The 139,194-nt window shown below is 48.1% G+C and overlaps 8 protein-coding genes across 30 annotated transcripts; 4 read left to right on the forward strand and 4 right to left on the reverse strand.

Annotated features, from left to right (window-relative positions):
- The first annotated feature begins 3,942 nt into the window (after nt 1-3,942).
- MSANTD2 (Myb/SANT DNA binding domain containing 2) lies at nt 3,943-33,022 on the forward strand. 19 transcript variants are annotated; one of them, XM_082777995.1, is made up of 5 exons: nt 3,943-4,446; nt 17,234-17,278; nt 17,871-18,129; nt 23,216-23,276; nt 31,287-33,022. In XM_082777995.1, the coding sequence occupies exons 1-5, from the start codon at nt 3,949-3,951 to the stop codon at nt 32,137-32,139; spliced, it is 1,716 nt and encodes a 571-aa protein (XP_082634121.1). In that variant the 5' UTR covers nt 3,943-3,948; the 3' UTR covers nt 32,140-33,022. The 19 variants fall into 19 exon arrangements, 11 of the variants coding, with proteins under 11 accessions (XP_082634121.1, XP_082634125.1, XP_082634126.1 ...); XM_082777999.1 differs by having other exon boundaries at nt 17,237-17,278; XM_082778001.1 differs by lacking the exon at nt 3,943-4,446 and adding an exon at nt 7,078-10,545 and having other exon boundaries at nt 31,287-33,019.
- Nucleotides 33,023-34,814: 1,792 nt separating this feature from the next.
- On the forward strand, nt 34,815-42,091 carry ESAM (endothelial cell adhesion molecule). 2 transcript variants are annotated; one of them, XM_082778008.1, is made up of 8 exons: nt 34,815-34,901; nt 38,263-38,302; nt 39,787-39,944; nt 40,386-40,599; nt 40,676-40,831; nt 41,050-41,172; nt 41,268-41,406; nt 41,746-42,091. In XM_082778008.1, the coding sequence occupies exons 2-8, from the start codon at nt 38,287-38,289 to the stop codon at nt 42,077-42,079; spliced, it is 1,140 nt and encodes a 379-aa protein (XP_082634134.1). In that variant the 5' UTR covers nt 34,815-34,901; nt 38,263-38,286; the 3' UTR covers nt 42,080-42,091. The 2 variants fall into 2 exon arrangements, with proteins under 2 accessions (XP_082634134.1, XP_082634133.1); XM_082778007.1 differs by lacking the exon at nt 38,263-38,302.
- A 1,062-nt stretch (nt 42,092-43,153) lies between these two features.
- On the reverse strand, nt 43,154-46,755 carry NRGN (neurogranin). Of its 2 annotated transcripts, none has more exons than XM_082778009.1 (3): nt 46,507-46,755; nt 44,330-44,539; nt 43,154-43,292 (listed from the first exon to the last, which is right to left on the reverse strand). In XM_082778009.1, the coding sequence occupies exons 1-2, from the start codon at nt 46,519-46,521 to the stop codon at nt 44,330-44,332; spliced, it is 225 nt and encodes a 74-aa protein (XP_082634135.1). In that variant the 5' UTR covers nt 46,522-46,755; the 3' UTR covers nt 43,154-43,292. The 2 variants fall into 2 exon arrangements, with proteins under 2 accessions (XP_082634135.1, XP_082634136.1); XM_082778010.1 differs by having other exon boundaries at nt 44,330-44,536; nt 46,507-46,735.
- Nucleotides 46,756-54,155: 7,400 nt separating this feature from the next.
- PANX3 (pannexin 3) lies at nt 54,156-58,522 on the reverse strand. Its single transcript, XM_082777830.1, has 5 exons — nt 57,247-58,522; nt 56,312-56,454; nt 55,909-56,123; nt 55,138-55,781; nt 54,156-54,301 (listed from the first exon to the last, which is right to left on the reverse strand). The coding sequence occupies exons 1-5, from the start codon at nt 57,746-57,748 to the stop codon at nt 54,240-54,242; spliced, it is 1,566 nt and encodes a 521-aa protein (XP_082633956.1). The 5' UTR covers nt 57,749-58,522; the 3' UTR covers nt 54,156-54,239.
- A 118-nt stretch (nt 58,523-58,640) lies between these two features.
- RPUSD4 (RNA pseudouridine synthase D4) lies at nt 58,641-61,477 on the reverse strand. Its single transcript, XM_082777833.1, has 7 exons — nt 61,289-61,477; nt 61,031-61,184; nt 60,259-60,460; nt 59,933-60,026; nt 59,704-59,854; nt 59,327-59,424; nt 58,641-59,183 (listed from the first exon to the last, which is right to left on the reverse strand). The coding sequence occupies exons 1-7, from the start codon at nt 61,442-61,444 to the stop codon at nt 58,986-58,988; spliced, it is 1,053 nt and encodes a 350-aa protein (XP_082633959.1). The 5' UTR covers nt 61,445-61,477; the 3' UTR covers nt 58,641-58,985.
- Nucleotides 61,478-61,603: 126 nt separating this feature from the next.
- Nucleotides 61,604-66,936, forward strand: HYLS1 (HYLS1 centriolar and ciliogenesis associated). 2 transcript variants are annotated; one of them, XM_082777835.1, is made up of 5 exons: nt 61,604-61,677; nt 62,339-62,420; nt 64,683-64,807; nt 66,096-66,145; nt 66,271-66,936. In XM_082777835.1, exon 5 carries the CDS (start codon nt 66,318-66,320, stop codon nt 66,930-66,932), a length of 615 nt encoding a protein of 204 aa, XP_082633961.1. In that variant the 5' UTR covers nt 61,604-61,677; nt 62,339-62,420; nt 64,683-64,807; nt 66,096-66,145; nt 66,271-66,317; the 3' UTR covers nt 66,933-66,936. The 2 variants fall into 2 exon arrangements, with proteins under 2 accessions (XP_082633961.1, XP_082633960.1); XM_082777834.1 differs by having other exon boundaries at nt 66,096-66,936.
- Nucleotides 61,687-70,110, reverse strand: PUS3 (pseudouridine synthase 3). Of its 2 annotated transcripts, none has more exons than XM_082777832.1 (5): nt 70,035-70,110; nt 64,643-65,080; nt 62,915-63,483; nt 62,327-62,517; nt 61,687-62,209 (listed from the first exon to the last, which is right to left on the reverse strand). In XM_082777832.1, the coding sequence occupies exons 2-5, from the start codon at nt 65,027-65,029 to the stop codon at nt 61,956-61,958; spliced, it is 1,401 nt and encodes a 466-aa protein (XP_082633958.1). In that variant the 5' UTR covers nt 65,030-65,080; nt 70,035-70,110; the 3' UTR covers nt 61,687-61,955. The 2 variants fall into 2 exon arrangements, with proteins under 2 accessions (XP_082633958.1, XP_082633957.1); XM_082777831.1 differs by lacking the exon at nt 70,035-70,110 and adding an exon at nt 67,668-67,727.
- A 15,848-nt stretch (nt 70,111-85,958) lies between these two features.
- On the forward strand, nt 85,959-121,316 carry LOC309886799 (ankyrin repeat and MYND domain-containing protein 1-like; the record flags this gene model as incomplete). The annotated part of the gene is made up of 17 exons (XM_082778027.1): nt 85,959-86,081; nt 86,753-86,791; nt 90,391-90,537; nt 91,013-91,449; nt 92,531-92,747; nt 93,533-93,697; nt 95,747-95,805; nt 97,245-97,416; nt 97,960-98,100; nt 100,344-100,505; nt 102,395-102,502; nt 104,748-104,879; nt 105,631-105,744; nt 107,335-107,500; nt 109,392-109,458; nt 111,082-111,236; nt 121,153-121,316. The coding sequence occupies 17 exons, from the start codon at nt 85,959-85,961 to the stop codon at nt 121,314-121,316; spliced, it is 2,568 nt and encodes an 855-aa protein (XP_082634153.1).
- Nucleotides 121,317-139,194: the final 17,878 nt, after the last annotated feature.

Below are 139,194 nucleotides of genomic sequence, written 5' to 3' on the forward strand. Positions count from 1 at the left end.
TAGAAGATACTGCTGGGATGCTTTAGTTGAGCACGCGGGGATGCCTTAGGGGAAGACACTGAGATGCTCCAGGAAATTATTCTGGGATGCACCAAGGGATAACAAGGGATGTTTTAGGAGATGATACTGGGATGCTTTAGAGGAGGGTGGTCAGATGCTTTAGGGGATGATGCTAGGATGCTTTCAGTGAGCACACTGGGATGCTTTAAGTGAGTGCTTTAGAAGCTGACACTGAGCTGCTTTAGGAGATGATGCCATGATAAACCAAGGGAGGATACCAGGATGTTTTAGGGGATGATGCTGGGATGTTTTCAGTGAGCACACTGGGATACTTTGTAGGCTGCTGCTGGGATGCTTTGTGGGAAGATTCTGGAGTGCCTTAGAGGAGTGGTGTTGGGATGTCTTCTCCCCATGCCTGGCAGGCGCAGCAGGGCAGTGAGTCAGGGGTTCCTTGCAGGGCATCACAACCCACCTCATTACCACTGCCTTTGGGAAGCCAGAGCCCATGTGTTCTCGAGATGAGCAGCTTGGTGTATATTAACATCCCATTTCCACCTCTTTAATACAGAGTTTGCCCAGATCATTCATCAGCCGGGCCTCCCTTCAGGGCCAGGGGAACCAGGCAGAGCCCAGCAGCTGGGTCACAGCGAGCAGTGAGGGCTGCGTGTCCCTGAAGCCAGGTCTAACAGGTAGTGGCTCATGTGCGAATCGCTGCTTTGGGGCTGGCGCATCATTGGGAAAGGCGCTATCAAAGCTGTGCTTAATTGGGTGGAAGGGTTGTTTGCATGGCCACTAATGGGGGATCAGAGGGCCAGGGACTGATCGCTGACGGCCATACAAAGGCAACCAATTACTTGCTTGTCTGCATTATGTATTAACCCATCTGGGGCTGGGATATTGGCTTTGAAAGGGAGACAAAGGCAGAGGCGTGACAGTCCGCCCCCACCAAAGAAGCTTGCCTGGGTCCCTTTGTGCGTAGGACTGGGCAGCTGGATGCTGCCTCCTCCTCCTCCTCCTCCTCCTCCTCCTCCTCCTCCTCACCATTGCCCATTGGGATGTGGCCCCCGGGGGTGTCCCCAGGCGCAGTGGCAGTGTGCTGCCTTGCTTGGCATCCCCACGTCCTCCTAAATATTGCATCACCACCGCAGGCATCCAACGCCTTTTATCTCCTTTCATCAGACCTTGCTCTTTGCTGCCCACTGCCACATGACAGGAAAACCCATTCGAGCTTCTGCTTTAATTGACATCAGCCACCACCACTGCTAATAAGTTTACACTTCTTTTCATCAACATGCTTTTGCAGTGGGAGGTTAATTATGAACAGGTCAGTAAATAGCAGTAAACACTAGTTCAGGAATATCTAATGGCTTGCCCACTTGTCTCTTTGGTAATTGTTAATTATCATGATTGGGTTGGAAGGGTGGTGTGAGCGAGGTGCTGGGGTCCCCAGGGTGGCAGTATGGCCACTGGCTGTTTGTCCCTCATCCATGTGTCTCCAAAGCTGCCTAGTGAGTGCACAGGTGATGCCAGCTGAGAACGGCCACTGGTCGTCATACGGGTGAGCCTGGCCTTGCATGCTGAGCACCTGCACCAGCACCCTCCAGCATGGCTGGAAACACCCCCAGAGACACCACAACAGCAACTGTGTGTTGTGGTCAATAGATGAACTGCTTGGGTTTGGTGTCACTGCAATGAAAGAGACGTGGTTCATTCTCTTAACACCAGTACCAATCCAGACTGTGTGGCTGGGGTGCCTTCATGGTGGCATTTCAGACCCTGCAACCATCCCTAATTAAATTAATCCCGACCAATGTATACTGCCAGCGGTGCTGGTTGATGCGATGCAATGTGAACGCTCACCCAGCTGGTGCCAAGCTCGGTCTGCATCTTGCTGCTGCTCAGCAAAAGATGGCACAGTCTTTTTTTTTTTTTTTTTTCTAATTGTATTTCCCTGCTTTTCCCAATTAAACGGAGCTTCAAATGAAATAGAAAAGTTGAGGGAAGATGAAATTAGCACCAGTTAACAGGGAGTGAGCTTTTTGCTGGTATGGGGGCAACCCCAGAGATTCTGGCTCCCATTTGTACCCCTTTCCCCCCCATTACACTAAGAATCCCTCTAATTTGCCTCTGTCCTGAGATATCTGGGAGCAAAGTAAGTGCCTGCAGGGTGGCCAAGGATGGGCACAACTCACTACAGGAATGATTAGCACTGCTGACGAGGCCCTTGGCAAGGCAAGGAGGGGGACAAGCCCCATGCCAACATTTCATTTGCAAATGGTCAAACAGCCCTAATGGAGATGCAGGGCTGCATCGCAATCAGCTGCTCTAGAGGAATAATGAATTTTTCAATACGTAATTAACTGTTAACCTCATTTGCATCCCTCCCCTCCGCCTGCTCCCCTGCATTATGGAGAGCCCCTCTAATTGTGTTCTGATTAGCTCGGAATGGGTTTTGTGTGTGGGGGGGGGGGGGGGGGAGGGATGTGTGTGTGCAGTGCCGAGGGGGGGGGAAGGGTGGATGGTAACAGGGACACTCGGGCTTGGGCACATGAACACCCAGCACTGAGGATGTGCGTCAATGGCTGCATAGTTTGGGGCATGCCAGCAGGGGTGGTGATGGGTGCAACCCTTTGGGGACACTTCAGCAGTTGGCACGTCCCTTTGGGAACCCAGCTGTGGGGACAAACTGTCAGGGACTGAGGTGGGGATATCTGTCTGGGGACCTGGATTTGGGGATGCACAGCAAGGCAGGCAGTGGGGGCATCCATCAGGGGACGCACTGGGAGGGTTTCAGTGTGTGCGTCCCTTTGGACACCCTTTGGGGACATGCTAGCAAGGGCATGCATCCCATGGGGGATGTGTTGCAGGGCTGGCAGTGGGTGTACCCCTTTGGGGACACACTGGCAGTGGGTGCACCCATTTAGGGACATGTCACAGGGCTGGCAGGCTGGCACAAATCTAGGCACACATTGCAGGGCTGGCAGCAAGTGCACCCCTCTGGGGACACACTGGCAGTGGGTGCACCCCTTGGGGACACTCGACATCCCACTGGGTGCCCCTTGCTCCCCATCGCTGCTCACAAAGAGCCCCGTGTTCCTGTGCCCTGACAGCATCCCCTCGCTGGAGTGGAGGCGTTTAATGTATTCCAGCGCCTGCAGCTCATGAAATTTGTAATGCCACAACCGCGGTAATCCCTGTAATTAGAATTGGATAATTACGGCTCTGATTGCTCCCGGGCCGCTCCCTGCCAGATGTGCTGCAGCAGCCGGGGGGGGGCCACCGCCCCCCCTCCCCCCCCCAGTCCTGCCTGAAGAGCTGCCTTTTGCCAAACACGGGTTTGTTTAACCAACACGACGCTAATTAAAGCATTTTGTTTAACGGGCTGCGCGATGGGGCGGGGACGCCGAGGATGGAGCCAGGCAGCGCCAACCCGTAGGGACCCCAAAAGGGGGCTCGGGGAGGGTCCCAGGAGAAGGGCGAGGCGCGGAGCCGGCCCCTGCTGCCCTTCGTTAGCGCCCCCCGAGCTCATCAATCAAGGCCGGGAAGGGCCCCTCTGCCCGCAGCCGCTTTAATTGGGGGCTCGGCGGGGGGGCGGCTGCGGGGCACACGCGGCGCCTTCTGCGCGGCGGCACCCCGGGGCAGCGCGCGAGACAGGCCCCGCCCCTCGAGGCAAGCCCCGCCCCCTAGAGACACGCCCCGCCCGGTTAGGAGTCGCCCCCGCTGACAAAAGCCCCGCCCTGTCCGCTTAACCACGCCCCCTCCTCGCAGGACCACGCCTCGCATCCAGCGAAGCCCCGCCCCCGCCAGCCGCGGCCACGCCCCGTCTTCTAGCCACGCCCCCCTCTCCGCCACGCCCCCTCCGCGGTCCTCTCGACTCGGGGCCGCCGGAAGGCCCTCCCGAGGGGAGCCCGCGCGTCACTTCCGCCCGCTCGGTCCGGCAGCTCCAATATGGCGGCGTCCTGCGGTTCCTCGCAGCTCCCCGCCGCCGAGCCGCCGCTGAAGATCCCCAAGATGGAGGTGCTGTCGCCGGGCTCGCCGGGCGCGCTGAGCGACGGCAACCCCAGCCTCTCCGACCCGTCCACCCCCAGTGGCGCCTCCCCGCTCGGCCCGGGGCCGGCGGCCGGCGGGGCCGGGCTGGGGGGCGGCGGCGGCGCGGGGGGCCGCGGCGGGGCCTCGCCCTCCGTCTCCTTCTCGCCGGGCGGCGCCGCCGCGGCCGCCGCCGCCGCCGCTTGCCGCGGCATGTCCTGGACGCCGGCGGAGACCAACGCGCTCATCGCCGTGTGGGGCAACGAGCGGCTGGTGGAGGCGCGCTACCAGCAGCTGGAGGGCGCCGGCACCGTGTTCGGCAGCAAGGCCCCCGGGCCCGCCATGTACGAGCGCGTCTCCCGCGCGCTGGCCGAGCTGGGCTACGAGCGCACCCCCTCGCAGTGCCGGGAGCGCATCAAGGTACCCCCGGCCGCTCCCGGGCACCGGGGGGGGCGGCGGGCCCGGGGGGCGGGGGGGGGAGGCCGCAGGAGGGCGACGGTATCTCCTGTCCCGGGGACTCGGGGTCGTGCGAGTCCCCCCGGCTGTTCGCTTCTCCTTGCGTGGAGCCCCCCGGCAGCGTTGCAGGGCTGCGGGCGCTGCTGTGCCCTCGGGGTTCGGCCCTTAGGTTCCCCTCGAGTGGGCAGGTAGCAGCAGCCTCTTTAGGGGTCGGCCGCGGGAGGCCCCGCGGCACCTTCCCGTGGGTGTGCCAGGCAGCCCTAGGTCCTTCTGCAGAGCCCCACGGCCCTGGGTGGGTTGGATTAGTCCCCTGATGCGTCCTCCAGCGGCCCTTGGCCAGCAGTGGGGTGGTGTTGGCAGCCCTGTGGGAAAGGGAGCTTCTGCAGTGCTGAGGAACGGTGTGGGTTCAGGTTGGCTGTGTTGAGTGTGCAGTCCTTCCGTGGTTTGGGGTTCATTTCACAGATGAGAAGCTCTCTCTGGGTTATGACCACGCAGAGCATGCTGCAATCTCAGAAAGCTTCTCTGACAATTAAGCTGTGTTACAGCTGTGTTTCCTTTGGTGGTAGGTTTTAGAGGGTTGAGTTTCCAATCGCATCATTCCCTAGCGAAAAGGAAGAGGTTGGGTTCCATTTGGGAGTAGATACTCAGTGTGCCATGCTTTTACAAATGGAGCTGCGTTGAGGACCACATGGTGGGGTGGAAGGGACGGCAACGGGTCGTGCAATGGGCAGGCAGTGGTGCCCCAGCAGTGCCCGCAGTCCATAAGAAGCGCTAGAGGTTTCAGTTCATAAGTGTGAATGAAACTCAGCAAATTAAATGCTCTGAGTTCCCTCAAGGCTTTTGTTTTACCCTCTTATAACCCATTGGGTCTTCTGTGCAGTCACTTGAAATGTTGATTGATTAAAAAATAACATCTTGTTATCTCTTGTTACTGCTGGGGATCAGCAAGGACGTTTGCTCCTCTGTGCCTTGTTTTAGCCACTAAACACAGCTGTGCTGGCCCATCCTGTCTGGAACTGTCCAGGCACATGTACCCAGGTCTTTGATTTGCAAAGTATGTGGAGTAAGGGACTCTGTAATTCTGCAGTACTGATAAAGAAGACCAGTGGCAGTTATGTGTTGTAGGCAATTACACGTGCTGCTGAGCATCCTGAGAGATGCTCAGGAATAAGCAAGAAGGGGACTTGCCTTCAACATCTACCTGATAATTAGATCAGCATGCATCTTTGGAAAGATGATTGAAATGAAGCAAAGCCCCTTCCTAAGGATGTAACGGTTACTAAATATATTTTTGCGTGTCATCTTTTTGTCTCCATGCATTTGCTGTTTAGGGCTTAATTCCCCAAACGCATCAAAATGCTTTTGAGAGAAATGTTGTTTTTAAGCAGATACTTCATCCACTGCAAAACTTCTCAAAGTCCCTTGTTTTCTGAGCAACTTCCAACATAAATTGTTTCTTCCACAAAACTGGGACACTTTGGGTTTTGCTAGAGTCCAATGCATGATGGAAAAACTACTTCAGGTAGTTTTCCTCACCGCGAAGGCTCTGATGATTTTTAGTTGTTGCAGCAGCTCCTGCAGAGGTTGTTGAGGACTGCTACCGTAATTCTGACTGTAGGTTCTGCAAGCAGTTGCCTCATGGGATGCAAAGCGAGAGAGAAGCAAGGAGAAGCCTTGCTACCAGAGCAGCCCGGAGCTGGCCATCCTGGTCATACAATGCTTTGGGAGGATGCTGGTCAAGGGCTGTGGCTGGTGAAAGATCCCCTCTTCCCAGCAATTGTCTACTTTACTGCAGGAGAGACTTCTCCCCCATTGAGAAGTGCTTCAACAGATTTGTTGTCAATGAAATGCTTAAGTTGCAAAGAAACCATAAGTTGTGTTTTCATATGTATGTATCAAAGAGTTTAGAGGGAATGAAAGACTACGAGGCTTTTACTTTTCATGTTGTCGTAGCTTCAAGAGCACCTCTTGAAAGATCTGTCAGGCATTTGTCTACAGATTCTTCTAGATCAATGCACCGTGCGTCCTCATGGAGTCTGAAATAACATACCCCACAGCATCTGGTTAAAAGGCTCAACATAAAGGGGCTGTCTGTTTTCCATTGACATGCTGTCCTAGACTATTCGGTCATGGGCTTTCTGCCAGCACGGCCAGGTGAACAGCAGCAGTTTGATGTCAGCAAGGAAGGCTCCTCATTGCAGGCTTTCATCATCCTGTGCACGTCCTGGAGCAGGGCTAATGTCTTACCCTGTGCCCAGTGGTGAGGTCCTGCTGGTGCCCGAGTTTTTGTATATCCTGGATCCATGCTGGTGTGAGGGTCTTTACCGCTGTGGTCTTGGAGATGCAAAAACATTGTGATGGTGGAGCTTTAACAAAGCCTTCGGGCTTGCAGTAGGTTTTTCAAGAATTGCTGTAAAATGAGCGCTCTTTGAAAGCTGAGGTTTTTGAGAGAGCCAAGAGTTGACATTGTTACGGGAATTATTGAAGTAGTTGCAGTAGCTGCTGCCAATCCTAAAATCCTGTTTTTTTGTAGAATTCCAGGCAGAATTGGCTGCTTGGCTCTTTCATGCTCAACCGAGGGTGAAAATCACTTCTGGATGCAGAGTGGTTGATGTTTGAAGGTGCTCTTAAGATGGAGCGTGAAGACTTGGACTTGCTGCGGGAACAAGGGCAGGTCACAGGTACTTCATAGTCTTATGCTGTCGGTCGTCAGAGCTAAAAGCAGAGCCAAGGGTGGTGGTGATGAATGAATGCTTAGTTGCATCATTCCACTTGCCTACTTGTAGTCATAATGTTCTATATTTCCATGACTTTATAAGATACTTTGACTTAATGTCCCTCAAGGGAGAGTACTGTAAGTATTTGCTGATTGATCATAAGTGTAAATCATGCTTAAAATGTTTTGGACCTGACTTACCTTATAAATACATTTTAGATAAGAACTCTCTATTGGCTTTCTTCAGGACACCTAATTTCTGGGCTCTGCCAAATCTTGAAAAGTGAGTTAGAAATGAGTGGAAAGGAAAAAGTCACCTCTCTGAAGAACAAAGTTTTCCAGTTCTCCAGTTGTATCACATATATGCGTTATCTTCTAATTCAAACAGGATGTAAAGTAAGGTCCCAGTTCAGATCTTCTCTGTTTCTTAACATCTGCATGTGGTTTTCTGCACATAAGCAGTGCTGGTCTGCAGTCTGGAAATGAGACTGCTGTTCAGTTTGGCCACTCCTGAGTGTCTGTTTCAGATTTGGGGATTCACACGTAACGGTTCCAACAACTATTCCTAGTTTATTTCTGCAGAAAGAGACCTTGAGCCTGACTTCATTGCTCTGATGTGTGTGGACAAGTTAGCTCAGCGATCAGGAACTGCAGAAGAACTGAAGCATCTTGATTTCTGCCGGTTGGGTTCCCAGAAGCTGTGTTGTGCTCCATAGTTTCCTCATCCTGGCATGCCAAGCTGTATCCTTAATCATGACTTGTTTGGTAATATGCTCCGACTGTTCCTACGACTGTGGTCTCACAGCTCTTGTTAAAGAATTGTTTACTAAAACACATGTGCTTTTCCTCCAGCCCTGCTCCTCTTTGCGAAGTATGTTTTTACTCAGAAATGATAATGAGGGAATTAGCCTGGCTCAGCGTCTGTGTGTCCTGAAACTGGTCCCTCTATGCAGCGGTGTGGAGCACCTTCAGCTCTTCAGTTTGACCTTATAACTATTTTTTAAAAGCAAAGGAATGGGATATTTTGCAAAACCCTTTCCGGATTTATATGCAGTAACTTCTGTTTTGTGCCCTTCACCTAGCAGTGCTGTTACTTCAGCCAGAGGGCAGATGGTTAGCTACTGACTGGGGTTGCAAAGGGCAGAGGCTGTCAACTGCAGAAAAATGAGCTTTCACTTAGTGCTCTGAAGTTTCCATATGACGGCCAAAAAAGCTGATATATCCAATATGTATGTTCTGTCATCGCTTTCAGTCACATAATGCACATGAACATCGCCGTTTCATCCTCTTCCAACCTCTGCATATGGCTGCGATGTCTGGCAGAGGTGGATGCTCTAGGGAAGTGCAGATGAGCTCAGGCTTTATGGTTGCCACTGACCAGTGTGGCATAGCATGAGCCATGCAAGTCAAGGACAATTTTCAGGAAATTATTTCATTTTTTTAAAGGATTGTTCAGTGTTCCTGCAGCTGTTTTTCAGTACTGGAGCTTGTGCATTTTTAAATCTGCAGAAAAATAATTTGTTTCTGCTGTGTGCATCTTCCTTTATCAAAGGTGAAATCAAAGACTTGCTGTCCTGACAGTGCTTCGTTTAGCTGGGCTGTGAGTATTTCAGTACTAGAAGTTCACTGGCTGCAATTGCAGCTAGCAACCCTCTCTCGAGCAAAGAAATCGCTCCTTAAAAGTTGCAGTTCAGCAGTTGGGAGACTGTTAAAATGAATTCAGGGTCATTCTTAATTTGTCGTTTCTTCAGTTCCCATGTAAAATTGGGAAAGCATGGGTTCTGCTTTTATTTAGTCGCTGAGATGCTGAAATTTGTTTGCCTCTCCCAGAAGTGGGTGCCAAGTTGTTCATTCAAAGAACAGACCTAGTATCTAACTCTCAGCTGGGACAACTCACAAGTTCTGCTGCTGATTGCAAACTTGCTGCCCTCATGTTTGACTTCACATGCACAGTGACCTGCCTGTCACCCTGGACAGGTTACTGGAGATTCTGTTGGGTTGTGGTTGTCCGCAAATACATGATTTGTTTTGCAAAGAAAAAAAAAAACAAAACACCTTGAAGACACTTGTTCCATGCTTTCACATGGAGAATGTAGGCACAGAGGGGGGAAGTGAATGCCACTAACCCACATGAAACACAATGGAGTGAAAAATTATGCTTGAATATCAGCTGTTCACGTTCTCTTGCTTTATAAGTAAAACGATGATGACAGGGGCTTACTTTAATGTGGCTGTGTTTTTTGCTGCTTTACAATGTAAACAATCTATTTTAAAATCTTTGTAGCATGAAGTTGTTTTTTAAGGAAGGAAATGCTGTGCTAACTAGACTGTCTCAGAAGAGACTCCTGTAGTAATCTAGTTTGACCTTCTGCATGATGCAGGAGATTAAATTTCATCATTGGGCTCAATAACCTAAAGCAGTGGCTGTCTCTTAGTTTGAAGATTTCAAAGGATGGAGTATCAGTACCTTTAGTAGCAACCCATCCAAACAATTACCTTCAGAACAGCTTTGCCTTCTATTAATTTACATGTTTTACCTTTGTCTTTTGTTTGTTACCTTCTCTCCTGTTATCTCAGGCTGAGATCCTTGTCCTTGTGGTTCTACTCACTGAGATGTGCACAGGCAGTGTTCAAGTCACCTCTTGATCTTTCTTTGGCTTAGATTCAGACGCCTTTAGTTTTCCAGGCTAGGTCATTTCTTGCAGTTCCTGTTCTGAATCCTCTCCAAGAACTCACTTCTTGCTGGAGAATCTTACAGACCCCAGTAGGTGGGAGCAACTTTCTGTTGACATTTATAAGCTGGAAAAAAAAAATACACTCTTCAGTGACAAAGAACAGATTTATTTGCTTTACTCCTTCTCGGATGTATTATGGTACTGCAGTAGAGAAGCATCTCTGGAAGATGTCAGCATCATGTGGAGTGAACCCTCTTGCGTAGCAGCTGTATCTGTCTAGTTTGGCTGGGCTACTTGCTGTAGTGTATTTGCAGAGTGGTGTTGTGCTCTTCTCCATCTGTCTTGCTTTGCATGTGCCGGACAAGTATCTTTACTGTCCAGTAACTTCTGCTGTCTTTTTGGGAATGAAGTACCTAATTATCCTGCTGACACACATAGTTGAGACCAGGAACTCATTGCAGAGGGACAAACTGGTTAAATTTTATTTTTCCCCAAAGTCTTGTAGGTGGTGTATTACCTTTACAGCTTGGTTCACATCTCACAACTTGGCTGGCAGAGATGGAAGAGCAAAAAGCATGGAGGAAGAAAATCCAGTTGCTGTAACAGAGCTGGCAGAAGTTAGCCATGGAAGGAGACCTGTTGCCAGAATGCTGTCTCAAGCCATTCAGGGAGGTAGGTTAGCACCGCAGGCCAGATTGCCTTTTTTCTGGAAGGCAGCTCTGCCAGCTGCACTTTTGTAGTGGTTCTATGATGCAGATGTGCACTAAGGTTACACACCCAGACAAGCAAAGTTAGTTTGCTGCTTCTACTGCAAGTTACAGGGCTAAAAGCAGCTCACACATGTCTTTGCGCGGGCAGCAAGTCATGTTTATGAACGTTACATCTTAGGGTGAGAGCATGTGTCTTGTCCCCCTTAGGAGGAGAACCACTGAAGACTTGGAAAGGTGTTAAAATCCTGCTGATTTGTCGCTTGTCCTTAGCCAACACACACAGGTTGGCTGAGATTTTGGACATCGCGTCGGCAGAAACTTCTTTGTCAGAAAAGAGTCCCAGTGGCAGTGATGCAGGAGTTGTTACATGGTTGATCATGGATTATATTTATCTTAGAAGCAACTGGATGCACCTGAAATGCTCAACAGAATGAAGCTGGCATGAAAGCACAGAGCTTCAAGTGCCTGTGTGGGTACCAGTTCACTTTCACCACTGTTCCAGTTAAGCATCCTGTTAAATGTGTAAATCTAGGAGCTAAGGAGATGATACTCTCTGGACCTCTGTGGTCTCACCAGTCACCAGCCCTTATTTTGACCGTTATTTCTGGTGAAAACTGGAGTTAAAGCAACCTCTAGTATTTCACTTCCAGTTTTTCCTGCTGCTCTGGATGTAGACATTGCTCTCCATTGATAATGATTTTTCAATGCAGCTACAGCACAAAGGCTGAGGTTGGACTTGCCAGGCAGGGACCTTTCTCTGGGGACCCCAGCCTCAGGACTGGCACTTGCATCCTTCTAAGGTTGTGTGTAAAGCTTTCAACTTTTAGAACTATGCAAGTTGTGTGCTGTGGGGTGCCACCCATGTTGATGCTTTCTGCCACCCATATGGAGCTTGTTTTGGAGTGGAGTGTTTTCCATACCACCTGCAGGAGAATTTGTGCTGCTCTTTGTCTTCTGGAGGGGCAGTGGCATCGTTCTGCCAGTTCATATGGGACCTAGAACCAACAGGGATAGACCTGTGCAGTCTCTCTTGGCTTGCCAATAGTTACTTAACCTGTTAGATCTCTTTGGTCCAGACTGTTGCACTTTTCTTTCAGGGCAGACTTGATAGGTGTCATAGAAATATTTGTCACATTCGCAGTGTTAGTATGAAACTTCATAGTATGATTTTTTTTTTTTTAGGAATGATTCTGTTTCTAGAGAAAGATGACCTGTACAATCATAGTCTTCATTGCTTTGGAGTAGGTAGCAATGGGTTTTAAACTGGTTTGGGTAGTGTAGGAAAGAATACCTTTATTGAGCAAACAGGCATGCAAGACTATTATTAGGTGTCACAGCCCTTAAAAGCTTTGCTATTAGGTCTTAGTGGGAATAAAGTAAGCCCTTAGTATTGGTTGAATTGCAGTGAAAGTGTCTGCAGTCCCATATGCGCTTTGGAAGTGGAATTCGTCCTGTGTTATGCAAGGGCAAAACCCGCAACCATTCTTTAGTCTTAGTCTAACTATGGGGGGAAAGCCTTGGCCAGCTGATAGCACAAGTCTGTGTCCCTCCAGGTGTTCTTTCACATGCATTTGCAATGTTTCTGTGGCACCTCATTCCCCTGATATTTGTTGGACATGCTGCTGTTGCATGATTACGAGATCCATCAGTAAAGGCTTGGTGATGAGATGTTGTCCCAGTCCTCTGGCTACTGAGCAGTTGGTGCCAGGTGCAGTTCATGCCAGGACTGGGTTGAACCTTATCCATGCACCTCTGTAAGCTGAGTTCCATCTCTGTGACATATCCATCCCACCAAAAATCTTTACAGAGCTGGAAGTCGTTGCTGTTGTAGATTGGCAAGGCAGAGAGGGTTTTGCTGATCTGCCTTCTCAAGGTAATGAGTGCTAACTAGGTAGTTTTCCTCCAGAGCTATCTTAGACCAGGAGCTGAGTCCATCCGGAGAGGGAAGTTCCCCACTGTCTGTCTTTCTGCAGGTGGTAATGGAGAATTTTTTTTCTCTCTGGGTGTCTAGCCTGATCAACATCAAATCCATGAGAAGTGTATGAATAATTTTATTCTCAGCTCTAATATCAGCAGCCAGTGGAGGATCTTTGCAGGTGGCTATTTTGAGCCACAAGGTGCAGCCCACTGCCACTGCAGGGAAATTTGCCATTTCTGCACTGTTTTCCTTGCCCAGCCAGGCCACAGCTTGTTTTTACCTGGCTTCTTTCCCTCTTGGTTTCTGGCAAAGTCCTGCCATGCCTGTTTGTGCACTCCATGAAATCCTGCCAGCACGACAAGGCTTGCATCTTGAAGCTTGTGGGGCTGCTGTTTCCAAACTCTACTGTCTTGGTAAGCAAAATGGACAACATAGTTTGATGTCTGCTGTGGCAGTTCAGAGAGCTAATGGGAGCCATGTGCGCTCAGCGAAGGGGTGTATGAAGACCTTGATAATCATCTAGACTGACCTCTACAGGTCATTCTTGTTCAGGCTTATTTTAACTATGTTTAATTGTGATTTAGAAATTGGCAGTGATGAAAAATACACTGTGATTTTTTGTTAGGTTCTAACTCTTGCTAACTAATCCACCTTAAAAACATGTGGCTTACCTGTACTGACTGAAAATCTCATCTGCGTCTTGTAGTGTGACTTTGCTTCTTCAAGTCATTGTCCAAAGCAATTTCTGGTTCCTTTCTCAATTGGATGAGCAACTTGTCTGTATTCCCCAGACCAGCCTTTTCCCCTCAGTACATTCATGTCACTTTCGTTGTTTTGTTCTGGACACCCTTGGGCAGGAGCCAAATCCGTCAGGAAGTCTCTGGGCATTGGGGCACATCAGGATACAATTGAGGCTTCGTTCTTTGGTGTAAAGTATGATTTATTTTGACTGCCAGCGTATCCCTGAGTGCTGTGATCTGGCAGATGTGCAGCCACCTGCAGGGCTGGAGTGTCTTCAGACAGGTCTGCAGCAGCTACTGCAAAGTTTTAAGGGTGGGTTTCTGTGAGGCTGCTTGTGTGCTTTGTACAGCATTGCTATGACTCAGTGTCTCAGGCACTGCTTGAGATGCATTGAAGTCTTCAGCTGCCTTTCTGCTGTGGTATACAGTTTTCTTGAGTTCAAGCTGTGCTTTCTTCTTTTTTTCTAGATAGAAACAACACCTAAACAACAGAAATAGGGCTTCTTATGGTGATATTCCCATTTGCATCTGTTCTCCTGCCTTTCACATCTTTTAACAAAGGCAGTTCATGATCTAGCATGTTGAGCAGAGGTATCGGCCATCTGTAGTTGTTTGTTTCCTTGTGATCCAATTTGCCAGCACGGAAATGAAGGGTTCAAGAGCTTTCACTCTGCCAGTCATCCCCACGTGCAGTGCAACCTCCCCAAACTTGAAGAACCATTTCTTTCATCCCCGTATGGTTTTGTTACTTGCGAGTATCCTGGCATGATGAGGCACCACATGCAGCTGTTTGATACTGCCTTTCTTAATTCAGCAAGGACTCCTCTCTTCCATTAAGTGAAAGCATGTCGTTGATCCTGAATAGCACTAAGTGCTACTCTGGGCCACCGGGACTGGGCTAGGCCAGCAGCTATCATTTAATAGATGCCAATAAGTAAATATGGCCATTGAATACAGACATGTACATAGACCACTTAGCTGCTCGGTAGAGCCCATAACGTCCGCCTGAGTAAGGGTGGATCTCAGAGCAGAGATCTGAAGCTTCTTGTCTTGGACCATCTCTCTGGGGTTGCACATGAAAAGCTTGCTGTGGCACAGCTTGTCCTCATCTTTTTGCTGGGAGAAGGACTGCATCTACAGCTTCCCTCCACACCTCTTAGTAGGGTGTTTCTGAGCAGCGTTTCTAAACTTTGTGCTGCAGTTCCTGCAGAGTAATCACTTGTCAGGTGGTTTTGCTCCTCATAGAGGAGGTAAGGGCTCCTAAGCTACAAGTAGTGCTAAAATCAGAAGGTGGCAAGCCTCCACACTGAGCCTCTTAATTCTCTTCTCCTTTAGATTTCAATGTATTGTTTAAACTATAATTTAAGTGGGGGTAATCTATCCTTGTGTTGCAGAACAGTAAGCAAAAGGCTCTGTTTTCCAGTCCACGCAATCACTAGTAATCAAGGAACTGAAAACAAACTGGCCCTAAATGTGCTGTTTTTCTGTCTGTGTTAATGTGTATATCTGCTTTAGGAACCACCTGGCAAGATTTGAGCTGCACTCCAGGAGGTGTGTTAGGAAAAACTAGATCTTACATCTTAGTGAGGAAAATACCCAGCTGGGGCAAAAGGGTGTCCAAGCCATGGAGTGCTGTAAAATGTCCAGGGAGCTTATGCTGAAGTCTGAGCAATTCTTTAGGTCTCATGAGAGAACAAGCGGAGAAAATTGTTGCAGGAGCTGCAGAGGGAAAGCCATTGGTCTGGTCCACTTCATCCCTGCTAAGCAGAAGCCTGCGGGCATCTGTGAAACAGAGCTAGATCGTGTTGTGCGGAGTTTACATCACTTAGGTAATAGGGCCTGTCTGTTGGAGACACTGGAGAGCACCTCCAAGAAGGAAGAGTTACTGGGAAACTCCAGTCTCCAGGACACTGGGCCGAGGAGCCAGCAGCTGCTTGGCTGCAGGTTTTCTCCTGCTTTTGAAGGCTGGAGGGAAGTGCTTGAATGCTCAAACTTTGGATAACATATCAGCAAAAGTGGAGGTGGATCCAGCAGGTGGATCACTCAGCCTTGTCCAGAGTCATCTGGGCAGTAACCTCAGAAGTACTCTTGACCAAGAATATTGCTTGCTTATTTTTGCCCCCGCCCTTTCCATCACTCCCTTTAGTTTTTATACTGGTCTCTGTTGATGCTCAGTTCACTTATTCATGACAAAATAAACCTGTTCATAACCTGAATGGAATAGCTATTTGCAGGCTGCAGCTCAGTGTGAGATACTCGATAACTCAATTGGTAGGGAGTGTTGTTTGAAACACACTTAAAATAGAGCAAGCGACTGCAGATGTTGAGCCTTTCCAAAAGAGCTTGTCCAAGAATACAGGCTTTTTGTGCTAAAGATTGTTTGTTTTGCTTGACTGCTAACAAAATCAGCTAGAAACTCTAACTGTAGTTAGCCCCGGTGCATGAGTTGGGGCAGATGTAGGAATTAGAAATTGGGAAGCATATTTCCCAAATCTGTCTTGTATGGATTTTAAAAAGAGAGTTGGGCCTGATATGTGAGTTTGCCTGTAGTGCTCTGAGATTTGAACTGAGTGGACAGAAGTTAGATTAAGAGATGGGCAATATATTCTTGAGTGCGCTTCTCTGAAGGGGAAGCACAGGTCAAACCTGATCATTTAAAACTGCCTCAGTGTTCCCGAGGGGTTCTTGGTGCCAACTTTTAACAACCAAGCTTATCTGTACGCCCAGCCACTGGGAATGGAAGTTGTCCCCAGTGACAGTTGATGTTTTTCTTGGATGGGTTCTTGGTGTCAGGATTACGTAGATGGTTGTTTTCTACCCTATTTGCAGCAGAGGTGACGGAATCTTAAAATTTGGTGGTGTCCATCCAAAGAGGATCTACCTGCTTATCCTGAGACGTAGCAAAGGCAAAATCTGGTCACCAAACCTCAAAATGCTGACATGTTTGGCTGCCCCAATCACTCTTCCAAAGTGGCTGCTAGAAAATCATGCTTAGACGTCACTTGGGCTGTATCTCTTGTGACCTGAACTGCAGTGGTCTGAAACTGCCTCTGCCGTGGTGGAAGAAGGGGTCTCTGCTTTGAAGCCTCCCAACAGTGGGTGAGGTTGAAAGCTTTCAGGTTCTCCTCCCAAACCATGGAATATAACTCTTGTGCTTATTGCTGCCTTTGTGCTTATGTGGGTTTTCTGTTGTGTTTTGTTTTTGAAACAGCAGGGTAAAACTGACTTGCTGCTTAGCAGCTTTGCTGCTCCCCCCAGGGCTCTGAATATCACGAGGAAACTGGTTAGAAATATATTCCTCTCCTGCTGATGCTGTTAAACCAGTATATGAGGAGCATTAGGTACGTTGGAGCTTTCTGGAGATGTAAGGTTCCTTTTGGGGGAAAACCAACTATTTTATGCAATGCTGTGTACTTACTAGTCATTTAAGAGCTGTAGTCCTCCTCCAGAAAACAAGGTGACATGACTAGTTATTCCCAAATGAATGCCTCTTTTGAACTCTAGAGGCGGCTCTGATTGCCATTTAAGTTAGCACCTGAACAATCTAAGAAATATAATGTGGAAAAAACGCTTTCTAGAAATTTACCAAACGGCAAATTGCTCAGATACAGTAAACCTGGAGCAGGATGTTATCTTTTAAAAGCAGAGTGGTGGTTGAATTAAAAACACATTGGGGGATGCTTAGAAAGACTTTCCCCCAAATAGCTTGCCTGTAGCTCTGAATTAGGGGGGAAATGTGGATGGAATTCATAGGCTTGTTATGGCTTTGTGCTATGCATAGCTGCCAACTTGGCCATCAGTACAGGATGTTGCAGAGATCACCAAAACCCGAACAGGTTTTTGCATCTGTCTTTATTGGAGGTTTTGACCTCTGCACTGAAATTTGTTGTAATGGATTATTAGACAGAGCCACCTGAGTACTGTTTCTTAATGATTGATGTCGAAGTCTGGGAATTTGGAGCATTATTGATTTGACCTCTTTTAAATTTCAGCAGCTTCACAAGAGACAGAGTGAGTTAGTAAGGAATGCAAAATATGTAAGTAATATATATTTTATTAGCTGAATAGCTTAGGCATACATTTTGTACCTTATGCCTTCTTACCAGAGTAAGGAAGGTTGGACTGTCTGTGCTTCTGGGGACTCTTTCTTTCTTCCTTCCTTTCCTTCTCCTCCCTGCTTCACCTTCTCCAAGCTGTGGCCACGACACCAGCTCTGCTTTCTCCTCCTTGTAATAGGTGTGCATTTTCTTGGCTGGTTGGTATCTCTGACTGGGGATCTATTTTTTTTTTCCCTATGTTACATAACAGGTCTGGGGACTCTGAAGTGGGGAGGAGAATAAGTTGCCCAAGTTAAATCTGATGAACCTGTAGCTGCTATGCAACTTTGTTCTGTGTTGTAGATGTTAAAGCTAAAACACTGCATCAGGAACCTCGGATAAAAACGATGCTTCCTGCCAGGTGTAGATTAACTTGACAGCCTTGCATTTAGCTTGTGAGCGTGTGGCAAATACTGAGCAGCAAAAGTAAAAACCTAAACTCTGCCTAGCAGTTGTGTAACTGTCTGCAAGTGAATGTGTGCTCTTCTGAAGCATCGCCTCCGGGTGATTAACACACAGTTTTCTGTCTTAGACCCTTCGCAGGTGTTACAGCCGTGTGAAGGAGCATGGTGTTGGGAAGAGGAAAAGCAGCTACACATTTGAACAGCTGGAGCAGGTGTTTGGACAGGGAGGATGGGATTCGCAGCCCTGCCAGCCTGTCCTCATTAACAGCAGTGGCTTGTACCAAGAGCTGGAGTCAGATGGCAGCACGATGGAAGAGTATTCGCAGGAGGACTGGGGAAACCACAGTCAGGATCTTCATTGCTACCAGACTGGTGAACAGGAATTGGGTAAGAAATCCCATTAGTGCGTCTCTACCCTCTGATGTTACCTGTGCTCTGCATTCATACAGTACTGATTTTGATGTTTGGGACATAATGTGCTCAGATGCTAAACAGCTAATCTCTATGGAGAGAAAAGGGAGAGAAATGTCTCCCTGTTCATCACCAAAAGCAAACAGTGGTTCTTGAAGGCTGGTGGAATATCCAGATCAGGAGAAAAGGGTTATGTGGCCAGAAACCTTGGAAAAGAAAATGCATTCCCTGTCTCTCCTTTCCTTCCACCCACTACTTTGGTTTTACCAGATGTTTTCCCTGTCAGCAATATTCTGCTTTGGAGGCCCTTGAGTGCCAGCTACCATTCAAATGCTGTTCGCTTAAGTATGAGCAGGATTTAGCATCATAGAACCATTAAGATTGAAAAACACCTCCAAGATCATCTAGTCCAGCCATCACTGTACTGCTAATGTCACCCACTAAACCATGTCCCGAAGCACCAGCTCCAACCTTTCCTTGAACACCTCCAGGGACAGTGATGCCATCACCTCCCTGGGCAACCCGTCCCAATGCCTGACTACTCTCTGAGAAGAAATGTTTCGTAATTTTCAACCTGAACCTCCCGTGGTGCAACTCGAGGACATTCCCTCTAGTCCTGTCACTAGTTATCTGCAAGAAGAGGACAACCCTCAGCTCCCCACAGCTTCCTTTCAGGTAGTTGTAGAGAGCGATAAGGTCTCCCCTGAGCCTCCTCTTTTCCAGACTAAACAACCCCAGCTCCCTCAGTTGCTCCTCATGGGACTTGTGTTCCAGGTCCTTCACCAGCTTTGTAGCCCTGCTGTGGACACGTTCCAGGCACTAAATTTCCTTCTTGTAGTGAGGGGCCCAAAGCTAAACACAGCACTCAAGGTGTGGCCTCACCAGAGCAGAGTACAGGGGGATGATCACCTCCCCAATTCTGCTGGCTGCACTGTTCCTGACACAAGCCAGGAGGCCGTTGGCCTTCTTGGCCACCTGGGCACAGTGCTGACTCATGTTCAGGTGAGCATCAACCAACATCCCCATCTCCTTTTCCTCTGCACAGCTTTTGAGTTACTCTGCCCCCAGCCTGTAGCGCTGCATGGGGTTGTTGTGGCCAAAGTGCAGGACCCGGCACTTGGCCATGTTGAACCTCATCCCTTGGCCTCTGCCCATCGACCCATCCTGTCCAGGTCCCTCTGCAGGGCCTTCTACCTTCCAGCAGGTCGACACTTCCCCCCAATTTGGTGTTGTTTGCAAACTTACAGAGGGTGCACTCAGTTCCCTCATCCAAGTCATCAAAGACATTAAAGAGGATGGGCCCGTAACACCCACCCCTGGGAAACACCACTGACTGCCAGCTGGATTTCACTCCATTCACCACCACTCTCTGGGCCCATCTGTCCAGCCAGTTTTTAACCCAGCAGAAGAGTGTACCATTCATAGCCATGGGCTGCCAGCCTCTCCAGGAGAATACTGTGGGAGACCATGTCAGAGGCCTTGCTGAAGTCCAGGTAGACTACATCCACAGCCTTTCCCTCATCCACCAGGTAGGTCACCAGTCATAGGAGATGAGGTTGGTCAGGCAGGACTTGCCTTTTGTGAACCCATGTTGACTGGGCCTAATCCCCCAGTGGTGCTGCATACATTGCATGATTGCCTTCAAGATGACCTGTTCCATCACCAGAAAGGCACCGAGGTCAGATTGATAGGCCTGTTTTTTCCTGGGTCCTTCTTATGACCCTTTGTATAGATGGGCATCCAATTATCAAGTCTTCAGACATGTAGGACCTTTCCAGATGACCATGACTGCTGATAGATGATAGAAAGTGGCAACGCAATCACATCTGACAACTCCCTCAGCACCCTCAGGTGGATCTCATCTGGTGCCATGGACTTGTGACAGTCCAGGTGGAGCAGCAGGTCTCTGTTTCCACCTGAACTTTTGGGTATTTCTTCTGCTCCTCATCCCAGACTTCCAGGTCAGGAGGCCGAGTACTCTGAGGATCAGTGGTCTGGCTAGTAAAGACAGATGCAAAGAAGGCATTAAGAACCTCCTTCTTTTCCTTCTCCTCAGCAGTCATGTTCCCCCCTGCATTCAGTAAAGACTGGAGATTCTCTTTGGCCCTCCTCTTGCCATTAATCTATTTAGAAAAACATTTTTTGTTATCCTTAACCTTAGTGGCCAGGTTGAGCTTGTGCTAGGCTTTGGCCTTCCTGATCCTTTCTTTTCATATCATGGCAGCTTCCTTGTATTCTCCCTGAGTTGCCTGCCCCTTCTTCCACCAGGCATAAACTCTCTTTTTCTCCTGAAGACACAGCAAAAGTCCTTGGTTCCACCAAGTGGAACCAAGCAGAAGACTGGAACACCAGTCTTCTTCCCCACCGGCTCATCTTACGGCACATGGGACAGCCTGCTCCAGCGCCTTGAAGACTTCCTTCTTCAGGAGTGTCCAGCCTTTCTGGACCCCTCTGCCCTTTGGGACTGCCCCCCAAGGGACCCTCCCTACCAGTGTCCTAAACAAGTCAAAGTCTGCCCTTCAGAAGTCCAAGGTAGCAGTTTTACTGATGCCCCTTCTGACTTCTCCAATAATATTGAACTCTACCATGTCATGGTCACTCTGCCCAAGACTTCTTCCCTACCACCACATCTCCCACCAGTCCTTCTCTGTTTGTGAACAGCAGGTCTAGCGGGGCACCCTCTCTGGAAGGCACAATAATCAGCTGAGTGCATGGAAGAGAGTTTCCTGACTCCAGGAACCTCCTAGACTGCTTCCTCAGGACTGTATTGTTTTTCCAACATATGTGTGGGAAGTTAAAGTTGGCCATGAGGACAAGTGCTGGAGATTGAGTGACTTCTGCCAGCTGCTTGGAGAACTCCTCCTGTGTCTCTTCATCCTGGTTTGGCAGTCTGTAACAGACCCCCACCAGGATGCCCACCTTGTTGGCCAACCCCCTGATCCTTTTCCACAAGGACTCTACCTTTTTGTTCCCAACCCTGAGGTCAACAGCATTGAAAAAGTCTCTAATACAGAGAGCTACGCCCCTCCTTAGCTGCCTATCCCTTCTGAAGAGCTTGTAGGCATCCTTTGCAGCACTCCAGTTACAGGAGTGGTCCTACCACGTTTCAGTAGTGGCGACTAGGTCATAGTTTGCCTGCTGCATAATGGCTTCCAGCTCCTCCTGTTTGTTGCCCATGCTGCAGTCATTGGTGTAGATGCACTTGTGTTGCACCGTTGCCTTCACCCTCAACCCTGGGACTGCTCCACCAGGCTTATCTCTGCTGTGTCTCTGTTCCCCCTGTCCCCCTTTACACCTAGTTTAAAGCCCTCTTGATGAGCCCTGTCAGTTCTCAGGCTAGAGTCTGTTTTCCCCTTTGGGACAGGTGGGACCAATCTGGAGCCATGAGGCTAGGTGCTGAGTAAACCTCCCCACGATCAAAAAAAAAAAAAAAAAAAAAAAAAAAATTGCTGTGACAGCACCAGCCTTTCAGCCACGTATTAATCAGCTGGGCCTTCCGTGTCTGCTCCACCACTGAAGGGATTGAAGGAAACACCACCTCCACACCCACTCCATCTGGTAACCACCCCAATCCCCTGAAGTCCCTTTTGATAGCCCTCAGGCTTCTCTCAGCAATTTCATTTCTGCCAGCCTGAATTATTGCTAATGGGTAATAATCAGAGGGGTGAACAAGGTCAGGTCAACAATATCCAAGCTGTTGTTGTTGATGCCAAGGACTATAAGAATGTTTCTCCTTCGTCCCATTTATCGTAACTGGTATGTTAGATTTAAACATGTAAATTTGCTTATATCCAGATGTGGCCTTCAAAAAGTAAGCAAGCTCACATGCTTTTCCTGCTTGAATTAGTGGTGTCAGTTTCTCTGAGTAAGAGTCAGTACATTAATTGATTTGGAGATTTACTTGTTGCCTGTGGTTTATTTAAAGTTGTCAAATGGAGCCAATGACCATATTCTTAATCAAAAAAGAAAGCACATGAATCTGGGCAGTTTTGTCCAGCTGCAGTGAAAAAGTGGGTTTCCTTAAGCATACTTGTATCTCTTGAGCTATGGACCTTATCGTACATGTTCTTCCCTTGTGTAAGCATAGAGAAACAGGTCTTATTTACGTGTCAAAAACTTGAAGTTGATCAAATTCAGCAGACTCAGGTGAGGCAGTAGTTAGAAGATGAATTGGAAAAAAGCTGTTGGTGTGCCTTTCCTCGTGATTTGTAGGCTGAACAGGAATGGGAGTTGCAGTCACATACCTATACACATCTGTGTTCAGGGGACCAGTGGATGCAGATGCTTTGAGAGAGGATTAAATTGCAATTTGATATTAAAACAGCCAACTTGCAAATTAAGCATATTCTAGTTCTCTTAGAGTTCTTCCCTAAGGAGTTTAGGAGTCAGAAATATGGTGAGAGAATTTCTCTTAGGAGAGAGAAATGGTGGGGAGATGATGATGTTTCAAAACATAAGTAAATGACAGCTAACTCCATCTAGTTGTTCTGGTGACTCAAACTGTGGTCTTCTAGTTTGTCACCATTTTCATTCAGTTGTATTACAGAGGCATTTGGGTGCACTGAGGCTTACAATATTCTTAATGTTCAAAGAATTTATGAGAAAAGCATTTAGCACACAAAATCTAAATGGAATACAGATGCATTTGTTCTGGTGCTTGCTCTTCAAATGTGCTATTGAAAGCAGGATAGTTTCTCTTCTTTTTTTTTTCCCCACAATGTAGTTTGTAATTGAATTGACTTGTGACTTAATAACAGGAATTGTGCTATTGTCCTTGAAAGGTTTTGCACTTGCAGAGGGAGATTCAGATCTTGTAACTGACCATGTCATATGAAAGAATTTTTTTTTCTCGTAAGAAGGATGTAGGATCTGGAGCTGTCTTGTGTATGTGGCAGAATTTAGTGGACTTAGGAAGTAAGTTTGATTTTAATTTCAGCCTGAAAAAACACACACACAGACATACACACACACACACACACACAAAAAAAAAAAAAAAAGGAAGAAAAAAACCACCAGGAACATTATTTAAAACATAACTGTGTGTTGGAATTCTACCTTTCAGATGAAATGCCTACCACAAAAAGAACATTAAAGATAAAACAGGAATCTTCAGAAGACACTCAGTAAGTAATTTATGAATGTTTTACCCTGGAATGTATTTCCCTGGGGATATTTTGCAGGAGGGAGGATATTTGAAACTTCTGATTATAATTATAAATACATTGTGCAAGACTATTCATACAGTTGAATCTGCTTTATGCATTATTCCAGTTACCTCAGAGCATCTGAAAAGCTTCACAACTTTGTCCATTCTTGGCTTCATCATACAGCAAATAAGACTCACTGCATGAATGCAAGGACTTAAAAAAGTGGATAAAATACACAACAGAACTGTTAGGGATGTGTGGGCAGGCTGTGGTTATCATGAGATGAGTCCAAACTCTTCAATGTATTTATGATCTGTTTTTTCCATCTGCCTGAACTTGCCTGAATTTTGCCCCTTTGGACATAAGGGAAAAAACTTTTTTATAGAGCAGTCTTTGTCGTAACACTTTTTTCCACTAAACCAATTACAGGATCATAACTTGGATACCTAGGTGTTTACATGTGCAATGGTGCACACTGACTAGATATTTAAAATGGATCAAAAGGAGAATATAGGTGGAGGAAAGAGACTGACATGACACCATCCCTGTAGTAGTGTGTATTGTTGACTTGGCTTGGTGTGAGTAATGCTTGCATGAAAAGTTCACGCATTTTCCTTCCTTGGTGGGAAGGCATGCCAAAGCTCATGATTTTTATTTTTATAACTTTCCAGATCTGACTTGTAACCTTTTGGATTGGTTTAATCTGACAAATACTGGAGCATTTAAAATGTTTTGAGCATGTGAATCTCCATTGCCTTGCCAACAATAACACAGAGTATTTCAAAAAATGACAGGAATTGTGCCGTAATTCTTCAGACCAGGGCTACTTTCTTCCAGCCTCTCATATTTTAATACTCATAGGGTAACTGCAGATCAGAATGTGATGAAGTGAGCTATTTCAAATTGGCTTGCAGGCTCTTTAGGGTGGGAACACATGTGGACCATGGTGTCTTACACCACCAACCCCTTTATAGGGTTGGCTAAAGTATTTCCTATGCTGGAAAGTGAGCTTGTCTATGATGATAATTCATCATTGCTGTACACATCTACATAGTGTCCCTAGCTAGTAATATAACTTTTTTAAATTACTCAGTTACAGTAAAATAAATAAATAAATAAATAGGAAGATTTTTTAAAGTGACCTTTGTAATGGCTTAGCTTTATCAAATTCTTCTCTTCAGATTAATTTTCCAGGATTAGCCTGTACCTGATGGTCACTTTTGTTTTCCTTAATGTGGATCAAATTCCAGTTAGCAACTGGAGGAAAAATATATATTTTTTTCACTCTAATCATTATTGTCACCTCTTAGAACAGTCCTAAGAAGCTCCTCATGGTTAATTTCACCTTCAGGATGTGCCTTAGGGAGTTGCATTGAAAATAAACCTGAATGTTTTGAGGTCAAGGCTCAGAGGAGCATGTGGTGTATTCATACTGTCTGATCTTCTCTTCCAGAGTTCTGTTGTGTAGTTGCATGGCTGGATCAGACTGTCCAGAGCTGGGGTTTTATTTTCTCCTCCCAAGGTCTCTAAAATTCATGTGTGTCTCTGAACTCTTGGGCATTTTGTGAAGCATGCAGGTGATAAGCCAATATTACGTGCTCAGTGGAAGCACAGAGCATTTTCCAACACAGTGAATTGCTGAAAGTGGCTTTTTTTCCTTGCCCCTCTGAGAAGCAAGGAAATCAGACTCAGATCAAACTGACTCAGGTTGTCTTTCAAAGATGTAAAGAAACCTGAAAAATATGCTGTTTCACTACATCGAGCAATGAAAAGCAAAGAAGTCAATAAGCACTCTTCATGTCTTCTGCACTGTCAGGGATGTGAAGTAGAAGGTGTTACAGAATCGCAGAATACCCTAAGTTGGAAGGGACCCATAAGGGTCGCTGAGTCCAACTCCTGGGTTCACACAGGACAACCCAAACATCAATCCATGTGTCTGAGAGTGTTGTCCAACCGCCTCTTAAACAAAGGCTCAATTCTGTGACCACATCCCTGGGGAGCCTGTTTCAGGGCCCAGTCACCTTTCGGTGCAGAACCTTTCCCTAACCCCCAGCCTGACCCTCCCCTGTCCCAGCTCCATGCCATTCCTTTGGGTCCTGTCGCTGTCCCCAGAGAGCAGAGCTCAGCGCCTGCCCCTCTGCTCCCCTCGTGAGGGAGCTGCAGGTCGCCATGAGGCCTCCCCTCAGCCTGCTCTGCTCTGGGCTAAACAAACCAAGGGACCTCAGCCACTCCTCACACGTCTTCCCCTCCAGACCCTTCTCCATCTTTTTAGCCCTCCTTTGGGCCCTCTCTAGTAGTTTTATGTCCTTTTCATACTGTGGTGCCCAAACCTGCACACAGTGCCTGAGGTGAGGCCTCATGAGGCAGAGCGCAGATGTACAGTCCCTTCCCTTAGCGCCAGCTAGTAGCGCCATGCCTGAGGCACCCCAGGGTGCAGTTGGCCCTTTTGGTGTCCAGAGCACTGTGTTGATCTATCTTCGCCTTGCTGTCAACCAGAACCCCCAGATCCCTTTCTGCAGCTGCTTTCCAGCCTCTTGTCCCCAGTGCTGTACATACAGCCAGGGTTGTCCCCTCCCAGGTAAAGAATCTGGCATTCGTTCTTGCTAAACTTTGTCTGGTTGGTCAGTGTGGCCCAGCAGTGTCAAATGCAGATTTTCAAGGTAGGGGTTTGAAAAGCGAAAGATTGCTGCATGCTGGTGTGCCAGACTTTACTTTGTCCAGTTTAGCACCTCAGCAGTTGTCTTGGAAATCAGTTAAGGAAATGAACATTCAGATTGGAGTGATTACAAGCAGTCTTGAGAAGCCTGACAGATACTATAGATAAGCTGGGTATTTATTAACTTTAAATTAAAAGGACCTGGTTATGCGCCAACAAACTTAGTACCTTAGTACCTTGTATCTCCAAGCAAGCTGCACAGCCTGTTAGCATTGACAGCACTGCACCTCTTGACTTCAGATAGAAAACAACTGCCCTTCAAAACAACTACTCTGTCAGGTGGCCCATGTTGGCCATGCTGTTGCATTCACTCGGCATGCTACTGTCTCCCAGTAAACTGTTTTGAAAATTGAAATGCTACTTAAGACGCTGTTCTACTATTTTAAATTTGAGGAGTATTTTTTTTCACTGCAGGCTTTTTGAAGATGAAATAGAAAAAGCCTGCAGAGTTAGATCCTTCACTGAAACTAGCTGTTTCAGTTTTTTTGAAGTCTGCTTTTGTTTAGAAACAGTGCCTGAGAACAAATTTGCACTAAGTCTTGAGACTTTCCTCATTTGAATTGCAAAAGCTTCTGAGGAGATGGAAGTGCAGATGACCAGTCTGAGCCAGGTGCTGATGGTCGTAGTACGCAATGTGGTAAAATGCAGCTCTAGGGCACCTTCTGCAGATGAAAAATGACATGGCCCTGTGTGTCACAGGGCTGAACCAGGATAAACTCTTTACTTGCCCAGATTTTCTTTCCTTGCTCTAAAGAGAGAGAGAAATAACAGTTTGGCTTCTACCTACTGTGCCATGTTAGGTGTTTCTGTCTTCCAGCAACCAGCAGAAAGACAAGAAGCACTCTCAGCTCTGTGTTCTGGCAGAGCAGCACCTGTGCTTGAGCTACATCACATTAATTTAGCTATTACCTAGCAGGACAGAGCTGTGGTGTAAGTGATTGCAAAACTACAGCTAAGGGGTTTATTCCCAGTTACCACTCAACTGCCCCCCTACCCAGTGAGTCATCCCCCCGCCCAAATTTTTCATGCTTGTGAAAAGAGGGGTTGTCTTCACAGAGTTAGCTGTGCCTTAAGCTCTTGGCTCTGGAGAACAGGGGAGCACAGCTACAGAACTGCATGCTTCCCAGTTCCTGGGCTTGGCCCCATGTGTAGTCATGACTGTAGCATGATTTGGAGGTACTAGGTACCATTTTTCATCAGCCAGTATTTTGGTCAAGGTGCAGAGTGCCCTTATACCTGGAGGTGCTGTGTGGAGACTGGGAAAGCGAAGCTCAGCAGCGGGACTGCTGCTGAGCTGTTGAATCCTGGTGTAAGTGGGAAGAGGAGATGCTAAAATGAAAATGAGAGCGTTTTTAACATTTCTTTTTCCATACTGTTTCCTCTGTGCTCAAACTGAAAGATTCCCTCCATGGGAAGCCTGTATTTTATCTGATAAGTGAGGTGCTGCTGGAGACTGTCTCTAGTGAAATTATTCTTGTTCCCAGCAGTAGTTGGATGAGTGACTAATTTTTTTTTTTTCACCAGAGTTTCAGCTCTTTTTTATGCTGAACTAAGCTTAGCAATAGTATTTATGGTGTAATTAGTAAAGGTGGCTTTTTTTTTTTTTTGTTCCTAGCTTTATTCCTTCACTGTTGTATGAAAATCTACCCACACTGTGTTCTCATGTATCTGGGTTTGGATGGAACCGTTTCCTTAAACTGAGTTTGGCTGTCTCTCTTCTGTCTCTCTGTAATGTAATGAATGTGTAACACTGGTAAAACAGGCTGCTGTTGCACAGCCCTGCACTGAGCCAGCTGTTTACTATGTCACCTTGTGTGTCTTGTCCCCAGAGGATGAACTTACACTTCCAAAAGTCTAAAGTGCAAGTCTGAGATGACATCTTCCAAGCGTAGTGACACTGCTGCTCAGCATCTGAAGAAGCATCAGGAAAGCTGTAGAGAAAGTTCTTTCCACTTTTATCTATTGAAAAAGTTCAGGCTTGTATGCTGTAGTGTCTGTAAATGTAAATGTATTTGGAGTAAATACTCATGCGCTTTTCTTGTATAGTGTTTCTGTCCTTGCCTTCTCTTCTGCTGCTAATCTGGGGAAAGTGGAAGTGACTTCTAAGAAGTAATTTAAGAAATAAGAGTTTGTTGACAATGCAACAGGTGTTTTTAACAACCCTTGGCTCTTATCCTGTGCTTTCCAAGCACGTTCCCTCCTTAGTGCTCTATGAACTCTGTTATGTGTTGATCACAGTAGTGATGCACTTACCAAAATGCCTTTTAAGGTCTATCCAGGCATTCTTCTGCTTGGCTGGCAAGATTGCTGCTGCTAGAAAGCTGAAATACACTGCATGCTAGTCGGATAAAGCCCTAGCTCTCACTGGGTGGAGTGAGTGATTTCTGCCTCGGCTGCTCAGACTTGATGTGTTGGGCTTGGGCTTGTGTGAAGCTTGCAGAGCCAGTGGTCACCTAATATGTGTAATGTTGTTCAGCAGGGAGCATAACACTCCTGAGACCAGGTTGACTTCAGTCTGCCAAGGAAGAAATGGATAGCTTACAGTAAACCCAGCAGTTGGAGAGCTTTCCCAAAATCATGTGTTGCATTTGGGAAAATTCGGTGTGTCAGTTTGTGTTCCTTTATATTAAACTTGACTGTAGAGTTGAACGACCTGCCTGGAAAACTGAAGTCAGTCTCCAGCAGTCCTCTGAGTAAAATAGATAAATTTTGGGATGCTGTTGCCTCTTAATTTATGTCTCTGTAAAGTAAGCTGGAGCATACTAGGCTTGATTTGGATGTGCAGCACCTAGGAAAAAAAAGCTTTTTGAGCTGAGGAGCTGTGAAGTTGATTGAACGATTGAACCCCTCTTGCACTGTGGAAAGGCTCTGTAGCTCCCAACCTTTTTTTTCCTTTGAACCATTAGATCAATGTAATGCAAAAATGGAAAGAGAGACCTTTATATCCTGCCTGTGTTCCATGTAGAGATTTTTTGGGCAGAAAAGTAACTGTGAGAATCCCAGCCTCGTGTCTGTCCCGTGCAGTTTGTGGGGTGTTGTCTGCTATTGCTTAAGGAGTTGTTTCATAACCAGTTAATACTTCTGACCTTACTGTCTCACCAGTCTTGTGCCCTAACTCTATAGGGAGCTGTTACAGAAGGCTGATTTTAAGGAATTAAAGCAGTCTTTGTGAACGTAGCGAACACAAGTTGCTTCAGGTAAAAAGAAAAAGCTTTGGCAGCTCCTCACGTACTCTAAGCTCGTGCAGCTCTGCTGCCTTTGGTGTTTGTCCATGATGAATCCACGGAAGTGGGTGGTACGAGCCCATAAGAAGAAGGGAGTTCATGTTCACCCTGCAGAAGAAAGCTCTGTCACCCAGTGCAAGGAAGAAGGTGCATGTTGTTCTAGTGGGAAGTCGAGGGAGATAATGTATCCAGTAGCTTCAGCGCCTGATCCTCTCTGGGATGTGGTGACACCCATATGATTGCAGTGCAGATTTACAGATGTAGTATAACAAGATATAGTATAACAGATAGGTGAGGAGAGTTGAGTGGAGCTAGCTTTCAAATCACTTTGGTTGGACCAAGATGTTTCTCAGTTACCAACAGTGTTGTGCTATCTTCCTATGACTTGGATTGTAGGGCAAGAATTCTTAAAATCAATAGTTCTCTCTACTAATTATGCTTGAAGTGTCTCATTCTTCCTGAATGAAGATGTTCAGCTTACTTCAGATGTATGCAAATGCTCCTGCCTGAATGCTTAGCAATGCGTGAATCCCTACAGTGAAACTTACTTTGACACTGGTGTTGTTATTAGCAGCCAAAAGAAATCTTTGGAAATGCAAGAGTTTCTTTATTTGATCTCTGGAAGGATTTCAGATGCGCATCATGGTGCAGCTTAATGCTTCACTTGTGTCCTGATCCAGCAGCAAGCTGTGGAGTAGGGAATCTTTGCTTGCATCTTCTGCTCTGCAGAGGTGCACTTGTCATGGGTGGATTTGGGTTGTGGTTTGTGGCCTGGGTGAGTTCTCCATGTCCCAAGAGCCCTGTTTCTTGCCTAGTGCTGGCAGCAAGCCTTTGGATCTCCTTGGCTTGTTTTGTGTTTTCACAATTGCAACCTGTTGTTCACTGATATAATTTCAGGGTAGTGACTTAGATAGAAGCATGTGAGTGTCGGTAACGAATTAGGGAAGCAGCTTCAGTTGTCTTTGATGGACTGAGTGCTGATGTTGCCCACAAGCTATGCATGCACATAGTATTTTTCCAAATAAGCAAGAACAGGATGTCTGTGTGCAGTTAGTTGAAACGAGAGCCTTAAGTAAGAGGAAAAGAGGGGAATTGCTCTGGAAAAGTCAGCCCTGGTCTTCACTGTAGTTGCTCACTGTGCTTGCAAACTTTTTTTTTTATTTGGGAAGCTGAAACAAAATCCATTTCCATTTTTGGAATTATGGAAGCATGGAGGTGAAAACAGACAACACTTTTGCTTCAAGAAGAAAGGCAAGTTCTGTTTTTGTTTTTGTTTTTTTTTTTTTGAGCAAGGTGCAGGCAAATGCACTTAAACTTCTGTGAGGAAACAGCAGGACAAGCTGAAGCAAAGTATTTCAGGGCTGTACACACATCTGTGAAAAAAAAGAAAAGAGTTCACATTAATTTAGTAGTACCAGAGAAATGTTTGCTTGCAGTTGCTTTTAAGCAATACAGGTACATTTCTACAGTGTGGTTCTGGGTGCGGTGGTAGCAATAAGAGCACAAATCTTTCTCTGAACCTGTACTTGGAGATCTCTTAGCAGGGCAGCTCATGTTTTCTTCTCCGGGTTATTTCCAGCTGAAAGTGCAGTTTGCTAGAGAGTTTGGATGGAGTTCAGTTTCTTGTTTGAGAGTTTTTTTTTTTTCTTTTTTGATGAGGTTAATTTAAAGACAACAGTGTGGTGTTGTAGTCTGGAAATTCATGTAGTGACATAGGATGTATACAGTAATTAAATACCCACAGCTGAAAAAGCAGTCTAGCAAATGTGCAGTGTGGTGATTCTTCAGCTGCTCAGCATGTGAATTTTTGCAATTGTCTTTTCAGCCTTGACACTGCCCAATTCATAAAGATTCTGTAAAGCAGTGCTGAGGTCAAGCCTTCTCCATGCAGACAGCAGCAGCCCTGCTCGCACCTTCTCTGCTGTGCCTTGTGCCGAGCAGCAGATCAGCATTTTCTGAAAGCTGGTGTGTTGGCTGGGGTGGTTTAGCAGCTCTGATCTTAGCAGAACGGTTACTGACAGCTTACCCTTCTGTTCATTTTTCCAGGAAGCGCGACGTGATGCAGAACATTATGCAAATCCTGGAGTCTGTCCAGTTGAAGTGGGAGCTGTTTCAGAGCTGGACAGACTTCTCCAGGCTACATCTCTCTAATAAACTGGCCATTTTTGGCATCGGTTACAACACACGCTGGAAGGAGGATATTCGCTACCACTACGCAGAGATCAGCTCGCAGGTGCCCCTTGGCAAACGGCTCCGGGAGTATTTCAACTCGGAGAAGCCAGAGGGCAGGGTTATCATGACCAGAGTACAGAAAATGAACTGGAAAAATGTTTACTACAAATTCCTAGAGATCACTATTAGTGAAGCAAGGTGCCTCGAGCTGCACATGGAGATTGACTGGATACCCATTGCTCACTCCAAGCCAACGGGAGGAAATATTGTTCAGTATTTATTACCAGGAGGCATCCCCAAAAGCCCGGGCTTGTATGCCATTGGGTATGAAGAGTGTCATGAGAAGCCCCACTCGCCTCTCATGGAACACCGAGGCACCGATCCTGGCAATGAGACTCAAGGGGAGCTGGAAGTGCCATCACCGCAGGCATCTCTCCGGGTGGAGATGGAGTCTGCCCGTATTATCTACTGTTACCTTGGTATTGCTGAGGTCAGAACTCTCCAGCAGTGCCTGTTTTTACATTTTCAGGCAAACACCAAAACCTTCAGCAAAGAGTGGGTTGGGATCAATGCGTTTTTATCTCAGAACTGCATTGTAGAGCCCGGTGTCTCACCAAAATCCATCTACATCAAATTTGTGGAAGTGGAGAGGGATTTTCTTTCTGCTGGCTCTTTGGTAGAGTGCCTGGAAAAAGCCATTGGATACCCCTTAAAATTTAACAACTGAATCTCGTCCTTCATAAGGATTAGGGCTTCTGCCTGTTTCCATCTCACTACTGGACGTTTTCAGATCCTGTCTGTTCACAGCTGGGCAAGTAAGACTTTCCACTTGAAATGCGTTTCAGAGGGAAAGATGCTTGCGGGCGGTTTCAAAGAGCTCGCCCCAGGCCTGTGGGACAGCCGTCGACCAGCCAGCTCTGCACCGAGCAGTGCTGCGATGAGAGCCCTGTACATGAAATGACTGTAGGTACATTCCACATCGGACTGAGCGTATGCTTGGCGTTTCATACAAAAAGCTGTTTTTCCACTATGTCTCATTTTTACACATCCGTCTCTAAGTGTTATTACAGATCTGAATAAATAAGCAATAGATAATGGCAAGTTAAACCTTGAATCACATTAAATGAGACTGTTTTTCAAAGCCACCCTAGATACTATTGTATATAATTTAGAATTTCACATTTTTTCACCCATCAAGTGTTCTATCCAAACAGTGTTGCCTGCAAAGACTTTCGTTTCTGTGATGTATTCCACTTTACTAGTAGTGTTGCCATATCTGCTTTTATTTTATTTTTATTTTATTTTATTTTTAACATTAAAATAATTCCTGGGCTTTTTTTTTTTTTTTTTGATTTCTATTTAGCCTCTGTGAGAATAACCTGGCAGCTGGGAAACGTTTTGTCAAACCATGCTTATGGATACAATCAAAGCTGTGAGAACTGGGGTGGGGGGAAAGGGGTGGGTGGGTCGGGGGGGCCGGGAGGAAGCATTTAAAGCCTTTTCAGAAGTGTTACTATATAAGCCCCATTACTTTGCTGGCTGGTGCTGGCATTTTGTTTTTTCTAAAGCTCATTGATCAGTGACGTTGTGACATACAATGAATGTGTCAGTCCTAATAAAATCAAGCAAATGCGCACGGACTCCTAGAGCTGTCTTTCTCCTCGTGGGGTTGGATCCATCTGCAGGGACACAGCTTTCCTGCCGGGGCTCTGAGCAGCACCCTGGAAATTTCCACTGGGGTTTTGTTCCAGAGGTCATCCCTGTGAGAGCCTTTCAGTTTTGGTTGTATTGTGTCCAGGGTCAGCAGCTATGGAGGATGGTGAGTGTGGCTGTGCTTGTTTTGTTACCAGCATGGGTGCCTGAGCATCCCTCTTGCCAGGCTTGGACAGAAGGTTTGGGGAGAGGAGGGAGTGGAAGTGGCTTTATAGCCCTGGTTGGTGGCTGTGCCTCAAGGGATGTGGGACAGCAGTGTGTCCCTTGGTGGAGCTGAGTTTCCTCCTTTGCCTTCAGCTTCTGCCTTCTGACCCCCCTCCCCCCCAGCTCTGGACATGTCTTCAGCTTGGGAACACCATCTGTGGAGTTGCAGCAGGGAAGATGAACAGCATTTGGAAGTGCTCTGTGTCCCTTGGCACTGCTTCCCAGCCCCATCTAACCCCCACCATTTAGGAAACATGAGACGCCTTTGCCCCCATCGTTTTCCTCACACTTGATGTGGCTCTGCATGGGGAGGCTCCTCCTCACTGCTGCATGGCAGCATTTGAGACTCCTCTGTGTTCAGTGGTGACTTTCCCTGACAATTTGGGACTGGAACAAGCAAGTTAAGGTCAGAAAAGCTGCAAATGCAGCTGGGCACTGAGCATGGGGCTGGAGAAATGGGTGGAAATGGGGCTCTTCCACTTGGGATCCTCTGGTAGTGGGGATGGGTTGTGTGGGTTTAAGGCTTCTCAGGCTGTCTGGTGTGTGGCCTTACCTAGCAGAGAGACTTTTTGTTTCTCCTGAAGCGTTGAGCGATGAAAGTGTGTGGGGAGGCTTTTTGGGGAGAAATAAGGGTTCTACCACCTGTTAGGGCCAGGATTAGCTGCAAAGCCTCTCCTGGTGCTGTTCCCAGCAGAGGGCATCTGGTGGCCGGGATCGCTGGTGTGCAGCCCCCGTCCTGCCCCTTCCCTGCTCTTCCCGCTTCTCTTGCCAAGATCTGTTCCAGCCCGGGATGGATCCCCCAGTGGTCCCCAGGGCTGCGTCCTGCCATGCTCGAGGCTGGTTATGCTGCTGAGGGGGTCCGCTGATGTCCTTTGTTGGTTGGGGCCTACCAAGCTCCTTGCCTCCTGGGTACCCACTGTCCTTGCTCTGGGAGGATGCACTGCGTCCACCTGCCCTGCAAATCCCCCCCCCCATATGCTCCCAAATCCCTCTGGGACCTTGCCTCTGCTCCAGGCCCCATCCCCGCTCCTCGCCCCAGCTGCAGGCAGGCCAAGGCCACACAGCTCGGGTGCTCACAGCGAGCTGGGGCTGCTTCCAGCCAGAGGGTCAAAACGTCCCTGTTTTGTCTTTTCAGTTTGGTTTTGAACTATGCTTTTTACTGCTTTTTGAGGATTAATGCGTCTGTTCAGGGGCCATTGGGAGGAGGAAGAGCCCTGCGGGGCTCTGGGGTCCCCAGGGGAGCAGCAGCGTGACCCCTGGGGAGGTGACAAGCTTCCCCCCCCCCGCAATAATGCCCTAATTAATTATTAATAACCCTACTAATTAACAAATAACCGTGATTGGCTGGAATGGGGGGGGAGGTGGTTTGGACCCCCGGGGTGTGGGTGGGGAGAGGAGCCCCACCCCCCGACAAACCCCGCCCCCACCTGGGCCCCGCCCCAGACCCCCCCCCCCCGTCCCGGTCCCCCCCGCCCCGGCGCGGCCCCGGCGCGGCCCCGGCACCTGCTGCGGCTCCGGCTCCGGCCATGGGCGCGCTGCCGCCGGGCGCGCTGGCGCTGGCTGCGCTGCTGGGTGAGCGCCGCGGCACCGGGCGGGGAGCTGGGGGGCATCCGGCAGGGCTCCCGGGGGCTGGGGACGCCGTGGAGGGGGGATACCGGTAGGACCGGTGGGAAGCGGGGGGCACCGGGCACGGCGCGGGGCAGCCGGGGATGCCGCCGGGAGGAGCGGGGGGACAGCGGCAGAAGGCGGGGGAAGCAGCCGGTGGGACCTGCGGGGCGGGAGGGAACCGGGGACCGACGGGGGGAGCCCCAGGGGCACCCCCCGGCTCCGCTCCGCGTTCCCGATCCCCAGCGGGAGGCAGCTGCCGTTCTTTCGGTGCCCCCAGAGGGAAAAGCAAACGGGGCCGCGGAGTTACCCCGGGGCGGTGCAGAACCCCCAAAGTCCCGGACCCGAATCACCCCGACGGGACCAGGGCGCAGGGATGTGGATGTGCTGCTCCTGGCCTGCTCTCCCCTTCCCTGCTGACAACTTGCTCTCCTGCACAGCGCTGAGCAGAAAAAATCAATTATTTTTTTTCCCATTATAAAACCTGCCGCCTCCCCCCTTGTTTACCGATGCCTCCAAGCTGGCCTGGATGTGCGAAGTGGAGAGGGTTTCAACCCCTCTCTGTCTACGGGCTTTTTTCCTTCTTATCTTCCCCCCCCCCCATCCGTTTCCATCCTTTTTTTTTTGTGATCTTAAGGGAAAGGTTGGAAGTGCTGGGTGTGCTTCAAAGGGAAACAGCCCTTCAAGTTGCTAGCAAAGGAAATGGCCCCCAAAACAATGGCAGTGGCTTGGGATGCTTGGGTGGCATTTCCTCCATGGCGGAACACTGTCTAGGGGTCCCCAGCCTCAGGAGACTGCTGTTTTTCTTTTTTATTATTATTATTTTTTTTTTCCATTAAAAAGCTATTAAAGGGTGCTGGGATGAGCCATTGTGTTGTCTACAATGTAAATTTGCATAGGGTTGTGCCAGGTTGCCTGGACAAAGTCATGCTGAAGTCTTGGGGCATGATGCTACAGGACCCAAATTACCCCATAGAATAGAAATGCGGTGAAAAGATGTTTGGGCACCAAATTGGTGGGTTCGGATGCTTTCAAACATCCCATCCTATGGGGTCCACATTGGATCATAGCAAAACTAGTGATGGGAGAAAAATGGGAAAGAAGAAAGAAAAATGAGGGATGATGCTTGGTGGTCCCATTGCTTCTTCCTTGTCCCCATGTCACTGGCTGAGCAGTGAAATTTGGGGCTGGGCACGTTGGGGGTTAAAGCTGGCTGCCCGTGTCTATCTATAGAAAAGTCACATTTTTTTCCTGATTTTGGCTCTACAGAGGATACGGCACTTTCTGCCCCTGGGTCGTGAGAAAAGCTGCTGTGGGTTTTCCCAACGGGCGCTGTTCCGCGGACCAGCAGCTTCTATCAGCCCATTTATAAATAGCCCAGAGCTGAGGGAGGGAAGAAAACCCCATGGCTGGGTGGGTGCAGGCTCGTTTCCTTGAAGGGCCATGCAAGGCAGTCTCTTGACCTTTCTTCAAGGCTCTTAGGGGCCATTTTTCCAGTCAGATTCCTGCTCAGCCACTGTTTCCGCTCTGGAGAAGCACGAGCCGAGCATATTAAACCCAAGCCGTCGTCTCTCGGTTTAATTTCTGTCTCGGTTTCACATGGCCAGATCGCCTTAATCCTATAGAGTGAGGGCATCAAACGCAATCCGTCTTCAGCCCATTAATTCCCAAGTGGTTAATAGCTTATAGCGTCCGGCTGGGCACTACAGTTTTGGGGAGGATGCTTTTTGCAAGAGGATTTGGGGAGTGGGGGGTGGAGGGGGCATTTTGATGTGGGAGGCAGCATTTTGGGCTGAAATGGTAGGATTTAGCCAGTGGGAGGAGAGGGGGGTGAGGGGGAGAGGGCAGCTCAGTGTTTCATACAGGTGCTGCAGTTTGTCAATGAGGTTGTGCAATCACTGCTAGAGGTCTTCAGGGATTTAAAGGCTTTTTCTGAAGGAAAAAAACTGGCAGATGGGCTGAAGCAGAGGGAAGCCCTCCCCAGACAGATGCTTAGCTCAAGGCAGTTGAATAAAAACCTGAGTTTTTCATCCCAAACAGCAGCCGGATGGCCCTCAGGGACGGCAGCAGGCGAGTGCCCCAGGCACCCATGCCGATATGCATATGCACACCCCGAGCAGCTTAATTTTTTCTATCTGTTTAAAGCATTAGAGGATTTGCAGTGGCAAGGTGGCTAAATCTGGAGCTGATGCCAGCAGCAGCACCCGCATGCCAAAGGGTTTGGTCCTGGTCCCCAGGGAGCTGACCTCTGGTGCTGCATCCCCGGCCTGAGCTCAAGCACCTGCTATTCCAGCACTTTTGGGGGCGATTCCTCCTGCATGAGGGGCTGTGGGTCAGTTCTACAATGAAAAAAAAAAAAGTGATTTTGGAAGCAAGCATCCTCCAGAAAGACAATATCTGTGTTTTGATAGTGTCGCTTCTCCCCAGTGTTCTGGGGGTGATGATGGAGCTGCAATCTCAGATCTCTGTTGCTGAAGGATGACAGAGAAATGCTGCAGCCACAGATTGTTGTTGAATTGGTTGTCACTAGGTTTCAGCGTTAATGCATGCTTGTAACAGCAAAGGGAGCTTGGTCTGGGGTAAGCGCCAGTGGATTTGCTGTGTTTTAGACATTTCCATATGTATGGGTACTAACCAGCGACAGGGAGGATAAGAACCACTGGAAAAAGGTGTCTGCTGAGCTTTGCCACTGATTCCCAGTGGGACTGGGAAAACATGGCTTGGGCTGGCTACACTGGGACAACTTCAGTCTGGTCCTGCAGCCTGCTTTTGAAATAACAGCTCAATGACATAGGAGCTCAGTGCAGAAGTGTTTGCTCATGGCCATGGTAACCCTGTGAGTAATTATATGCGTATTTGTTGCTATCTCTGATCTTGGAAAGATTTCAGGGCTTTATCTTGAGGCAAAATTGATGGGAAGCCTGTGGCCGGGGCTGAGCATCTTGCTGTTCACTCCCTCTTGAGCCAATGTTGGTGCCCAGTTGCTGCTCAGCCCCAAGAACTTGGCTTTCTACCTCAACTTTGCCTGTTGTGCATAGCTTTTGCTGTGCTTTACCTGGGCCGTAAAGATGCTGATGGGCTGAAAATCCTGAATTTTCATGGGGTGAAGAGTGCAGATGTTGGGGGTGATTAGTTTCCAAATCACTGCTTTTCACTCCCAACCTGCTCTGACCCTTTGGCTTCCCATTTCCGACCTTAAATCAAAAATGCGAAACCACTTGTGTGACTCGGGCTCGTCTGAGTAGTTAATGAACCATCCTCTGTATTTTATTTTAACTTCTTTTAATTTATTTATTTTTTTTTTTTTTGTGATGCTACTTGCGTTCAGGTGACCTGCGCTGCTGTCTCCACCATGTTTTCCCCCCTGGGTAGGACTTAAGGTTTTATGTTCTTAGGTTGGGTTTAGCTATTTTTAAGCGCTGAGGTGTCCGCCCTCGCCCAGCCAGGGCTGATTTCTCCTGCCTTTCCTTGGCCAAACTGGCCCAAGTAGGGGACTGGGGGTGGGGTGGGGGGGGGTGGGGTGGGTGTGTGTTAGGACTTTGAATTTGTGGGGGGGAGCCTGTGTTATCAGCTGGCGCAGGGCTTCCTGCCTGGGGCTGCAAGGCGCCCTCAGGAAGTTGCGCTGAAGCCTTGCTGGGGGAAGAGCGGATGAATGCAGGAGGCTAAAAATACCCCCAGGCGCCTTGTTTTCATCTTCCTGCCCTGAAAAAAATCCTGGAGAAGTTTGTGTGCACGCTGGGGGGGAGGCGGGGGGGGGGGATAAGGAGAGAAAGGGGGCTGTGAGAGCAGGGGCTGAGCTTGGGTGTGAGTTAATTTGTGGGTTAAACCCATCCAGGCTGTGCACTGATGCCCAAATCCCCATGTTAGCTGCAAAATTTGCCCCAAATCCCCCCACAGGCCACGAGTAGTAAAGCCCCCCACCCCACCCCCATTTTTTCAGGGTGAGGACAGTGGAATGGGGACAGCCAGTGACATGGGGATGGGGCAGCCGTGCTGGGGTTACCCATGGCATTTAATTCTCAGCCCTGGAGGGAACCCAATGCAAACTGTTTCCAGGCACCCGACCTCGCCTGAGCAGATTATTTTCCAGCTGATCCTTTTCTGAGCAAAGCTGGGAAATAATCCCACCCCCTGCTAGCCAGGCACCCCCCTTCCCTGACCTGTGGCACCCACTCTGATCCCCCCTGCTCCTGACTTTATTTTTGAGGGAATTGATGCTGGGGGGGATACTTCGGTGGGGGCATTGACACCCTCACAGCCCCGTGGATGACACTGGGACGGGGGGGACGGGGGGGACGGAACACAGAAGGCCACACAGCAGTTATTCTGGTTTAGCACTTGTGGGGGTGGCAAAGGACCTGAGAGGGTGCAAAATGATGCGGGGGTGCTGGCTGGGTGCCTGCAATGAAGCAGGTGCTATATGGGTTTCCCCCATAAAAAATGAAATCGCCCAGGGGCAGGAGGTAGCACCAGCCCCAGGGCTGCATGGCATCCTGTGGGCTCCTCCAAAAGCATTTGGGGAGCTTGGGGATTTATCCCTGATGCAACCGGCAGCCTGGGGCAGATGCTTTCCCATGCTTGTTTCGTGGGGGGAAGTGGCCGTGGGAGGGGAAGGCTTTGTCCTGCATCCTCCGGCTGGCCGGAAAGCCCTTCCCATGGCGGGGAAGGAGGAAAAATTTCCTCCTGGCCCAGTCTCCAGGCGATAACATGCTTTTTCTTTCCTTTTCTTTGGAACAGGGTGTTTTTCTAACAATTGGTGGGGTTGTTATTATTTTTTCCTTTTTTTTTTTTTTTTTTTTTTGGTAAAACTGGCACCTGGTGTTGAGTCATGTCCCATTTTCCTGCTGGGCAGGTGTCTGCTCAGCTGTGCTGGAGGTGCACGTGGGGACAGGCTCCGTCTTCTCCGTGGAGGGGCAGGGAGTGGTGCTGCCTGCCTGGTACACCAGCCGCTCACAGAAAAAGCCCTATGTCACGTGGCTGCTGGATAAGGCTGATGCTGACCCCTTCCAGGTGACTGGGGGGACAGAGTGGGAAGGTGCCTACGGTGCCTTCAACATGGGGGATGCTTGTGTTGCCCACAATGTGGGGGTGGTGCCCACAGTGGGGAGGTGCCCACGATGGAGAGATGTCCATGGTACCCACGATGGTCATGGAGCCCACAGGGAGGGATGCCCATGCTGGGGAGTTGCCCATGATGGAGAGATGCTTGGGGTGCCCACAATGGGGATGTGCCTATGGTACCCGTGGTAAGGAGGTGCCTATGGTGGTAGGATGCTCATGGTGCCCGTGGTGGGGATGTGTCCTTAGTTTCCATGCTGTGGATGCTCAGGGTGGGTGAGGATGGAAGTAGCTCACATGACTGCTGCTGCTCCCCAAAATGTGGGGTTTGGAGGGGTTTCCCCTCCTGCAGTGCCATCCAGACATGTCCGAGCAGGAGTTTTCTCTGCGCAGATCCTAACATACCTGGATGGGGTGGTGAAGGTGGAGGAGACAGAGCTGAAGCCCCGCGTGGGGTTCCTGTACCCTGTCCTCACCCACAACATCTCAGTTTTCATCAACGCCACACGGGAGCGTGACTCAGGCCAGTATATGTGCACTGTCAACGTGGTGGATGATGCCACCAGCACGGGCAAGAACGTGGCCGTCATCAACCTCACGGTGCTGGGTAAGGGCCTGCAGGGCACCCCGGTCCCCTGTGCCCCCCTGTGGCCCCGGGGCCAGGACTAATGTAGTGCCTGCAGTGCCGCCAGCCCCCCCCGCCTGCCAGCTTCGGGGCAGCCCCGCGGTGGGGGCCAACGTGACGCTGAGCTGTGCCTCTGAGAAGGGCAAGCCCTCACCCGCCTACCAGTGGCAGCGCATCGCACCCACCCCGCAGGTCTTCTTCCCCCCTGCCCAGGGTAAGGTGGGGCTGGGGGTGGGGGAAAGCTTTGGAGGGGGGGAGAGGTGGAGGGGCTGGGGTCGTCCCCTGAATTCTGCCTGCTCCCAGCCTTGCTGTGCAAAGGGGGGAGGAGAGTGAGCATCCCCGTAACCTTGCCCCCTGCTATCCCTGCTGTACCAAGGTGGGTGTGGGGCAGGGGGGTAGCCATGGGGCAGCACCCCAATTCCTCCCCTGCAGACCGGGCTAGGGGCACCCTCAAGCTGACGAACCTCTCGCTGGACATGTCGGGCCTCTACAAATGTGTGGCTGAGAACCAAGCAGGGTCAGCTGAGTGCCGCATCATCCTGGAGGTGCACTCAAGTAAGTACGCGTCCGCAGGACTGGGGAGGGGGGCACGATCCTCGCAGCGAGGTGAGGGAGAGGCAAAGCTGCCCCTGCCACTTCTCTCCCCGCAGCCAGTGAGGGGGCCATCATCGCTGGTGCCGTGCTGGGTTCCCTGGGCGCTCTAGCTACTGTTGCCTTCTTTGCCCGCCGGCTTGTCGGCTACCGGAGGAAGAAACGTGATGGCCAGGAGGAGGCAGCGAATGAGATCAAGTGAGGGCAGCCCCCCACACACCCCTACACCCCTCCCCGGGACAGAGGTTCAACAAGTTATTGCTACGTCTTGGAATTAATGAGGGGGGGAGATTTCTGGTCATCATTAGATTTCAGAGTTAACGAGGATATTTTCCACCTCTGTTCCCCCTCCCTACTGGGTGAATCCCTCTTTCTGTCCCCTGCATGGGGGGGGCTCCTGTGGCTCATCAGGTCTGAGTTCTTTTGTTGCTTTGGGGGCTGGGGAGTGTCAGCCAAAAATACAGGTGATTTTGGGAGTGCGTGGTGGGGAGCAGCCGGATTTCCAGCAGGTGTTGCCATTCTCTCCTCTGTCCACAGGGAAGATGCCGTGGCCCCCAAAACCCCCTCCTGGACACGGACTCCCCCCGCAGATGCCATCTCCAAGACCAGCACCTTGTCTTCCATTGTGGGTGCCCGGGACAGACCCTATGGGGCCTCACCCCTCTCTGACACTGCCTCTGTCCTCACAGCTGCTGGCAGCTACCGGGGACCCCACCGGGCTGGGGGATGCCCCCCCCCCACCAACGGGGCCCCCTGGCACCCCCCGCAGCCCCCTGCCACTCCAGGGGGGCTGCCCCCCTCCAGCCTGGCACGGGCAGGTGCCATCCCTGTCATGGTGCCAGCACAGAGCCGGGCCGGCTCCTTGGTGTGACCCCCCGAATAATGGGATGTCCCCCTCTGACATCTCACCCTGCCCACTTTTGGGGGCTTTTTTCCACCTTTTTTTTTTCTTTTAAGACACCTGGAGCAGCTGGACTTGTCCTGCGGTTGTTTAATGGGTGTGGGAGGTGCCCGCGCTCCGGGTTTTGGTGGCCCGAGACTCCCCGCCGATGCCAGCACCCCAAAACAGCCCCAACTGGAGGAGGGGTCCTCTTATTTTTTTTTTTTTTTTTTAATGTATCAGTGGTAATGGGCATTTTTCATAAACGAACATTAAAGGTGTTGGGAGGCAGGGGGGGTTGGAGGTGGCTATGGGGGGAGGTGGGAGGAGCACTTTTTTTAGATTTTTTTTTTTTTGATTAAAATGCTTTGGGCTGATTTTGTGAGGATGTGGTGGGTTGTTGGCCCCATGTCACACTAGGCAGCCAGGGCCTTTGGGGTCATGCTGACGGTGTGTGTTAGTGCACCACTTGACCTGCTGTCCCTCGCTGTGATGTCACAGCTTGCCATGTCTGCATCGCACCTGCCGTGACCGGTGGTGTGATGTCATGGGGGGGGCGTGTGGCATCACAGCGTTCAACTCTTGCCTGTGTGACTTCAAGCCGGCTGTCACGGGTCCATCAGTGATGTCACACATGCCTGCATGATGTCACACCCACCATCATACATCCAGTTGTGACATCAGACACACCTGTATGATGTCACTCCAGCCACCACATGTCCTGTGGTGATGTCACAGCGCCCACCGAGGGCTGCAGAGTTTCACCAGAGCTAGCTCTCGTCCCCCAGGAGTGCCACGCACACTTGTGTGATATCATGCTGGCCATCACATGTCCACCAGTGATGTCACACATGCCTGTATGACGTCACACAATGTCACACATTGAGTGCTTGCCAGTGACATCATGCGTGCAGGTATGGCATCACACCAGACATCGTGGTTCTACTGGTTACCCCACCCACCCGTGGCTGTCACAGCTCCACCAGCATGACCTCACTCCCTCATCGTGTGATGTCTCTCCCGGTGCTGTGATGTCCCCATGGTGGCAAGGACAGCCCGGCCTCTGGCAGGGACCTTTATTGGGGCAGGGGTGAGGGGGGGCCCCAGCTGCGGGGGCCCAGGGGATGCATGCGGGGTCAGGGCAAAGCGGGGGCTCCTGCGCCTTGACGACTGAGGGGGCTCGGCAGGGCGGCTCCGGTGGGCCCTGCAAGCAAGAAGAGAGCAGAGCAGTCAGACTGCATGCATGGCCCTGCCTGTACCTGCACCCTGCACCTGCACCCTGCTCAAGCCCTGCTCCTTCATCCATCCTGCACCTCCTCCATGTCCTGCCTGCACCCTATCCTTGCAACTTCTCCCTGTCCTCCACTGCCCCTGCTCCTACCTGTCCCCTGCCCTGTCCAGGCAGCTGGGGCACTTAGGGTGACCTTTGGGTTTGGGGAGCAGAGATACCCAGCCTGGGCACCTTTTTTCCAAGGACCTCAGTGGGGAGTGGGAGCTGAACCCAGCTCACTGTGGGCTGGAGCTGACACAGGAAGAGACCCTGCTCAGGTGACTCAGAGAGGCAGTCCTAATGAGCCTTGTGGCCTTAACAAGCTTTGCAGCATTGGCAATCGGCAGCTGCATCTCTGCTGCATCCTTACTGAATTTTCACTGCAGTTCCATTGCACCCCCACCAAATGCCCATCTCATCCCAGGTCCATGCCCTACTGCATTGTCATTGAATTCCAATTACATCCCTGCTACAGCCCCCCCTGCATCCCAGCTGCATCTGCACTCCAGTGCCCTGCATGGAGCTGGGGCAGCAGCAGGATGGCACAGCTGCCAACCCCAAAGCAGTGTTCGGGGGTTGGGACTGTTCCCTGCACCCCCGGCACCCCCAGCATCCCCAGCCCCACAGCCCTGGTACCGTGGGCGCTTTTAAATTTCCCTTTTCCTGCCAGGAGACTGTGACACAGGCTTTTAAAAATAGCATGTGCTGAGGCGAGGCGTTTGGGGTGGTGTTGCTAAGGGAGAAATTCAATTCAAATCTAGGGCTTTGCCTTCCCCGCCGTTCCTATGCTAACTACTACGGCGCACCCGCAAAATTAGGGCAAGGCAGGGCTGCCTGAATACCTCCTGCTTGCTTTTTGACTCCTGGAATAAGAAAAACCCTTCTCCAGCCCAAGTGGTCCAGCAGGAGCTGGGATGGGGAAGGCTACTTGAAGAATCCCTGCTTTAAGAGTAAGGAACATCAGGGGGTACCTAGTCACCATTGCGGAGGTCTCCACCACGGGTGCTGTTGGCGCACTCAGCATCCTTGGTTTTCCGGTCCATCTCCCCCTCCTTGATCTTCTTGCGGGTCATGTGGCCACGAAAGCTGGCCTGGATCTTGGCCGCCGCCGCATTGGCATCGGGGTCGTCCAGGGGGATGTCCAGGATGTCCTCGTCCAGCTTTGTGCAGGCTCCCTCCTGCTGACAGCGAGGGGCAGTTACGGGGTGGGGTCCCTGCTTTGCCCTATGCCAGGAGCTCCTAAACCTGGTCTTTTGCTAAAAAAAAATCAAGGTCCTCAGGGGACTCATGGTGCATGCAAGCAACAGAGCATGGTTACAGTGTCAGAAAGATACTTTAACCCTGCTTTTTCCCATCACTACCTTCCAATACCACCCTGCCACAAACACCATCTAGACAAATGCACTGCTAGGGCCAGATCCTGGTCCCCTGAGTGCTTCAATACCAGGAGGGGCCATCCAGGGGAACAGAGGGAGGTTTTGCGGGGGTCATCACTTTCACCCTGCTTTGCTCCTGCTGACTGCCCAGTCTTTTTAACCAGAAGTGCTGCAAAATGCTGAAAATCAATGGGAAAATTGGGAAGGAGTGGTGGTGGCGAAATAATCACATTTATACCCTGTTGAAAATGCACAACCTGTGCATTGCATCCTGACCCCAAAGCATGTCTCCTTATGCAATGGCCCCCCATATAACGCCCTGCAGCCCAGCCCCCTCCTGCCACTGCAGTTGGAGTGGTCGACCCCCATTAAAGTTATCACTGCTGAGCAGTGGAAACAGGTGAAAAGCTGGGGAGGGAAAAAAAAAAAAAAAAAAAAAGCACATATAGCATTCAAATGGGACCAGAGGGGGTTGGCACTGGGCACCCCACTGCCACTGCATCCTTCACATCACCACCACTGTTTGCTTTAAAGGACTTTTTGAAGAGTTTTTTTGGTTCTTTGCAAGCTGCATGTTTGGGCTGGGGGTATGGCAGCCGTGGCTCATCCCGCCCACGAGAGAAAGCACCCAGGACTGATTCATGCAAAAGTGTGCACCCTGGCCAGGTGTGTGTGTGTGTTCCTTTTCTCACACGGGCTCTGTGGGAGCACTGGGGATGCATGGGACACTAAAGCCCTGCACTGCCTTAGAGGTGACACGATGTCACTGCAAAGTGGCACAGGAGGCACCGAGGTTTGTTGAACTGATGGAAAGGGGGACAGGAGCTTAAGTGGCAGGTCCAGGGTGGAAATGTGATAGGCAGGGTGGAAATGTTATAGGCAGGGGGGAAATCCTATACCCGCAGGGGAAATCCTATATCTGGGGTGGGGGGGTGGGGGGGGGGATTTGTATATCCATGGCGAAATCCTATATCCAGGGTGGGCTTTGTCGGGAGGAAATCCCATATCCAGGGTGGGCTTTGTCGGGAGGAAATCCCATATCCAGGGTGGGCTTTGCCACCCCAGATGCAGCCAGAAGTGCTCTAATGCCAGCTGGGGCAAAAGGTTTTTTTTTTTTTAAAAAAAAAAAAAAAGGGAGAGAAAAGGGGGAAAGGCAGGAAATTAAAAAAAAAAAAAAAGGATGAAAAGGGGAAAAACATATGTTCATTCTGCTGGATCTGCTCTCTGAGCCGTCTGGTGACTGGGTGGCAAGGGGGGCTCACCCTGGGGTGAGGCTGGAGGGTGCAGCACTGCGATCCCCTCTGTGAGCAGGAGGAAGCACCAGATTCTCTCTTGGCTGTAAGAAACCTTCACTGCCTCCTGGAGAGGCTTTTGGGGGGACATAATGCTGGAGAAGAACAGAAAGAGGGGTCTGACTGCTGGGTCTGGGGAAAGGGGGGAGTTTCCTGCCCTGCCCCATTGGGATGCCATGCAAAACTGGCTGGAAAAGGGATATTTGGAGTGCTTTCCTCTGAGCCCCGGCAGCACCCATGGGAGCAGCAGGGATCTTGGGGTGCAAGGCTTTGCAGCAGATCTTGGGGAGGGAATGGAGTTGGTTTGGCTCCTGGGTGCTGCACCCACAGTCCTGCAGCATCGTCCCCCACAACAGCACAATCCCCCCCCCCCCCCCCCCCCCCGCATCCCTGCCACCGTGCCTTGCACAAAAACAGGAGAAAGAAAAAAAAAAAAAAAAGTAATTAAAACCAGAAAGCCGGAGGGCGCGAGGTACATACGTTGCAGCAGTCCATGGTGGTGAGGGGCTCACGCAGGGGCTCGCTCTCCCGGCGCAGGTGGCAAGTTGAGCGGAGCTGCTTGCCTACGTAATGCGCTTCCTCGGGGCGAGCCTATCAGCCCACCTCCCCGCCAGCACTGCTGCTCCTGCCAGGCTTGGGCTTTAGTTTTTTAATTTTTTTCCCCCTTCTCTCTCCCTCTCTCTCTCTCTCTCTCTTTCTCTCGCTGCCTCCTCCAATTTCTCTTGCAGCAACTCCCCTCGCCTCCAACTCCCTCCTAATGCTTAAAGGAGCCGTCAGCCTGCGCTGGGGCTTCATGCAATATAAATCCAGCAGTACAGATGATGCTATCAAATATTTAATGGGATGGGCTCTGTGCCTATGGCATGGGGCTCTGGGGCTTGTAATAGGGCAGGGGGCTGTGCTTTGTGCCCAGCGGGGCTGATTTAATAGGGTTGTGCCTGAATTTGCGCTGATTTGGGGAGGGGTTGTACCAGGGTCATGCACACATAGCTGAACTTGCAGCAAGTGGGGGTTATGTGACTGCTTGGGGGTGATACTTAGCTCCCACACTGGGGGCTTTGCCCCCAGGTTTGCTTTTGTGGGAGCAGAGGGAAACCTTTCCACACCAGCTCTGACCTACTTAGAGCTCAAACCCAAAGGAGGGCCAAGGATGAAGATGGTGAGGCCGGGTAAGCACACGGGGCATGCCTGCAGCAGCATCTCCTTCCCAAGTTTTGGATGTTTTCTATCAAAATATCTGAGCCCAGCCACTTTCCCAGCCCTTGGGGACAGTGCGCAGACCCCTCAGACCACACCAAGATGGGGGACCCACAGAGCACCTTAGGGGGTGCAGCCTGCAGCCCCCTGCATCACCCACCTCACATGCCTCGAATCCGTTTTGGGGTTGCTAAGCAACCACTAGACTCGCCAGTGGGCTCCGTGCACTGGTGTTTGCTCCAACCAGCCCCCAAAACACGCTGAGCCCCTTCTCCCCCCCCCCCCCATGGACAGGGACCCCTGGGCAGGCTGGTTTGTGGGACTGCACCTGCTGTCCCCCACCACCAGCTCAGGGGTCTGGTGGCACTGACCTGCCTCTTTGATGGCATCACCAGTACCCCTGTTCACCACCAAGGAGGTCATCATCCCTGATCCATTGTCATCACCGTCCCCATTCCTACCACTGTCACAGTCCTCACTGCTGCTACTGCCACCATCCCCATCTCCGTTGCTGTCCCCATCCCCTCCCTTTATCCCTTTCTTTATCAGTACCACTGATCCCATCCCTCTCATCATGCCCACCCATGTCCCCATTCCCACCCCCGTTCCCACTCCCCATCCCTGACATAATTCCTCTCATCATTCCCACCTATGCCCCCATGCCCAACCTTAACACCATCATTATCCCTGTCCCCATCCCGATCCTTGTCCCTATCACCATCCCCGTTCCTGATCCCATCCCCATCCTCATTTCCCTCATTGTCTTTGTCCCTGTCCCCCTCCCCGTCCCTCACCCCATCCCCATCCCCACATCCCCATCCCACTCCAGGGCCCAAGAGGGGGTGGGAGGGGTCCACAGCTACCGCCCCCCCCAGGGCGCATCAGCCGAGGCAGCACACAGGGGAGCAGGGTGCTGGTTGAGCATCCCTTGAATCCCTGTGAGCCACTCGCACCCGTTCTCCCTGAGCCAGTTTCGAGTTGCTGCAAATGCCACCTCTTCCCACCAGCGAGGGGAAAAAAATAGCTGCGCTCCCAGCACCGATCTGCTCCTAAAAGCCTGCTCCAGCTTCAAGACAAAGGCTGCACTGCTCAGACGGCGCTTTTAGATGGGAAACCAATCCCCCTTCCCTTTTTAGAGCCTCCAGATTGATCGCTGGCTCATGGCTGCCTGCTCCAGCAAAGCAAGATGAGGCATTTCTTGGGGAGCTGAGCGAAGCTGGGGTGATCTATGCATCACGGGGATGGCTCCAGGAAAATCTGTGCTAGTGGGAAGGCCCCCCCAAAATCACTGTGCAAAATGTTGGGAGCATCATCCAATTACATGCAAAACCTGAAAAATTCCACAGTTTGGGTGGAGCTTTGTCCCAGGTCCCCCCCCAAAACCTGCTCCATCCACAGGCCCCCAGTCCTGGCAGAGCCTCTTAGCACCGCGAATCCCGCAGGCTGCGGAGGAGGGATGCAAAATGCCAGAACATTTCTAATCATTAGCAGCGTTTTGAGCCTGAGCCAGCCTGTGCATTTTCCTACCAGGGCTGTTGCTCATAGTGGGGGCCCCCTGAAAACCACCCGCCCTGGGTGATGCTTTCCAGACACTCAGCATCTCCTAAACATGACCCTGGGATGCAGAGGTAAAAACTTATGTCCACGCAGTGCGGGGCTGGAGATGGGTGAGCATGTCACACTTGCAGGGGATCACACATTCCAACTTGGGGACACGCCGGTACTGGCACCGAGCACTTTGGGGAGCGGCAAGTGGAGCTGGCAGGGCTGGCAGTCAGTGAGGCCGGGTCACTGTGCAGCGGCTGGCACTGGCCCCACACGGGGTCCCCGCCAGCTGTCCCCATCCCTCCTTCCTGTTTTTCTCAGGCTGCATATGGCAGCTCCCAGCGCCAGCTCTGTGGGGTGGCATGGCTTCCCCCCGAGGTAAGCGGAGGGGGGTGGGGAAGAGGCTGCAGACCCCCCCAGAAACGAGCAGCCCCCCATAACCTCGTTTTCGGTGATTTTGGTTTTTGCTGGGGAAGCCTGGGTTTCATTGGTGCTTCCAAAACATGTCCAGGAGGAATCATACCGGGCCCCCCTCAATCACAGCAGAGCTAGGAAGGTGTCTCAGCACCTCATCCCCGCTCTTGTTGGGGTGGTGGTGGAAGAGGAGCAATGTCACATCCCTCCTTCTTACAGGGACGGTATTAAATTTTGACAACCTCCAGGGATGCAGGGGCCTAAATATAGAGTATTAAATATCATCTCAAGGCGTGCATCTTTACAGAGATATTCTCCCTCCTTCGGTCATGCTGGAAGGGCAGGGTGCACTCAAACAAGCTCTTAAATTTGAGCTTTATGTGGAGAGACCTCAGGTGAGAACTGCTAATAACTGCAGGGACCTTGGGAGATGATTAGTTGAGGCATTTTATTAAGTTCTTATTATGGAAGTGCCTCAGTGGCAGCGTGGGAGATTATTTTCTGCCCTGTGAGACCACCTGGTAGAGAAATTTAGGTTTTCCAATCGTGGCTCCTCATTTTGGGTTAGGACGTTTCCAAATGGGGGATGAGGCGATCGCTCGGGCTGGGTCGCGAGGGAGGCGTCCCCGTTACAGGGACCCGCTCGGAACCCGCTCCCGGGCGGGCGCTGGGGGGCTCCGGGGGGGCTCCGGGGGTTGCTCCGGGGGGGCTCCTCGCCTCGCGACGCGGCTCTGGCCGTGCCCGCAGCCGCAGCGCCGCCCGCCCGCTCCCCGCCTCGGCCCCCTCGTCCCGCCCGGCGGCGGAGCTCTCTGGAGGAGGCCCGAGGCCCGAGGCCCGGCTCCCCTCCGGGCCGCTGCCGGAGCCGGGGGCCGCTGTCCCGGCCCTCCCGGGACGGCCCCGAGCGGGCGGCCCCGGGGCTCGAACCGGCGGCGACACCGCCGGGAGGGGCGGGAGGGGCGGGAGGAGGCCCCGCCCCGCCCCGCCGCCAGGGGGCGCCGCCCCTCCCCTGCTCCCGCCGCGCCCGCGCAGAAGCCGCCCGGGGCCCGACGTGCGCGGCGGCGGCCGGGCCGGGCCGGGCCGGGCCGGGCCGGGCCGGGAGGGCCCGGCCCTCAGGCCCCGGTTTCAGGCCCTGCCCTTCCCCTCTCCCGCCGGGCACGACCAGGCCCCCCGGTGCCCCTCGGCGCGGGGAGACGGCCGCTGAAGCACGGCCGCGGGGCACCCGGCAGCGGAGGGGCGGAGCGACGCCTGCCCGGCCGTGTCCCCGCTGAGCCCGCTCCCGAAGGCGGACCGCGCCCCCTCCGCCCGGGCTCGGCCGCAGCCGCCACAGAGCCACGGGGCGGGAAAAGAGGGCGGCAACGTCCTCCTGCCCCCTCCCCGCAGCTGTTCATACGTCCGTTAATGAGGTCTCACCTCCGTCTTCTTTCCAGGCCAGCGTGGCCCCGTTGTCTCAGCGTGTCCTCACACTGGTGCTCCAGTCCCCTGCTCATCATCTCAGCCCTCCCCTGCTCTCAGTCTGGTAGCTCCGCAACCCTCTGGTACTGGGGAGCCCAGAACTGGACACAATACTCCAGGTGTGGCCTCACCAGGGCTGAGCAGAGTGGGAGGATCACCTCGCTTGACCTGCTGGCAACACTTCCGAATGCAGCCCAGCAACCCCATTGGCCTTCTTGGCCACAAGGGCACATTACTGACTCACAGTCAGCCTGCTGCCCACCAGGACTCCCAGGTCCCTCTCTGCAGAGCAGCTCTCTAGCAAGTCAGCCCCAGACTGTACTGGTGCTTGGCATTATTCCTCCCTAGGTGCAGGACCCTGCACTTGCACTTGTTGAACTTCATGAGGTTCCTCCCAGCCCACCTCCCCAACCTGTCCAGGTACCTCTGAATGGCAGCACAGCCTCTAGGGGGTCAGCCACTCCTCCCAGCTTTGTGCCATCAGCAAACTTGCTGAGGGTGCACTCCATTCCTTCATCCAGGTCGTTCATGAATAAGTTGGAAAACTCTGGACCCATTACTGACCCCTGGGTGACACCGGTGGCTACAGGCCTCCAACTAGACTCCGCGCCACTGAGCACAACCCTCTGAGCTCTGCCTTCCAGCCAATTATCAATCTACCTCACCACCCATCTAGGCTGCACTTCCTGAGCTTATCTATGAGGATGTCATGGGAAACAGTGTCAAAAGCCTTGCTGAAGTCAGGGTAGATCACATCCACCGCTCTCCCCTCATCTACCCAGCTAGTCACCTCATCCCAGAAGGCTATCAGATGGGTTATGCATGATTTCTCCTCGGTGAATCCGTGGTGACTACTCCTGATCACCCCTTATCCTCCACATGGTTGGAGATGACCTCCAGGATGAGATTCTCCATCATCTTTCCAGGGATGAAGGTGAGACTGACTGGCCTGTAGTTGCCTGGGTCCTCTTTCTTGCCCTTTTTGAAGACTGGGATAACACAGGCTTTCTTCCAGTCCTCAGGCACCTCTCCTGTTCTTCACGACCTTTCGAAGATTATGGAGAGTGGCGTAACAATAACATCACCCAGCTCCTTCAGCACGCGTGGGTGCATTCCATCAGGGCCCATGGCTTTGTGGATGTTGAGTTTGCTTAGATGATCTCTGACCCAATCCCCTTAGACCAAGGGAAAGTCCTCCTTTCTCCGGATTTCCTCTCTCATCTCCAGGGCTTGAGACTCCTGAGGGCTGATCTTAGCCGTCCTGATCCCTGCATACTCTGACATTTTCCCCATATCCCTCCTGAGTGGCCTGTCCCTTTTTCCACATGCTGTAGAATTCTTTCTTCTGTCTGAGCTTTGCCAGGAGCTCCCTGCTCATCCATACAGGTCTCCTGCTCCCTTTGCTTGCCTTCTTACTCACAGGGATGCACCGATCTTGAGCTTGGAAGTGATGCTTGAATATTGACCAGCTGTCTTGAACCTCCCTTTCCTTCTAGGGTCCTTACCCATGGGATTCTTCCAAGTAGATCCCTGAAGAGGCCAAAGTTTGCTCTGCTGAAGTCCAGGGTCACAAGCCTACTTTTTGCCCTGCTTCCTCCTTGCAAGATCCTGAACTCCACCATATCACAATCACCGCAGCCAAGGTTGCCCCTGACCCTCACATCTCCAACTAGTCCTTCCTGATTTCATTAATACAAGGTCCAGCAGCACAACTCTCTTTGTTGGCTTAGGTCATTAATGTTGGCATTAAGGTTGGCATTGAGGTAATTAACGAAGACATTAAATACTCTTGGACCCAGTGCCTACCCAGGCGGCACTCATAACTGGCCTCTATCTGGACTTTTTCCACACTGATCACCATACTCCAGGACCAGTCATTCAGCCTGTTTTCGGTCCACCTTACTGTCCACTCATCTAACCCATACTTCATCAATTTGTCTGTGAGGAGACAGTGTTAAGCCCTAGTAAAGCCAAGGTAAACAACCTCCACTGTTCTCCTCTCATCCACCAAGTTCACCGTAAAAAGCTATCAGGCTGGTTAGGCACAAGTCTCCTATTTGTAAATTCCCTGCTGACTAGTGATGATCACCTTCCTGTCCTCCATATATCTGAAAATGTTTTTCACCTTCAGCTCCATGAGCTTCCCAGGGACTGAGAAGTGACTGGCCTGTAGTTCCCCCCCCTTTGTCACCCCGACCCTCACATCTGCAACTAATCCTTCCTGATTTGTTAATACAAGATCCAGCAGCACAACTATCTTGTTGGCTTCTCCACCACCTGTGTCAAAAAGTTGTCATCAATGCACTGCTGGAACCTCCTGAACTGTGTACCTAGCTATGTGGTCTTCCCAGCAGATTTCAGGGTGGTTGAAGTCCTCCAGGAGAACTAGGGTTTGTGACTAAGAGGTTACTTCCAGCTGTCTTAAGGCTTCATTTACCTCTTCTTCCTGATCAGGTGTCCCGCAGCAAATGCTCACAGCAGCATAAGGCACGGTAGCCTGTCCTTTGATCCTTACCCATAAGCTTGCAACTCACTCTTCTTCCACCCCTAGGCAGAGCTCCAAGTGAGAGCTGCAGCTCCTGCCCCAGAGCATCCTGGCCATGCACACCCAGTGCGGCTTCATGCCTCCACCCCACACCTCTAAATTTAGCTGGAGGCATTGCAGTGTCACAAGCACCAAGCTGCTCCTGCAAGCCTGTTCCTCCTGGCATCATCTGCTCTGACACACTTGTCTTTAAGTTTTTTTTTTTTTTTTTTTTTTTTAAGATTTCTCTTTTCCCTCCCCCTTTTTCCTTGGCTTTTGGAGACCTGGAGGAAACCTGGGTCACAGGGATGTCACTTCTCTATTGCTGCAGTCCCCACTGAGCTGCCAGAAGCTGCCTGGTCCTGGCAAAAGGCTCTGTGTTCCAGCAAAAAGGTTCCCTTCTACTCCAGGAGCATCCTAGCCCCTGCAGCTCCTCTTTCCCTTTCCTTCCCACCCACCTTCTGGCCCTTGCTCTGCTGTAGCAGTGCTGGGTGGCCCCCAAGCCCCACTACCCTCCCCAACGTGCCTTGAGGAAGAATTTCACCCCCCTGCAGGACAATTTCCCTCTAGGGCTGAGAGCACAGGGCACATCCCATCAAGGAAAGGGGCAGAGATATAGCCAAGGGCTCCTGTTTTACACATCTCTTTGTGACAGGAGTGTCTGCTGCAGCGGATGTCCTAGTTAATAACAGAGAATGGCTAGAGGGTTCTTGGGTCCTCTCCCCCCCATCCAACCATATCACTGAAACCCTCATTTCTCAATCCTGCTGTGACATCAGGAAAAATTCTCATGGAAGCAGCACTACAGCACGCAGCACTCAGATGTCTGAGAGTTACTGTACTGTTTTATGTTTTGACCCTTTTTGGCTGGAGAGGTGGGGAGGATTCAACCCCAGCACAATGGAAAGGGGGACAGACAGGTGAGCTCAGCCCGGCTGCCAGTACCATATTACAGAAGCCGTCACACCTGTATCAAAACCTGAGTTTAACGTACACAACCAATGCTACTACCATTGAAGGGGATGCAAGTGGATCCCAACAAAGCGACCAGGCTTAGATCCAGAAGCTGCTGGGGCCAGGCTCAGGCAGAGCCGAGGGAGTCACGGGTAGCTTTTCCCTTTGCTTCCGCTCCAGGCTTCGTTTCTGGATAGGGCAGGGAAAAGAGGAAAAAATTCAGTACCTGAGCATTTGAGCCACCTCACACCAGCATCCTGGGCTTTCTCCACCAGCTAGACCCAGAGCTGGTTGTGCCAGCCCTGCAGTTGCCATGCCAACAACAATGCTAAATACAGCTCAATGTCCCTTTCTTTCCATATTTATTCATTTCAAAACCACAAACCTCAGACTGCATATTCAGGGCCAGGAAAGGAGCGGAGGCATCCTGGCTCCCACCCTGCCAGGGGTGAGTTGTTTTGCAGAGCCCAGAAACCACTGTGAGCTACTCCAGGAGATGACAAAGGAGGTGCCCCCCCCCACCTCCCCACAAAATCTTACGTGGTAGAGGAAGCATTGGTGCTTTGGGAGCCTGTCCACCACCCACAGCCATGGTAACATGAGAGTATTACACCAGCACCCTAAAATTTAAGGCTAAGCCCCCACTCATCAACAGACCAGGCTGTTGTCTTCCTCAAAAATGAGGACCCTCCCAGTCCCCCAGTTTGCCCAGAGCCTGGGTTTAAACTCTGCAGTTTTCTCAGCGAAACTGTTCCTATAGCAACCCCTGCCTACGCGTGGGCTTGTGGTAGCACCACGGCCCTGGCTGCCAAACCAGTCCCCAGACATGAAAGGGGAGAGAAAGCCATCAGCTGCCCCCTCAGTGACCCCTGCAGCACCCCAACCCTCGCCCAAAAAGCTTTAAGGTCTTGGCAAGAGGCTAAGGTACAGAGTGGACAGGTTCAGCCTCATCCACAAGGTAGGATGTGACAGTGTGGGTGCTGAGAAGACTGCAAAGAGAGGTCATCTCTACCCCTAAGACCTACCTATGGCCTCACCATTGGCCATGGGCACACAAGCCTCGTATTTTGGCTTGGAGGCCTCCAGCCCAGCCAGCAGTGTCATGAAGTCAACAACGGTATCGATGTCCTGCTTGTCAGCAGTGGCCTCCCGCAAGGCGCTTACAGCACTGAGGCGGCTGAAGGATGTCAGCTCGGAGATGTTGGCCCGGAGGAAAAGAAGGATGATGTTGAGGTCATTGATGGGGCAGGTGAGCATCTTGCGGCTGAGAAGATCAAAGGCAGGCAGCATCTCATAGACAGAGAGGAACCCTTTGTCCCACTGGCAGAGCTGCAGAGCATTGTAGATGACTACAGGCATAAGGAGGACATAGACACCACCAACCGTGAGGCTGATGAGCTGGAAGACAGAGAAGAAGACCAGCTTGCAAGGGATGAGTGGGGGAACATAGGGCTCAGCTTGAAGCAGCCCTGTTTTGATGGAGCAGCTGAACTCATCCTGAAAGAAGATGTTGAGATGGAGAAAGACCAGGTAGAGACAAGTGGCAGCCAAGAACAAGAGCAGGAGAAGGTTCCTCAGGAGGTAGATGATGACCAGGGAGTGGGAGTGCTGTTTGCACACCAGGTAGCGCTCCAGCAGTGGGAACTCGAAGTACCTCTCCTGGCGAGCCCTGGAAAGAGAGCAGTGACTTGAAGCCACCCCACTACTTCACTGAAGCCACCCTGAGTGAGGATACCAAATACACCAAATACAGCACAGAGGGGCTAAAGAAGCACATCCCCATCCCACCATCTCACCTCTCATATTCCTCCCAAAATTGTTCTGGCTCAGTACTGGACTGCTGGACCTTCCTCATGTGCTGTACGAGGCGTACAGAGCGGTTGTAGGACTTGTCCAGCTCATCAATGATGAAGAGAAGATCGGAGTGAAGGGCAGGGGTGGCTGCATAGCGCCACAGCAGGTAGGGCAGGTACATGAGCACCGCCACTACCAGCAGCGAGTACGGGAAAACCTGGGTGGAGAAGACCACCCCCAGGTTAGAGAAATCATCTTAGAGTACCCCCAGGGTAGAGGGATTTTAGCGGGGGTGAGGTGCTGGACTACTTTGCTCCTGCAAGATCCATCCCCACTGCCATCATGGTGAGACCTGGTAGTGCCCAGACACCATCTTGGTGGTCCCATCCAGGCCCATCAACATACCTTGAGAACCCAAAGGGACTTGGTGACAGCATGTCCTTCAGCATCAAAGCCATGGTGGAGGAGTGAGTCCCAGCAAGCCGTGTCAGCATAGGCAGATTGCTTCCCCGTGAAGTTGGAGGGGGAGAAGCAGCTGATCTGCGAGCCTACAAATGAGGAGAGGAGATGAGCATGTGGGACAGGGCTCTTTTTGAATGTCTCTTGGAAATGCCTGTCCCCACTGCATTTTCTGGCCGTCAGAGGAGCTTTACCATCACCTCCTGAACACTTACTTCCCTTTGAGCACAGCCACGGGTTCATGGCAGCAATATTTAAGCCCAGCTAGAACCCAGTGTGAAACCTAATCCTGCAGCAGAACATTAGCCAAATCCTGTTCTGGCTTGAGGTTGAGAAACACCCAACAGCTCTATCAGTGAAGTCCTGTGTACTGCCATCACCAGCCCATCCCAGTCATCCAGGCAAGCACCAAGACAAGGAGGCACCCTGGTACAGTACAGCCCCCAGAGAGCACCATGGGGAACCCCGACACTCCACCAGCAACTCCTCTGAAACAACTCTGCTGTTGCAGTGGGAACACAAAGGAGTGCTGTAAGCAGAGCAGCCGGTGAGCAGTGGAGCACAGACAAACCAGTGCCTTTAAGATTGCTGGGGTTTTAGGATTGCTGTTTGTGTACCGTGATGGCTACCAGAAATTAGACAAAACAATAAAACCCCATCAGATTGATCAAAATCAATTAGAATCCACAATCAACTAATAGACCTGAGACAGAAAGCCTGGAAATCCCATTTTAGAGGATTTTAGCGTTCTGTCTCAGAGCATGCCCATGTGTGTGAAAACACCAAGCTTTTACAGCACCCACCACCCCCATAGACCAAATCTGTCCCAGCAACAAAATGTGATCAGTGGCTGGTGCAAACCCCCGTCCCCCACAACTCACCAGCAGAGAACTCCCGGGCAAAGGCCAGAGAGACGAGGAAGAGGGGCAGCCCCACTGCGATGAACTTCAGCATACGGTCACTTGGCAGCTCCAGACGCAAGCCCTTGGCACGGGAGCCACTGGGGTCCGGGAGGAGGGCATCCGAAAGCATATACTCAGCAGCTGTGTGTGACAGGGACATTTTTCTATCTGGGACAGGACGCACCACAGGGAAATGGAAGTTGGTGCTGCTGCCTGGAGCTCTGGTACTGTCTGAGGTGCAAGCAGCGTGGCAAGTGATTTTGTACGTCTGAAGGTATCGCATGCCAAGCACTGCCAGCCAGGCAGCTGTAAACGACAGCTTAGACAGTGCGTTAAATTGACTGATAATTACAGGGGAAGCCTTTCCCTGGTGAGGATGCAAATAGCATGCCTTGAAATAGGGAAAAAAAAAAAAAAAAAAAAAACAAACAAAAAAACAGAACACCTCGCAGTCACAGCACCACGGCCAGGAAGACAGCATTCCTGCCCAGCCACCACTTGTCCCACTGCATACCAGATCTTGGTGGTTTTACTCCCCTCTCTCATAAGCAGATGTATTTCCAGCAGCATGTTCATGGGGTGTGGGACTCCCAAGCTATTTTTGCCTCCTGTAACAAGCAAGTATGGGGCATAACCCTACTGAAAAGCCCCAGCTGAGTGGCCCCACAGGGTACAAAGAGCCCTTTCCAGCAATCCTGCACGGGCAGAGAACTAGGGCTCCTGAAGGTCCCCCAGTCCCAAGACTTGGGGACAGGCCAAGGGACAGTGGGAGCTGAGATGTCAGTGGCTGCACTACTGATGCAGAGCATAGACTGCAATTCCCCGCATGCCAGCTTTTTAATCTCTCCCTCTCACCCTCTCCAGCCTGGCACCATGGGACCAGCAGCCCACACAATCAGGGACAAGGTAGCAAGCTCCAGTGGGAGAGCAATGCAAGTAGAGGGATCTAGAAATAAGCAATATGGAAATCAGAAGGGGGTGGTGGGATGGAAAAGAGAAGGGTAGAAAAGCTCCCCCACTCTGGCAGTACGGCTGCTGCCCAAAAAGCAGGCAGCCAAAGCCCTGTGCTGACAGCACCAAGCTGGGGGAGCCCTGGGCTGCTCAGCCAAGCCGAGGCGAGGGAGTCCCCACCATGCTGCAGCTCTGAACAGTCTCTCAACAGTCAAAACCCACAGCTGCTGCCAAATTTCATTTTTGCTGCATTTTCAAACAAAAGGAGTCTCCAAATCAGAGTGCCAGGATGATAGACGGCACAGAAGGGATGAGCCAGGGAGGTCCCAAGCCAGGTGGGGTTACACCCACATGGACTCAAACCTGCCCAGGCACTGAGATCATCCCACCCTGCCCACAGACAACCACACAACCTTCACCTCCGCAGGAGATGGGTCCTTTATTACACATGGTCAAGTTCAAAACACAGACTGAGTGATGCCCAGTTTCTACCCAGATTTATCAGCATGAACAAGAGGCTCCTGAGTGCACCTAGCCACATTTCTGCTCTAAACCAGGCCTGGACTGTGGGCAAAAGTGCACACGCTGAAGCCAGCAACGCTGTTACCCATCAGATGAGGTTTCTCCCAAGCAGCAGAGACCACAGACCATATCACACCACTTGCTGCAAGGCAGACATCACTGCAGCAAGGCTAGATCCAGCACTACCATGTGCTAGAGGCACGGAGATGCACAGAACCAGTCCTGTCCTGCTGATGAGCCTCATCCTAGTTTTTATCAATGTCCAGCTCCAGCTTCCTCAATGTCCTGTGAAAGAAGACAGGTGGCTCACAAACGAGGTCTATCCACTTGCCCCCACTGGCACCCAGTGGCAGGGAGAGGCGGTGGGCATGAAGGTGCAGGGGGAGGTGGCGAGCCTTGCTCTGCTCCAGCTTCAGCCTCCTCAGGGTGATTTCAGGAAGCTTCTGCAGTGAAGACAGAGAGTGGCATGAGGACAGACCCAGCATCCCTTCCACAGTCCCACGTCAGCAGCCTGACTTCAAAACCCCAGCAGGTGCCACCAAACAGCTGGTCTTTGCAACACTCTGTGGCACAGTACCTGCCTTACCTGGGGTGCCAGCTTGTTCCAGTGTGAGTATTTGTGATCCCCCAGTATTGGACACCCCAACCCATAGGCCAGGTGAACCCGGATCTGGTGCTTCACTCCTGAGATGAAGAGGAAGAAGAGGAGAAACATCACATCTGCCACAGTGGGCATCAGCTCCACACCTGCCATCCATCCACCAGCATTCTTGCACCAGATAACCCTGTGCTGAGACCACTGGCAGCAAACTGTTACTTCCCAGAGCCTTGGCCAAGCTCTACAGCTTGTTCCTACTTCCAGGACTGCTCCTGACTGCACAGAAAGCACAGTCAGGCACAAAGCACAGAAAGCACAAAGCAGCTGGGCAGCTGTCACAATGCACAAACATGGCCAAACCTCACCTGTGATGGGCTGGAGCTCCAGCAGAGAGCAGGCAGATGAGCTAGCCAGAATGCGGTACCGTGTCACAGCACTTTCTGCACTGCGATTCTTGCGAGTTTTCAGCACCTTCCCATCCTCAGGAGACAGGCGGTAGTTTGGAGCCAGTGTCATCTGAATAATAAAGAGAGGGTGAGCCCATAGGAAAGGGAAGAAAGCATTCAAACTGTGGCTGAGATGGTGCTCACTCACCTTGTAGTGTGGCTGGTGGCTCTGCACCTCCTTCTCTACCACGGGGATTTCCACAATGCCCTCAGCAGGGTCAGGGTGCCCTACGCTAATTGCCCTGTGGAGGGAAAGCAGAGGTCTGTGGGGTGCAGCTCCAGCCCTCTGCACATCTAGGACAGGAACCCACCCTCATCTCTCTTCCCAGGAGCCAGCCCTCTAATGGGTGACCCAAATGCTCATGATCAAATACCCATTGCTTTCATAGAGCCCCACTTTCCAACATCTGCACACTGGCAATTCTCCCTTTGCTCCTCGCCAAAGACTTTTTTTTCCTACAAAACCATTCCTACCAGTATATCTTCTCCACTTGGCGAGTTTTGAAGAGGAGTCGGATCCTGTCTGCTGCCTCCTTGCTCCGTGCCAGTACCATGACACCTGTGGTCTCTTTGTCCAGCCGATGACACAGGTGCAGGGTTTCAGCTCTCATGTTTTCCAGCATCTTGGCCAAAATTGGCAGCACATCAGTGATACAGTTCGTAATTCCAGGGCCACCTGCATAACCCACAGACAGCAAGGCAATAAGGGCAGGTATTCACATCCTACTCTAGCTTAAATTAATCCCACAAAACAAGACGAATGGGCTGCAAGATATACCGGGATTCTTCTCTTAACAGTAATCAGTGAGAGACAGCACTAGGCATTTCTTCTACAGAACAAGTTGCTAAGGCAGCTCAATTCGAGCCATGATCTAAAGATGGCAAACACCCCACACCTTTCCTTGGAGCTGAAAGGAAGAAAGAAAACCACAGCACAAAAAGGACAGAGACAGAGGACCCCTCTAACACCATGACAGGTATAGCTATTCTCCCCTGTTTGGTCAGATGGGAGAACCCCCAAGCCCAAGGCCCCTTCTGAACTCACTACATGCTAAAACCAAAGCGATGACCCACACTGCGCGGGAAACATGCAAGGTATCTGCAGCCCTACAGCATAACAGCAGCGGCATTCTTTGTGTTTGGGGGTGTTTTCTACCACCTCCCAACGTGCCATTGCCCATGAGGGGGACCAGCAGACGTTTCACCCGGTGGGACGGGCACCACGCTGGCCCCGGGCGCCCCTCACCGTGCACGGGGAGGCCATAGGGCTTGTTGAGCACCACCACCTCCTCGTCCTGGTACACGGCTCCCTGCTTCAGCACTCTGGCCAACACGTTGGGGTGCACCCGCTGCAGCGCGGCCAGCTCTCGGGCCCGTCTCCGCGCCGGGTTCCCGGGCACCTGCGGGGGACGAGAGGCAGGCGGCGGGACGACGGCTCCCGGCGGTCGCTGCTGGGCACCCCGCGGAGCGAGGGGAGCAACGCCCCCGGCCCGACCGCGCTCACCTCCCGCTTCTTCTTCTCCTCCTCCTCCTCCCTCCGCCGCGCCCGCAGCCGCCCCGCCAGCCGCTCCGCCCCCGCCGCCCGCCCGCAGACGGAGCGCGCGGCCCGGCACAGGGCGGCCACTCGCCGGCGCCACAGCGCCCCGCCGCTCGCCGCCATTTTCCTCTCCTCCCCCTTCGCCCTTCCGGCCAATGGCGGCGGCGCGGAAGGCGGCCCCTCGGCCTCCTCACCCAACGGGAAAAGGCGGAAGGAGATGAGCGACAAGGCGCACCGCCAATGGAAAAGGGCAGTGCCGCCCTCCCGTCCCGCCCCTTCGGCCGTTTGAAGGCGGGCGGCGGTTGGGGACCGGCAACGGCTGCGGCGCGAGGACGGGAGCAGCTGGGGGGCGGCAGGTATCGGGCCGGGGGGTGGCCGGGCCGTCGTGCCGTGCCGTGCCGTGCCGTGCCGTGCCGTGCCCCGCCTTCCGCAGTGCGTGGGGAGGCCTCGGTACCTCAAGCCCGGGGCTGCCACACCGCGGGGGGGCTGCTCTGAGGAGGCCAACCCGCGCCCCACTCCTTTCCCCCCCGCTCGTGCCCCTCCACAGGCCGCGACACAGCAGCACTTTACCCAAATTAACGGAAATTTATCAAACTCGCAACAGGAAATGGAAAGAAAAAAGGCGAACATCCCTTCAGGAGTCACTGGTTGGTGAGGCGAGCTCCGGGCCTCCAGTGGTGCAGAGCCGCTTGGCAGCCCGCTCAGCAGCCTGGCTGCGGCCCCTCCGCAGGCAGTGCTGGATGCGGGACTCCAGCCCCTCACACTTGGGCCGCTCCAGTAAGGGCTTGTATGTACGGGCTTTGACGCCTTCCATGAAGCTGCTGGCCTGGTTTTGCACTGGAGGTTTCAGATCTCCCCAAAGGACAGTAGCAGTGACATCCCCTGGTCCTGCAACATAAGTGAAGAAATAGCTGTACTTTCAAACATCTGTTTGATTATCCCCTTGTTTATTTATTTTTTAAACCCGTTAATACTATCCCTATATAATTTCTGCCATCTTTTTACCTTTCCCTGCAGCCACAGGAGCAGCATCCAGGCCTTGTAACATGTTATGCAGCACTTGAGTTTTGACTGCGTGGCTGGCCCAGAGCTGCTGCAGGTGGGTAACATTGAACTCCTGTACCTCCCGGTCATAGATCCACTGAATGTTCTCAAACTCACAGTCATACAGGACCAGGGGAAACTCCACAGCCATGCTAGGGAAAAGGAGAGAAAGTGTTACAAACAGATGGCTAAGGGTTTGGAGGCATGCTAGAGAGGGCCTGCAATAAAAAAGGATCACAAGGCTAATGCAACAGCACAACAGCTGGCTCTTTCTGCTAACAACAGTACTGCCTCTCACAAAACTGCTTTTTTTGATATATATTTTTTTTAACCAAATAACTAGGGCTAAAACCATCAATAACTTGTCTGAGTAAAGCAGTAACAAGAAAAGGTGATCTTTAACACTATCTCAGAGAGAGGCCACTGGCAGCTTGCTTCCTTCCTGTACAAGATGGCTTTGCAGGCTGGCAGAAGAGGGCTTTGCCACCAGTGCTTCGCACACAGTGGTCTCTGAGAAGCAGCCTAGGAGGTTTCCTGAGCTGTCCATACCTGTACTGTGGTTTTCGGGGATTCTTCTCTACATCCAGCAGCTCATCAATGATTTCTGGGCTCTCCATCCTCTGTCCGATCAGGAAAAGGATGGCCATCATGCAGCGCACTTGGTGGTAGAGGAATGCTTGTCCTGTCACCTCAAACTGGCATAGTCGAAAAGGGTCCTGCAGCCCAGCTTCAGCTCCCCTGTCCACCCACATCACCTGGGCGCTGAGAATTGTTCTCTGGAAGTTGATCACACCGTTGGCCACGTCCATTTTACACAGGTTACGGAAATCATGTGTCCCCACATACCTCTGGGCGGCAGAGTGCATGAGGGCCACATCAAGGTCCGCGCAGGGAAAGAAGTAGCGGTAGGTCCTCCTGAGGCAGCTGAACCGGGCGCTGAAGTCAGGCTCCACAGGGGACCAGGCCAGCACGCGGATATCTGGTGGGAGCACCCTGTTCAGAATATGGGTGTAGCAGAGCTCTTCCTCTGATTTACTGTTTTTCCCTTCTGAGTTACCCTTGCAACCATTTAGTTTCTTCCCCTCTGACAGGTTTGAGCGGAGATCCAGGGAAATCACCTGCAAAATTAGGAAAACTGGGATTAGGTAGTGGATGGGTGTACTTTGCATGTAAAGCCAAGTCTTCCTACACCTCTGCCTTACATTTTGGTAGAAATTCAGGATCTCCTACAGAGGAAGGTATCTTAAATTGGTCTGTCTTACCACTCCTTCCTGTGGGTAAAACTGCAAGTGCCTCTACTGAGCTTCCTACCAGATGCTACAGATTCCTTTAATAAAACAGAGAAACTTGCAAACTGCCTACATAGCAGAGACCTACATGGTCTCTAAATGGCTTCAGTTTTAATCAGTCTGCAAGATACACATGTGCTTTTTTTTTTTTTTTTTTTTTTTTTTTTAACTCCTCCCACCTCCCCCACACTGGAGATCATGACTTGCACCCACTAACAGTTCAACTGGCTGAGAAATCTAGCATGGGAACAGGTGAATTAACACTTGCAGGTTTGTAAGCGCATCAAGCAGCACATGTAAAGGTGGTCCATGCCTTTATTTCATGTGGTTTGCTTTGTGACCTAGAGCAGATGAGTGGTGCAGGTTAAAACCATCCCAGCAAAGCAAAAGCTAAGCACAATCTGCTCTCAGAGCACAAGCAGGAGGAGGAAGAGGAGGAAAGCAAAGCCACCCTAAAGCTCTGATGGCAGCATGCGGAGGCTGTGCCTTCCCGATGGCTCCCTGCCACCATGTGGGCCAGCTGCTCCCCTCCCTCCAGCTCCCACTCCCACGCTCCCTTCCGCTGGCTGCAGCTCTCCTCAGACCCTTCTGCACGGGAATTCAGCTTTCTCAGTCTGTGGGAAGCCATCCAGTTATTATTTTTGCTGTGTTAGTGAGTTAACTCAGCTAAGAGGGGTCTGCCAAGCATTGCAATTGGCACAGGAAGAGCAAAATGTTCATGTGGGGAAGAAGGGGCATCTCCCCTTTTTGGCAGTGCTGAGCTGTTCTAATAGCTGCCCTGGCTCAGGAAATGGCAGCCTAAAGTGCATTTTATCCTCCCCTGAAAACAACAGCACTAATAATCTATTAGTGTCTGAAAAAGTTCTTTAAAAACAAATCCAATCTGCACTGCCATGTACTGAGCACCAAGCTCATCACCATTCATCACTAATCCCATAGAATCTCCATCCCGAGCTCCCCACACTGGAGCTTGTGAATCCATCCTGACCTGCCCAAAGGCACTGACTCCTTTGTCTGTCCGCCCACAGCGGTGATAGTTGGAGGTCTGTCTGTCATCTACCAGACGCGTCTTCTTCAAGGCTTCGAACAACTTCTCTTCAATTGTGTTGCTGGTGTTCTCCTGGCTGGCAAAGCCTTGGTACCCCCAGCCGAGGTAAGCAATCTTCAGTGCCACGTGCCTGCGGCTGTAGGCGCTGAAATCAAATGGTCGCTGCTGCTGCTTCCTGTGTTTCCTGGAGGCTGAAACAGTGTCTTTTGCCACAGTGCTCTCCTTGCCCTCAAACAGCTTTTCCTGCAGTCGCTTCACCTCCTCCTCCAAGTCCTGCACCCTCTTCAGGAGCTGCTCTCGATCAGTAGCCCCACTCCCATCTGCCATAGTGAGTGCGTCCCTTGGAGTTTTAATCAGTAGCTGGTAGCTCCTCAGGTCCTGCAGAGAAAGGAGAAAATCTGTGTTTCTGCCTTTTTGTGCAGTTTTTATTACACGTGTGCCTGTAGGCTTTCTGTAAAGGAATTATCTATGTAATTACGCTTTTGTCTCTTTTTCATCATTCAGTGTTCCTAGCAGCATGTGGGAACAGTCAAGGTGCTTGGCTGGGGCAATTTTATCTTACTTGAGGTTCCAAATCTCTTTGGCACTTTTAATCACTCGTCTTCCTCCAGCCACCGCTGTCAGACCAGCTCTGCTCCAGCAGCCCAGCACGGCAGCAGCACATTCCCACATTTCCTGTGCAAAGCTGTCACGGAGCAGTTCCCGTTCTCGCCGTGTGCTCAGCTAGCATCAACACTTCAGACAGCCTGCTAACAGCTACCAGTCATCTCGCAGCACCATCTGCTCTAACATTTCATAATGGTATCGCTGCTACACGATTGAAACTTGCATTTCCAAACCTGTTTAATGGCATAAAGATAGCCCCAAACCTGCACACTAAATGTGAACAGTGTCCACGTCCCTTTTGCAGCCAGTCTTTAGTCTCACCTCAACCAGACCCCCCACAACTCAGCCTGGAGCTCTGCCTTTAGGCTGTAATGGTCAACATCTAAATGAACATCTTTTCCTCATCTGTGGAAATAAAACACCCTTTATTTGATGTCCCTAGATTTAATCATGACTAGGTATGGTGTTTTTGAAAGAACATAGTGGTTTGCATAAAGGGAGAATCATTAATACCTCTGACAAGGCTTACAGCCACAGAGCAAAGTGAATCTGCCCTGTGTTTTTATCCAGTCTCACACTGATACTTCATATGCAGTGCCATAGTTTGCAGTAGACTTGTATATAGTTAGGGACTCCTCTGTGTAACTGGAGCCTAGATTGACACCCATAAACTTGAGAAGCTTCAGGGTGGCCAAGAGTCCGAGACTCTTTCTCAGAGCCCCTTTTTACATGTCTTCATCCAACTTGGATGCACTGCAAGACATAAACTGCAAGTTTATTTTTGCAGGATCCAGCCAGCCCAGCAGAAACCATGGAGAACACACAGGGAGCAGAAAGGTATAGATGGGCCACTCTGAGCTATGAGGAGCAGCATGGCAGCAGTGAGAGCTGGAGAGTACCCCCCCGCTGTGACCCCTACACTGTGGCCACGGGGCTGAAGCCAGCCCTTCCTGCATTTGCAGAGCCCCCTGCTGCACCGTGGTCCCCTGGGAACTCAAGAAGGCTGGCAATGAAGAGGAAGGTGCTGAGGCGGAGACCTGATGGAGGAGTTGAGGTCTCTGATGAGTCAGTCATCAGCACATGGGACACCAGTGATGAGGTCTGGAGCCTGAGACAGAAAATGTGTCAGCTGAGCACTGGCCCAGAAGACAGCCTTTCTGAGGGAGAAATTGAGACAAGCAGCAGCTCCCTTGAAGAGTCCTCCCTGGAGCCTCACTGTCACCAACAGACCCCTGGGGATGGTCCCCCCTTTCTTCTCAGGGTCCTCCAGGGCTCTCCCACCTCTCAGTACACAGCCACAGCAGGACCGCCCAAGTCCTTCATTCCACCAAGGTTAGAAGCACTGGGCCGAAACCGTGGCAAAACCGATCGGGTTGCCAAGTACTTTGAATACAAGCGAGAGTGGGAGAGGTTCCATGTGCCAGGCGAGGACCAGCGGAAGGATTTGCGCTGGGGCATTCGGGAGCAGATGCTCGACCGGCCTGGCCTCCCCAGCAGGCCACAGCGCACCTGCGTCCCCAATGCCTACATGGTGCCCACAGAGAAGAAGAGAGCTGCCCTGCGCTGGGAGGTGCGCTGGGACCTGGCCAACGGCCTCATCCCTCGAAAAAGCACCTTTTTCTGAAGTCCTGCAGCACCCACACTCTATTCACAGATGTTTTTTCCTCCTCCAGGTCCTCAACAACTCTGAAAATCTCCTTTGTGTTTATACAAGTGTGTTGTTTATGATGTACAACTTTACCCAGCTCCTCAGGTTATGGGGTTATGAACATCTTTGCTTCTCTATTACATCATGCAAGGCTTCATGTGGAGTAACTATCAGAAAGTATAGGAAGCAGACAGGGTAAACCCATTCAAATTACAAGATTTTCATGCTCTAGAGAATAAACAATAAAATGAGGCTTGTGATTTTTGCATTGAATTGTGGCAGTTCCCCTGAATCGGTTGCTGTGTGAGCTGTTTTATTTAAGGCGTCTTGGCAATATGCTTCTTTAATAAAGCATGTGAGAAGATCTGTTATAGCTGTGTGGATTAATTAGAAAGACCACGTGGTGCAGGATTCTCCAAAAGCTCACAGTGAGCGAGTATCATCCCAGGCTTACCCTTGCACAGCCAAACTCTAAGCTCCCCCCACTTTTTTTTTTTTAACCTCATTTTAACAACGATCTCTAGGGCGTGCGTTCAGACCCTCTCCCGCGCCGTTCCGCTCCGCGCGCTCGCGCCCGCCGATTTCGGAGCGGAGACACCAAGAGCAAGGCCGAGCCCGCGCTCCTCGGCGGCTGGGCCGCGGCTGCCTCCTCCCGGCGCTGCCCGCTGCCCCCAGGGCCCTCGCCCGCACCCACCCTAGGGCCGCCCCTACCTGCACTGCTGCCGCTATCGGTACCGGTGCCGGTGCCGGTGCCGCTGACCCGGAAGCGCCCGCCCGGGGTTAACCGCCCCGCCCGCCCCGTGAATGTTCACGAGAATGGAATATTCATACAGCTCCCTCCCGGGGGCGGGGCTGACACCGGGCTGAACTTAAAACCCAGAAATCCCAACCCGGTTAAAGTCCAGCCCAGGTCTGGAAAGTCCTTTGCATTTCTTCTCCCCATCCCGCTCTCTCCCCCCCTCCCCCCCTTTTTTTTTTCCCTCTTTGTTGGCCTTTTTTCCTGGTGCAGGACCGTCTGGTATTCCAGAACGAGGCAGAGCTGGCTCTGTCCCCAAAAGGGTTTTATTTACCCTAATTCATCCCAGCCCTTTCATTATTCACCAAAAGGGTGGCATACACCTCAGCAGCTGCCCAACCTTCCCATTCTGCAAAGGACACATGAAGATCTACAAACCAACCTGACTTTCCATTTTGATTACATTTTCACTCTGCACTGAGCTGAGACAAGGGCTGGGGCCAACCAGGGGCACACGCACAGCTGAGGCATGACTTAGGGCTCGCTGTGAGGCTGATGGCTCCATGGCCATGAACCCAAAGTGAGGACATTGCCACCTGACCCTTACTCGGACCACAACCCTTCTGTGGCATGGTGTACCTGGTCAGGGCACCACAACCCAAGCTGCGCCACCACAAGCTGGCTGCGGCATTGCAGTCCAGCTGTGTTATTGCAACCCAGATGTGTGGCTGTGATCCAGCTGTGCCATCCCATTCCAGCCATGCACTTGCATTACACCAATGCTCCCATGATCCAGATGTGCTGTTACAACCCAGATGTGCTAGTGCAATCCAGCTGTGCATTTGCAATTGCCTATCTATGCCATTTTAACAGACATCCAACCGTGATCCAGCTATGGCACTGATCCAGCAGTGACATTGCAGTCCAGCCATGTCACTGCAATCCAGCTGTGCTTCTGTGATCCAGCTGTCCTACTTCAATCCTTCCACGTCATTGCCACCCAGATGTGCTGTTGTCACCCAGCTGTGCCACTACAGTACCACTCCACCCTGCTCTGGTGCAGCATGGCATAGGGGTTCCTGATGTCCTTGGGGTGCCACTGGATGACAGGGGACTGTGGCAATAGCCACCATTGCCACCCAGCTCCCTGTCACCCTGCAGGGGGAGAGAAGAAGCAGTGTGGAGACAGTGACACAGCACATTGGGGGAGACAGAGGATGCTCATTAATTTCTGTCTAAGCACTGCACATAGCTGCCAGCAGCTGATAGTGAAGTGGGCAGCAAGTTGAGGGGATGAGGGTGTTTGGGTGGGGATAAGGATGGTCAGGACAGACAGTGATGCTCAGGAGGGATGAGAAGGTTTGAAATGGCCAAGGACAGTTACTAAGGATGAGGGTGTTAAGGAAGGTGGAGGAGCCTGAGGACAAAGACAGCTGGGAGGGCTGAAGATGGTGGAGAAGGATGAGAATGCTCAGGAGGTGTGAGGAACCTGGGGACAACATTAGTTGGGGAAGACAAGGATGCTGGGGAGGGCAAAGGCACAGGAGAGGAGGGACACCCACCTGCCTTGGTGCCACCCACCCTCTGCACAGGGTTTTTGCTAGTGGAAAGCTCATTTTGGGGTAGAAAATGAAAAAAAGCTGGATTTTACCTCAGCCAAGGGGACTCTGGCATTGCCACTGTGCTCCTGTCCCTCCTACCCTTTGCAAAGGGACAAGGCCCTGAGCTCCCTGGCCCAAGAGCTGCCCCCTGCCAAAATCCACCCCCACTCACCTCTGCCTGTCACAGGAGTGCTGTGCACTTGGTCCAGCTCTGAGTAAGGACACACAGCCTGTGAGACATCTCCCTGGTGTCTCCTAGGTGTCCTCCCCCTTCTCCAGTGCCCCATACCCACCTTGCTTGCAGATGTAGTTCTAGAGCACTGGCAAAGGGGTGCTGGGCTCGGGAACCCCAGGGTTCCCCCTGTGAAGGTCGCTGCAGCCGGGGAACATCACGGGGCAGAGGCTTGGTAGCTCCAAGGACAGGGCTGTCAGGGCTGGGCATCCACGGATGCTGAGCCCCTTGCCCCCTGCACCCCAGGCTCTGTCTGTTCCCTGGTCCCTGCTGCCTGCAGAGAGGGTCTGGTGGCACAGAAGGTGACCAAGGGTATGTGTGTGTGTCCCCTGTGGCTTCAGGGAGACCTAGGCACGAGGTGGGGATCTCAGGCACCCTTTCAAGTTCCATAGGATGGGTCAGGTGCAGCATTCTGGGAGTGGGCACCTGGAGGCAAGCCTGACACTCTGGGAAATGGGCATCTAGGGCTGGTGACAGAGATGATACGCTTGTACTCTGCTGCTGCTTACCAGGGTGGCATGGCAGTGGTGGAAGCCCCATCACCTCCTGCTTGTGCTGAAACCTGGGCGGCTTCTCATTGCTGTGGGAATAAAAATGTTGGTTTTGCAGAGTTACATTGTTTAAAGGTAAGGAATGTGGTATTGAGATATGCTTGCAGTGATAAGAAAATTTAGCAGGCGACCTTGTAAAATGCAGACAATCAGACTCCTTAGAACAATTAGGTGAAAATCACGGTGTCAAGTTGGATAAGTGAAGAAACGTTACCACTTCAAACAGTAAAAAAGTCAAAAGAAATCAGAAATTTAACTGAAGGCCATGCATTGTCTGTGAAGCATCAGATAGATTGTGAACCTGGATTACCCACTCAGTGGGGAAATGGGAGGGTCCTGTCATCATCAAAAAGTATATAAACTGTGTTTTGGAACTAGTAGGTGTGCTCTCCTGCCATTGCAATCGCACATAAATTACTACTTCACTGAGATCCTCGCCTAAGTCTAAGTTACTGGCTACAGAGTGTTTCTCACACTGCTGCCTCAGCACCCTGCAGGCCCAGTAGCCCTGATATGCAGCTGTCTCATTTGCAGGGTCGAGCTGCTCTGGGGGTGTTATAAATGAGGTCTCAACTCAATCTGAATTTTGTAATATTTATAAAAGGAATATTTCTAAAAGGTATAAAAGGCAAGTAAACAGAGCTGGGTGTGCAGGGAGTCTACGCTCCACCAACACGCACACACAAACATCAAACATTCTAAATATACAGAACATTGCTTTACATACTAAACGCAAGCATGCCTATACATACGTACAATCAGGAAAGGTAACAAACAATCCTTTAAGTTCCATAACTTACTAAAATCGAGTACGCCTACACATATTCACGATCAGAAAAGGTAACAAACGATCCTTTAAGTTCCATGACTTAAGTCTCCATTTTCCATTCCCTTTGAACAATATGTCTTGCTTTAAGTTGTCAAGCAACTCAGTCTTCAGGCCTTATGTATCCCCTTCTTCCCAGATCGAAGAAAAGCATATCCACCTCCTTTTCAAGGCCAATAGGGCCTGGGTCAAAAGGCACGTCCAGGTCAGCAGGGGGCATAACAGCAAAAGCCTTCGATGGCTGCAGCAGCAGAGGGGCCCATGGCGTAGCAGTCAGATCAGCAAAGGAGCCCGCAGCTCCCTCACTGTCTGGCAAACCACATGCTTCTGACTGTGGCCCCACACGGCTCTTTAAGGCCTCAGAGACTGCTTGCCAGGTGCCGAGCAATCCCACCGCAACCTTGTCGTTTTTAGTAGCAGAGTCCCACACTTTGACCTCAATTTGGTTCCATATTTCAGGCTCATAAACTGTCCGATTGTTAATAAGGAGAATGATCTGTAAGGTTACCAGGACAGTCTTTGTTCCTAAGGACGTATGATTCCCCATAATGTGCAGCTGCTTACCAGTGAGAGGCAGTTGTGTGCGCGGCTCCGCTTCTCTCAGCTTGAGCTTCTTCCCAGCTCCGGTGCGCCAATTCCAGCGACTTTCAGTACGAGCTTCTCCGAGTGGTTTGCTGAGTTTGGCCGAACCTATCTTCATGAGGCGATCAATGTGCCTGTTCCCGTCCGTCTCTATTCTGCCAGCCTGTTCCTTTTCATTCCTTCTTTCTACTTCTTTACTGATGATATAACTTCATTGTGTTGCCTTTTTTTATCTTGATGGCAGGCTCCCTTCTTATACCCTTCACCCCACAGCAGTCCTTTTCAAAAACATCTTTTAATTGGTCATACAACTTTGCATATAACAACAGCAGCAAACACCCAGAAACTTCCATGCCTTAACAGCTGGAGAACAAGAAACCGGAGACTGCATGGGGTCTCCTGAATCACCCTTCTTTGTTCCCTCTAAACTCTTTTACATTCCTGATGGTCTCGTCGTTAAGAGTCTGATGTTATCATCAACCATGGGGTTTTCCCACCCCCATGGCCACACTCCCACATCTCCCCCTTCTTTATTAACATCAACCATCTTCTCGACGCGAATTACCACTCCATATATAACACAGGGGATCCGTAGAGCTCAGGGGCCGACGGCTGCCGCCAGCCTCGCCCTGCGCTGCTTTGGGTCGAAATCCCCCCGCTTTGGGCTCGGGGGCCGCCCGGAGGCCGCTCGCCTCACGACGCGGCTCTGGCCGTGCCCGCAGCCCCAGCGCCGCCCCCCCGCTCCCCGCCTCGGCCCCCTCGTCCCGCCCGGCGGCGGAGCTCTCTGGAGGAGGCCCGAGGCCCGAGGCCCGGCTCCCCTCCGGGCCGCTGCCGGAGCCGGGGGCCGCTGTCCCGGCCCTCCCGGGACGGCCCCGAGCGGGCGGCCCCGGGGCTCGAACCGGCGGCGACACCGCCGGGAGGGGCGGGAGGAGGCCCCGCCCCGCGCCGCCGCCAGGGGGCGCCGCCCCTCCCCTGCTCCCGCCGCGCCCGCGCAGAAGCCGCCCGGGGCCCGACGTGCGCGGCGGCGGCCGGGGCGGGGCGGGGCGGGGCGGGGCGGGGCGAGCGGGAGGGCCCGGCCCTCAGGCCCCGCCCCCCCCGAGCGGGCTGCGAGGCCCGGCGGGGCCCGCCAGGGGGCGGCGGGGCCTCGCGGCGGGGCCGCTGCCCCGAAGGCCGCCGGGCCCCCGCGGAGCGTTCGGAGCTGCCTCGGCCGCGGCTGCGGCTGCGGGGCTGGGCTCGTCCCGCGGGGTTGGGCTCGTCTGGCACCGAGCCGCAGTGACACGGAATCAGAACCACTCGTTATAAGTGCCGGGGAGTTGCTGCTGCTCCTGCGCCGGAGCCCCGCAGATTTGTCACTTAGTTGTGATAAATAAATGCCACGGCAGGTGAGCAGGATGCCTACAAGAAGCAGCTGCAGTAACTCCCAGGTGCTCACTGAGGTTAAAGACACAGGATGGCAAGCAGATGTCTCAAACAAGCGACACACGTCTGTTTTTCCTGTCCCCAGCAAGTGGATGGACAAGGCCCTGAGACCCCTGGCCCAAGGCCTGTCTGCCACCAGCCTGTGGCCACCTGGGAAAAAAAAAAAAAAGGCCCCAGGGCCACCTCCCTACTGGCCGGAGGTGATGCAGGAGGTCTGGGGGTGCTGCACTCACACCTGCAGCCTCCATGGGCATCCTTGAGGCCGAAGCAGAGGCTGTTGATGGCCATGGCCAGAGCGGAGGTGAAGCTGACACTGAGCACAGGCCTGGCAGTGAGCTGGTGATAGAGGTGTGGGGCCTCCACTTTGCTGCTGCTCACTGGGGTGGCACAGCAGCACTGACACTGCAGAGACAAGGACAGGACTCGGGGTGGCACAGTCTATCCAGAAGGGGCACCTCTGGGGTGCCCTCAAAGCACAGAATTCCTGTGCACGCTGTGGCCTGAGTCACGGCGCTGGGTAGGCTGACCAAAGGTCAGCCATGACAGACTGCAGCTTGGACATTTCTCCCACCCTGTGGATCTCCAGTGACATTACAGACCCACATGGAGAGAAAGGGAGCAAAATGTTGATTAAACTCAGGACCAAGGAGGTCTAATGTGGTCTAATGAGTGATGTCTAGGGGTATACTTTTTGGCCTTTTGACGAGGCTCCTGTACATACTGCTCAGGAAGCCATTGGCCACTGCTGCTGTCCTGGTTTTGACTGGGATGGAGTTATTTTCCTTCTTAAAATAAAGTTCCTATCTCCTTCCTAAAATAGAGTTCCTAACTAAGTTAGTTTCCTTCCTAAAACACAGCTATTTTCCTTACTAGTAGCTGGTGTGGTTCTGCATTTTGGATTTAGGATGAGAACAATGCTGATAACACTCCAATGTTTCAGTTGTTGTAGAGCCATGCTTACACTACGTGACACCTGAACACACTGCTCAGTCATATCTTGCCTTCTGCTCCAAGACCTATTCCACGGAGCTGTGCCACGACAGGCTGTCCCCAGCACCTATCACACCACTTCGGTTAGGCCCAAGTACCAGACCTGGAGTACATTTTTGCTGATTTTTATCAGGTTTCCGTCAGGCCAATCCTTCCACCTGACTTGGTTCCCATGAAGCGTATCCCTTTTTGGTGTCATCTGCAAAGGTGGTGAGAGTTGTCTCCCTTGGGTGCCCCATTTGTCAATGCTTTCCAGCTAGGGAACAACCCATTCACCAATACTCTTTCATCCTGATCATCCAATTAGTGTTTTTCCTGTCTGGTTCTCCATCCAGCCACCAGAACCTGGGTACAAGAACATTGTATTGCTGAGTCCAGCAAAGGGCCATAGAGATGATGAAGCATCTTGTATGTGAGGAAATGTTGAGAGAGCTGCTATTGATCAGTCTGGAGAATAGGAGGCTCAGGGGTGGATCTCGACAACATATAGAAATACCTGATGGGACAGTGCAAAGAGGACAAAGCCAGGCTCTTTTCAGTGGTGCCTAGTGCCAGGACAAGAGGCAATGGGCACATTGGAACATGAGAGGTTCTGCCTGAGTATCAAGAAGCACTTCTGTACTGTGCAGTTGACTAAGAACTGGAAGAGGTTGCCCAAAGAGATTCTGGAGTTTCCCTTCTCGGTGATCTTCAAAAGCTGTCTGGACATGGTCCTGGGCAACCCACTCTGGGTGGCCCTCCTGGAGCTCAGAAGGACCTCCAGAGGTCCACTCCAACCTCAAACATTGTGTGCTTTTGTGAGTACTCTTTGCTGTGTGACCTACATCTAGGAACAATAGGGAGGACCCAGGTGTTCAGGCAGCCCCCAGGAGGAGGAATCTGGACTCCTGGAGAAGAGCTGGATGTCTGGGTGTTGTAGGTGAATGGGGAGTGACATTCTCTCTTTTTAATATTTGTTAATATGTTTTTAAATGTTTGTGTATATGTTTGCTACTGTCTATGTGTTTTTTAATGAGCTTGTTAATATGTTTGTTATTAAGTCCGTTAATAATTTGATGAATACATTTTCAAAATGCTGTTAAAATATGACAGAATCATAGAATAGTCTGTATTGGAAGGGACCTTTAAAGGCCATCCAGTTCCAACCCACCTGCCATTGGCAGGGATACCTCCCAGTAGACCAGGTTGCTCAAAGCCCCATCCAGCCTGGCCTTGAGCACTTCTAGGGATGGGGCATCAACAACTTCTCTGAACAACCTGTTCCAGTGTCTTACCACCCTCTGAGTGAAGAATTTCATCCTAACCTCTAATCTAAATCTCCCCTCTTTTAGTTTAAAACCATTCCCCTTTGTCCTATCTGCCTGAGTCAAAATCTGCCCGAGATGGAGTCACTCTCCATATTTTATAAGCTCCCTTTAAGTACTGAAAAGCTGCATTAAGGTCTCCCTGAAGCCTTCTCTTCTTCAGGCTGAACATCCCCCTCTCTCTCAGCCTTTCTTCATAGTAGAGGTGCTCCCACCCTCTGATCATCTTGATCATCTTGGTGATCATCTTTGTCTCCCTGTGTTACCATAAAAATTCGTCAAAGAAACTCTCTAAGACTCAAATTGGAGTGTAAATTCAAAGATAAGTGTATACTATGAGTTCCTCACCTATTCTTTACAGGCACATCCTCCAGGCCTAGGTTATCTTGACCCCTCTCCCCCATCCTGGGATACAATTCTCTATGGTCTTACAGATAAGGTTGACTAATTAGTGAGTAAAGTAGCATCAGACATACAAAGTTTCTAGTCTCCCTTCTATCTAACTAAATATAGTAATATATTTCAAATTTGGTTCTACTATTCTATCAGAATAGTCAGAAGAACTACAGAGTCTGTCTGACTAGGTATTACCTGCTTTCTTCAAGGTTTCTTGTTTTCTTCAACTTAAGAAGACAGGATGGGAGAGAGAATTGGAAAGGTAAAAGTGCAAGAATTCATGAGTTGAGACAAAAACGGTTTACTATGTAAAGCAAAAGTTGTACATGCAAGCAAAACAAAACCAGGAATTCATTCACTACTCCCCATTGGCAGGCAGGTAAGGGCTTATCATACATAATAGTTTATTGGGAAGACAAATGCCACCACTCCGAATGTCCTACCCTTCTTCCTTATTTACCCCAGCCTTCATTGCTGAGCATGATACCATATGGTATGGCACATCCTTTTGGCCGGTTGGGGTTAGCTGTCCCGCCTCTGTCCCCTCCCAGCTTCTTGTGCACCCTCAGCCTCCTCGCTGGTAGGGCAGCATGAGAAGCTGAAAAGTCCTTGGCTCTGTGTGAGCATGGCTGCGCAACAACTGGAATGTTGGTGTGTTAGCAGCAGCATTCTCATCCTAAATCCAAAACACAGCACTGTGTGAGCCTCTACAAAGAAAATTAACTCTGTCCCAGCCATAACCATGTCATAAGGGTATGTAGGAGAGTGTCTACTCCTTTAAGGGTACCTGGTCAAGGATCATTTGCCACAGCAACAAGGGGAAGAAAGGGATGCAGTGCTGGGAACAAAATTTAGTCAGTCATGCTAATTTATGTGAGAATGTAGGAATATTTATTCAAGCAAGGTTATCTGATGGAGAACTTCTAAGTTGGAAGACAATGACAAGAAACAGACCTCTCAGTCATACTAATGGACAGGCTAACAGGCTGCAGGCACCACTTCCAAGAGAGATGAACCTTCCAACTGATATGAACCCAGGGGCCCTAAACTGGGAGGGTGCAGAAACTGCAGAGCTCAGAAAAAAACATGAGGAGTGTGCAGAGAGAAGGGGGAACTGGAAGAACAAACAGGCGGAATAGATAGAAAAGGGTATAAAAGGGCTCATCACTTGTAAATAAAAGGCCTGTCAGTACATTTGTCTGGCCAAGCCCTGTGGGAGGGGAGATGAGGAGGCAGCATTGCCCTCTAGAGACAGACAAAAGCAGTATCACGTTCAGAAGTCTTGGTTCTCTTGGGGACTTCAACTGCACCACTATCTGTTGGAGCAGGGCACAGGCAATCCAGGAGGTTCCTTCTCACAGGGATAGAGGAGCCAAAGAGCAGAGGTGCTATGCTGGACCTCATTCTCGCCACCAAGGAGGGGCTAGTGGGGAATGTGAAGCTTAAGGGTAGGCTTGATTGTAGTCACCATGAAATGGTGAAGTTTTGTACTCAGAGGGCAGTGAGAAGGGAGCACAGCAAGCTCACAACAGTGGATTTTGGGAGAGCACATTTTGCCTTCTTCAGGGATCTGCTTGGTAGAGTACCACAGGACAAAGCCCTGAAGGGAAGAGGAGCTCAAGAACGGTTAATATTCAAGGATCATTTCCTCCATCCTCAGGAGTGATGCATCCCAACAAAGAGGAAATCAGGCAAAAAATGCCAGGAGACCTGCATGGATGAACAAGGAACTTCTGTCCAAACTCAAGCAGAAAAATGAGGCCTACAAAGGGTGGAAGCAAGGACAAATAGCCTGGAAAGAATATAGAGAAGCTGTCTGAGCAGCCAGGGATCAGGTTAGGAAAGCCAAAGCCTGGTTAAAATTAAATTTGGCCAGGGACATCAAAGGCAAAAAGGCAAAACCAAAGAGTTCTGTAGGCACATCGGTGATAAAAGGATGACTAGGGAAATTGTGGGCCTTCTCCAGAAGGAAATGGGACACCTGGTTACGCTGGATACGAAGAAGGCTGAGGTACTCAATGACTTTTGCCTCACTTTTCACTGGCAAAAGCTAGCTACATAGCCCAAGTCCCAGAAGGCAAAAGCAGGGACTGGAAGAATGAAGAACCACACAGTATAGGAGGGGATCAGGTTCAAGATCATCTAAGGAACCTGAAGGTACATAAGTCCATCAAACATGATGAGGTGCATCCACATGGCCTGAGGGAAATGGTGGATGAATTTGCTAAACCACTATGCATATTTGAGAAGTCGTGGCAGTCTGGTGAAATTCACAGTGACTGGAAGAGGGGAAACATAACCCCCCGTTTTAAAAAAGGAAAAAAGTAAGACCTGGGGAACTACAGGCTAGTCAGTCTCACCTCTGTGCCTGGCAAAATCATGGAACAGATCGTCCTGGATGCTATGCTAAGGCACATGGAAAACAGAGAGGCTACTGGGGACAGCCAACATGGCTCCACTAAGGGTAAATCATGCCAGACAAATCTCATGGCCTTCCATGATGGGTTTACAGCACCAGTGTATATGGGAAGAAAACTACGTCATCCATCCAGATTTGTGCAAAGCATTTGACACTGTCCCCCATGATCTCTAAATTGGACAGACATGGATATGATGGCTGGACCACTTGGTAGGTAAAGAATTGGCTGGATGGTCACATTCAAAGAATTGTGGTCAACAGCTTAATGTCCAGGTGGAGATCAGTAACGAGCAGTGTTCCTCGGGGGTTGGTATTGGGACTGGAGCTCTTTGAACATCTTTGTCAGTGACATGGACAGTGGGATCAAGTGCACCCTCAGCATGTTTGCCAATGACACCTAGCTGTGTGGTGTTGTTGACATGCTGAATGGAAGGGATGCCATCTGGGGGTACCTTGATAGGCTCGAGAGATGTGCCAGTGTGAAACTTACAAATTTCAACAGGGTCTGCTCCTGGGTTGGGGAAATCCTAAGCACAAATATAGGCTGGATGGAGAATGAATTGAGAGCAGCTCCAACACTCTTGGGGGTGTTGGTTGACAAGAAGCTCAACAAGAGTTGGCAAGGTGCGCTTGCAGCCCAGAAAGCCAAAAAGTCACCCAGTTACCTGCACATATCTTGGACCATCACTAGACTCTGCTGCTAAGCTGGGCTGGGCTCCTAGGCCACAGGGAACTACTGGCAAATGGGCAGTGCTGCAGAGAGACAGCTCTGCCCAGGAGCAGCTCCTCCGTACAGCACAGCAGGGCTGGGGTCTGTGACCACAGGTACTGAGGTGGCATGGGGAGAAGAGAGAATGGAGAGAGACATTGCAGGCAGTCATATCCCTCAGATCATGGCATCTCTCAGGATGTCTGTCACAATTTCTTTTCTGTTGAAGATGTGCTGCACAGCAGGGCTTCTCTGCTGCACCATCATAGGATAGGGCATGAGGGCTGTCTTCTCTTGAGGTTGACTGCAGGCTGTGCAGCCGAGGGTGCAGGCAGGGGTGGCCAGGTCTGTGGTGCAGAGCAGGGTCCCTGCTGTGCCCCAGGGGCTGTGTGCTGGGGCAGGGCCTGTGCCTCCTGCCAGGCTCAGCACTCAGCATGCCCGGGGAGCTGCCCAGGGGCTGCGGGGAGAAGCTGTGAGTGGAAGGAGACCCCCAGGCAGGGCAGGGCAGGGTCCTGCTGCTAGCAGGGGGCTGCTGCCTGGGGCAGGCTGCTCACAGCTCCACAGCACCCCAGGGCATTTCCAAGTGCAGTTTTCACAAGGAAAGTCAAGGCAGGAATTACATGCAATGCTCTCGATACAAAGAACTTTCCTGAGTTAGTGCTTTCAGTTTCCTTCCCAAGTGTAGAGAAGAGACAGAGACTGATAGACCAGCATGTCTGTTGAAACCCTGTAATATCATGTCACCCACTCTGCAGCCTGACTTCACTAGCATCACATTTTCTGTCTGCTGAATATTTTCTTCTGACCTGCTCCTCTGCACAACCATGTGCCCTGCTCCTGCTGGGAGGTTTCTGCAGGGCAGAGTCAAGTTTTCAGAGACTTGGATGGGAAAAGACAGAGGAAGTGCTCCAAGAACAAAGAGATCCAGGCAGTGGAGTTGTACTGCTCTCCAGAGGTCAGGAGAGGAAACTGCTGTCATAAGTGCTGCACAGGGTGGGCTTGAGGAACCTGTCTGTTCCTCCAGTGCAGACACCTTCTCTGAGCAAGCCTCCTGATGTCCTCTCCCACGTGTTATAGCTTCTGCTATGAACTCCAAGTTATCTGGGGCATGAGATGCCTCCTCTGAAGCCAGAGCTCCAGCAGATGATAGGTGCATCTCCCTGACATGTGCCCTTTTCCTCCCGCATGACAGAAGGCTTAGAGGGACAAACCAGCAATGCTGATAGCTGTGTGGGGGACACAGCTGGGTAAGATACTGTCCCTCTGGAGAGTTTCTTTGCCTCATTGCTTTCCTTGGCATAAGCATAATGGTATTTCCCCACATTTCTTCACCTGCCCATGCTGCTCGTGTTATTTCAGGCTTTCTGGTGGAGGCTTTCTCTGGTTGGAGACTTCAGAGATGTGGGAAGCCTGACCACCAGTGAAGACTGAGGCAAAGAAGTTGTTGAGTACCTCTGCCTTCTCCACCTCTGTTGTTACCTGTTCTCCATCTTCATTTGTCAAAGACAGAACGCTCACCTTAGTTTTTCTTTTGTGACCAATGCACCTGTGGAACTCCTTCCTGTTATTCTTTGCATCCCTTGCCAAATTTAGTTCTGTCAGTGGCTTGTCTTTTCTGATCCCATCCCTGCACATCCAGGCAGCATCCCTGTACTCTTCCTAGGGCATGTGGCCCTGTTTCTACTGTCTGTGCATTTTCTTTTTTTGCCTAAGTTTGACAAGCAGGTCCTTGTTCAACCATGTTGGTTTTCTACCTTGCCTGCTTGATTTATTACATATGGGAAGAGAGAGCTCCTGTGCAGTAAGAAAAATATCCTTAAAGAGTTGCCAGCTCTGATCAGATCCTCTAAGGGCCATGTCCCATGAGCTCTCATTCACTAATTCTTTGAACACCTGGAAGTTCACAGTCCTGACTTTGCTCTTAGGTAGGTCCATATCCCTCGAGATCACAAACTCAACCAGGACATGGTCACTGCAACTCAGGCTTCCTCCAGTCTTAACCTCTTTAATGAGCTCTTCCGCACTGGTGAGCACCAGGTCCAGTAATGCTTCTCCTCTGGTTGGTTTGTCTAATACCTAGATGAAGTAGTTGTCCTCAGTGCACTCCCGGAGTCTCCTCAACTGCTTACTGCCTGCCATGTGGCTTTCCCAGCACACATCTGCATGGCTGAGATCCCCCAGGAGGATGTCAGCCCATGAGCATGATGCTCATTGTAGTTAGAGCAAGAAGGCCTCGTCCACAGGCTCCATTTTATCGGGTGGCTTGTATTAGACTCCAACCACAGGATGTCCTTTGTTGATCTGGTCCTTAATTTTTACCCACAGGCTCTCAATGGGCTCTTGGCTGTTTCTCAGAGGCAGCTCTTCACAATCTATCAATTTCTTAACACAGAGGTCAATGCCCGCACCCTTCCTTCCCTGCCTATCTCTCCTGTAAAGCTTGTAACCGTCTATTCCAATCTTCCAGCTGTGTGATTCATCCCACCACATTTCCGTGACAGCAGTTAGATCATAGTTTTCTAAGTGCATCTAATTAGATGCAATGGTTAACATCTGGATTGAGAGATACTGATTTCCAACTGCCTCTTCCCTCTGGTGTCTTTTCTTCTCATGTTTTTTCATCAATTGTTGTTATACCTTAGTTCAGATTTTTTCACAGTAGGTCTACGCTGAATTTTACTGCTCTTTTAAGTAGGAGTTAACTGTTTTACAGAACAAGAATTGCAGTCCCACTCGTTGCTCTGTGGAAAGGTATACTGACCCCTGCAGGAATAATAATGACTTGCCAAGAAACTGAAAATCATACCATGCCTAGAATTGCTCACTGTCCTTAACTTTATGGGTTTATTTTGGTGTAAATTACAAAATTATTCACTTCCAGGGTAACTGCAAGGCCTATCTCCTCTTTAGAATTTAAAGAGAAAAGTAACCTGAAAACAGGGTTTGCTGTATGCAGTACGTTTTGGAATAAGCATTTAATTTTCCTCTACTTTTTGTAATGGAAGCTGCAATTTCTCTGTTGTTTAACAGCCCTGCTGAATTCCTCACACTGGGGACTGGTGGTGAAAACAAACATCACCTGATATTATCCAGCGGTCTGGTTCTACTACAGTGCTCAAAAATCACCAAAAGACAGTGACACGGAGAAGTAGATTACAGAAGGAACAATACCAAAGTACTGAAAAATGAAGCCAACTAGATAGCATAAGTGTATAGCATCCATTAATAGCATGGTATGAGACCTCTCACTGGAGAAGATATGTGCTCTTTAGGAGCTGCAGCTAAGCAGAGGAATGCCAGTGAAGCAGCTTTTGTCAAGTTGATGGTGTCAGTAAGATTTAGCTTCCATCTGCCCAAGCTTCAGCAGTTCAGCCTGTGAGCCTGTGCAACAAAATGCACACTGCTTCATAGCTACATATGCTTTCCATTTGGAACACCTCAATTTCTCTTTTAAAATAGGAATACAGTGTTTTTTTTTTTTTTTTTTTTTTTTTTTTTTTTTTTTTAAACAGTGGGAGCTTTTTGTGTGCATTTTCTTAAAGATTGCAAAGGACCTGAAAACTAAATAGCAACTGTCTGCCACAAAAGTGAACTCCACAAGTGAAGTGCACTCTAAAGGGTTCAAAGGAAGGTTGTCTACCTTGTCTGAGCATAAAGTACCAATGCAGTATTCAATAAAAATGGTAATTGCAGTTATCTAAGAAAAACTGGCTTTTTGAGATAGCAGGTCCTAGTGTTTTACAGGATTTAAACTCCATCCTTAGCTTGTTTTGTAAGAAATGTCCATTAGTTCAAAGGTACAAGACTTGAGCAAGTACTCAGGAGGAATTAATTAAAGTGTTATAATTAGGCTGCAAGACAGTACAGTTTTATGTTTGTCTCCAATTTCTAGGGTTTCCTAGTGTTATGAAATGTGAATGGCACATCTAGGTCCTCCTTGTAGTACCTGAACAGAAACTTATGAGAAGCTTGTAAGTTTTACTGTAATCACTCCTCCACAGAATATTCTCCTTGCCTGCTAAAATCATCTTCTTTCACTCAAGCAGCCACTACAATTTCCCACTAGCACTCCCCTGCTTCAAATGCTCCTTGCAATGTTGCTAATTCTCCCAAAACCCAAACCCCTCTTCAGTTCATATAGGAACTTTCCCAAGACCTCTTCCTGGTTTGATGGTTACCATTTAGGTTTAGAGCTCTTGGTAAGCACGTGATGTTAAGACCCTGGCTGCCCCCTCTAGTAGTCCTGTCCCTTTCCCTTCCTGCCCAGCCACTGGAGCCCAACCTGGTGCCTGGAGCCCCAGGGTCTCTATCCAGGCCAAGGGACACTGCTGCTGATTTCTTGTTTGCAAATTCAGCCTATAGTGAAGCTGAGCACATGCACACACAAGACAGGACATGGACACAGCTGGTCAGACAGACTGCAGCAGACAAGGTGCAGCCTTCAACAGCACCTACTCATAGGACTATCATAAACACAGACAAACATCAAACAAACATCTGTTCTCCTCTTCTGCCGGCAGAGGTAAAATATCACTATTGCAGGTACAAACATGACTCAGGATTCACAAACACACATTCACAGATGCCTCAAGTACTGGAATGGCCACTCTGCCTGACCTGTACCCCTGTCCAGACCTAAGGCTCTCTTACCTGCATCTTGGGTCCCTTACTCACTGGCTAGACCAGCCTGATGTTTTCTGCAAACACTCACAGGATCATCTTGCATGCACTCTACACGTGCAGGTTCCCCCAAGGCGTACCAGTATGTCCTCTGGCCACCTGATACCTTGGTATGGACCTGAGACCCCTCTATTTACCGGCTAAAGTTTACCAGCAAACCAGCTTAAGTACACATGTATATCCCATCCACACCAGGTTTGAGGAAGATACAGACATTTGCACTCCCCAGCAGCTGACACCAGGCACACAAGCTGTGACCAGTGGTCCTGCTGTCAGTGTGGAGTTCCTCAGTCACTTCGCTTACGTGGGCCCACCACAGGAGTTGGTTTTGGGGACACAAACTGTTCCCACCACATTGTTTGGGAGTTAAAGACCCCCACTGGTGACTGTAGCAGACACCAGAAGCCAGAGTGCACAGACACCCAGTCTGGCTCCAGCACCTGGCAACCCATTTTCATTCACACACAGGTCTTACCAGTACTGACTCCTTGCAGCACGCACACAGGTAGGCTAGACTGTGTGAATATGCAGATACGCAGTTAGTTAAGATTTAATAAGAATATAGGACAGACTGCAGTGATCAGGTGCAAGGCTTAGCCATACATGCATAATGACTGGCCCAGTTTTACATGCAGCTGGCCCTCTAACATCCTTTTCTGCCCACATCCAATTTGTACCTCCTTGCTCCTCCTTGTCTTGCACATCCCCTCATCAGTTTGTACAGTTTTTTTTTTTGTTTCTCCCACACTGTGGAGGAATGGTTAAGTGAAATAGGACATGTGGATGTTGGGCAGTTAGGAGGCAATGGGCTAGTAAAGTACCGTACTCAACTCACATGAGTCTGGCACGTACGCAGCTGGCTGAGAGCCGATCAGGCTCAAGGACACGATGCCCTTGAGCGATTGGGAAAGTCCCTAAGGCGGGACGGTGGCTAAAAGAAGGAGGAACTACCTGAAAAGAGCGGGAAATGTTAGCCAATCCTGAACTTAGTTTTTGCAATATGTATGAGTTGATTATGTTCGAACTAGATAAAAGGCGACTGAGCTATCCATTAAAGTTGAAGTTCACTGTTCACTCATTGAGCGTCTGTGTCTTCCTTCTGTCGACAACACCACACCTCTCCATCCAGGGTCCCCCTCACTCACAGCCTTACCAGCTGCAAAGTCCGGATTGATCTTCCTGAAGTGGCGTACCTGTAGATTGTACCAGTCCATCAATTAGTGTGACTAGGAGGCTTGCCTCTTGCTATTACCTCCATGTTTTTCTTGCCAGGTCTGTGAATCTCACTTTTTTTTTTTTTTTTTAATGTTTTCCACTTTTTCCCATAGTTTGCTAATTGACAAGATCCCCAATCAAATAGCCTTGCTGGAATAAATACTCTTACCCTCTCACATTCTCGCATCAGTTCATACAACTGTGTTTGGTTCTCTCCACTGCCTCCCTTATCATTTGGCAGTTAGGTTTGTGTTCCTGTATGGTCTTGTTTATAGGTTCCTCTCTTTCTTATTTTAAAAGGAGCAGACATTCTTCCACACACATGGTCAAGTGATTCTAAGTAGGTAGCAACAATAGGAAAAAAAGTATTTTGACAAAAATCTGTTAGCCACAGCAGAACTCTGATGGGTGAGAAGAGCAACACAACAGGGTAAGGTGGGAACCCCTGTGCTGTGCTGGTGGTGAATGAGGTGTCAGTCATGTCTCTGAAGAGGTTGGTGGTATGGACATCTGGTACCTTGGGCTTACAGATTTTGTGTATTTCTGAGACAGCTGTTTACACTCTGCTCTTAGTCCTGCTCTAATCAACGACACAAGCTTGAAGTTCATCACTCAATTCAAGCACACTGCATGGGTTTGATATGATACCTGCACACGTGGGTTGAAAAAGTCTGGCAAAAGTGCCACGAGGGTGTGAGTGCAGGGGGAAGGGGGACAAGCACCAGCTGTGAAAGCAGGGACCAGGCTGGGTCTGCACCTGGACGGGCCGGGACAGAGTTGTTGGCTGTCTGTTCATCCAGGGAAATAATTCCAGCCCCCGAGCGTTCTCCTATGCAGCACCTGCGTGCTGTTTTTCTGCCTTACCTGTCATGGCCCGTGCTTCTCTCGGCAACCTGCCGGACTGCACCGTGCCAAGCCAAGTTCTTGTTCCCTGTCCCCAGCAAGCGAGGGGCTGCTTGTGTGCCGTGGCGTGTTTGAACGATGCCTTTCTCAGAAACCGTTCCTCAGAGCCAGCCCCCGCCAGCGTGGGGCTCCGGCTGCTAGGAAGGAGTTCGGGCCTCCCACAGGCTGCGTGTGGACACGGGCAAAACGCCGCGAGTGCCAGGGTGGCTGAGCCTGGCTGGCGCAACGCGGGGAAGCCCTTCTGCTGGCAGGGCCGACCGGGGTCCGAAGGCGCTCGGACCGGTCCCGCTCGCTGCCTCTCCCCCGGTGCCAGCCCGCCGGGGTCTCCGTGGCAACGCCCCCATCACGGCCGAAGCGCAGCGTCGCCGGGCCCGGGCGCTGCGGAGGGCCGGGGCGCTGCCGGTGCCGCTCTCTCTGCTCGCCTTCCCACCGGGCCGCCATGGCGACCGATGCCGGGCGAGCTGCCGGCCAGCCGGTGGCCGGCGGCGGTGAGGAGGCGGGGGCGACCGCATGCGGCCCCTGTGGCGGCCGGGGCCTGCTCTGCGGGCCGGGGGCCGGCGAGGTACGCCGCTGCCGGGGTACTCGTCTGTGGTCCCGAGGGGAGAGGGGTGGGCGGAGGCGCCTTCGTTTTTTCCGTCCGAGTAGCAGCGTGCCGGGGGCCTGCCCTGCCCTGCCCTGCCCTGCCCGGCCGCACGGAGCCAGCCAAGTAAGGCCCTCTGTCCTCCTGTCCCCCCTTTGTTTTAGTTCCGTGCTTTGCAGAGTAGCCCCTTCCAGCTATGAAATATACAAGGTGATGTTTTGGAGGTAATGCTTTCATGGCATCACTTTGTTGTAAGGAGATGTGTCTCTGAAATGCAGGTTTTCCTCGATATAACTCTCTGCCAAACTAAGTAGTTTCAGCTTATTCCTGAGTAAGGCAATTGCTTTCCTAGTGTCTGTGTAACATCTGAGAGCACATTCACCAGGTGGATTTGACTTACGGAAAGCTGACTCCACAATCAGTAAGACTGTAAAGTAGGTATGTTTATTCAGCGTTGGGTGGCATGGGGGGTAGTCCCACCAAAGTCGTGTGCCTCTAACATGGCAACTTGCTTCGGTTATATGCAGTAAAGATTTACATATGCATGAGGTTTCCCAGTATGCCTATACATATTCATAAGCTGTCCCTACTTAGTATTAAAGTTAGCTCCAATAAGTCATTTCCATAAACTCCTCCCCTCTGTGCTTGCGCAGTGCCTTCTGGTGGTGGGCGCTGAGGGTCATGAGGATGAAGTAAGATGTCTTCATCAGGGTTGAACTTTTCACCTCATCTCCTCGCACATGCTCTCTGAGCCCTTGGTCACGATCTGGGCCATAAGGTTGGTTTGGTCCGGTTCTCCGGGTCTGAGGGGCTCCTGTTATCTCGAGGCCTTGCATGTTTGACATTCTTTTTCTTGCCCTTTTAAGAACTGTCCTCCTTATCTCTGAGCCCTTGGTCACAGGGGCCATGGTCTGAACCATAAAGTTGGTTTGATCTGGTTCTTGGGGTCCCAGGGGCTCCTGTTATCTGGAGGCCTAAGCGCAGCACAGGCACATCACAAATGTAGCACATATTAAGCAATGAGTGTTGCCTACATATTCATTCTTAATCAATCGCTCTCTAATTTCTAATCCCATGTTTCAGTCCCCCCTTTTTTGGAAAATCTAGTAAATTCTTTTACTTAATACAAAAATTCTTGTTCCCAGTCTCTGTGATATGTACCCCTCAATGCCTTGCCACGTACTTTTGTCAGGGAAGCTAATATAGCCATTTGTTGTAACAATTTCCAATTCCAAACAAGTATTACAAAAGACAATATTAAACTTACACCAACTATTATCAGTAAAACAATAATTGGGTATCTCGAGGTGTTCAAAATCCCAGTTGCAGTTGGCGACCATCCAAAGAGTGCGTCCCACCAGTTGTGATTTGTGTCTTGTTTTACTCTTTGCAAAACTCTTCTTATTTCCTTTGTATCATGATGGACAGTGATTAAAGTCTTCTTTCCATTTTCCTGAATGCTTTTTAAAATTTTGATCAGGTCTTGGTGTTTAACTAGTTGCTTCACTAACATGAGGTTCATCCCAATAGCTGTAGGTAATAACTTGTGATACATTGTGTTGTTCGACTTGATCAACTGGTGGGATACCACTGGTGCCAAATATAGAAAATCACACTCGACGATTCTAACAAAGTTACAAATACAAAAGTTAGAGTGATTTTTGCTAGGGAGAGTTATGTTTTCCTTATCTACTTCTACAAAAGCACAAGCAGTTCTTAAACTTACACAGCCTTGACCAATATATACAAGCACAGTCTTTTGACTAGTATTTGGATGAATTTCAAAGTGGCAAACAGCTTGCTCCATGTCAAGACATACATCCTGAGCATCAATTGTGTTGCTTTCACAAATAAATCCTTGTTGTTGCTGGGTAACATGTGATTCTAGATTTACAGACTGCCATTTCCCATTCTCCATCTGTGCCCATGTTCTATGCTCCAAAGGATAGAGAACTGTCTCCTCATGGTTTAATCCTAGTGCAATGATGGGGTGGATAACATAAACTGTGGCATTACTTACAGTAAGCACAAAGGCAGTAGCCATGTTAACAATGGGATCATAGGTAAAATTTACCAGAGTCCACCAAGATTGGAACTTCTCAAAATCATTGGCATTGTCCCAAACAGTCTTTTGGACTTCAGCTGGAAAAATGCCTTCACCTCCTTCTCCGATGATCAAGGCAGCCGTTGCCTGCATCGATAACTGTGCTTGTGTACAACTAAGAGCTAAAGATACCTTATCTTGAACCATACTACGTGCATCTGTTATTAGTTTGTGGTGTTGGTCTTGAGCCTTTTCCCATCTCGGTAACACCTTTGAAACTTGCTATTGGCTAGTTCCCAATGCCAATAAGGATGATTGTAGGGGCTGTTTTAGTTTTGTCTAATCACTTGTTGCTGTGGCTAGCTTATTCATTAATATTTCTGAATCAATTCCATTTAAAACTCCTAATCCTGTTCCTAGCATTCCAGTTAAGTCTCTTCGTGTCCTGCCCCTGAGGTGTGCTTGCTTTTGTGACCATATTGTCTACTCTTCAAATGATATCTTTAGGAAAGGAGAGCAGGCTGGTTGAACTGCTGAGATGTTAATTTTGTATTAGCAATTCAACATGCTTGAGAGACCATTCTGGATTAAAAAACTGTTACAGGAAGAACGGCCAAAAACACGACGGACACTAGTATGGTCAGATCATGCTCTCTCTCTATTACCTGAATAGCCTGACTTTTATAGCAAACTTAACAGGGGCAGATAGTGTCTCATACAATATTATTGGTCAAAAGCACTCAGACAAACAATTGCAAGAAAACAACCCCACCTGCAAGAAAACAACCCCCTTGTGATTAGCAGTCACGTCGATCCCGTCCTTGAAGCCAGCTACTGGCAACAATATTTTTCTAAATTCCTCAATTGGGCGATGTGGGAACACTGTCATGGGAACTTCTTGTAGTCATCCTGGTAGCTTGGTTTGCTCAGCTGCAGCAAGTCATGGCCTCCTTGCTGTTTCAAGAATCCCTCAACAGTTGGGATATACAATACACATTCCTTTTCTTCTTCAGTAGCTATCATTTGCGTATTGCAACAGTGCCCTGTTTTCCCGAAGGGGGTCTTTCAAATGTCAAGATCACAGTTCCTGAATATGGTGGGGCTATTCTTGAACCCCTGTGGTAACACTGTCCAAGTAAGCTGAGTTTTCCATCCTCTGTTATTATTTTCCCACTCAAAGGCAAAGAGTTTCTGGTCTTCAGTTGCTATGGGCAGGCAGAAAAAGGCATCCTTTAAATCTAGTACCATGAAACAAACTTGACTGTTTTTCTCATTTTGTAATTCCAATCATTCTTCCCAATTTAAATTTCAAGCATTGCAAAAAAATGCCTTTTCCTGTTGGCCAGTTGCTCCTATTACATTTACAGACTAATTAACACAGAGAAAGAAGCTCCCGTAACCAACAAAAAATTCAAGCTTCACTTCTTCATTCCCTAGCTTTATTTCAACCAGCGGACCTGGTAGGCAGGTCCCCATTTTTCCTGACTGTTGTAAGTTTATCCTGCAACCTAAGACAATTTCTTTCCGATATCAGGGGCTGATTGCCCTAGAAAGAGGCTAACCAATTGCCTCTGTTTGTTTTCTGAACCCAGGTCATCTCCTTGCACATGCTTTCTGAGCCCTTGGTCACAATCACATGCCAAACATAATTTCATCATCTGGAATTAGGAACATATGTGGAGCATTCTCCATATGTGGAGCTTTTTCCTTCTGTTTCATTAATAAGTCATTTGCAAGCACATAGCTAGGTGTTTTTTTGGTGAGATGTTTTTCATTTGGTTTTGCTAGATTTTTCTGCATTAGAGTGTGTTCATAATAGCTTGGTGTTGAGCCAAACTTGTATTTTCACAGTTCTACTGCTTTCAAATTTGCTTTGAATGCAGAATTTCCCACTGCATATGTTTTGGTATGCAAGTCCTTATGAAAGCTGTTGAACACTTGATAGATGCTGGTTTAACCTGCATCACTTGACAGGGTATATCCAACGACACTGAGATACATTTGCTGAAGTAGTGTGGACTGCTGATGGCTAGCTGCATACTGAAACAGTTGCTGGGAGCAATTGGTAAATCCTGACTGATTTCTGAAGCTTGTGACTAAAATGGACTTGAGATCTTGAGATCTTTTCATATATTGATCTCCTTCACCCTGTTAGTCCTGCTCTGTTTCAGTTAAGGAGGCAACACTTATTTCTGTCCGCTCAGTTATATCATCCTTGTTATCTTTTTCCTTTGTTGTGGATTACAGAGATATGTGGGACAGTTCTACATGGACCATCGCCATGGGAAGGGTATTTGCTACCAGCCTGATGGTTCCAAATTCACAGGAGCATTCTATCTTGGCCATGTGGAAGGCTATGGGACCCTGGAATGGAAGGATGGCAAAAAATTTCAGGTAACTGGAAAAATACTATGTTGCTACTGTGATTTCCTAATTTCCTAGCCTTTCAAAGTCAGTTTTGTTTGGTTTTTTTGTTTGTTTGTTTGTTGGTATGTTTCAAGCAGCTCCCTTAACATTTTTGTGGATGAGAGAAAAAGCTTCATGCTTTGATCTCCAGTGGGTTAGGGCACTCATTTCCACTGCTCATCTTCTGGTGTACTGAACTTTTGCACAGGGAAATACTGAAGGATAAAATGTGATACCATCTGTCCAGAACTAAAAAACTGATGCCTGGAAAATTTTCTTTTAATATCTAATATATACCAAAGAGAATGTGAGGGCTTTGCAGTTCAGAATGGCTTCAGCAGTCTGTCAATAGGAACTGGGTCACCAAGGCCAGAACTAGACAGATTAATCTAAGGAGAAACCAGACTTTTTTGTATAACTTGTTTGATCTCTGACTGATACTAACGTAATTGTTTCCAAAAAGGGGCTGTACAAATGCGATGAGCGGTTTGGACCAGGGATTGAAAGCTATCCAGATGGCTGTCAGGATGTTGGCTTGTGGCATGGGAATCATCTAATTAAACTGTGTGCTGAAGTACCTGGTTATTTTTCTGTCTTGGATTATCCAGAACACTGCAGATATATTGACGACAGGTCTCAAAGGAAGTATATTTCTGTTAAGGAGGACCCTTTTCTCCATAGCTATAAACATCTCCCTTTTGATGATAAGGATATTTTTCCTGAAGGAGTCTTTGCATATTCTCATAACACAGATCATCTTGCTTTGACTCACTCCTTCCTGGAAGAATGTGATGCTTGGTATTTTCAGAACACCACAAAGCTGCCTGAGGAGGACCACTGGCCTGTTGCAAATGTAACACCTTTGCTGGTTAGAATGCAAATGCATGCTTATAAGCACAGGTAACTGTTGATGATTTGTTCATTTTATATAGATTTTTAGATTTTTTTCTTCTCTGCATTATTTTGTGTTCATTATTTTCAAATTTAAGTTGCATGATGGAAAATGTACTCCAGATTCTTTTTATGAGATCTTGAGATTACAAGTTGGCAATGAGGATTTAAAAAAAAAAAAAAAAAGAAAAAGAAAACAAACAAACAATAATCAGCTCTCAGTTCACAAATTAAATGAAGTTTCTCTCCTTTATGTCAAACATTGGTTTTATCCTGGTAACAGCTATAAAAATAGCATTAAAAATTAATTATTTGCTTCTCAGAATTCCTGGAAGTCCAGTTTTGAAAGGAATTAGGTCTTCACAGCCCTTGTCTCCTATGAGAGATGACCATTTCTCTTTAGAGAGTGCAGTGTCTTGCGCAGAGGTGGAAACATGAAGAGACATAGTGGCAGATTTTCCAAAGAACTGTGAATCTGGCCACTCATACCTTTTAGTGGTTGTCTTGACTCTTCTCCTCAAGGCAATACAAAACGTGCTGCAGCTAGTCTACAGTTAATACAACTGCTGACTGAATCTCGGTATTTATATGTAACTTTGTCCTTGTATGTGGAAGTGTTCTTTCAGCCAGTGGAGTATTTTCTTCTTTGCTTTGTTGATGGAAACACAAGCCAGGAATGCATATTTTGTAGTCCTAGGTAAAGCAAGTGATGAAAATTTAATTGTGAACAGTTATCCTGTGTGTACATGATAAATCGGTTCATTGAAATACTCGGAAATTAGATTTTGTTTTCTTCTTTTAGCAGATATTTTGATGGTTGGATATTTGAACTCCTCTGTAGTTAAAATCTGTGTGCTGCTGCTAACACTTAATACACTGGTTTGCCTTTTTTCCTGTAATGTAAGCAAGCTTGTGCTATCTGAAATAGATATTTATATTTAATTATAGCTGGCCTTATTTGTCCATCCCGATCATCTCCATGTTTTCTTCTTATGTGTTTTTTTCTTTAACTGTGCTAGTGATCTAAGAATACCTAGCTGCTTAGTTGTGCAGTGCTTTTGTTTTTGTTTTTGTTTTTGTCGTTTTCTAGGCACTGTCAAGTGGAGTTCATTTCAGATATCAACCTCATTCTCAGTGGAATCCGCAGTAGTCATGGGCCTTCAGGCCCCAGGGAACTTGCTGCAGAACTCTTAATTCAGAAGGCAGCAAGAGGAGATTTTGATGGGGTCTATGCAATTCTGAGGAATGAACTTGCTCATCCAGATGTAGCTGATAGACATGGATACACAGCACTTGCTGCTGCTGCGGTAAGACTAAGCATGACTCTACCACGCAATGACAAAATTCCTGCTATAGTAGGCTGGATAAATTTGTTGTTGTTTCATTACATGATATGAAAGGAATGTTCAGTAAACAAGAAAAACAGAAAAGAGTTCTGGCATGAGTAGAATCTGTAATGCCTGGTATCATGCCAAAACCCATGGAAATAAATTATCTAAAATAAGACCTTGGTTAAATATTAGGAATGATTTCAAATGTGAAGCTTGATTTTAGGTTAAGATTATGCAGTAGACCTACATGTATGTTCTTGGATATGATGATGCCCTTATTTTTTCTCCTCGCCAAAATCAAATTCAGACAGTTGTTCTGGTTTTGCTGAAATGGTTTTGATGGTGGCTTGAAACCATGCAAGCACAACTTCAATTCCTGTAGGAGGGGCATGAAATCTCCCTTCCCCAATGTTTTTATTTGTGCCTTTTTTGCTACTTGAATACTTGGCATTCATTGTAAATTGCTAGTAAAATCAAGATAGTAATCTAGAACACTATTTCTCCTGTAAACATCTAGTCTCTTTCTGAATTCTCTTAAAGAAGGAAGAAAAAAGAAGGGTGTACTTGAAAATGGAATTTAGCTGAAACATGTATTCTGAAATCTTGAAGACCTAGTTCAATACTGAGTTTCTATTTTGTGGGAAATACAATTTTGAATTAGCTAAATTAGCACTACTTTAAAACTGTTATATTTTTTTTTTCATGTCAAAAGCTAGAAGTGTGTACATATGTGTACAAGTATGGGTGTTTCCCCTCTACAGGTTCATTCCCACAATGATGTTATCAATCTTCTTCTTGATAGTGGAGCAGATGTGAATAAGTGTAGTGATGAAGGATTATCTGCTCTCTCCATGTGTTTTATTCTCTATTATCCAGAAGAATCTTTTAAGGGTAATATTGCTGAGAGGAACTTGCACAGTAACAAGGTTTGTTTGCTTCTTACGGAAAAGGACAGAATATAATGTATTATCTTCTCAAGTTGTAAGCTTGATTTTTAAAATTACTGTGTGTACTCCATATGAAAAATCATAACTCTTGTGCATTTTGCACTCTGAGGATGCAGAATAATCCATACTCTTAATGCTGACTTCGAACTCAAAGGACTGAGCTCCACTGCAGTAACAAGTAACTCTGCAAGTGAAATAAGGCACTGTTTCAATAGCAGAGATGTCAGGCCATGTTTTCTAGGTGTTTAAGACAATGAAGATGCAGCAGGACAATTGGTGGGATTCATAGAAGTGTAATTAGAACAATAGGAGGTAGGTGATTCTCCTAGTACTATAAAATCCTGCTGTCATCATTGAGGTGGCTAGTAAAAAGCAATTGTACTGTCAGAAGGCTCCTGATCACTCTGAGGAGGGGGGCGAGGAGGGGTTCACAAAGGAACCCTAGCCTCCCTAGCCTTCATCCTGCTGCAAAGAGAAATGTCTGCTCTGAATCTTCTTATCTAGACCATAATATACATTTAACAATAGTGCAAACCTGGGAATACTAAAGGATATGAAAACAAGGAGTGTCAGGAATCACTAGCCAGGATGACATAATAGATAAGAAAGGGGTCTGAGCAGGTAGAGATACTTCAGCGAATGCTAGAAATGGAAGGGTGCTACTGAGACTTTCAAAAGAGATTAGAAAGATAGTGGCCCGTATACTGTGCAAACTTGTTGGAAATTAAGGACCGAATAATCTTTGGTTGCTCAGAAGTCCTTGTTCCATTTCCAGGAGTATATCTAAGTGGTGGCCAATTGCTAAAGTAGCCATATTTTTATGGGAAAGGGAGAAGGGGAGTAAGAGATCAATACAAAGCAACTGCTCAAAATTTAACAGAAACAAATATGAAGCTATTACCTCTCATTTTGTAGGTAATACAAAGTAATTGGGAATAGATAGAGGATCTTTCTGTGCTTAATTCTGTCTGTCACAGTCTCTGAGATTCAGCAAGGAAAAATAAATGTTGCTTTCACTTTTTCTCTGAGCTGGATCATGGAATGGTTTAGGTTGGAAGGGAGATTAAAGATCATCTAGTTCCAACCTCCCTGCCATGGATAGGGACGACTTCCATCAGATTAGGTTGCCCAAAGTCCCATCCAGCCTGGCATTGAGCTCTTTCAGGGATGGGGCATTCACAACTTCTCAGGGCAAGCTGCTCCAGTGCCTCACCACCCTCATCATGAAGTTTCTTCCTTACACCTAATCTAAACATAACTATTTTTAGTTTAAAACCATTAACCCTTGTCCTGTTGCTACACTCCCTGATAAACTCAGCAGTGGTGAGGCTGCAGCAGTAGTACTGTATCCCATTGTCCCATCCTGTCTCCCCTAGTACAAGAGGGACATAGGCATATGGGAAAGGGTGCAGTGGATGGCTACCAAGATGATGAAGGGAGGGACTGGAGCACCTCTCCTATGAGAATACGCTGAGAGAGCTGGGACTGTTAAGTCTGGAGAAGAGGAGGCTCAGGGGGATCTCATCAGTGTCTATAAATGCCTGAAGGGAGAGTGCAAAGAGGATGGAGCCAGGATTTTGTCAGTGGTGCACAGTGCCAGGACAAGAGGCAATGAGAACAAACTGGAACACAAGAGGTTCCACCTAAACACCAGGAAGCACTTCTGTGCTGTGCAGGTAGTGGAGCACTAGCATAGGCTGCCCAGAGAGGTTGTGGAGTCTCTTCCATGGAGATCTTTAAAAGCTGCTCGGACATGGTCCTGGGCAAGCAGCTGTAGGTAGCCCTGCTTGAGCAGGGCGGTTGGACCAGATGGACACAGAGGTCTCTTCCAACTTCAAGCATTCTGTGATTCTGTGATAAAGAGTCTCTCCCTATGTTCTCTAGCACTTATTAATTGGATTCCATTATAATTGTATGCTGCAGTGTGTTACTGTTCTAATGTGTTAATATGCTGAGTCACTAGAAGTCTTTTTTTTTTTTTTTTTCTTTTTTCATTTTTGTAACCTCTTTCTTTTTTTAAATCTTAAGAGGAGTGAACAATCAGAATCCTCAGAAACAGTTGTTGGGGCTGAAGGCATAATCTTAAAGTAAGTCGCATACACTGTAAATGGGAGATCAACCCTCATAAAAACCCTTTTGTACAAAGAAGGTAACAGTATTTCACTGTTTCACAGAAGGGTACATCCCTTGCAGGGAAAGATATTTTTTTGCATGTTTCACTAGGTAGATCTTGTTTTCATGTCAGTAGAAGCCCTCATTGTTTATACACTCTAAGGTAACTCAGGCAGACAGTGGGCAAAGATAGCAGAAGAAAAGTGTTTTCAATCAAAGGACATTGTGCTTGAGCAAGACAAGGTTTCTTGTTAGCAAAAAGTGAAAAGATGCTAAGTATGCAGTGCACACTTACAGTGTAGTATTGACAGGGGGAAGGAAACGAATACTTTCACTTCTTGAAGTCTTGACTCCATATGAACTTCCTGGTTGTTTTCTGCAAGTGTCTGTTCGACACTATCACCTGAAACGTAGTCTAGCTATTTAGTCATTTGGATTCTTGAAAGGGCCACATAATTGCCTTTTGCTTTGTGACCAGAGTGATCACTGGAGATGACAAAAATTTTGTGTTGCATTTTATGCCACTGGAGGTCATTCTGCTACATTGAAACTCTGAAACTGAAAATTCCTGGTGGCCTTGACCCCTTATATTTTACTTCTGTGTCATGTCCTCCCATAATTATTCTTGTCTGAAACGTTGTGTGTATTGCATGCTCTTCACTGGAATATAAAGATACATTGAACTGAGTAAAACTGATTTAATACTATGCCTGAGAATATAAGTCTCTGCTGAGAACACTTTGTGATAGAGTTTCTAAGTGACTTCCAAGTGTTGTTTGCCCACCATTTTTTTTAAATGTTTTTGGTGGAGTCATGTTTTTCTTTGGGGTGTGTGGATAGTTAGACTACATGAAAATGCAGAGGGAATCATAGGTAAGCCTCCTGAAATATACTGTTCTAGTCTAATATAGCTCCTGTTCCAGTTTTTGTTTAAGGGAAATATAGCTTTGTTTTCTTGGGATGGATGAATGAGGTATTACTGAGGAAAGAACCTTCTAATGAAATATTGATTACAGGACATATAAGTCTGTTTCTTTGATTTAAACAATTCTAAAACTCAATGCTTACATGTCACATGTGAGTGACTGGTGGGGGTACAGAGAAATTTGCCTAGCTTTGCCTATAGATGCCCATGCAAGGGCTTTTTATGACCACAGGGACTGCTTTTGCATGCTGCCCCTTTAGCTTAGAGGGCTGAGATACACTGGTAGGTTTGTTCCCTCTTCAGGTTATAATACCATTGCCTGAGTGGTGTAGGACAGTTGTGATGCTTCCCTACACAGTGCCATGTCCTGCCTCTGCAAAGTGACAGCTTTAATTTCTATTACCTGGGGGTCATCTTAGTCCAGTAGATTTGACATTTTTCTTGGAAGTTGCTAATAAGTTATTCTGGTATTTTTCATGTCAATTCTAGGCAACAGAAGAGATGGGAGACAATCCAACTTCTGCTTCGCCGAGGTGCAGATCCCAATGTAGCCTGGGTTCCACCACACATTCTGTTCTTTGCTGTTAAAGCTGCAGATGCAGAGGCAGTGAAACTCCTTGTAGAAAGGGGAGCCAGGACTGATGTGCGTCTTCCATCCAAGGTTTTACTGGATTATAATTCATATTGGGGGTGTTCTAGATGCATGCTGTAGCTTTAGTGCCCTACGGTAAAATACCTTCAGTCTTAGAATCAGCTTTAGAATGGAGAGCAAGCTCTTTAAACTGTTTATCTCAAATATTTTTTTTTAGTAAGAAGAACTCAACGTTTCTTATTCTCAGAGTTTTTTTTTTGTTGTTGTTGTTTGTTTGTTTGTTTGTTTTTTTCTCAATACATTTCCTTGGTTGCCAAGCTTGTGAGTGGCTGGGGAATGCTTGTGGAACTGTTCCTCAAGTTGGTAAAGCTGTTGTTATCATCTACATCCAAGCTGAGTGTCTGGGACCTCTAGTGTTCCATAGTTCTGTAGCACTAGGTTCTAGGTTTATGGTAACTGTTAGTGAGACGCAACACGTAGGAAGAGTGATCTTATTTTATTCATCAGAAAAAAAATAATATTTGGTGGTGCTTAATTTCTGTTTGTGATAAACATAATGCTTTAAGCTTATGCTTTATGCTTTACATCTTAATGCTGTGTTTGTGTTTTCAGTTAGGGGGTTTAACTCCTCTCCACATAGCTGCCTCAATTCCTGGGGAGGAAGGAGTCCAGATAATGCAATACCTCCTAAATTCTGTCCTAGATCTTGACGCAAGGGCAGAAGATGGAAATGAGGTTTATGGTCCAGACAAGGTGAGTTGCTTTCTGATCTCATCTTCTTTCAGCTGTTGATATTCAAACTGCACAGGACCTAAGCAGGGATTTGAGCTTTCTGCCTGCTTGATTTCACAGTGAAATCTTTGCAGTCTATTGGGATAACCTTTATAAAATAAGAAAAATCCATTTGAGGTCAATAGTATTGGGTTGCAGTAAATGCATTCTTCTGTTTTGATGCACTAGAGTATTTTGCTGTCACGTCTTATACTAAAAAGAAATCACAAATCTCTTTTGTGCTCTAGTAGAAGTGTCTGAAGACATAATGACAACAAAAATGTATGATGAGACCTGCTTGTTTCATCTCCATGGAGCTGAGCTATTGCTGTCTGTCTGTCTGTCTATGTCTCATTTCCTTGAATCTAGGCTGCCTCTGTTGGGTTCTTGGAGCATTCACTATGCTTCCAGAATTGCAGAAAGCCAGCTCAGCAATATGCTTTTTTTGTAGTATAGAACTTTTTAGTTAGAGTTGCCATGTGTGATGATAACTCTCTACCGCTGCTGGAGCTATAACCAGCAAAATATGTTTTTTCTGGCATTTATTACCTGAGAAATTTCTTGAAGTCCTGTGATGATGGAATTATCTTACTAGAACAGTTGAAAGGTTGGAAGGAACCTCTGAAGATTGTGCAGTACAATATCCCTGCTCAAAGCAGGATCAATTGTAGCAGGTTGCTCAGTATCTAGTCCAATTGTTTTTTGAGAATCTCCAAGAACAAGTTCTCTGGGCAACCTGTTCAGTCACAACATTTTTCCTTGTGCACACTGGGATGCTGTTGATCTTCTATGCTGCAGGGGCACATTGTTGGCTCGTGTTCAACTTACATTCCACCAGGACTTCCAGGTCCTGTTCTGGAAAGTTTATTTATTTATTTATTTTCCATCTGTTTGGCCCTCGTGATGTACTGGTTCCTTGCGTTATTCTTCTTTAGGTAAAGGACTTTGCATTTCCCTTTGCTGAATTTGTTGGCATGCTTCTCTGCCCAATTCTTCAGCCTCTCCAGTTCCCACTGAGTAGCAGCAGCACTGTCTGGTGTATCAACCACTCTTTCCAGTTTTGTATTGTCTGTTTACTTGTTGACTGTGCACATTGTCCCAGCATCAAGGTAATTAATGAAGATGTTATATAGTATTGGCCCTGGTAACCACCTGGGGGTACAGCACAGCTGGACTTCCAGCTGCTGATCACAAGCCATGATCCACCTCACTGTCTGTAAGACATTATTGAAAGCCTTGCTGTAATCAAGATAAATAACATTCACTGTTTTTCCATCTTTCACTGAGATGCTCATCTTGTCATAAAAGGCTATCATATCTGTCAGGCATGGTTTTCCCACTGCAAATCCATGGTGATTGCTCCCAGTCACTTTATCCTGAATATGTTTGGAGGTGGTTTCTCAAAAAGATTTTTCTGTCAGCTTCCTATAGGCTAAGGTGAGGCTGACCAGCCTATTGTTCCCTTCATTCTTGCCCATAAGAGTGATGTTTTCTATTTGCTGGCCATTAGTATCCCCCCCAGCTCACCATGAAAATTCAGAGATAACTAGAGTGGCCTTGTGATGTTGTTGGCCAGGTCCCTGGCATACCATTTGGCCCCAGTTACTTAAAAAAAGGAGTTGGCTTATATAACTGCACTGATAGATTTTTTTCTTACTGTGACAAGGACTAAGGTGAACGTTTGCAGCACAGGGATTTAGATGGCTTTTTTTTCAGTTTGTATTTCAGTAGCTTGTTCTTAAGTAGAAACAGTATTCAATTGCAGAATTCCCAGACATTGTGTAGGCAAGATTTACTTTCTCAAATATATTCTTTTGTATTGGTCTGGCCGGTACTGGCTGGTATTCATAGACCTTAAGTGAATGACATGTGAATGAGTTTGACTCAAGGAAAGCCCTTTGTGCTTGCTTCTTCTCTCCCACTTCCTAAACTGTATCATTTGGCCCAGTAAGCTATTAACTTATATCTCTAAAATTTTCTTTCCTTAGATTCCTCAAGTGGTTTTATTAAACTTCTTAGTGTGCAGTCCTAAAGCAGTCTGGCAGTTGAAACATGAATGTCAGGAAGAAAGTAGGAAAAGGGGAGCTGTGGATTTTGTGGGGCTGAACAAGTCTTATTCATGATTTTACATCCAGATCAATGATTGACCAAGCAGGTTTATTTTCTGTTAACTTATCTTTAAGATATGTTACAAATGTGCACCTAATTTCACTTAGATTCATCAGCCTCAAGACAAGGAAACCAACTTGTCAGGTGGTGTCACTTTGCAACTGAAAAACGAAGCAGGACCGCCACGACAGTACTTCTCTTCCAATGGTGGTCCTGTTCCTGAAGAAGGTGGAAGAAGTGCACTGCATATTGCATGTGAAAGAGAGGATAACAGTGAGGTAAGAGCATAGCATCTGAGGCTCTGCTCATAGAGAGTAGTTCTAAGCTAATCTCAAATGAGAAAACTCACTATTATAGAATGGCTCGGGTTGGAAAGGACCTTAAAATCACCTAATTCCCCCCCTTCCCCTCGCTATGGGCAGGGACACTCTTCACTAGACCAGGTTGACCAGGGCCTCCACCAACCTGGTCTTGAACACCTCCAGGGATGGGGCATCCACAGCTTCTCTGGGCAACCTGTTCCAGTGCCCCACCACCCTCTGAGTGAAGAAATTCCTCCTAACCTCTGATCTAAATCTCCCCTCTTTTAGTATAAAACCATTCCCCATTGTCCTATCATTATCTGACTGAGCAAAAAGTTGCTCTCTATCTTTTTTGTAAGCCCCCTTTAAGTACTGAAAAGCTACAATAAGGTCATCCTGGAGCCTTCTCTTCTTTACGTTGAACATCCCCAGCTCTCTCAGCTTTTCTTCATTAGATAGGATCTCCAGCCCCTTGATCATCTTTGTGGCCCTCCTCTGGACCTGCTTTAATAGGTCCACATCCTTCTCATGCTGGGGGCACCAAATCTGGGCACAGTACTCCAAGTGGGGACAATCACCTCCCTTGACCTGCTGGCCACTCCTCTTTTGATGCAGCCCAGGATGCAGTTGGCCTTCTGAGTTGCATGCACCATGCACCGCTGGCTCATGTCAAGCTTCATTCACTAGAACTCCCAAGTCTTTCTCTGCTGGGCTGCTCTCAATGAGTTCTTCTCCCAGTTTGTACTCTGGTCTGGGATTGTCCTGACCCAGGTGTAGCACCTTGCGCTTGGACTTGTTGAACCACATTCAGTTCACATAGGCCCACTCCTCCAGCCTGTCCAGGTCCCCTTGAACAGCATCTCTTCGTGCTTTGGTATCAACTGCACCACTTGGTGTCGTCTGCAAACTTGCTGAAGGTGCACTCAATGCCACTGTCAATGTCATTGTTAAAGGTATTAAAGAGTACTGCTCCCAAGACAGACCCCTGAGGGACACCACTTGCCACTGGCCTCCACCTGGACATGGAGCCCTTGACCACCACTCTCTGGGCGCGACCTTCAAGCCAATTCCTTATCCACTGAATGGTCCACGCTTCAAATCCATCTCTCTCCAATTTGGAGATCAGGATGTCATGTGGCACTGTGTCAGAGGCCTTACAGAAGTCAAAGTAGATGACATTGGCCAGTGTTCACTTGTCAACTGGTGCAGTCACTCCATCATAGAATGCCACCAGATTGGTGAGGCATGATTAGTAGTAGTAGTGAAGACATCTCATCTGTTATTGCTGACAGAATTCAAGGAGTAAACTCTTCTCCTACTGAACTATAAATATTGTACAGATTAAAAATGTATTAGCATTTGGGGGGAAAATTTTTCTTAAGATTTGGATTTCCATTTGAGAAGGGAAACTCTTTTAGTCGAGTTTCCATGTCTTACTTCGCCATTAACTTTTATCATCCACAAGGCCAATCTGAAGTTAGATGGTCTTAGTTTTGGCATTCGCTAACCTATGTGCATTTGTTTTCGTATTATAGTAAGATTTTTCTAGCAGACTTGGGATGCATACACTTGGAGTATGGTATTTGACAAGAGACATACCTTCACTCTTGTAGCAGGAGATGATGTGGTTTGGTAATCTAATTGCAGAGAGGTTTTACGTATAACACCACTGTGCTTGGGCTCTCAGCCATAAGAAAATGGATGTGTATTTTTATTATAACATCATTGTTTAGGTGAAAGTTTTGAATGTGTTTTATGCGGCTCATTTTATCAATTATACTATTATTATGATGTTTATTTAATATTAAAAAGTTGACTTTATTATGATCTAATTCTACCTTTTTCCACCTTACCTGCCTACAAAGCATGCCAGAGATGTTATCCGTCTCCTTTTAATGCATAAGGCAAATCCAAACATATTGTGGAGTGGCCATTCACCACTTTCCTTAGCAATTGCCAGTGGGAATGACTTGGTGAGTATCTTTAAGTTCCTTAATTTTTTGATGTACTTCTTCATTTCTGTCTGCCTTATCTGATGACAGCCAAGCTGCATAATGAATGGTGCTTGCAATCATAAATTTCCAGTGAAAATGAAGTTTTTACTTTACTTTTAAACCTATGGGTGCTTTATGAGCTGAAATAGAGGAGTCCTAAATGACTATAGGATGAGGTAGCCAGAAGTATTTGGGTAGGATTCAGAAGGCCTGGACATCTGGAGAAGTGTATTCTGTTTGATGAATTACAAGAACATGCAATTTTCTGACATGCTGTCTCCCTGCCCAGAGCGACCCAACCAAATGTCAGAACACTTTCTTCTGTGTAGAAGACAAAAGCTAGTTATTTTTATTAAGAAGTCTGATCATTGATTTTTTCATAGATCAGCAGACTTAGAAAAGTTTTGGGATGTAATGAGGCTTAGCACTCCACAGACGAGGACTGTAGTTCACACGGTGGAATTCAATGTCTGAAGTTAGCACCTGTCTTCCTGGAGCAAGGAATTGACTGCCTTTTGCCCACACTGGGCCCTTCAGAGCAGGTCTACAGCAGCCAGCATAGTGCAAGAGAAGACGTACAAGCAAATTGGCTAATGAAGCAGACGTGTCTGCAAGCAATGTCTGCCTCTATGGCATTAGAGTTCTGTGTGTCTGGGCTTCTGGACACACATAAAGCAAGGGAGGAGAATGAGTGGCACCCAGGTACCCCTACTGAGCTCAGCTACTGTGCAGTCACCACACAAGGCTGTGGGAAGGACATTGAGGGAGCAAGCATGACTGCAGCCTAGTGGTTGAAATCAGCTGCAAGGATCAGGGTAGGGGTATGATTTCTGCTTCTCTACTTGCTTTCACCAGTAGAAAAGCACACTAATAACCTAGAGAATTATTATCTTGGAAACATAGCTACAAGCAAACCTAGGGGGAAACCCTTTTCAATGTTTTTGATGAAACCAACATTTTACCTTTTAGTCTATCACATTTTAGAGTATACACAAGACAAATGATAGGAAAGATTTGTTGTGTGTTTTTTACTATTCTTTAATGATACAAATTTCACTGGAAAACAATAGATTATAAAAATTAAACTGAATGCAACGTAATATGGAAAGATTGTGGACTATGGAAGAAGATATAATAGAAATAGCTACAACTGCATACAACATAGAATAAATTGTCTGAAATCTTTCAACTGGGAGCTCCTTACACTGTCTTCATAATTTTCAAAGACAGTTTTGGTATTTTTCTGGAAAAAAAAAAGTGTTTTCTTGCAACACAATAATTGAAATTTAGGATTTCCCATTAAAATAGTCCCATAGCCAACAAATGCTACTGGTTCTCCTGCCTTCTCAGAAGCTAATGTGATGAAGTAATGATTAATAGAATATAAGTGACCAACCTATCTAATCCTTATCTTTGTGGTAAAGTGTTTAAAAAAATATATATCTTTGTTAGAACAGGTAATTTTTAATGCTATGCTTTTCTGTCTTTTTCACTATTGGTAAGTATCTCATGATGACATTTTCAATCATGCTTCTGTATGCTCCAGTATCACAGAATCAGAGAAAAGTTAAGGTTGGAAGTGACTGCTGGACATTATCTGGTCCAACCCCATGCTCAAACAGAACCCACAGCTGCTTGCCCAGGTGGCTTTTGATCATCTCCAAGGAGGGAAACTCCACAACCTCTCTGAGCAATCCATGCCAGTGTCTGTCACCTGCACAGTAGTGTTCCCAGATGTTTGGATAGAATCTCTTGTGTTCCAGTTTGTGCCCATTGCCTCTTGTCCTGGCACTGGGCACCACTGAAAAGAGCCTGGATCCGTCTTCTATAAATAGACATTATCTATTATTATGTACACCTTGAGTCTCCTCTAGTCTAAGCTTAAGTGACCAGGTTTACTCAGCCTTTCCTTCTACCACAGGTGCTTCAGACCCTTTCTCATATTTGTGGCCCTTTGTTGGATTCTTTCTAGTAGCACCAGATCTCTCTTGTACTGGGAAACCCAGAACTAGGCATAGTACTCCATGTGTGGCCTCACCAGTGTGGACTGTACATCACAAATCTGTGACATGTACTAGCAGATATTCCAAGCATGCTGTGTTAAATACTGAAAAGCTTTAGGGTCTGGACTGATGTGACTAGGTTCTCACTTTTGTGCTGTGAAACTATCAAAAATGGCTTCTTGATCCACTAATTTTCCACATTTGCATATGCACATTCTCAGGCAGTGGTTGAACTCCTCAAGCATGGGGCTGACCCTAATTTGACATTAAGTGGTGTGGTAAAAAATGCTCTCTGTGCAGCTGTCAGTACCACGTATGAACAACAGAGAACAACAGCACAGAGGATTGCTTTGGTGAGTGCACTTTTTTTTTCAATTTCAGAAAAAGCACTGATTTTTATCAGGTACCTTGTGTTCCTTTACTGCTTAATGGATAAACTGCTTCTGTGAAGAACAATTCATTTTTGTTTATTCCTAATGCTGTTCTTCTGTCCTGTAGAACAGGGGGTTTGAATGGAAATTCATTTTCATGTTTGAGTAAATGTTTCCTCTTTGTTTAGAAGAGCAAAAACTACATTAAAGGTAAATGGGGTGATTGTATCAGATCTGACTGTTATCTGCTTTTATAAACACACCAAGCATCCACATGAAGAGAGAGATGTTGCATTACTGTAAACTGGTGAATATGACTTTCAATAAGCGCACTTCTTGTTGAAGTCAATGGCAGTGTTTGACCTTGTGAAAACTGGAGTTTGTCTTCTCATCCCAGGGAGCACAGAACTGATTCTATTCAGAATGGAGGTAAAGAAGCCTGCTGTTGAGGGGTCTGGCAGAAGAAGCGATTGGCTTCATCTGTTGCTGCAAGATTTTAAGATGCCCAGAAACAAATAGCAACTGCCTGAAAGAAGGCTTTACTTATAAAACACATTTAGATTGTCAATCCATCAACAGCTTTAAAGGAGCAGAAGAAATGCATGGTTTGATGCACAAAATAATCTCACAAATAGAGATCAAGCTCTGATACTCAGTCCTGTCTTTTCAGCTGTGACATTTTTGTTGGAAGCTTTTCTTTATGCTTGGATGTATGATGATTTGTTTTCTTCAGGTTGATAAGCTGCTTGAAGCTGGTGCAGATATCCTTGCACCAGTTACTCTTCAGGAAGGACAGAAAAAAGCTGTGGGAACAGCTGTCGACTTTGCCTATTACAAATATTATCAGGTATGACTTAAATATTGGAAAATACTGTGTTCTTTGCATCCATTCATATATAGGGTCCATTGTGTCCTTATGATTTGTCTGGTATCTTCTTCAGAAATGCTCACTGGAAATTTGCTTTCTCTCCACATATGTCATGAGATGCCTTTCATTTGCTTCTGAACTTTAATCATTTAAAGTCTGAATATCTCTAACAGTTTAGCCTGTGAAGATAATCTGTGCTGTCAAATGGTATAGCAAGATTCCATTCATAACTGAATTGAAAAAAGTTAATTCTAATCCTAAAACCAGCCATTAAAAACAGATGTCATGTTCACGAGGCTACAATCAAACCATGAGAAAATATGATGATATATTATAATTATATAAAAATATGATTATTTTATATACTATGATAATATATAGTGTGCATATATTATGATGATAATTTGAGGTGTGTTATAAGCTATGAAAAGACAATACCAATCAAACTTTAAAATAATGTGTTTACAAAAGAATATTTGAATAAAACATACATTAAAATATGTATAATGTATTAAATTTTATATATTACATATAAAGTAATTTATGTATATATTTACTAAATAAAGGGAATTACTAGAGTGAGCCTTTATCATTTATTAATTCACTATAAAAGGAATCTCACTGTAATATAACTAATACTAACTAATCTTACTGTGAAGTATAACTACTAAATTTCTGCCTTATTATTTTTTCTCAACCTATTTATTTCAAAAAATAACCCTTTAAAAAGCCTGGGATTCTCTGACAGCTCTGATTAGAAGCAATTATGCCTTGGATCATGAAAGATTTTTTTATAGCTTTCTTCTTAAAAAAAGCTTACATAATAAACAGATTGATTATCTCTGGGATGGTACTTGTTCTGAGAAAAACAAAAGTAATAGTAGGAGTGTGTACGTACCTTGTAGTATTGCAGCTGCCTCCAAGCTGGCTAATATAGCTCTGTGACTGTGGGATCCACCACTGCACATTGTTCACCGAGCAGCCTGCTTGGAGCTAACATGAGGCTTTTTGCATCCTGTACCAGTATGCTGTGTAGAAATTTAATTTTGATTCTTTTGCTTGTAATCTGATCCTCAAACAGGAAAGTAAACAGTTTATAGCTGTGATCATAAGCAAACTCAGTCACCATAATCCAGATACCTTATTTTTTTTTCTGGCTCTGGACTTAGTTTCTTCTTTTTCTTCTTGTTGTCACTCACTACAGTGAAGCAGTATGGCGAATGCAGAAATATAATAGTGGACAAGATGTCTTTCATTTCCAGGAAACTTCTCAGTGCTTCCAGAAGTTCTGGGAGAGGAGCCCTGCAAGATGAGGGCAACTTCCCCCTTAGGGAAACATTTGAAAACTGTTTTTAGTTGACTTACTGAGCACTCACCAAACTGATAACTGAAATAACTAGAACTTCTAAACTGGGCATGTCCTGTGCCTATATCACAGACTGAGCTCCAAACCAGGATCCATCAGTGATGATACTGCACTTTTGGAATGGGTTGGCTTTAACTCTGAAAAAAATGTTATTTAGATTTGTGTTCCCATACATTAGTGAATTAACTTGGAGTATGTTTCAGGATAGGAGAATTGCTAACACACCATACCACATACTGTCAGCATCTGAGCAGGAAGTTTTTCAAACACGCCAGTCACTGCTGGAACACATTACAGCAAAGCTCCAAGAGCATGTCATCCTGAAAGAGAAGGAGTGGGATCAAGAAGAGCTGAGAAGATCCAAGAAATGTTAGTTCAAGCCTAGGAGTATTTCAAGATTAAGGGTAGCATCAACAGGTGTGAAGGGGAATTTACTGTTATAATTCCAGTATTGTCTGAAAAGGTAACAATTAAAACTGCCTTACATATTTGATAAGGAGGTTTAAGGGTTCTACAAACATTGAAAAGAACAAACAAGGCACAGTGAAGGAAATCTCAGTATGAGCTTAGCTCCTTCTTCCTTGTGAATTCCTATACGAGATCTATTACCATGTGTTAATGAGTGACTGAGAGAGCTTGTTTTCCTGAGACCTTGGTTGTATTTAATGCTCTTCTTCTACTAGAGTGGCAAAAATGAATATATACATTAAGATGATCTGAGTGACTTCCTCAGTAGTGCTCAAATATGTGGTGAAACCAGGCTTGGAATCTTGATCTCACTATACCAGACTTTGCACTTATATATCACACTTGGGAAGTGCCCTCAGAATATCAGATTGTTACCTTTGCAGTTCAGAATAACCTGAGATACTGTGGCTTGGCATCCAGCAGGAAGTAAAGGTAAATTATCTGTGTGGTTTCTTCTTTCAAAAGTACTTTGGCTCTTTTTTGTTGGCTTCTGACATTCCTAACCTGATCTCCTTCAATGTTAAGATGACCCACTTAGTGGATGAGGCTTGGTTTATGGTTTGGACAGATGTCCTGTTCACTGGGTAAAAAAAATGGTTGGATGGTGGGGTCCAAAGGGTTGTTGTGGGTGGCGTTCAATCCACTTGGTGGCTGGTCACTACTGGTATTCTTTGGGGCTCAGGATCGGAGCCTGTTTTATTTAGCTTTTTCTTCAATGATCTGGATGAGGAGATCAAGTGTACCTAAGTAAGTTTGCAGATAACACAAAGTTGGGCAGGAATGTTGATTTGCTTGAGGATAGGAAGGCTCTGCAGGAGTACCTGGGTAGATGGATGGGTCATGTCCAGCTGCATGGTCTTCAACGGGGCTGAATGTCCAGTGCTGCACTTGGGTGACAATAACCCCATGCAGCAACACAGGCTCAGGGCTGAGTGTCTGGAAAGCTACCAGGCAGAAAAGGGCCTGAGGTTGCTGGTTGACAGTTGGCTGTATATGAGCCAAGGGCTTTCTGGCCTGCTTCAGAAATAGTGTGGCCAGCAGGACTAGGGAAGTGATTATCCCCTTGTACATGGCACTGGTGAGACTGTGCCTCAAGTGCTGTGCTCAGTTTTAGGCTCCTCACTACAAGAAAGATACTGAGTTTCTGGAACACATTCAGAGAACAGCAACAAAGGTGGTGAATGAACTAGAAAATAAGATGTATGAGGAGTGGTTGAGGGAATTGGGGTTGTTTGGTCTGGAGCAGAGGAGGCTGAGCAGAGACCTCATGTCTCTCTACAACTACCTGAAAGGAGGTTGCAGTGAGGAGAGTGTCAGTCCCTTTGGTCAGGTGACAAGTGATAGGATGCAAGGAAATTGGCCTCAAGTTGCATCAGGAGAGGTTTAGATTAGAGATTGGAAAGAATTTCTTCACAGAAAGAGTGGTTAGGCATTGGAACAGGCTGCTCAGGGAAGTGGTGGAGTCACCATCTCTGGAGGTACTTAAGAGATGTATGGACATGGAGTTTAGGGACATGGCTTAGTGATGGACTAGGTACTGCTAGGTTGGTGGCTGGACTTGATGATCCTAGGGGTCTTTTCCAGCCTATATCCATATCCTATGATTGATTCATTGATGTAATGTGCATTTTATTACGTATCTTCAAATTTCATACAGTAGACGGCCTATCTGGTAATGTCTGGTGAGCCAAATAGACTTCTAACGAAGGTGGATTTTGTGACTGGTATTCTAATTCTCAAGTTGGAGTACTGATTTTTGCTCTCTTCTCTCCTCTTCCTTATGTTATTGTAGTGGATTCAATCATTCATGCATGTGTTTCAAAGATGAAAGAGAAGAGCCATCATGTGGAAGAAGTGAGGTATGACAGAGATACTGCACATAAGTATTGACTGTTCCTAGAAATGACCAGGTTCTATTTTTTCCTCGCAGAGACTGTCATCACCCTGCTGTTCTCCTTTCTAATTTTCCCCTCTAGTCTATCTAGTCTTGTCAGGTGAAGTTAGCTTCTTTCCTAGTTGTGATCACATCGCTCCTTTTCAGCTTCAGAGTTCATCACAAGAGCCTATATAATACTCAGCCTTATTGTAGGAAGCAGTGTATCCTAGTGTTTTAAACCAATTCACACCAACAGTATCCCAAAGTAGCATGCAAATGCTAAGAAATAGGCACATACAAATTTTGTATCGTTTTTCTGGACTCTACAGGAAATTGCAGGAGAGACTTGTACTGTTTGGGAACATTCTTGAAACAGTTCAGTAACAAAAGTTTGAATAGTAATGGAAATATGTGCCTAAGGGATACTGAATTCTGTCATCAGTTTCTCCTGCTGCAGGGAATTCACAGGATTCTCAACTTTGTCTCAGTATTTGAATCAAGAGCAGGTAACATAGGTATCAGGAACTGTTCCACTTTTGAAGAGAGAAATTTTGAGGTAGCATTTCTGTTGCAACATGATGGACAGATAGTAGTATAAGGTGAAGAGATTGCCAGAAGAAAATAAAATGATTTAAAATAAAATCTGGAACATTAAAGTAGCATACAAAGATTTCATGAATAGATTTCAACAATGACTTGCAAAGAGATGAAATCTCAGTGAAACTTGCTAGCTATTGGGAGGGATAAAGGAATGCATTTAATAGAGACCATATCACACAGCGGGAAGGCTGTAAGATAAAAATTTGGTAGTATATACAATGTATTCAATATTGCCTGTAAAAGCTATAAAGTATTTAGATGTATCTTAACCTTTAAAAAAATGTAATAGTATCACAGGAATTAAAGTTTTTGCATGGTTAGCTTTTGGCTTTATCTTATATCTGATCTTGTCAAATTTCACAGGCATAGAGCTGTTTGGCTCAGACCATACTATGGAAATCTGTGCTGTAAAGGGTTCTTAAATATTTTTAAAAGATTGTAAGTACATAGCCAAGCTTGCAAGTACATCTAACAGTCTGCTTCCCATTCTTACTGAAAGACCTAGCCCAAGCACTCTTTGTTTTCTGTTCCAGCTTTGGAATAACTGTTGTGGTGCAGTGGCCTATGGGTGTCCCTTTTGTCTCTGCAATCTTCCAGTATATTCTATGAGGGTTTTTCAAATTTGCCGGTTTAGCTTCATTATCTCCGACCATATATAATTTGTCCTGCCTACCAGTTTGAAAATGGACTCAGCGTCATGAGTAGATTAAAGCACACAATGTAGTACAGGATGTAGTTGCTGGTTTAGTAAAGGCTTGGGTATGTTTCTCACTAGAACACTTGGCTTTTGGGGGGCTTGCTTTACTGTTGGTACGCAGCCTGTTCCCCGCAGAGTCCTGTGATAAGCTGCAGTCTTCTGATTCCCTGTCCTTGAGTACTATGACATTTTTGTTTCTATATTGTTTCCATTTGGATTTAATTGTGTTGTAATAGACATGCTACCAGGTTAAGAAAAAAGACTAAACAAACACTAATATTTTTTTTTTGACAACTACCTTTGTTCTAGGCTGCCATTCTTTAAATACTGCTATCAGTGTGGACGTTCTGTTGGTGTTCAGCTGTCACCTTGCATGCGTTGTCATGAAGTTTTCACTTGCAGTGAGACTTGCAGAAGGAAATCCTGGAATGAACGGCATAGGCATGAGTGCTTGGGATTGCTGGGTAGGTCTGAATGTCATTGTTATATGAGTACAGTGTGTTGTACATGTGTACTGACTTGGACATGTCCTCCTTGTAATGAATCTGTAAGACGTGTTTTATGAAGAAATTTAAACAAGAAGGTTTGATTAATTCATTTGAATAACTGTGTTTTGAAAACCACCAACTTTAAGAGAGCTGCTACAGTGTCATTGCTCTCATTTCAAGAGAGAAGAACCTGTAAGGTGAGTGCTGAGCAAAGGAAATACTCTTCCAAAGACTAAGGTTAGCTACTGCAGACATCAACAGACAACTCTCCAGGCTGAAGGACCATGGTAAATTTAACAAGTGAGACAGAGTAGGACTTTATGTACAAACTGTCTCTTAATAACCTCTATGTGTATATTAGAATAGGTATCAATGGGATTTCTGATTTTATGTATGGAATTGTCGATGCCACACTACTGTGGATCTTAGAAACCACGTGTTGATTAAAATGATTAAAAAAAAAGAGGCCACATTACACAAATGACATGCTATGTAGCAGTAGAAGACAAGCATGGTGGATATAAGAAATTATATTACTTTATCTATATCAGATGTTCACATATAGTGAATGAGGAATCTGTCAAGTATGAAAATGAATGCAGAACTACTGTCATTCTATGACTGATCTGTCTTTCAGTGGCTGTCTGGATACATGTAAAACTTGTGTACTACGGGGAGTGCCTGTCCAACTAAAGATAAATTACATCAAACATAGATGCTTACCAGTATGGGGCTCTGAATATCTTCTGGCAGCTTTACTAAGATAAGATATCAGTGGTGTAGATTCAGAGATTACATGAGAATAAATGAAATTTTACTACGAGGGTGATTTCATTTGCAATTTAATCAAATGCATTTGTTTTCTTCTAGTCCTTTCCTAAAGTTTTGCCACCCTACTGCACACAATTAAAACTTCAGTTTCATTCTTTTCTGGAAAATACTTTTCACTCACTTACACACTTCTGCCTTTATAATGTATGATACGCTAATATCTGCAATTGCTTGGAATGAGAAATACAACAGCTCTATTATCGAGTATCTTTACTGCTATGTTTTCATGTGCTTGGGAGAGTACAGGGAACTACAGGCCAGTCACTTCTCAGTCCCTGGGAAGCTCATGGAGCTGAAGGTGAAAAACATTTTCAGATGTATAGAGGACATCACTAGTCAGCAGGGAATTTACAAATGGGAGACTTGTGCCTAACCAGCCTGATAGCTTTTTACAGTGAACTTGGTGGATGAGAGGAGAACAGTGGAGGTTGTTTACCTTAGCTTTACTAGGGCTTAACACTGTCTCCTCACAGACAAATTGATGAAGTATGGGTTAGATGAGTGGACAGTAAGGTGGACTGAAAACAGGCTGAATGACTGGTCCTGGAGTATGGTGATCAGTGTGGAAAAAGTCCAGATAGAGGCCAGTTATGAGTGCCGCCTGGGTAGGCACTGGGTCCAAGAGTATTTAATGTCTTCGTTAATTACCTCAATGCCAACCTTAATGCAAACGTTAATGACCAAAGCCAACAAAGAGAGTAGTGCTGCTGCACCTTGTATTAATGAAATCAGGAAGGACTAGTTGGAGATGTGAGGGTCAGGGGCAACCTTGGCTGCGGTGATTGTGATATGGTGGAGTTCAGGATCTTGCAAGGAGGAAGCAGGGCAAAAAGTAGGCTTGTGACCCTGGACTTCAGCAGAGCAAACTTTGGCCTCTTCAGGGATCTACTTGGAAGAATCCCATGGGTAAGGACCCTAGAAGGAAAGGGAGGTTCAAGACAGCTGGTCAATATTCAAGCATCACTTCCAAGCTCAAGATCGGTGCATCCCTGTGAATAAGAAGGCAAGCAAAGGGAGCAGGAGACCTGTATGGATGAGCAGGGAGCTCCTGGCAAAGCTCAGACAGAAGAAAGAATTCTACAGCATGTGGAAAAAGGGACAGGCCACTCAGGAGGGATATGGGGAAAATGTCAGAGTATGCAGGGATCAGGACGGCTAAGATCAGCCCTCAGGAGTCTCAAGCCCTGGAGATGAGAGAGGAAATCCGGAGAAAGGAGGACTTTCCCTTGGTCTAAGGGGATTGGGTCAGAGATCATCTAAGCAAACTCAACATCCACAAAGCCATGGGCCCTGATGGAATGCACCCACGGGTGCTGAAGGAGCTGGGTGATGTTATTGTTACGCCACTCTCCATAATCTTCGAAAGGTCGTGAAGAACAGGAGAGGTGCCTGAGGACTGGAAGAAAGCCTGTGTTATCCCAGTCTTCAAAAAGGGCAAGAAAGAGGACCCAGGCAACTACAGGCCAGTCAGTCTCACCTTCATCCCTGGAAAGATGATGGAGAATCTCATCCTGGAGGTCATCTCCAACCATGTGGAGGATAAGGGGTGATCAGGAGTAGTCACCACGGATTCACCGAGGAGAAATCATGCATAACCCATCTGATAGCCTTCTGGGATGAGGTGACTAGCTGGGTAGATGAGGGGAGAGCGGTGGATGTGATCTACCCTGACTTCAGCAAGGCTTTTGACACTGTTTCCCATGACATCCTCATAGATAAGCTCAGGAAGTGCAGCCTAGATGGGTGGTGAGGTAGATTGATAATTGGCTGGAAGGCAGAGCTCAGAGGGTTGTGCTCAGTGGCGCGGAGTCTAGTTGGAGGCCTGTAGCCACCGGTGTCACCCAGGGGTCAGTAATGGGTCCAGAGTTTTCCAACTTATTCATGAACGACCTGGATGAAGGAATGGAGTGCACCCTCAGCAAGTTTGCTGATGGCACAAAGCTGGGAGGAGTGGCTGACCCCCTAGAGGCTGTGCTGCCATTCAGAGGGACCTGGACAGGTTGGGGAGGTGGGCTGGGAGGAACCTCATGAAGTCCAACAAGTGCAAGTGCAGGGTCCTGCACCTAGGGAGGAATAATGCCAAGCACCAGTACAGTCTGGGGCTGACTTGCTAGAGAGCTGCTCTGCAGAGAGGGACCTGGGAGTCCTGGTGGGCAGCAGGCTGACTGTGAGTCAGTAATGTGCCCTTGTGGCCAAGAAGGCCAATGGGATTGCTGGGCTGCATTCGGAAGTGTTGCCAGCAGGTCAAGCGAGGTGATCCTCCCACTCTGCTCAGCCCTGGTGAGGCCACACCTGGAGTATTGTGTCCAGTTCTGGGCTCCCCAGTACCAGAGGGACATAGAACTACCGGGCAAGTTCGGAGGAGGGTTTCTAAAATGATTAGAGGACTGGAGCACCTGTCACACAAGGACAGGCTGAGAGAACTGGGCCTCTTTAGCCTGGAGGAGACTGAGGGGAGATTAATATATCTGAGGGGATATTAATATATCATTAACATATAAATATATATATATATAAATAAATAAAAATAAATATATAAAAAATATATAATAATAATACTATATACTACTATATAATATATAGTATATAATATATATATTTTTATATAATATATATTATATATATAATATATATATTTTATATAATATATATATTATATACTATATATTATATAGTAGTATATATTATTATTATTATTATTATTATTATTATTATTATTATTATTATTATTATTATTATTATTATATAATATATATTATATAAATATATATATATATATATTATATTAAAAATATATATATATAAATATCTGAGGGGAGGGTGTCAAGAGGATGGAGCTCTTTTCAGTTGTGCCCAGCAAGGGGATGAGAGGCAATATGCACAAAATTAAGCACAGGAGGTTCTGACTGAATATGAGAGGGCACTTTACTGTGAGGGTGACAGAGTACTGGGACAGGCTGCCCAGGGAGGATGTGGAGTCTCCTTCTTTGGAGCTACTCAAAAGTCACCTACATGCCATCCTTTGCAATGTGCTCTAGCTGACCTGCTTGGCAGGAGGGTTGGACCAGATGATCTTCAGAGGTCCCTTCTGTCATGTTAAGGGGTGTAGCTGATTAACCATTATGGGTCTGGTCAGATTCAGGGTACTGAACTATCACAATCACAGATTCCCCAATAACTCATTAACCGTTAGGGGTCCGGTTGGATTCAGAGCCCTGAACTACCACGGTCATGGATTCACCAATAATGTATAACCACCCTTACTCTACTTGTGTTTAATGAGAACTATCACGGCTAGGAACAGTGCAATTTATTACAGCAACAGGTACACAGATTCCTTGGATTGCTGGCAATAGTTACTGTCTGCAAAAGCAAGCTAGCATGCATGAAATACACAGGTGACACAGGTGCGAAGCCTGGAAATTAAAACGGCACAAAGACTCTATTAAGATTCCTAAGTTTCCGCGGAGACACAGTATAACCAAGCGTTCAAATCAAAAGTGTTCCAATGTGGGGGAAGAGAGGCTCAGCCTGTTGACTTATCCCAGGAGTCAGGAGGTCCTCAGTATGGTATCTGCCTGGATGGTATCCCATCCTCGGGATGGTATCTCCCATGACGGTGGTGTCTTCCCTAACGATGGTATCTTCCCTAACATGCCCTCTCTCTTAGGCCAATTTATATTATTTTCTATCTTTTAGGTGGAGCATGAGTGACTCTAGTCAAGCATATCTTAGTTATGATCGGTGAAAAGTTCTCCCATCTCCGTTTAAAGTAATAGGCTCCGAGAAATTCAGAGAGCATGCTCAGTGAGGGGTGGTTGCACCTTGGAGGCGGGTAACTTTTGGGATGGAGGTGTGTTTTGGTATTATAATGATATTATAGTGAGCAAAAGTACATAAGGGTACAGCATTTGTCAAAACATGACAGGTCCTTGGCTCAGGGTAGCAAAAAATGCAGCTTATTGGTCTTGGTGTGCACAAGAACAACCAAGTCCCCACCTGGTCACAGAGCCTAGTCATGGTGTCTCCACTCCACTCTACACTCCGTACTGTTCATTAGAGCTAGCACACCAGGTTCCCCCAGCACGATAGCATCTAAGGTTGGAAGCCTAGGGAATGCTCAGGTAATGTAGCTGCACCCTACCCTGAAAGACTCTTCAGTGCTGTACATTTTCTTTAAAATGTGAATGTTAGTTTTATTTTCCTAGTTACTTCAGGCAATTGTACCACACCTTCCTACCCCGCTCATTCTGTGATTCTGTGATTGATTCTGTGATTCTGTGATTCAATGCCACGACAGAGTGCGCCTTCAATACATCAACGCAAAACGGAGGACTAAGGAGAATCTCCATCCTTTACTGGATGCAGGGGGAAAACTTGTTACAAAAGATGAGGAAAAGGCGGATGTGCTTAATGCCTTCTTTGCCTCAGTCTTTAGCGGCAATACCGGTTGTTCTCTGGATACCCAGTACCCTGAGCTGGTGGAAGGGGATGGGGAGCAGGATGTGGCCCTCACTATCCACGACGAGATGGTTGGTGACCTGCTATGGCACTTCGATGTGCACAAGTCGATGGGGCCGGATGGGATCCACCCGAGGGTACTGAGAGAACTGGCAGAGGAGCTGGCCAAGCCACTATCCATCATTTATCAACAGTCCTGGCTATCGGGGGAGGTCCCAGTTGACTGGCGGCTAGCAAACACGACGCCCATCTACAAAAAGGGCCGGAGGGCAGGCCTGGGAAACTACAGGCCTGTCAGTTTGACCTCAGTACCAGGGAAGCTCATGGAGCAGATCCTCTTGAGAGTCATCACGCAGCACTTGCAGGGCAAGCAGGCGATCAAGCCCAGTCAGCATGGGTTTATGAAAGGCAGATCCTGCTTGATGAACCTGATCTCCTTCTATGATTAAGTGACGCGCTGGGTGGATGAGGGAAAGGCTGTGGATGTGGTCTACCTTGACTTCAGCTAGGCTTTTGACACCATTTCCCACAGCATTCTTCTCAAGAAACTGGCTGCTCTTGGCTTGGACTGGCACACACTTTGTTGGGTTAGAAACTGGCTGGGTAGCTGGGCCCAAAGATTCGCAGTGAATGGAGTCAAATCCAGTTGGAGGCCGGTCACTAGTGGCGTTCCCCAGGGCTCGGTGCTGGGGCCAGTCCTCTTTAATATCTTCATCAATGATCTGGACGAGGGCATTGAGTGCACCCTCAGTAAGTTTGCAGATGACACCAAGTTGGGTGCGTGTGTCGATCTGCTCGAGGGTAGGAAGGCTCTGCAGGAGGATCTGGATAGGCTGCACCGATGGGCTGAGGTCAACTGCATGAAGTTCAACAAGGCCAAGTGCCGGGTCCTGCACCTGGGGCGCAATAACCCCAAGCAGAGCTACAGGCTGGGAGATGAGTGGTTGGAGAGCTGCCTGGCGGAGAAGGACCTGGGAGTATTGGTTGATAGTCGGCTGAATATGAGCCAGCAGTGTGCTCAGGTGGCCAAGAAGGCCAACGGCATCCTGGCTTGTGTAAGAAGCAGTGTGGCCAGCAGGGCTAGGGAAGTGATTGTCCCCCTGTACTTGGCTCTGGTGAGGCTGCACCTCGAGTACTGTGTTCAGTTTTGGGCCCCTCACTACAAGAAGGACATGGAGGTACTTGAGCGAGTCCAGAGAAGGGCAATGAAGCTGGTGAGGCGTCTGGAGAACAAGTCCTACGAGGAACGGCTGAGGGAGCTGGGCTTGTTCAGCCTGGAGAAAAGGAGGCTCAGGGGCAACCTTATTGCTCTCTACAGATACCTTAAAGGAGGCTGTAGCAAGGTGGGGGTTGGTCTGTTCTCCCCTGTGCCTGGTGACAGGATGAGGGGGAATGGGCTAAAGTTGCGCCAGGGGAGTTTTAGGTTGGATGTTAGAAAGAACTTCTTTACCAAAAGGGTTGTTAGGCATTGGAACGGGCTGCCCAGGGAAGTGGTGGAGTCACCATCCCTGGAAGTCTTTAAAAGACGTTTAGATGTAGAGCTTAGCGATATGGTTTAGTGGGGACTGTTAGCGTTAGGTCAGAGGTTGGACTTGATGATCTTGAGGTCTCTTCCAACCTAGAAATTCTGTGATTCTGTGATTCTGTGATTCAAGAAGTACCATTTGATACAAAATTGGGAAGAGTTGCTAATCCATTAAGTGGTATGCTCCTGTTCAGAAGGACATGAGCAGGCTAGAGAAATGGGCAGAGAATTAAATTCAACATAGGGAAATGCAGAGTCCTGCATCTAGGGAGGGATAACTCCATGCACCAGTACATGCTGGGGGCCAACTAGATGTTAAGCAGCTCCTCAGAGAAGGACAACAGGGGTCCTTCTGCACAAGTTGACCATGAACTAGCGGTATGTCCTTGTAGCAAAGAAGACCAGAATCCTGGGCTTCTTTAGGAATTGCATCACTAGCAGGTTGAGAGAGGTGATCCAACACTTAGCATTGCTGAAGTCACATCTGGGTGTGCTGTGTCCAGTTCTGAGCTCCCCAGTGCAAGAAAGATGGACTTATTGGAATGACTCCAGCAAAGAACCACTTAAATTGATTAATTGCTTGGAGTACCTGCCATATAAAGAGAGGCTGAGAGATGTGAGATTCTTCAACCTCAACATGAGACAGATGAAGTGGGATCTTAACCATAAATACCTGATATTTACAAAGTTAAAATGAAGAACAAAGCCAGACTCTTTTCAGTGATTCTCAGTGAGAAGACCAGAGGCAATGGACACAAAACACATTGCATTCCATTTCATTTCAACACAAGAAAACACATTTTTCACTGTTAAGGTGGCCAAACACTAGCATAGGCTGTGGACTATCCATCCTTGAAGATTATCAAAACCTGACTGGACAGAGTGCTGGGCAACCTGCTCTAGATGACCCTGTTTGACTGGGGTGTATGTGTGTGAACTAAAATATCTCAAGAGGCCCCTTCCAACCTCAAACATACTGTGTTTTTGTGATTAGAAAGAAATTGAATATGAAAGGAAGTAGAAAGAAAAGAAAGCACACAGATAGAACGATTGAATTAATGAAGGGAAAATTATCACAACACTTTTCAACTCCCCTAGTAAGATTTTGGTTGGATTTTTTTTTTTTTTTTAAATCTTAATACGTAAATATTAAGAATTCTTAAATTTCTGGCCTGTATAAAGCATTTTCCATCTGCCCTGGTTTTAATTAAGGTATCCACCAAAATGCCCAACTAAATAAACATTGTACACATACAGTTCAGCAGCTTTCTCAAAGTAACGTGTAGATTTATATAGAAGTGTATCATCCCATTTGATCATTGATATAGTCTATCCCCTATATATGCCAACGTGTCTTTACATGCTGTTTTACTGCTGCTAAAGAGGATTTGATAGCTTATCTATAACTGTGACCACACTCAATCTGAGCTTGAGGCAATCACAGAATCACAGAATTGTAGGGGTTGGAAGGGACCTCCAGAGATCATCGGGTCCAATCCCCCCTGTCAAAGCATGTTCCCTAAAGCAGGTTGCCCAGGTAGGCATCCAGACAGGTCTTGAATATCTCCAGAGAAGGAGACTCTGCAGTCTCTCTGGGTAGCCTGTTCCAGTGCTCTGTTACCCTCACGATGAAGAAGTTCTTTTGCATATTGCTGCAGAACTTCCTGTGCTCTGTTTTGTGGCCATTGCCCCTTGTCCTGTCTTTACAGACCACTGAAAATAGGTTGGCCATATCCCTTTGTATCCCACACTTTAGGTAGTTATAAACATTGATAAGATCTCCTCTCAGTCTTTTCTCAAGGCTGAACAGACCCAGGTCTCTCAGCCTTTCCTCATAGTGATGATGCTCCAGGCCCCATACCATCTTTGTGGCCCTCTTCTGGACTCTTTCCAGGAGATCCCTGTCTTTTTTGTACCAGGGAGCCCAGAACTGGAAACAGTACTCCAGGTGAAGCCTGAGCAGGGCAGAGTAGAGGGGGAGGATCACTTCCCTTGACCTGTTGGCCATGCTCCTTGTAATGCACACCAGGATCCCATTGGCGTTCTTGGCCACCAGGGCACATTGCTGACTCATGGCCAACCTGTAGTCCACCAGGACGCCTAGGTCCTTCTCCGCAGATCTCCTCTCTATGTGGTTGTTCCTTCCCAGGTGCAGGACTCTACACTTGTTCTTGTTAAACCTCATTTGGTTTCTTCCTGCCCAGCTCTCCAGCCTGTCCAGGTCTCGATGATTGGCAGCACAGCCTTCTGGCATGTCAGCCACTCCTCCCAGCTTTGTATCATCATCCATTAACGTTTATTTTGGTGGGAGAATTACAGATTTATATTTATTGTTTGTCCCAAAGCTGTCTTAAATGACAGTAAGGATTAAAGCTTAAACGCTTACTTAGACTAGAGGTTTATAACATCACTATTAAAGGCACCTGGCTATTCCCATGTATATATATATATTTTCATTAAAAAAAAATCTATATGGAAGGGTTTTAGTATAAGTTCAGTTTCACAGGAACTTTAACTGGAACTCCTATAAATCTTTTGGAGAGTAATGATGGTGGAGTTTTTGTTTGTTTTGTTTCTTCTCTCCAATTCTTCTCTCCAATTTAAAAAGACTTAAAACTCCCTAACTCAGATCAGTTTGACCATTTCTGTTGCTCTAAAAGCCTTTGATTCCGTGCGCCCTGTTTCCTGCTTCCTGTACTTTTCATTGCAGAGTGACTTGCATTTATTTTGTACCTCATTTGGAAAACTCTTGATGTTTAACAGAGTCCTGAGGTAACCAATAGTATTAACCACAGGATTAGCACTTTCTCAGATATGTTTACAAGAAGAAACAAGTGTCAGTTGCATACCTGTGTGTGATCAGTTTGCTAGGAAGTTTATAGGTATGTAAATAGGTAGCCACAGCTCCCTTAGAGTTGTCTGTTAACATCACACGTGATAAAATAGTGCCAAAATAGGAACATTCTCAAGTCTTCTACTTATTCCCAGTTTATTGTTCCAAAGAAAACAAAGCTTACCCAAACAAATATTGTACTTCTTGTTACTTACTTACATACTTTATCCATTAATTTTCAGAGAAATGTACAGGTGAAACAGTGCTGTCTGTAAGCACTGCAGAATGCAAAAAGAACATCATTGGCAAAAAGAAAAATGGAAGAGAAGGAAAAGAAGAAAAGAGAGGTAGAAAAAAGAGTAAAGTTAGGATTGGTGGAAGAGACCATCATAGGAAGAATGATTGACTCGTTTCAATTTAAGTTTAATACCATTGTCCTTTCTGACTTTTACTCCACTTCCAATAAGGTTAAAACTGACCAGTCCAACAAGTTTTGAGGAACTAAAGCAGAAGCATCTTTCCATGATGTCACACATAAGCTCAAAGACAGATAATGTCATCAAAAAGAGTGTGTCTGTTGTGAGGGTATATACTAGTTATGTATTTAAATAAATGTTTGCAATTAGAAATATAGTGAAATTGGCTTTATCAACCTAATGTTCTATAGATATATATTTTAAAGCCAGCATTGCCTATTATTAAACTTAGTTACATATATTGCATCCTATAGGGGACAGAGGGACTATTTGGCAACTAGAGTCGCTCTGTAGGGGAGGTTTGTTGCTTCTTGTGGGTTGGATCTGAGACCCTAGGGAGAGATTGCTCAGTCCTTCTATGCTGCTAGCCCACTTCTTGCTTCTAGCCCACATGGGCACTGAGAATCCTGCCAGGAAAGTGAGCATAACAAGACTGACTACATCACTTTAGGGGTGAGGGTTAACATAACGAGGACCAGGTGTTTTTCTCCTTGAGCCTGCTGCTGAAGGGGAAATGCTTAAGGAGGAGTGGACTTTGTTATACAGCTGTGCCACTGGCAATGGTTTGTCTTTAAAACTGTAAAACCCTCTCCTTGGTTGTGTGTGTGTGGGGGGGTGTGGTGGTGGTATGCTGGTGAAGAACTACCAAAGAGGAATAAAAATTCATGAAGACTGACCCAGTGAGAAGAAGGTTGGAAGGAGATGATGACCCACAGTTAAGTTGCAGACAGGCATGGCAAACAAAGGTTTCCCCAGAGCTGACCCCGACCCCAGAGCTGACCCCAAACCCCAAACCTGAGCCCCAACCCCAGACCCTCAACCCCAGACCCTTGACACTGATCTTCCATGCTCTCCAGAAACCTCCTAGACTGCTTCCTCTGAGCTGTATTGCATTTCCAGGATCTGTCTGGGAAGCTGCAGTCCCCCATGAGAACAAGTGCTGACAATTTTGCAACTTCTGCCAGTTGACTGTAGAACTCCTCATCTGTCTTCTCATCCTGGTTTTGCAGTCTATAACAGACCCTCACCAGGATGCCTGCCTTGTTGGCCTTCCCGCTGATCCTAACCCATAGGGATTCAACCTTATCATTCCCAGCCTCAAGTTCCACAGCATTAAAACACTCTCTGATATAGAGAGCCACACCGCCACCCCTTCTGTGCTGCCTGTCCCTTCTGAAGAGCCTATAGCCAGACATTGCAGCACTCCAGTCATGGGAGTCGTCCCACCACATTTCAGTGATGGCAACCAAGTCATAGCTTGGCTGCTCCTCTTGTTTGTTGCCCATGCTGCATGCATTAGCGTAGTTGCACTTCAGTTGGGCCATTGCCTTCTTCCCCAGCCCTGACATTGTTCCCCCTGGCACACCTCTATCAAGCCTTATTTCATTGCCACCCCCCTTCTTACCTAGTTTAAAGCCCTCTCAATGAGCCCTGCCAGCTCCTGGGCTAGCATCCATTTTCTCCTTAGAGATAGGTGGAACCCATCTGCAGCTATCAGACCAGGTGCCAAGTAAAGTGCCCTGTGGTCAAAAAAAACAACAGAATTTCTGTGTTGGCACCAGCCTCTGAGCCATGTGTTTATCAGTGCTTTCCGTGTCCTCTCTGTATCTTTCCCTGCCACTGTAAGGATGGAGGAAAAAAACACCTGAACTCCTGCTCCATCTACTATTCGTCCCAGTCCCCTAAGTCCCGTTTGATAGCCTTCAGACTACTTTCTGCAAAATCATCACTGCCAGCCTGGACTATCAAAAGAGGATAGTAATCAGAGGGGAAAACCAGGTTGGGAAGTTTTCTGGCAATATCCCTGACCCTGGCCCTAGGGAGGCAGGCAGCAGACCTCCCTACAGGCAGGGTCAGGCTGACAAATAGGGCCCTCTGTTCCCCTGAGAAGGGAGTCACCTACAATGATCACCCTTCTTTCTTTCTCAGTGGAGGTAGACTTGAGGCATGGAGTCGACTTCCTTGCCCTAGGCATCCTCCTGGGTAGACTTTTCACCTCATCCTCACCCACCAGTCTCTCAAGCTCCAGGGCCTCAAACCTGTGTAAGGGCACCTAGGGAGGCAGGGCCGGTAGGGAGGAAGGTTGCCTGCAACGCTGAGCAGGGACCTGTTTCCATTCCTCCTCATCTCCTAGGTCCCCTCCCTCTGCTTGACAGTGACAGGGCAGGGGGTCCATCCCCATTTGGGGTGTCTCACCCCGGTACCTTTCCTTCAGGCCTGGCAGGGAGTTGCTCCACCAGTCTATCTCCTGCTCACAGTCCTTGATGGCCCTTAATCTCTCCACCTCCTCCTTGAGCTCTGCCACCAGGATGACCAGGTCATCCACCTGCTCACACCTCAAACACACGGTGTCTCTGCCGACTTCAGATGGCACCAACAGGCTCAGGCACTCCGTGCATCCAGAGACCTGAACTGCTGCATTTTTGATAGGGCACTCAGTCTGGGTGGCCACAGACTTTCTAGAAAGAGATTTCTACCTAGTGTAGACCATGGCGTTTTACCTATAGGTAGACAGCCGGTAGATGAGTTGTTCTTATGAGTGGGGCGGAACGCCCTGCCCTGCCTGAGGGTGCCCTGACTGCGTGAACTGCTGCGCAAACTGCCATGCCACAACATACTGATGTGCTTGCCCGTCCTGGTCACTGCGCTCCTGGTCACTTCCACTCCCTAGGGGCTGCTTTTTAACATCAGGGGAGGGGGCGCTGCTGGCTCCGTCTATGCCTCATCAGCCTCCCTTGTGAGGGCTGCTGGGCCCTGGCAGCTCCCTCAGTTGCCATGAGCGGCCTCGATGTTGGAAAGAAAAAGCCCTGCCTGTCCTGATCCCCGCTCCACTGCAGGATGCGTCTGCCCTGGAGCTGATCACCTCAGTGAGATAATGGACCTTGGAGAAACAAACCTGAGCCCCAGCCATGAGCCTCAACTCCAAGCCTCAAAACTGGACCAGTGACACTGGACCTTCGAACCCAGAACCCCCACCCCAGACCCGACCCTGGAGCCTCCATCCTGGACCTGACCCTGAGCCACGGACCTGGACCTGACCCGAGGACTCGGATCTGACCCCAAGCCCTGACCCCAAGCACCAACCCCATGTCCCAACGCTGAGTCCCAGTCCAGAGCCCCAGCACCGAGTTCCAACGCCGCACCCTTGACCTAGGACCCTCCACCCCAAAGCTGACCCCAAGCCCTGGACCCGGAACTGAGCCCAAAGCTCAGGCCAAGCCGGAGCTGACCCAGGCCCCCGAAATGGACCTTGGAGTTGGACCCGAAGCTAATCCCAACAATGAGCCCAAACCCTGAGCCTGAGCCCCGTACACTCAAACTGGGACCATCGATCCCAGATGCTCAACCCTGGACCCTTGACCCCATAGTCCCCACCCTGGAACTGACCTGAAGACCCGACCCAGCAGCTGACCCCGAGCCCCTGACCCAGGAGCTGACCCCGAGCTTCTGACCCCAAAGCTGACCTCAAGCCCCCAACCCAAGAATGGACCCTGGACCTGGAGCCCCGAAGCCAGACCCCAAACCAGGCCCTTGACCCTGAGCCGCTGACCCTGGAGATAACCATGAACTGTGACCCCTGGAACAGAACCTGGACATGGAGCTAACCCTGAGCCCCAACCCCAAGCCCCATCCCCAAGCCACAGCCCTAAGCCCCAAACCCAAACCCCAGCCCTGGACCTGATCCTGAGGCACGGACCTGAGCCCCAGACCCCTGAGCTGACCCTGAATCTCGACCAAGGAGCTGACCCTCAAGCCCCCAACCCTTGGAAGAGGCCCTGGACCTGGACCCCCAACTCTGAGCCCCAACCCCAAGCTCCCAACCCCAGAGTTGACCCTGACCTGGAGCTGACCCTGAGTCCCTGAAACCAGAGCTGACCCCAGACCTGGAGCTAACAAGACCCCAGAGCCCCTGACCCAGACCCGACCCCTGATCCCCCTACCCTGACCCCCAGAACTGGACCCAACCCCAAATCCCAAACCTGAGCCCCAACCCCAAGCCACAACCTGAATCCTCGACCCAGGACCCTTGACCCCTGAGCCACCAACCCAGACCCAACGCCAGAGCCCCGCACCCAGTTCTGACCCTGAGCCCCAGACCCAGACCCATGCCCGAACCCAGGACCCTTGACCCCAGAGTTTGCCCCGAGCTACAACCCTGAGCCTGACCCCAAGCCCTGACTCTGAGCCTCTGACCCTAGAACTGACCCCAGACTGTTGACCCCAGAGTCCCCACTCCAGAGCTAACTATAAACCCCAGACATGAGCCCTGGACCATGGAGCTGACCCCAAGCCCGAGCCCCGGAGCTAACACAGGACCTGGAGCTAACCCCAAGCCCCATCCCTGAGCACCAACCCCAAGCCCCAGCCCTGAGCCCCACCCCAGACCTGACCCCAGATGCCCCACCAAAGGACAGTAACTAGTAAGGAATAGTAATAAATAAATAAATAAATAAATACACAAATAAAAGGGAATGGGAAATCAAGGAAATGAGTAATATCCAAAACAAAGACGTTTTAAAGAAAGCCTCCTCGGGTGCATATTGGCACATTGGAAGGATATTGTTAGAACTGGGGGCACAGAAAGCAAGAGGACTTTCACTAAGTATTGCAATCAATGGTGGCCACTATATAAACTAAATGGCCACTTTATGGATCAATCGACTATAACACTATCTTGCAATTAATGTTGTGTTTGAGGAGAGAAGAAAAATAGGATGAAATGTGTTATATTGATATGTTGTTTCAGCATTTTAGTGGGAACAGGAGTGGAATTAAGTTGGCCCCTGACTTAGCCTTTGGTGTTGGCATGAGAAAAGTACAGGCTAGAGAAAGATAAAGGAAGGGTTAAAAGAGTTGTTGAAGGTGTTAAAGGTGTGGCATGCAGTATTTAACAGAACTGTTTGAAGCTGAATGAGCAGGGAAAGAGGATGTAGGAATGTTAATAGTTCTGCCTCAACAGGAGGCTGTGATCTCAAAATCACCAGTGTGAGCCCTTTGGGGCAGGGGGACCATGATGGGTCCGAGAGAGTTGTCCTGGAAACAGAAAAGCAGTTAACCCTTAAAACAACCTGAGTTTATGAGTGAGCCCAGATTGCCAATGGGACCGCTCAGGGAACTGTTGACGATTGCATTCCCCTGACCAACCCCACGCTGAGACTATAGTCACCCCGGAAATAATGAACGGTAAATACCAAAATCTGGTTAAATTGGGAATTGAGAATCTGTTCCAACAAGATCCGAAAGAAACCCCTATGGAATTTTTGGACCGACTATGAAATGCAATGGAAAACAAAACAAACAAATGAAACTGGAGAAAATAGGAGCTAAATTAGAAAAAAGAAAATGGACACTGCCAGACAGGCGAGAGATATTGCCAAAAGCTTATGCGAAGCAAATATTGGGATGTTTGCATGCACAAACACATTGGGGTACAAAAGCGTTAAGTGATCATTTACTAAAACAATTTGGTTGCATTGTTTTTTTTTTTTTTTTTTGAAATAGCAAAGCAAATTACACATCATTGCATAACTTATCAGAAGATAAATAAGAAAGTGTTTCAACAAGCAGCCACGGGAGGGAGAAAAAAACAAAACAGCTTATAGGCCTTTTGAGAAAGTACAAGTTGATTTCACTGAATTGCCCAAAGTAGAGAGGATAAAATATCTATTGGTAATAGTGGATCATTTAACACAATGGGTAGAAGCTTATCCCGTAGCATAAGCTATGCCACAAATGGTGGTAAAAATTCTATTAGAACACCTGGTACCTAGATATGGGATAATCCAGTACATTGATTCTGACCAGGGCACACACTTTACTTCTAAAATAATAAAATTATTACCATACTCCATGGCACCCACAAAGCTCAGGGGAAGTAGAAAGGCTGAATCAAACAATAAAACAACAATTGGCTAAATTAATGATCAAGACACAAATGCCCCGAATGAAATGCTTACCATTGGCACTTTTAAACATAAGAACTAAACCACACAGTGAGACTGGATTATCACCATATGAAATGTTATATGATATGCCTTATTCTCAAGGGATACCTCTAGGGAAAAATGTAGTTGAGGATCGTAGCATCCAGAAATATATAATTACTATTGGAAGGAGATTACAAGAGCTAAGAGAAATTGGAATGATGGTTCAAACACCACCTTTAGGATTTGCTATTCATAAGATACAACCAGGAGACAAGGTCCTAATAAAAAAACTGGAGGGAAGAATCATTGAATTCCCGATGGGAGGGACTGTACCTTGTTTTACTTACTACTGAAACAGCTGTGAGAACAGCAGAAAGGGGTTGGACCCACGCATCCAGAACAAAAGGACCAGTAACTACTGAAACTTGGAGGGTTGAGTCCACTCCTTGGGAACTGAAACTCAAGCTAAGGAAGAACTAGTATTCTGGCAATGAGGCTCTGCATGAATTAAGGATGCTAAATAAAGGGAACAACCCTGAAGGGAGGAAAGGGAGAAGGCAAGGCTGGGGCAGGACCATCCACTGAGGTGTGTATGGTCTACCAAAGGAGGCAACCCCTATGGGTATTGACTGCTGAGTGAGAGGGCCTCGACTGGACTTCTCCCACACTAAGGTCAGGTTGTCCTGAGAAAATAATATAAGAACCTCTTTTTTTTTTTTTTTTTTTTTTTTTTTTTTTTTAACCTATATAAAATTGTGATTTGTTTTCCAGGAGCTGGGTCACCCTGACAGGCTGAATGGTAACACAAGCCTCACTAGACCCTGAAATCGGGCCCAACCCCTTGATTGAAGGCATTTGCCTATTGTGATCCAGCTACGTGGGCAGAAGATGGATCCTGGGGCTATAGGACCCCAATATATATTCTTAATAGAATAATTAGGTTACAAGCTGTAATAGAAATAATTATGAAAAAAAATGGAGATGCACTTGGATTAATTGCAAAGCAAAATACCAAGATGAGAACTGCTTTGTATCAAAATCGCAAAATCTTAATTCTTTTTTTAGGTTAGGTTCTCCAGGGTTAGGGTTTTGAGTATCCTAAATTTTTGGGTTATGGTTTTTAGCATCTTAATGTTTTGGGTTGGGTTCGGGTTTTTAGTGTCCTAATGTTTTGGTTTAGGGTTTGGAGCATCCTAATATTTTGGGTTAGTGTTTGGAGCTTCCTCGTTTTTTGGGTTTGGGATTCGAGCGTCTTAATTTTGTGGGTTTGGGATTTGAGCATCTTAACTTATTGGGTTAGGGGTTTTAGGCATAGGTCTTCAGAGGTTTAGTGTGGTAAATAGTTTGGATTAGGTCTGTAGGGGTTTCGAGGTTCTTTAGGGTTATGGCTTGAGGCTTTTTTGTGTAAGGGTGGTAAGGGCTAGGGTTACGGTGAGTGCTGTTACATGTAGTTCTCGAAAACTCGGCTTCTGATTGGCCATGCCGGCTCTCCAGGGAATGCTGGTAGGTGTAGTTTTCCAGCACCAGGCTTCCGGGAGGCCATTTTGCGTGCCCAGAGCATGCTGGGAAATGAAGTTCTGGGGCTCCGGACTTCCGGGAGGCCATGTTGAGTGCCTAGAGCATGCCGTGAAATGTAGTTCTCGGGAACTAGGGTTAAAGTTAGGGGCTAGGGCTGGGGCTAGGGTTAGGGTTTAGGGTGAGGGTTGGGGTTAGGTTCTTAGGGTTTTATTTTTGGTCAGTTATTTACGGGTTAGGGTTAGGTTTAGGGTTAGGGGCACTAAATAATGCGCCTCGGCACATTTAAAGCGTGGCACCGCCTGGGCACATTTCTCGCAGGGAGCTAGGTGAGGTAAAGGAGTTGGGAACAGAGAGGTATTGCACAACGGTATGTTGCATCAGTAGCAGTGAGAGTTGTGGAGGAGGTGGGTATTAGGGCTGGCACACTAGTGAATGCTGGTTCTCTGTGTTTGCAGATGATGGTGAGCCTGTTTAAACTAATTCCAGTTGAAGAAGTTTCAGATACTTGCTTGGTGATATTGTCATTTCAATATTCAAAGCTGCAGCAAAAGCATGGGGATTATTGCTTCTAGAAACACCCCAGCTCTCTTGTCTGTTTTCTGCATGCTAAAACAGATTTAACAAAAAGAAATAAAAAAGAAAGAAAGAAAGAAAGAAACAAACAAACAACAACAACAAAAAACAACAACAACAAAAAACACACAACACAGCTGCTGCTGTGCCTGCTCTCTTCTTATTTCCTTGTGTTTTGTCCCTCCCCTTTTCCAGGTGATTGGGTTTGGATGCTGGGCGGGGCCAAAAGGTATATGAGCCCCAGGCATGCCTTCAGAGAGTTCCTTCTGCCTGGGCTGCTCTTTGGGGTAAGTGCTTTGTGTTTCCTTCAGTCAGTTGCAGGGTTCTCTAGGCAGGCTGGAGTCTATGGATTTCTGGATTTCTAAGTGCTTGGAATTCACTTAATAGAGGGATATTTAGTAGAGGCTGCTGGCTCACTGTTTTTTGGGATGGTGGAATACTCTTCTGTTTTTGAGCTATATTAGAATCTCTAGATGGATCAACCCACTTGTGTAACTCTCCAGAGGACTAAAACAAGCTTGATTGCATGGTACATGTGGCTTAACAGCATAGATGCAGGATTACCAAGAAACTGAGCAGGGTTGTATCAGTCACCTCTTTCATCTGCAAAGGGTAAGTCTGTGATTACCCCTGCCGGGGCTGCTGTGTGTGCGTGTCTTTTTGGCATTTATGGAGCTCAGTTGCTTTTTTTGTGTGTGTATGTTTTAACTTTTTATTTTTTTGAGGGGCAAATAGTGTGTGTGCTGAGCGTGGTTGGCAGGAGGAGGTGGGGAGCTGCTCAGGACTGGTAGGTTTTGTTTCTGGGAGTGTGCGGCATCCTTCCTATGCGATGTGACTGATCGTTGGGCAGGAACATTTCAGCTCCTGTGTCTTGAGCAATGTAGCTTGTTTAGTATGTGTTGTTTGGCCTGGGCAGAGTTTGCTGTGGCGCTGTGAACGAAGAATCTCAGTTAGAGCTGGTGAGCAGCTGAAGTACCGGAGCTGGGAAGAGAGAGGTATTGCAGCAGGTACACTGTGGCTATGAGGTGCCTCAGAATGTTTTCTCTTGTCTTTGCAGGTGCTTTGTGCAGCTGTGGACAGGGAAAGGAAATCCTCATGTCACAAAGCACTTGTGGGAAAGTTAGTGTTGTCAGCCTTGTCATCCCTTATCTGAAGCGAAGGGAAGACGCTCAGGTGTTTCCCTGTGAGGGTCTGAGGTGAGGCTGTTTGGGATAGAGGAGCAGTGTGGCAGGTGGGTGCTTGCAAGCACAGTGGTCATTTTGTCCTTTTGTGTTCCCAGGTAGTGTGGGTGATGCTGGCTGCTCCTTTCAAGGTTGGACCTAATTTGCAGGTACAGAGGCAAGTGGCCTGCTGTTTTGAAAGGATAAAACTAAAGATGGGGTCACTTATGTTGTTGAGGGATGGGTGCTACTTCTGTCAGCTGAATGTTTATCTTCTGCCTGTGTTTTCCTTTGTTCAGGCTGAAATGCACTGCACAGTACAGGACGTCTCAACCCAAGCTGCCTCTGGAGTGACTCTGGTGCATGGTGAGCAGAGGTAGCTGTTAATTTTGGGGGTGTGGTTGTCACTGCAGTTATTTTCCTACATCCAATAGAGTAGAATTCCAGTTGGGCTTTTAGAGGTGCTATAAGTGGGTGAAGAGAAGAGATGGAACCATCTGCCATGTGGGGCAGGCAAGCGGCTGAGGTACAGGAGGGGATGAGAGTATGTGATTCTTCCTGCGGGTGGAATGGAATTGATTGTATTGGTGTCTAATCTGTTCTGCTCCTAGATTTTTCTTTCAATGTAAAGAAAAGTTTGAACTAATTCCGGTTAAGAAAGTTCCAGTTCCTTGCTGGGTCTTATTGTCCTTTCAATATTCAAAGCTGCAGCAAAAGCATGGGGATTGTTGCTTCTAGAAACACCCCAGTTCTCTTGTTTGCACTCTGCATGCTGTTGAGCAAAAGGAGATTATTAATAATCAAAAATAAAAAGGAACACACTAAAAACAACAACAACAAACAAACACCATTGGGTGATGTGTTGTGAATGCAATGATCATTTAATCCCTTTGTTTTCACAGGTGCTGGCTGCATTGTTGGAGCTTGGACTTGGAGAGGAACAGGTGAGCACAATCATATGTTGCATCAGTAGTAATCAGCATTGTGGAGAAGGTGGGCATTGGGGCTGGCATGCTAATGAATGCTGGTACTCTGTTTTTGCAGCTGATGATGAGCCTGGCAATTGACTAAGACAATCAGTGGCTGTGCATTTCTTGAGGTGGAGGGACTTTACCATCCAGCAATCTGAGAGCTAAACTGGGGAGCACCTGGTATTTGCATATCTGGGGTGGCTAATGGGAGCTGGGAGTCAGAGCAGCATGGAGCCAGCTGGCTGAATAGACTTGGTGCCACTGTGAGGGTGGTCCAGGCTGGGTCATGTTCAGGCTGCTTGTGGCTGGGTCAGCAGGCTAATAGAAGAAGCGGGATTATTTTGTAGCTTGAGTGCATGCACCAGGCAGGACAGTTTCCTTCTGTTCGTCTGTCCTGTAGTGTTGCTTCTGCAATCTTTGTTCTGTGCTTCTCAGGTCTTGATATCCTCCTAGCTTTTTACACTGGACTGACTAGACAGGTGACTTGGTAGCTGTCCTGAAGGGCCTCAATGCTTGTTTTGTCATCATGGCTCTGATCTGAGCATTTCTTCTCTTGCAGTCACTGCTTGAAGTGCAGATGTGTTTCAGGTCTTGTGCATCACATTCGGTTTGAGATCGCGTCTGTTTCCATCCTCACTCTTGCAGAAGTCATCTGGGCAGAGCACCGATAGCAACAGCACAGACAACACAGAACACAGATGACAAGCTGGGACTGCCCTGCCTGGCACGGGTTCACGCTGTATGTGACACAATTCCCCACACATCATCTCTCTGCCTGACCTGATGAATCCTGAAAGGCCCCATCCACTGCAATGACTTAAAAGCACAGACCTGCACCCTATGGGTGCATTCACAACCCCAACTCAAACATAGCACTTGCCCCCCAACTTAGCTTGGGAATGCTGGGAGGCAGGTTCCATCCTCACCAAGAAAGGCTCACAAAGGCTAGCCAGGACATTGCTTCAGGCACAAGGCTCCTCTTCACCTGCAGAAATAAAATGCCATCAGGTGCCAGCACACCAGCCAAATTTCTTTCAGTGAAACACACTCCTCAGAAACAAAACAGTAGTCAACTGACCTGCTCTGCTACTGAAATCAGATAGACACCCTCCAGACAACTCCCCGCCAACCACTCCCCAACACACAGGATTTCCACCTCAACTTAATTCTCAGGGCTCAGAATCCACCATCAATGTGGACCACAGAGGCCAGCTAGGATGTTACCAGTACCTTCTTTGTCCCTGCAAAAGAGGAGTCACCCAGAGGTGCACCAAGATACTACTACACCAAAAACAATACCCGTTTTCCAACTTTTCACCACTCACCTTCCTGATCCAGGCTGAGCACTTCCATTCAGTGTGCCAAGCCAAGGTCACAGGGCTTACACCAGGGAGAAAGAACAGACAAACGTGACAATCCACAAAACAGTCTATACCCACTCCTCTTCTTTCCTCCCCTACTGCAACAGCCATGAAGCCCCAGAGCCACATGCCCCAAGCCAGTACCACCGCTTCACTCACCTAACATCCCAAGGAGATGCATCGCGCTCCCAGCTCCTCTTGCGCTCTGAGCAGCTCCAGCATTTCAGGAACTGGAATCGCTGATGTCTGGCACTTGTCAGAAACGTGGCAGGAGACGTACTCTGCTGTCGCAAGGCGCTTGCAAAGCCAGCCCAACAGGTGAAGCAGCCTAACACAGTCCACCGAACAACTCAGGGTCCCCTCTGCTGTCCACTCACCCTCAAGCTTCATTTAAGTTTCCGTGTCTATGCCCTGGGCTACAAGAAACAAAGAGAGAAGATCACATCCACGATGGACACGCAAACAGTACAGCTCCTTGCTGAGGACTCAAACACAGAGACCAGAGCCAGATAAATAAAAAAAAACCACCCTGAATTCCACAAATGCCAAAAGGTCATGAATGCACAGCAGCCCCAACAGAGGTAGTCACAGACTTATCTTTTACAGACAAAAAAGGCAACCCTGCTCAGTCTCTTGGTCATACCGCACCTACAAGGTCAAGCCTCTTGTAGCATGTAAGCAAGCTTGTTTTAGTCCTCTGGAGAGTTACACAAGTGGGTTGATCCATCTAGAGATTCTAGTATAGCTCAAAAACAGAAGAGTATCCCACCATCCCAAAAAAACAGTGAGCCAGCAGCCTCTACTAAATATCCTTCTATTAAGTGAATCCCAAGCACTTAGAAATCTAGAAAACCATAGACTCCAGCATGCCTAGAGAATTCTACAACTGACTGAAGGAAAATCAAAGCTCTTACCCCAAAGAGCAGCCCAGGCAGAAGGAGCTCTCTGAAGGCATGCCTGGGGCTCATATACCTTTTGGTCCCACCCAGCATCCAAACCCAATCACCTGGGAAAGGGGAGGGACATAGCACAAGAAAGTAGAAAGAGAAAGAGAGCAGCAGCAGCTGTGATTTATTTACTTATTTATAAGGCTTAGCTCAACAGTATGCAGAGTGCAGACAAGAGAACTGGGGTGTTTCTAGAAGCAACAATCCCCATGCTTTTGCTGCAGCTTTGGATATTGAAAGGACAATACAACCAAGCAAGTAACTGTTTTTTTTTTTTTTTTTTTTTTTTTTTTTTTTTTTTTTTCCCATCTGGAATAAGCTCAAACTTTTCTTTACATTGAAAGAAAAATCTTTGAAAAAATCAATGATTTTCAAATTTACAATTCAATTATTTTCAAAGAACAGATTATACACCAGAAAGATCAATTCCATTCCACTAGCAGGAAAAGTCACATACTTCAGTAGGCTATCTTAAAACCAAAAGGCTATGCTGATGGGTCAAAACACACTACAGAACACTGGGTCCAGGCCCTCCGCTACACCAACTTAAAACCCATCCCTACACTCAACAAGGTGCAACCCCAACCCAAACACAGATGCAGCGTTTCAGCTTCAACACAGGTTTGGGAACTAATGGAAAGCAGGCTTCATCCTCAGCAAGGCATGCTCAGGCTACACAGGACAGGACTTCAGGCAGCTCTTCACCTACCAAAGACTACTGCCATCAGGAACTGCCATGCCAGACAACCTTTTTTCTACACAACACCTTTCTCAGGAACCACACAGCATTCCAGCTACCTGCTTTCCTCCTGCTCTAAAGGCTATCTCAGCCCACCTTGTGTGTGGCACCTGATAAACAGGAGAGAAAGCAACTGCAGCAGCAAAAGCCAGAGCACCCTTAGGACAGTTACTCTCATCCTCTCCTGTACCTCAGCTGCTTGCCTGCCCCCCACAGGAAGAAGAGAAAGCCACCGCAGCGCTTGGAAACCATCCCTACACATGCCGCTCCTTGACGCTCTCTGGCCTTATTTCAAATCCTCAGCCACTTCTGTGGAGAGCCTGCCACGGCACCCGCAATTCCTCTCCCATGCCAGGTAGGGCTATGTTTTGGGTTGCTAAGAAAGAGCAAAGACAGAGGGTCCAGTTGCATGTGAGGCTGCGTGAAGGCTCCCCTGGGCAGTTCAGTTGTACCCAAAGCCTTCCTTTGGGGGCACTTTTGGATGGGCGAAAGGGCCTTTGAACGCATTTTCTGGGTTACTATTTTGAATGCCTCTCCGATTCCATGAAGGGCTATGTTTCGGGTTGCTCAGAGCTAACACAGAGGGACCAGTTGCATGTGGGGCTGCCTGAAGGCTCCCCTGGGGAGTTCAGCTGTACCCAAAGCCTTCCTTTGGGGGCAATTTTTGATGGGCGAAAGGGGCATCCTAATGTTTGGGTTAGGGGTTTGAGTGTCGTACTCTTTTGGGTTAGGGCTTTGGATGTCAAGCATCCTAATTTTTGAGTTTGGGTGTTGTGTGTCTTAATGTTTTCAGTTTGTGTTTTGAGCGTTCTAAAGTTTTGGGTTTTGGTTTGTGTTTTGAGCGTCCTACTGTTTTGAGTTAGGGCTTTGAGCATCCTACTGTTTTGGGTTGGCTTTGTTTGGGTTTTGAGCTTCTTAATTTTTGGGTTTGGACTTTGAGTGTGTTAATGTTTTGGGTTTGGGTTTTGAGTGTTCTAAGTGTTTGGGTTAGGGCTTTTAGGCATAGATCTTTTGGGTTTCGTGTGGTAAATAGTTTGGGTTAGGCCTGTAGGGGTTTGGAGGTTTTATAGTGTTAGGGCTTGAGGCTTTTTTGGAAGGGGGGTAAGGGCTAGGGTTACAGTGAGTGCTGGTAAATGTAATTCTTGAACACTCGGCCTGTGATTGGTCAGGCCAGCTGTCCGGGGAATGCTGGTAGGTGTAGTTTTCCAGAACCGGGCTTCCGGGAGGCCATGTTTGGTGCCCAGAGCACACTGGGAGATGCAGTTCTAAGACTCTGAACTTCCGGGAGGACGTGTTTGGTGCCCAGAGCATGCCGGGAGATATAGTTCTTGGGTTCTGGACTTCCGGGAGGCCATGTTCAGTGCCCAGGGCATGCTGGTACGTGTAGTGTTCCGACACTGCACTTCCGGGAGGCCATGTTAGGTTCCCATGGCATGCCGGGAGATGTATTTCTCAGACTCTGGATTTCCGGGAGGCCATGTTAGGTGCCCATGGCATGCCGGGAGGTGTAGTTCTTGGACTCTGGACTTCCGGGCGGCCATGTTGGGTGCCCAGAGCATGCCGGGAGATGTAGTTCTTGGGTTCTGGATTTCTGGGAGGCCATGTTGAGTGCCCAGAGCTTGCTGGGAGATATAGTTCTTGGGAACTAGGTTTAGGATTATGGGTTTTGGGTTAGGGTTATGGTTATGTGGCCATTAGCGTTACAGGCCGTTAGGGTCAGGGTTAGGACTGACAGGGTTGGGGTTAGGGTTAGGGGTTAGGGTTAGGGAAGCTGGGGGCTGTTGTCCACCGGCTCTGGGACTGGCCATCCCGGAGAATGGAGGTTCTTACCTGTTCGTGGCATAAGCCAGCCTTACCAAGCCCCAGGACTCCGGTCCCGGCCAAAGTGTTTGCTATCCGCAACGGGTCAGGGTCGGACCTCGGGCGGCTCTGGTATGGTGATCGCAGGACCCGTGTGTCTGTCCACGGGCAGCATGGGGCTGGCTGTCACGAGCCCCTAGACTCTGGTCCTGGGCGATGTGTGTGCTAGCCGGACCGCGGTCCGGGTCCCACCTCGATCGGCTCGGGGAAAGCGATTGCAGGACACGGGTGTCCGTCTACGGGCAGTGTGGGTCCGGCTGTGCCGAGCCCCTTGGCTCAGGTATTGGGCAACGTGTGTGCTAGCAGCACTGGACTCCCAGTCCCGTTTCTGGCGACTCGGGGCCGGCGGTGCTAGGACACGGTTGTCCGCCCACAAGCAGCATGGTTGTCAGCCGTGTCGTGAAGCCAGGACTGTCGTCCGCTGGCTCGGAGGCTGGCCGTCGCCGAGACCGGGGGTTCTGTCCTGTACGGTGCAGCAGCCGTCCGTATGTGGACCCTGGGCTCCGGTCCTGGGCGACGTGTGTGCTACCCGCACCGGTGTCGGGGTCCCGTCTTGGGCGGCTCGAGGTAGGTGATGCCTCGACACGGGTGACCGGCCACAAGCGGTGTGGGTGCCAGCCTTGCCGCGAAGCTGCAGGCTGTCGTCTGCTCGCTTGGGAACTGTCCGTCCCCGACACAGGGGTTCTGTCCAGTCCGGAGCGGCAGCCGTCCTTCCCAAATTCCTAGGCTCCAGTCCTGGGCGACGTGTGTGCTAGCCGTACCGCGGTCCGGGTCCCGTCTCGGGAGGATCAGGAAATGCGATCCCACGACACGGTTGTCCGGGAATAAGTGGCTTGTGTGCCAGACTTGTTGCGAAGTGTGAGGCTGTCATCCGCCTGCTCGGGGGCTGGCAGTCGCTGGGACCCAGGGTTCTGTCCTGTCCGGAGCGACAGCCGTCTGTTCCGAATTCCTGAGCTCCAGTCCTGGGCGACGTCTGCGCTAGCCGCACTGGGGTCCGGGTCGGACCTTGGTCGGCTCCAGTATGGCGATCTAAGGACCCATGTATGCACCCACGGGCAGCGTGGGTCCGGGTTCCCGAGCCCCTTGTCTCCGATCCTGGGAGACGCATGTGCTACCCGCACCAGGGTCGGGGTCCCGTCTTGGGTGGCTCGAGGAAGGTGATCCCTTGGTGCCCAACGTGGGGCACGAAAGGTTGAGATAATGGCAGATCTGACCAGAGTGTGTTAAACTAAAATTGGTGTAAGTATTAGACCTGCTTGATAGTCACTTGTCATAATGCTGATTGCTTTAATCTCAACTCTGCTGCGCCTGTTTTCCAAATTGAGTATTATAGCACATTATTTTCCCTATTTGCTCTCTGTCATGTTGTTTATCCTCTGTGGGCCCTGGTTTCAGATCATTATGGTACTGTTTGTTGTAGCAATGGCTTACGAGACGATGAGATATCTGGTCATGACTCTAACTTGGTATTTGTACTCAGTAACATTGTCGACTCTGTACTTTGGAAACTGTATCTTGGAAACTATTAGCAATTATCCCTATTGCTTTTTTCCATTAGGGAGTCAATCTGTGGAGGGGAAAGGGGAAGATATTTTTTTTACTTGATCACTGTCCCTTCCTCCTTCACCACCCTCTTATCCTCCGAGCTTGTTACAATAGCTCTCCAAGATATTGAATATCCTTGGGATACTCAGACCAGCATAGTCTTGTTGTTCTGCCTCCTGAATGCACTTCAGATTCTGCTTAAAGTTAAACAACTACTTAGGAAGCTCATCCGGAGATCTGCTCGGAGGCAGTATAGTTGTGGGTGGCAGGGAGTATGGGAGGATATGGGCAGGCATCTAGAGCAGTTGGCACCCCCAGTGTTTTGGAAATTCACCCCTGAACAACTGCAAAATCCTCAAAAACTATCGAGACTAGGCAAAGAATAAGATAGATCTGAAGAAATAGGACTTTTGTGAGTAAGATGGTAATGTCTGTCCAATTACACACACCACAATAAAACAGTACTTCTATTTCTAGTCCTTCTAATATGCACTTAAATTGAAAAAAAAAATGTATTTTGAAATACTTTCCATGAAACACTGAAACTTTAAAATACAGATCTAAACTCCAATGAAGAAAGAATTACATGTTGAGATATTATCATTTCCAGTCTTCCCTAACTACTTACAGTTATAACATAACAGTAGGCCAGCTTCACCATCTTCATGTACATCAATAGCTGCAACAAAATTTACCTGCAATGATAATAGGAAAGGGTAATGATCAGGCAGATAGGATACTGATGTTACTATGACCAGGTTTTGACTAAGAAGCAATCAAATCAGTTGGTGCACAATTACAGATAAAAGAAAAAAAACCCAAAACTATTTCTTTTTTGTGATTCATTTTCAGGATGCCGATAGGATGGAAATCAATTTCTTTTGTATTCAATGCTCTATTTCAGTAATGCATATTCAATTTTGTACCTTCAGTATAAATACATACCTACAGTATAAAATGATACAAACATACCTAACTTACTCGACAATATAAGTTTTGGGAAACTGAGTTATTTCAGGGTAGCTTTGAATTAACATGCTATGCTAAAAATAGCAATTCTTTCCAAAAAGTGAAATCTAAAAAGCTCGACTGAAAATCATGACTAGCAGAAAGATCAAAAGTGCCAATTACTGGATCAAAACCACTAACAGGTACATTGATTGATGTGGATGTACTTCAAGAATTACTGAATAAACTGAATTTAGAA

The sequence above is a fragment of the Aythya marila genome, assembly GCF_965140915.1.
Source record: "Aythya marila genome assembly, chromosome: 23".
NCBI classification, from domain to species: domain Eukaryota; kingdom Metazoa; phylum Chordata; class Aves; order Anseriformes; family Anatidae; genus Aythya; species Aythya marila.

What these genes read in the sequence shown, in the direction of transcription:
- MSANTD2 (XM_082777995.1), top strand. Translation starts at nt 3,949, where the DNA reads ATGGCGGCGTCCTGCGGTTCCTCGCAGCTCCCCGCCGCCGAGCCGCCG. An exon ending in AGTGCCGGGAGCGCATCAAG is followed by an intron (nt 4,447 to 17,233) that starts GTACCCCCGGCC and finishes TTTAAATTTCAG; the next exon opens with CAGCTTCACAAGAGACAGAG. An exon ending in GACTGGTGAACAGGAATTGG is followed by an intron (nt 18,130 to 23,215) that starts GTAAGAAATCCC and finishes TCTACCTTTCAG; the next exon opens with ATGAAATGCCTACCACAAAA.
- ESAM (XM_082778007.1), top strand. Translation starts at nt 34,856, where the DNA reads ATGGGCGCGCTGCCGCCGGGCGCGCTGGCGCTGGCTGCGCTGCTGG. An exon ending in CATCAACCTCACGGTGCTGG is followed by an intron (nt 40,600 to 40,675) that starts GTAAGGGCCTGC and finishes TAGTGCCTGCAG; the next exon opens with TGCCGCCAGCCCCCCCCGCC. An exon ending in CATCCTGGAGGTGCACTCAA is followed by an intron (nt 41,173 to 41,267) that starts GTAAGTACGCGT and finishes CTCTCCCCGCAG; the next exon opens with CCAGTGAGGGGGCCATCATC.
- PANX3 (XM_082777830.1), bottom strand. Translation starts at nt 57,748, where the DNA reads ATGCTGTCTTCCTGGCCGTGGTGCTGTGACTGCGAGGTGTTCTGTTTT. An exon ending in AGTCCCTTTGGGTTCTCAAG is followed by an intron (nt 56,124 to 56,311) that starts GTATGTTGATGG and finishes TTCTCCACCCAG; the next exon opens with GTTTTCCCGTACTCGCTGCT. An exon ending in TTTTGGGAGGAATATGAGAG is followed by an intron (nt 55,782 to 55,908) that starts GTGAGATGGTGG and finishes CTCTCTTTCCAG; the next exon opens with GGCTCGCCAGGAGAGGTACT.
- RPUSD4 (XM_082777833.1), bottom strand. Translation starts at nt 61,444, where the DNA reads ATGGCGGCGAGCGGCGGGGCGCTGTGGCGCCGGCGAGTGGCCGCCCTG. An exon ending in AGGAGAAGAAGAAGCGGGAG is followed by an intron (nt 61,185 to 61,288) that starts GTGAGCGCGGTC and finishes CGTCCCCCGCAG; the next exon opens with GTGCCCGGGAACCCGGCGCG. An exon ending in GCCACCAGCCACACTACAAG is followed by an intron (nt 59,855 to 59,932) that starts GTGAGTGAGCAC and finishes TTTATTATTCAG; the next exon opens with ATGACACTGGCTCCAAACTA.
- PUS3 (XM_082777832.1), bottom strand. Translation starts at nt 65,029, where the DNA reads ATGGCAGATGGGAGTGGGGCTACTGATCGAGAGCAGCTCCTGAAGAGG. An exon ending in GAGTCAGTGCCTTTGGGCAG is followed by an intron (nt 63,484 to 64,642) that starts GTCAGGATGGAT and finishes CTAATTTTGCAG; the next exon opens with GTGATTTCCCTGGATCTCCG. An exon ending in TCCTGTGGCTGCAGGGAAAG is followed by an intron (nt 62,210 to 62,326) that starts GTAAAAAGATGG and finishes CTTATGTTGCAG; the next exon opens with GACCAGGGGATGTCACTGCT.
- HYLS1 (XM_082777834.1), top strand. Translation starts at nt 66,120, where the DNA reads ATGGAGAACACACAGGGAGCAGAAAGGTATAGATGGGCCACTCTGAGC.